The sequence below is a fragment of the Meles meles genome, chromosome 2 (assembly GCF_922984935.1).
Source record: "Meles meles chromosome 2, mMelMel3.1 paternal haplotype, whole genome shotgun sequence".
Classification (NCBI taxonomy): Eukaryota; Metazoa; Chordata; class Mammalia; order Carnivora; family Mustelidae; genus Meles; species Meles meles.
The window spans coordinates 175,422,260-175,545,658 of record NC_060067.1 but is presented as its reverse complement, the minus strand read 5'-3'; the positions used below and the strand labels follow the sequence as shown (position 1 = coordinate 175,545,658).

The window sequence follows — 123,399 nt, the reverse complement described above, 5'->3', positions numbered from 1 at the left end:
CCAAAGTATTTGTAAAATAAAAAAAAGCAACATCTCAGTAAATATAATGTACAAAAATTTATGTTCCTACCGGCACACACAGTAGTAAGAAGCTTAAAATTCCAGGCAATCCTAAATATACTATAACTAGTCAACAATAAGCTATCTATATACAGGTTAACCAAGCTTTACACGTTTCACACTATGCAGTAAAACATAGGCCATTCAACAAAACCCCCAAAATATCATATATCTTGAAGTCTATGTGGCAACATCAAGTCATTATACAGTAATGCCCTAGTGGAACGCCCCCCAGGGAAAATGAACACTAATCCCTTAGTGTCAAGAGCTTCTAGCCAAGTCACAGAAACTCAAAAGAGATTGACTTTAGTGAATATTGATGCTTTGTTATTAAAGAGTCAAGTCTCAAGTGATTTAGGCAAAATAACATTTCACAGGATCTACAAATTTATTACAGATAAACAAAGTACAGAAATAACCAATCTACAAAGGTCATTATCATAGATAAAGATCACAAGAAAAAGAAAACAGAATCTGTAGGTATCTGTGTTCGCTGTGCAATATCACAAGTGGTTACAAATGAATTTCTCCTATCAATTCCAATTATGCACACACCCTTGTATAGAAAAAGGATCTTATTAGCCAGTTGTAATCATCATTTAGTATCAATTATCATTTAGCATCTTGGTCATCAGAGGCAATGTGATTTTCTTTTTTAACAGAGGGTATGTGAAAGCACAAATGAGATAAAGAGCAGTATTAATGACAACAGAGTAAAAAAAGTAAATTGTATCCAGTCCACTCCTAACCCGACAAGAATACCTCATACATACCTCGTCTTGGTGATCTGATGGACACTGCGCCCCACATGCACACGTCGGAGGTCTGTGGCAGGTGGGGGGGGACCGGCACCTGAGGGGGCTTGCCTGCCAACTCGCAGATCCGGAGGGTCACATAAGAAAACTAAGGACTGAATAAATGATTTTGGCAACTGTTCATCTTTTTCGCTTTTTCTTACATGTAACTGACTTTCACAGGCTAGAGAAGGGCAGGCTGCACTCCTCCTCCCCACCACACACACATCTGTGCCACAAGCACCTCAACTTGTCACTTAAGCAATGGACTGACGGAGAAAAGAACGGAAATGGTTTCTGAAACACACACAGACTACACCCTGCGTTTCAGGAGTGTAACGTAAGTGCAAATTTTTTTTTCCCCTACACAGGCATATATATATTAAAAGGAAAGAAGAGGTACATGGGGATGAGGTTGACAAAAATACAAGAGAAAAAACACATATGGGAAATACTCATAAAAATGCTGGTATTTCATGCAAGAGTCTCTTCCTCGAATGTGTACATGAAATCTGAGCTATCTGCTATGGACACTCCATCCCATTCGCAGAACTTTGCCTTTAATCCAAGTTGAAGAGGACAAGAGACTAGACTATTTGTTTTCAAAACAGTATACAAAACAATGCTTTCTACTTCATAAATTTAAAAATAACTGTAAAATAAGGGGAATCTGAAGAGTTTCAAGTACTTAAAAAACCTGAATTCAATGAGGCAGAGGTCTCAATGTTAAAGTGACTACTTCGTACCTGTGGTAAACATTGTCATTCCCCCTCCCTCACCCTGTTCTAACCCCCTTTTCTTCCTGTACCCCGCCACGGGGAAAAGTTGGTAGATTTCAGTACGTACACATTTCCAACTTTTCAATATTCCTTAATACATGGCAAAGCCGTCTAATCAGATCTCTCCCTAGCTTAGCTGAAAAGAGGCGAGTTCTCCTCTCGGCTTACAGACAACCAGGGGCCAACTGCAAGTGGCCCTAGGCCAAAGGAAATCGTTCCAAATGATCACTTCGTGTGTGCAGCAACCTGGCCAACTCCGGAAGTCAAATCTGCTCTTGCCAGTGGCACCGCACCTCCTCCCAGGTGAGCTTCCCAAGCCCGAAGGGCTCTACCACAACCTGTATCCTTATCCTCTTGGGACATGGCATGTGGCAGCTCCCTGATTTCAAGGTGAATGCTAAAGGAAGCTTTGTACTTAACAATGAAATGAAGGACCAGCCGTGAACCTGGGGGGGTCCAGTGATGACATTCTGTAGGGCTGCTCTCTGCCGTCCAGTCTGGCTCTGACCCTGACTAGAACACAGACTGCGCAGCGAGGCCAAAAGGAAACTACTTCATGAGCCAAGAGAGAAACTTGTCCAACAGCCTGCCTGCTCTGAGAGTCCTTTACATGGTTATCTCAGAATTTCAAAACATTATTTACAAGCATGTTTCCAAGTATTATGTGGAAATAGCAGAAGGGAGCTCAGAGCCACCCCCCCCATTATTATTATTATTTTCGTTTTTACATTTGTTCCTGACTTGAACACATTGAACACACAGATAGCTCCAAGTTTCAGTGATTCTAAAAGTCGGCCTATTCTATAGCTCAGGCCAGATCATTTCTGAGAATTAAGGTAGAGTAGGAACTTGTTAAAATAAAAATGAAAATAAAACCCACCTCCCTCCTGACTCTAACCCTGATTAGATATTAAAGAAGAGAATCACTTCCTCCAGCCCTGCTGGCCTTCCAGGAATGAGGGGCGGGTGACTCGCAACCCTCCTGACCCCACCACTGGCCACGGGCGGGCCAGCCCCTGTCTGCACCGTGCATGCCGGGAGGGCCCACTTCTCCTACAGTTGTAACCCATCAGATTTCTGAAGCTTTATGCTGATTATCAAAAACTTTACATTCACTTTTTCCAAAGAAGTCACATGAGGCTAAAAAACAAACAAACAAAAACCACCATTATCCCAGCATGGTTTAAGTTATCTCATTTTTGGACAAGAATAAAACCCAACCATTTCTGCTCTGACCACAGATTTGAAAGTTAACAAATACCAACTACAGACCACGAGAAAGCAACGCGTCCTTTGGCCCACTGGGTTGGTGAGGCGCAGGCAAGCACGGTGTGTGCACACGCTGCGCACGGGAAACACAGCTTTCTCCCCCGGCTTTCCGCTTCCACAGCCTGCAACGTGAAGATATGTAAAACAGGTCGGTCGTGACGCCAACGGAGGTGTGAGGAGAGCTCTGGGCCACTGGCAGGATGAAAGCCTCTTTCTGGACCACTAAAGAGCACTTCTGGATGAAGCCTCCAGAGCTGTAGTTAGCTATTTTGTTTTTTACCCTAATTTCTGAAATGGCAGAATGATCCTGTTAGGTACCCTCCCACCCCCACCCCCCAAAAAGGATTTAAAAATCTCAGCAGAGCTGTTACGACAAAATGTGACATTATGAGGAAGCTGCATGAAAATACTGAAACCTAAGGTATTTGTAAGTATACGGATGGACCCTGGCTTACCATATAAAAGTCATCAGATACTAAATAGCACTAAGTCCAAAACAAAGCAAGAAGAGTAGAGTTCATGTGGGATACGGTTTCAACAAGAGTTATATTTTGAATGTTAAAAGAAATCCTTCATATTAGTAAGTTTAAAAAAAGCAAACATTTATCTCATATATATATATATACACACACATATATATATATAAAATAAAGTTTTAGTATGATAAAACCTAGATTTTCTTAAATTATTTTTTAAAAGGATATCAAACTATATAGTTGCTCAAGAGCAAAGTTTAGTGTTTTGGTGCGCTGTGCTGCACGTTACTGGTAGCGATTCGATCTGGTAACATGCACAGCATTTTCCATTTTGCTCTTTCTCCTGGGACCATATCTAATCAAGAGAATTCCTGGAGGCTCTATAAGTTACCTCAGAATTAATTGCTGGAATCAGGCAAATGGCAGTTTAGGAGCTTAAGTAAAGGAATTGTAGTGTGATACATTTTTTTTGTTGTTTTATGTTTTTTTTTACAAGAGAAAATCCAGTTCAATTGCACATTTACATTAAAAAAAAAGAGAGAGAGAGAGAGGCACAAAACAGCTGCTTCTTCTTTTTTCCAGAGAAGAACTCTAAATTGATAAGAAAAAAGGAACACACATAACTGAAGGAACGTGGCTGAGCATCTCCCCTCCCTCCCTTCCTAAGGTTCCTAGGTACTTCTTGAGGGAAAATAAATGCCACCAGGTACCAGCAATTGTAAGCAGTCAAAATTCACAGAGAAGGTTAACGTTCATTCAAGCTAGCCCTAGAATTCTACTTAGTACAGTGTGACAACGTCTGACATTACTAATTAGTTCATACAAGGACTACTGGAATATACATATTCCAAAGCATTAAATGCAAGTGAACTTTGTGGTTAGACATCTTGGTACATTGGCAGCTAGGAGATCCAAGCGTCACAGCCAACCATTTTTGCTAACACTGCTTTCTTGGGAGCCTCCCTAAGTGCTTCCTCAGACGAAGTGTGTTTGTGTGGCTCTTATATACCCTGTAGAAGCGCTTCCTCTTCCTCAGTGGGGCAATTTTAATTAGTAGATAATACTAAATAGAAACTGTTCACGTATAACCGGGAGATGCCCCTACCCCTTCCACCCCCCAAATGAGGAACTAAACCAAAAAGACCTACTCAGATACAACTGTGACTCGCTTGTGTTGTTTTCACCAGGAAACGCGGCCAGCAGGTGGCCAGCAGACAGGGAATGATTGGTTCGGGGAGGGAAGAGACAGGAAAGGAAATGCCCATAACGCCCTGCAGGTCGGACTAGCAGCTCCAGTACACTGCACAGAATGACCCAACCCTGGGTCTGGGCCTTCCATCTCCCTTCAGCTGCCTCTGTCCACATGTCGGAGCAACAGGCACGGCCGCTCCAACGCTGCATTCACCCCACATAAACACACTTCATCAAAAATGTCCACTGTCAGTGGAAAACATTTCAAACTCCGTGGGGGCACCTGTTTCTGTTTTTCTCCAGAACCAAAAACCACATTATCTACCTTTCTAGGTAAAGGTATCCCATCACAAAGCTGGCCTAGGTGCAGACCACTGAGGCATTTTGTTTTCAAGAGGCCAGATTCAGGATTCGCACAGCGCCCTTCTCTGAGCCAAGAAAAGACATCTGGGAGGAAAGAGAAGTGAGCCTACCTACTGCTCAGCGGAGAGGTATATAAAGGTCATCAAAGCCTTTTCTAGAGGGCCTGCTCCAAATGCTACTTCAAACACACACGCACACGCACACTGAATAGACTACCTGAACTACACTTCTCCAGAGTTTTAAAAAGTGAAAATAAATAAAGGAATGAGGGCTACTTTTTTGCTTTTTACACCCAAGGAACACATCCTAGACTTAAAATTTATCTCATTAACAAAATTTCTTTTTCTCTTCGTTGTTTTCAAAGTAAAGACATCTCTTTTTCCCCCCTGCTGCAAAGGCATGGAAGCATAATAAAAGGCAAGAGAAGACCAAGGGAATTTGGCCGGCCACGAAAGAACCCCCAACCCACAAAACAGAAAAACAGCCCCGGGCCGCCCGCTTCTGCCCGCGTGCTCCCGGCCCCAGCACGCACGGCCACAAGGCGGCGCTCGGGGCAGGGGCTGTGCGCGCGGCAGCAGCTTTCTCCTGCCGACGTGCCACCGAGTCACTTGTTTCTTTTCCTTTTTTTCATCTCAATAAAAAGAAAAAAAAAATCACCACCCATTTACTCTTTCAGTTCTTCTCCATGATCTTGTGACTCCAATTTGCATTTGATCTTGCTCCAGTATTCTGCGGACACAGGAGCCTCGGGGTCATGCTCAGAGCAGCAGAGCCGGCCTTCTAGGGCAGAGGGGACCAGAGCGCCCTCTTCATGATCTTTACAAAATGAGTGTGGGCAGAACTCGCAGAAGGAGACGGCAGCACGGCTGCACTCCTCACACTGATGCCACGGGCATTCCCACTTTCCTACGGAGGGGTGCGAACAGGGAAAAGAGCCCCATTAGTGCCCCTCTTGATTACCCACGAAAAGCCCAAGTTTGCACCATCTGCTGAGACTGGAGACTCAATTCAATTAGAACACAACTCCAAATTCTGGCCAAACTTACGTCCGAGTGTACTACTGAGAATGGATGCGCACTGCATCCCAAACTCACCGCCAGAGAGAGGAGCCAACTGCTCGCCCACGGTAACCAGGCCCGAGAAACCAATGCTCCTGGCCCGCACCTATCCCGCGTTTTGCAGACAGACTTTTCACTAGCATACTTTGTTTGCTAGTGTTGGTTGTTCTGCTCATTATCCATCCCATGGCTCCACTAAGGAGAGCGAAGTACATTCTAGGTGACACATCACTGGCCAAGACGCAAGTCAGGGAAAGGGTCCCGAAAGCCTCACTTACCATATGGTGGCTGAGTCAGGTTAAGGCATAAGAGGTGGTATGCTTTGGGACAGTCTTTTTTGTCACACATGACCAGCTCTCCACCATCTCCACATTGAAAACAGTAGTCTTCATGCATCTGCTTTGGTTCTGCTTTGATTTTTCGCCTCTTCTGCTTTAACTTAGCATTTTTGGCTTTTTCTTCGGCTGTTGACGCACATGTCGACTGGCAGGGAGAAGAACACAGCGCGTGAGGCTCTACATGGAAAGGGAGCTCCCTTAGCCTCACACTCATCTGAATTCTCTTAAGCTCTGTTGTTCAGTTACCTAAAAACCAGCAGGAAGACTTCTCCCATAACAGTACTGTAATAAAAATAAGGCTTCATTTTCACTGATTTTTTAATACAGCGCTTTGTTTTTTTAAATTGCAAGGATTCACATACCACAGAACTAACCACTTCAAAGTGGCTCATCCAGTGGTTTTGGGTATAGTGTGAATTTTTAAAAAGTTTTTGAAAAGGATGTTGGTAACTTCAGATTCAATGAGAAATACAAACATCTCTTCAGAACCTGATGAGGTCTGCTTCACTGGAAAGTCAGAGTCTACACTCTAGTTAACACAATGGCTGCGAACTAAACTGGGGACACATTCACCGGCCTGGGGCACTTGCTCCCTGCGCCACTGACCTTGGGCCGCACTCCCAGGAAGCCGCTGCAGTTTTCTGCCCCACAGTGGCATTCTGTTCTGCCGTTGCCCAGACAATCCAGGTTATAATTAAATGTTAACTCCATCCCTAAAGTAAGAGAAATAATCACTCATACTCGAGTCACAGGGAAGAGACATGCTGTCACACACGCACTCTCATAATGAAAAGAGAGACATAATTCTGACCTGAAGGCTTTTCCCTCACCCGTGCTCCACACTGAAGAGTGATGGGGGAGAAACAACAGAGGAAAACACCCCCATCCACCAAATATTGCAGAAAAAACAGTCTATAAAAGCTGTCATATCCTTCTCATTGAAGTGGTCAGCAACTATGTAACAGAGACCAAGAATTGGAAACCTGTGCTCGGGAGAAAAGGGTTCCGGTTTAGCTCGCTTTTCTAAAGCTAATTTACATGGCTTTCTGAATGAACAGTATAGCCGTGGAGTAGCAGCGACCACACTGTTTCCGGTGATTAATGCTTTAGAATGTGCTTGGAGAAGAGCTCACAGTGCGGATTTACCAGTCACACCAAAGACCCAGGGACTCGAACCGGGACGTCCAAGCTTGCTGCTGGCTGGTCCCGAACAGAGTCCCCAGGATCAGCTACAGCTCTTCCCTTCTCACCCGTTTCCCTAAACCCTGGCAGAGAAGCAGCTAAGTGTTGCTGGTAAGATGCTGGGCGGCTGAGGGAACAGGGAAGCAGTAACTGCCTTCGGAAGCTTTGCGCGTCTAATTTGAAACAGACTGATCTTTCAACTAAAAAACAAACAAACCAACCCCCCACACACAAACCAAGAAAGCGGCTGATGTTAACCCAGTATGTTAATACTTTAAATAAGAGAACAAAAGCTTAAACATCTGGTTGTATTGTGCAGACAGCAATAATTGGGAGAAGTCATTCAGGAGGGTCGTGGACACACAGGATTCTGTTAACATCCTCTTGGACAGAAAAGCTCTTGCTCAACTCCCTTTTGCAGGACACGGATTTTCACTTCTTCGTGGCAGATAACAATTCCAAACGTAACCCCATTGTACTTGAATAAATACTTGGGCATCAAACCTGGAAGGATTTTCTGCCCAGAGAGGGGTACATGGGGAGCAAATAGCTTTTTTACCTGCAGGAATATCACAAAGGGCGAAAAGCCCCACTCGAACATCTCCATTCACTGTCCACTTTTGTGTTTCACAGTTTGGATTACAACTGTGGTTCATAAAGCGAGAGTAATTTCCTTTGGGGCCAGCATCAATTATACGGTCCTTCAGAAAGAAAAGAAATGGAGGTAGCTTTGACATAAAATCAAGTACAAGCCTATATCCAACACCAGCCCCAGTCTATGGCAGCTGCCAACTCCCCCAACACATGCTCTCAGGACCAGTGACCAAGTTCTCTATTTGATGAGCTTCAAGCCAAGGAAATGAAGGTAAAGTGGAACTCAGTTTCTATTTTTTTAAACTTTGCTTCTAGACACAGATCATAGAAAAATGCTACTTAGAAAATGAACTGGCCGCGGGGGGAGCGCTGAGTTCAGCCAGCCGCCTGGGGTGAGAACCACGCTGCTGGCTGTTAGCCCTCCTTGCCTGCAAAACCAGTGCAGGGGTAAATGGACAGGACAGCACTTCATAAAGAGGGACAAAGGAAGTATGGGAGACTTTCCTCTGAATGAAGATCCGGACGATCAAAGGAAGGGCTATCACATGAGACATAGTCTTCAGCAGTTACCTGCTCCTCCTATTTTCACTTACACTGACATTCAGAACACAGTAAAAAGCTCAACATTCTGGCCCTGAATTCAAACCCTGATCATCTGGATGAGCTCTGGAGGAAGGAGCCTTCCAAGTGTCATCAAGATGGCTGGAGGGTCTCCGACAGTGAGCAGCGGATTTAAAGGGCCACGCAGCCATCAGAAATAAATGGCATTTTATATTTATGAAATTTATGTTCCTGGAAGTGGTAAAACTATCAAACAATAACATATCAGTTAAAATAGAGTTCTTGTAAGTGATTTCCAGTTCTTACTTTTAATGATATTCTAACTCAGTTTCAGGGAGAGCCTGGAACATACAAAACATGGGTACTGGTCTTAGCCCTTCACTCAACTGTGACAAGATATCCAACAGATCGCTTGTCAGGGCTGGACCTCAGTTTCCCATCCTCCACAAATCAGAGGACTGCTGAAGAAATGACACAAGATAACGGATGTCGCGGCAATAACGGAATGTGCGGCAAATGGGACTTATGAGCACATGGATCAACCTAGCAGCTTTACTGTCATTGATGATGGCACCCATTTGTCCTAACTCAGACACAAAGTTTCAGTACATAGATTCAGAGTTAGAATTTTTGCTAAATCAGAATTTGAAAGGGGTATTAAAACTTAGCATGAGAAAGCTGTCTCTGTCAGTGATGGAGAAACTGAGGGCCAGGTCCTTCAGTGACTAAGAAGAGCTGAGACAAAAAGCCCCATATGTCCGCGCTGGTCCTGGTCATCTGTCCACTCACATGCCAAGTGCAAGGCTTCAACAATCAGCCTTTGTGTAGCCTGCTATAATTAGTACAATATGGTGGCTAGCATACTGGCTACTGCAAAGCACCCTCATTCTCCAGAAAAAACAATCAAATTAGAGGAAACGGAGTTCAACCTAAGCCCATGAAACAGAGACCAAAAATCCTTTTTTTCTTACAAAAAAAAGCAATTTTACCTTGGTAACAGTTAACATATAAAAATTAGTTACACTGTTCTCGTGGGCTCTCTTGATTCGCAATCTGCATTCTTCTTCATCAATTAATTCGCCAACATATTCATTTACAAATTCACCCTGCAGAGAAGCATGCACTCTGTGAATGTAAGACCAATGCGCTCCCTTTGAGAGCATTCCTTAACTCCCATGTGTAATCCACGAGCATTAACCAAAAAGAATCCTGGAAATCGAATGCTAGAAACAAATAGTAGCTGTCATTCCCTGGCAGGCAGGAGGCACTATTTTTCTTGTAGCAGTGTCTCAAATGGTGATAACCCGTCTTTTCTGGCGACAGTATGATTTATGACAACATATCCAAGTGACATAATGGTGGGAGCCGGAGATAAGGCTAACTCAAGCCTGTGAGGGTGTATTACGCCGACTTTCACTAAGTGTACAGCATTAGGGTTAATGCCTGTTAAATGAACTCTTTTTTTAAAAAACTTTTTATTTTGGAGTAAATCTAGATATTCACAGGCAGTTGCAAAAATAGCGCAGAGAGGATCCATGTACCTCTCACTTAGTATTTCCTGAAGGCAACATCTTACGGAGCTATAGGACTGTATTAAAACTATAAGAGCTGATATTGGTACAAATTATAAATCTTATTCAGACTGCACTAATTTTACATACACTGTGTGTGTGTGTGTGTGGTGTAGAATCGTGTCACACCACAATTAGATACAGAACTGTTCCATCTCCACGAAGACCCCTTGTACAAAAAATTGCTTTTTTGGGACACCATCCTCCTTCCCTCCTCCACCCCATCCCATCCCTAATCTGTTCTCCATCGCCGTCATTTGGAGGATGTTCTATAAATGAAATCATACAGTATGTTATTTTTTGAGGTTGGCAAAACCCCCCTCACTCTTAATTCTCTTGGGACCTGACCCATTTGTTGTGTGTGTCCGCAGTCCAGTCTGTTTTCTCTTGCTGAGCACTCTTTCGCACTGTGGACATACTGCGGTTTGTTTCCTGGTTCACTCTCCTGAGGCATGTCTGAATTATTTTCATATTTGGGCTATTACGAATAAAGTTGTTGTGAACACTCTGGTAAAAAGTTTTTGTGTAGACACAGGTTTTCACTTCTCCAGGATAAATGGCCAGGAGTACAACGGGTTGGGTCAAATGGTGAGTTTATGTTTAGTTTTATAAGAAACTATTTTCTGGACTATTTGCACCATTTCACATCTCCACTGTACTTTCCCAGTGCAGGAGAGACCCAGGTTCTCCACATCCTTGCCAGGACTGCCGACTAGTTTTCATTTTGCTGTTCTCACAGGTGTGCAGTGATTAGATTCTTTTATTATTTTTTAAAGATTTTACTTGAGAGGGAGAACAAGAGAGAGTACAAGCAGCGGGAGGAGCAGAGGGAGGGGAAGAAGCTCTCAGCAGGGAACCCAACACAGGGCTCAATCCTAGGATCCTGGGATCAGGACCCAAGCAGAAACCAGGAGCCAGACACTTAACTGATTGTGCCATCCAGGTGCCCCTGACTAGCTTCTTTTAACATAAGGTAAATACTATAATTCAACATCCTGTGTTTATAAATTCATAGTCATTAACCCTTTCACCTCAAAAGCATGGCTGATTCAATCCAGGACAAGAGCACTACCTACAGAACTTTTCATCATATAGAAAAAGAAATGTCATAGGAAACAATGTATTTGCTTATTGTTTCACCAGACTTCTTGTTCTTCCCACCCTGACTTCCTCCCCTATACAAATTTTCACTAGTTCTTAGAATTTATGGTTTAATCACTTAGATTCACAGAATTGATAGTAAATTTCAGTAATCTAAAGAGAAGTACCATATTCTCTGATTTTGGCAAATCATTAAGAACATAAGCCAACATTCTTACAAATATTTAATCTTTCTCTACTGATAAAAACAAAAGATTGTCACTTCTGTAATAAGAGAAAAAGTTAATGGGTCAAACTGGAAGGAACCAACCTAATGTCCTATGCATGGCCCTTCCACTGGCGGTCTGCTGTTAGTGGGGTCAGTGAGGCTCTGAGTCAGCCTCAAAGAGCTACATACATACTTGCTTCCACTGGGGAATGGTGGCCCCAAAAGTTGACCTCTGGGCTATGACAAAAAATTAGGTTAGAAAAAGAAATGTACAAATACAAAAAAAAAAAAAAAAGAAATATATTTAATTGACAACTGCAACTACGTTTTCCTTCCAGTCCTTTCTCTCGAAGGACGGAGGAGGGTCTGCACATTTGAGCCCCATGCTCTGTCACCTTACCAGGCTTTCCCTCCATCTAGCCTGGGCTGTGACATAGCTGATGAGCAATTCGCACCATCACGTGGGACCACCACCCTCACAGGTAGATTTCCTCACCACCCTGTGTTACTATACTTATTTAATGGCAGGGTTTGTTTTTGTTTTAGAATAAATGACTGGATAAAAAGTCAGTCTAGTCTTCATTTACTTAAGACAAGGGAGGACTCCTCTTTATATTGGAATTATCCCAGTGCCGGTGCCATACATGCAAGACTGGGTTAATGGCAGGGTTTTTTTAACTGAAACCCACAGAGCAGAACTGCAACCAAATTGGCTATACATCATCTTTTCCACATATTAGGATTCAGGGTTAAGGTTTCATTTAAAGAAATGGTTCTGTGGCTGTGAAAGTTTGAGTATCATGTATTATGGTTTATATTTACTATTTTATGAAAATGAGTGAATACAGTAAGTTAAAAGTGCTGATATAAATTTGATAACACTGTAAATAAATATTCCTAGCTATTTTGTAAAAGAAGTATTTCAGATGTCCTAAAGGGACAAACCTTAGCCTCAAAGAGTTGCTTACCGGGGCGCCTGGGTGGCTCAGTTGGTTAAGCATCTGCCTTTGGCTCAGGTCATGATCTCAGGTCCTGGGATCGAGTCCCAGTAGGGAGTCTGCTTCTCTCTATCCCTTTGCCCCTCTACCCTTTGTGCACACACACACACTCTCTCTCTCTCTCTCTCTCTCTCAAATAAATAAATAAAATCTGAAAGAAAAAACCCAAAAAACTAAAGAGTTGCTTATTGGACTTAAAACCATTAACTGTGGGGCACCTGGCTGGCTCAGTTGGCAGAGCATGGAACTTTTGATCTTGAGGTTGTGAGTTCAAGCCCCACAAGATTACTTGAAAAAAAAAAAATAAATAAAATCTTATAAAAAGACAAACAAACCCAAAAGACACCCATTAACTGTGAATTCAACTGTGAACAAAAATAACCAAATAAAGAACTTTAAAAATGCTAGAAATCTGTCCTTAAAGACTATGGCAAAAAGATAGGGTGTAATTCAGTATTTAATATACATATTTTTTAATTTTTGAGAAAGAAATCACTCTGTAACAGCAGTCTCTTACTTGGCTCTGGCACACATTTTCAGGAATCTGTTACATATAAAAAAGGAGAGAACTGGCTATATACAATTAATTTCATATTTGGCTTCTGTCCCCTCAATTCACCAAAAATCTTTTCTATGTTGCTACTCAGTCTTCATGATTTCTCTTTTCAGGAATATACACTTCTAGCTATTTTGTACAAGACCAACTGTCTTACATTAGGAATTCCTCAAGAGCTAATTGGCAGAATAATCCTAGCTGTATTTTTTTCTCTTGATTATATCAATTTAATAAATTAGAATACATTTTAAAATAAAGGCAGTTACTCTTAAAAGATGTTAACACGATATTAAACTGGATAAATTTCAGGATAACCCCTAAAACTCCCCAAGTCACAGGCAAAAATTTGTATATGTGATATGCATGGCACTGAAGTAACATCAAAAATTTTGCATCCTTGGGGCACCTGGATGGCTCGTTGGAAGAGTGTGCTCCTCTTGATCTTACAGTTCTGAGTTCAAGCCCCATGTTGAGTGCAGACATTATTAAAAAAAAATAAATAAACAAAGAATTTTTCTTGCATTCTATAATGACTCTTGTTTCGTTAAGTAGGCTCCATGCTGTGTCCAGAGCTTGAACTCATGACCCTGGGATCAAGACCTGAGCTGAGCCAAGAGTTAGACACAACCAACTGAGCCACCCAGGCATCCTACCTACAACGACATTTTAAATGCTAATGGCCTTTGGCCAAGAGACCCAATCCATATATCTAATGCATTGGCGAATCCTGTTGGCTCTGCCTTCAAAATGTCAGCAAGCCACCCACTTCTCTTCTGCTACAACCCTAGCAGTCCACACCACCATCATCTCTCTCGGAAGATAATGATCTCCTTTTTGCTACTCCTTCCCCATGACCATAAATTCCCCACACTACACCCAGTTATTCTTCTGAACCCCAAGGGTGGCCTGTCTCCTGGGGCTCACGCCATGGTGTGATCCTCTGTCCTTAAGTGAATGGGACCTGTGACATGCTTCTAACCAATAGACCATGGCAAAGGTGACAGGATGTATGTGATTAAGTGAGTTTGTTACATCAAGACGTTAGCATCCATCTGGAGTGGAGTGTCTCTCCCCCTTGCTGGCTGTGAGGAAGCAAAAATCCATGTTGGGGAACCCTATCTGTCAAGGAATCATGGGCAGCCTCTAGAAGCTAACAGCAGCAAAACAATGAAAACAACAACAAACCAAGACCAAGAAAACACCCAAAGCTCTCAGACCCACAGGAGCAAAGAGCAGAATTCTACCAATAGCCATGCAAGCAGGAAAGTGGACCTTTCTCCAGTTGAGGCAGAAGAATGAGAATCTAGTCCTGGATAGCATCCTGTGAGACCCTAAGTAGAGGATCTAGCCAAGCACTGCCTGACTCCTGCGCCCTAGAAACTGTGAGAAAATAAAATGTGTTACATTTTAAGTTCCCAAGTTTGCAGTATTATTGTTATGCAGCAATAGAGAATGAACACATCAGGTCAGATCAAGTCACTTCCACTAAAATCTTCCAGAAGCCTTCCTCCTGTGGCCTCTAAGGCCACACAGGATCTAGCCCCAGGCCACCCTCTCTCGCATCTCCTATCTACCAACTTCTTTCCTCCTCCTTCGCCAGGGGCACTGGCTCTCCTGCTGTTTCTGGAGCATGCTAAGGCCTCTGTCCTTGCTTTTTCTTCAGTCTGGAATGCTCTTCTCCCTTATATGCCTGCACGGCTTTCTCCCTCATGTTCACGTCAAACGGCACCTCCTCCCCTCCTTACCCAAGCAGTCTGAAATAACAATCCCTGTCACCAGCTCTCCCCTTTGACTGCACTATTTTCTTTGCAGCATTTTAGCGGTACTCAACATCATACATCTGTTTATTACCTATCTCCAGCAGACCCACAAAGGTGTCTTGTGCACTACTGTTTTTCCAAATGCCCAGAGGAATCACTGGCACACTGAAGCAGCTTCACAAACACGTGCTTACTGTGTTGAGTCTCACCTCAAGCAATCTAACCTAGAGAAACGGGTGCCTGAAGGGGCGCCTGCGTGGCCCAGTCAGTTAAGCGTCTACCTTTGGCTCAAGTCATCGGGGAGTCTGCTTCTCCCTCTCCCTCTGCTTTTCCCTCCTCCCCTGCCCCTCCCCCTGCTTGTGCTTGCTCTTTCTAATAAATAAATAAAATCTTTTAAAAAAACCTGGGTGCATAGAGATAGATGATCAAGAATGTTCATTACAGAATGAAATGTATATATATAAATTAATTAGAAAATAGGTGAAGTAAGTTATGGTACATTTTACTATAGAATACAATGGGACTGTGACAAAGAATGAGAAATCTCTATGTACTGTCATTAAGGTGTATTTATGATATATGAAGTGGAATAAAATAATATGTATCATATTTATGTTTTTAAAAACCCTATAAGTATAGAATATAAGAATATGTATTTGTATATACATTTACATTTATAACTGTGCAGAAAAGGTTATAAAAGGCTACATGATAGCCTCTTAACAATGGTCATGTCTGGTGAGGAGATGGAAGGGATGTAGGAATTTCACTCTTTATTATCTTTTTTGTAATGTTTCTCTTTCCTGCATTATATGGTCCTTCTTAATTACAGAGGTGATTTTTTTTTTTTTTTTACAGGTACAAAAATGTCAAGAGTAGCTTTAAATGCCCACCTCAGTGGAAGCCTCTCTGCATTCTCTCTCTGTGGGTACTAGGCAAGTAGGGGGAGGGGGAGCGTGGGGGAGGTGTGAAGGTGGAGGTGGGCTGGGGGCCTGGTTTTAAAATGCACAGTTCAGGCCTGTCCCAGATATTTCAGTAAGACATCATTCTTGGTAAAGATCCCAGGAGATTCCCAGGATTTCTGAAGTTTGACAGTCACTGTTCAAACAGTAGGATTTGCTGCAGATTTTCATTTTTCTTTGAGTTATTTGCATTTAAAAATTTTTCTACAAAGACACTGCTCTGAAAAACTGCCTCCAAGTATAAGAATAAAGATAATTTGTAAGGGTCAAAGATCTCAACTTTTGCCAGTTGCTTTTGCATACATAGTCTAATCTGAGACTGGCAGCAACCCTTTCAAATATGGGGGCAGGGATGACCATGTCCATTGGAGAGGGAAGGAAACTGAGGCTCAAGGAGTTGTGACTTGGCCCTGCCTGCCCTCAGGGCCAAGGAATGGTGACAAAGGCACCAAGTCCTGGGTTTGCTAGCTTCCATCCCAGTACGTTCTGACCTTTGCACTTTTTTGACTGCGAAGCCTTTTATAGCTCTTTTGTTTAACAAGTAAACAGCATTTCACAGTGAAAATGACCACTGTCCCTTCTCCTTTTTACGCTTAATCACAGGACACCCAAAGTTTATGTGTAGTTTATTACTGCCTCTTCCTACTGCTTCTGCTTTGCTTAAGAAGTGTCCACCTCTCACCTTGGGAAGTTTCAGAATTTTGCCCTGAATTCTTATGCATTCCATCCCCAAGAGAAGATGAAGCATCTTCTGAGAGGCACAGGCCCTCGTCTGTCCCCCCAGCCCCTGTCCCACGCTACCTTCTTAATGCTCCTCTTGGTCCTGAGGCCCCAGCCCCTTCGCTCTGTTTTGATGACCTCGGCATCAGGGTAGAGCCTCTTGGTGAAGCACTGGTTCTGGCAGCGCTCACCGGCCGGGCACACCTGCGGGTGGCACTCGTACTGCAGCATGCGGTTCAGGCACTCCGACTCCAGGCCGCACGGGTTCTCATCGGCGGGCTTGCAGTTGCAACGGGGAATCTCGGACAGGTCTGCAACGTGGATCTGTACCTTTCCTATCACTTTGTTAGCCTAGAAGAGAAAGCCACAAAGAAGACCAAGAATTTCAGCGGGAACATCAGACACATCCAGGCGATTTCTGGCTTGGCAACTGCCTCACGGCGTGACTCTGAGAAAGGCTCTTTCTATCTTGACCTCAATTTCCCCTGAAGAAGCTAAGAACAAAATGGCCTCTCCCGAGTGGAGAGATATATCAAAGTCTGAAGTAAACTCTCCCGTATTTATCCTGTGTATTTCTTTTACCAGTTGACGGAAATTTCCTAACTGAAGACAACTGTGGGCTTTTCTGGAGGAGCTAAACACCTACAGTCTCATTTGGTTGCAGGACAACCTGGTCGGGCAAGGAGAGGATTCCACACGGAACACGCTGCTCCCAGGCATGAGAGGGCTTATCAACGCCTCCTCACACCCCAGCAGCCCCAACTCCCATTTTATGCTTCCAACAAAAGCTCCTGGTCTGTTCTACTGAAGACTGCGGTGGTAAGTGGCAAAGTTTTCATAAGTCAGAAAGTGCCTTCTAATGACTAAGACAGTAATGCGTTTCCTGTTGCCTGTCAAATACTAATGTTTTCATGGGCAGAGACTCACTTTGATGTGTTTGTAAGGAGGAGGTTTTCTTGAGTTTTTTTCAGTCTCTAGTGCTTCTCTGCTTTCTCTTTGTGCTTTCAATTCCTGGAAACGTTTTGCAGCTTCTTCCAGTGCTGCCAATAAAGACCAAACAAAGTATATAAACACCAAAAAGAAAACCCAAAACACTTCTAGGAGAGCAGCTTTACATTGCCTTCTCAATGCCCTGGATCTGGCCTGAGGCTTTCTTTTTAAAATTATTCGGGAAATGACCATTTTCCACCAAGACACTGAAATAGGATATAACTCATTTAGGGCTAAAGCTGGGCTCTGTGCAAGCTGCTGCCTCAAGGAAGAGGTCCTACTTCAATAATCAGACCGTTCCAAGTAAAGCAAAAAGAAAAAAAAACAACAAAAAAACAAACAAAAAAAAACCCCCAACCAACCAACCGAAAAACTCCAGCTTTTTACATTGTACCAGATTTAAGTTCATTTTACTCTTACCCAGAAAGCCAAACTTCCTGGAAACTTGTTGCAAAAACAGTTGTAATGTTCTTCGTGAGAAGCTTTTACTGCTCTTCTGTGGCAAGGGAGCTTCACTCGATTAAGAAGATTATTTCCAAAATAATCTCTATGTTGGTAGAAAGATCTCGGAAGAAACTCCTTTCACACAGATGGCAGAGTCTACTATAATGAAATGTATTTCTCTGACTGGATAAGATGTGGCTCTAACGTGACTGGATACGTAGGGGCACTGGATCCTAACACCTGGTGAAAGTTCTCTACGCAAGTCAGGACATGGCGCGAAATCAACCGTGGAGTCTTAGTTTTGAGCCCCTATAAACATCATTCAACTTACCTTTCTTGAAGGTCTTGTTAATACTAGTCTGTCCCTCAGCAAAGCTTTTATCTCCTTCAACATAAGGGAACACTCTGCCCTGGTGTACCCAATAGTAGTCATGAGAACCAAAGAAGAACACAGGGAAGTCCCCCAAGTCATGCTTAAGGCCCTGGATGTTCAGTGGCACAGACCTGGGATTGCAGATCTCTGCTGGCCACCATCTGAAAACAAAAGCAATTTCAGATCAAGAGAATGACAAACCATACCATTCTTTTACATGGCTGGCCCGGGGCAAGGTTTTGTACTTGCAATTTTCATTCAGTTTCTAAGGACAAAAAATTCCTTGTTTATCTTTAACCCTACCAAACCACACATCATTTAAAAACATGTTGAGGGGCTTCTGGGTGGTTCAGTTGGTTAAGCGTCTACCTTCGGCTCAGAAATTGAGCTCCACATCAGGCTCCCTGCTAAGTGGGGAATCTGCTTCTCTCTCTCCTTCCATCTGCCCCTCCCCACTGCTCGTTCTCTCTCTCAAATAAATAAAATCTTAAAAAAAGAAACCCATACGTATTAGTGAATTAGTGAAATAGTGAACACATTAAATAAACTATACCCTAAACACCTCATCTAGTTTTTTCTTTAAAAATTAATACTTGGTATGGGGCGCCTGGGTGGCTCAAATGGTTAAGCATCTGCCTTCGGTTCAGGTTGTGATCCCAGGGTCCTGGGATCGAGCCCCGTGTTGGGTTCCCTGCTCAATGGGTCAATGGGGAGCCTGCTTCTTCCTCTTCTTCTGCTCCCCTGCTCCTGCTCTCTCTCTTGATCTCAAATAGATAAATAAAATCTTTAAAAAAATAAAAAAAATAAATATTTGATATAAAGAAATATGTATCATGAACATACAAGTAAAGCATAAAAACAGAATAACAATGAACTCACTACCCAATTTAAGAATCAGAATTTACCAATACTATTCCAAACCCAACTTCAATCCTAAAAACATCATGTGTTCCTCCAAATTTGGCATTCTTAATACCAAGATTATCTTTCAAGGTATAAATGTTTATTTCTAGTAGTCAAGGGAATCATCTGAGAATAAACAGATGCTATTATAAAGAATGACCACTTCCATTCAAACAAGCATTTTCTTCTCTCTAATCAACCAGGGTAAATAATTTTTGGTCATATGTATGAGGTTTATGTAAGTATGTATTTCAGAATCGAATTCATCTCACATCATAATGTGGGAATTGGGGCAGGATGAAAATATAATGGTTTCATGCAATGACTGAGTAGCACAGCAATCACTAAACGAAATCTTTGTGAGGTACAGTTGACAATTTCCAACAATTGGGCAAGTCAGGCATTGAAGGGTTAAGTTTTGGTAGCATATAAAATAATCAGTATGAACAGTAAATACACAAAACTTAAATTTTTTCCATCTTTTACTTTACAGATGTCTGATAAAACCATTCACTTAATAAGTAATTATATTATTTAGAAGATAAACAAAACATGATTATACTCCCAGATTTATAGTGCAGAACTTGAACATGTTTCATCTACAAAGTACCCTATAGTCACCTAAGAATGAATTTTTAAAAACATTTTATTTATTTATTTGACAGAGAGAGCACGCACACACAGGCAGAGCAGTAGGCAGAGGGAGAGGGAGAAGCAGACTCCCTGCTGAGCAAGCAGCCCAGGAGGGCTTGATCCCAGAACTCAGGGATCATGACCTGAGCTGACAGCAAACACTTAACTGACTGAGCCACCCAGGAGGCCCTAGGAATTAATTTAAAATGTAGTCAAGAGGGGCTTAGTTGGGTGGCTCCTTCAGTTAAGCAACTGACTTCTGATTTCAGCTCAGGTCATGATCACAGGCTCACAAGATCAAGCCCCAAGTCAAGTTCTGAGCTCTGCCCCTGCTGCCCCCACCTCCAGGTCACATGCTCACTTTTTCTCTCTTAAAAAAAAAAGTGAGGGAGGAAAAAAAAGTAGGCAAGAGTCTGTGCTCAAATTATTAAAACACTATTTTGTGTAATCAGTATTTCAGGAAATGGTTATTTCTTAAGATTTTATTTATTTATTTGAGAGAGAGGGAATGGGGGGAGCAGCAGAGGGAGAGGGAAAAGTAGGCTCCCCACTAAGCAGAGAGCCCCATGCAGCCTGGGACCATGACCTGAGCCAAAGGCAGATGCTCAACCGACTGAGCCACCCAGGTGCCCCAGGAAATGGTTATTTCTAACTCATTTTAAGGTATTAAGTGTGTACACAATAACTACATTCACTAGGACAATTAGGAAGGGGCACACTTTCTGCCAGGGGTTGTTCTGGGTCCTCCTCACTTCCCCCAGGAGGCTTCACATTGGGGTAACCAGTTACTGAAAAGAAACAGCTTCGTGTGACCCAGCTGGGCCTGACTGGAAAAAAAAATACATTAAGAATTAGTTCAGGGATGGGAGTCTTTGCAAAACATGTGAAAATAGCCTGACCTGCATATAAAATCTCACTGAGCTATGAACCCCAATGAGAGCACTACTTTGGGCTTTTTAAAAATGTAATGTGATTAAAATGTAAGTAAGAAAATTAAATTGCAGGTACTTTAATATTCATAACTTTTTATAAAGGAAATACGTAATGTACACCATGGTGACCACAGTTCATAATACTGGATTGTATACATGAAAGTAGCTAAGTGAGTAGACCTTAAAAGTTCTTATCATATCTCTTCAGGGACTGTTGCCATGGAGGCATCATTTCAAAGGCATCTTGAAGCTATTAGAGCCACCTGGGTTTTTTTTGTTTGTTTGTTTTCTGTTTTACTTTTACTTTTTTTGAGGCAAAATTCACCATTTTAAGCATTTTAAGTTGTATATACTATAGTGGTTAGTACATCTGCAATGCTGTGCAACCCATGAGCATTCACTCCCTACTCCCACCTACCTTGGCCCTTGGCAACCACTGATCTGCTTTCTGTCCCTAATGATTTGCCTAATTTGGTCATTTCATATAAATGGAATTGTTCAATAACAACAACAAAAAGTTCTTATTACAAGAAAAAAAAATTCTGTAACTATGTGTGCTCCTTAACTAGACTTGTTGTGGTGATGATTTCACAACATATGCAAATACTGAATCAACCTAAAACTAATATAATGTTATGTCAGTTATATCTCAAAAAACAAAAAAACCCAAAATCCAAAAAAGGAATTTAAAAAAGTAGACATTCTGAAATTTATGTGAAGATCTGAAGGCTTCTTACACTGTTTTAGATACTTCTTATATAGGAATGTTTTAGCAACTGTCAAACTCACACCCTTTCCCACCCTGGAAAGATATATTTTTAATTATAAAAAGCAGTGTGTGATTAAAAATTAAAACAATGCAGAAATGTATAATAGAAAAATTGAAAATGCCTCCCCTTTAATCTTATCCCTCATACTTTAACATTAGATATATTTCTTTCTGGATCTGAAAAAAAAAACATATCTACATCTACAATTTTTAAAAAACATATAAACACATGGAAAGATAACATATACGCTGTTTAACATGCTCTCTAAATTCAACTATATATCGTGGATATCATCTTATGTTACTATAGAGACCAGCATTATCCTCTTATGGTTAAGGATATATTGTAATTTATTTGACAGATCCCTCACTGACTGGGCATTTGGGTTATTTCAAATTTTTGCAATTAAAAATAATACTGCAGGGCGCCTGGATGCCTCAGTGGGCTAAAGCCTCTGCCTTTGGCTCAGGTCATGATCTCAGGGTCCTGGGATGGAGTCCCACATCAGGCTCTCTGCTCAGCAGGGAGCCTGTTTCCTTCTCTCTCTCTCTCTCTCTCTGCCTGCCTCTCTGCCTACTTGTGATCTCTCTGTCAAATAAATAAATAAAATCTTTAAAAAAAAATACTGCAATGAACACTCCTATAAATACATTTTTGCCTCCTTTTCCAATTTTTTTCCCATAAATTCCTTGAAGGGGAAGTGCTAAGTCAAAGCACAGACACAATTATAGTTTTAATGTGATGCCAGACTGCCCTCTTTGGGGGGGGGGGCACTCCTTTCCCTATGCCCTCCCTAGCCAAAAAATTATTACTCTTAAATCTTTGCCAATCTGTTAATTGAAAATAAAAAAAAACAACACCTCTTTGTTTTTAATGTACACTTATTTCTAGTAAGGCTCAAAGGCTCAACATTTTTTTTTTTAAGATTTTATTTATTTGAGGTGGGGAGCGAGGAGAGGAGAGGGGAGGGGCAGAAAGAGAAGCAGCAGCAATCTCCCCACTGAGCAGGGAGACCAATGTGGGGCTCCATGCTGGACTCCTGTGGGATTTGAGACGAAGGCAGCCGCTTAACTGACTGAACCACCCACATGCCCTGAGGGGCAGCAATTTTTACAGGTTTATTTTCTCTTTGCTATTCTTTGGCAAACTGGCTCTTTCCCTTCTTTGTCTCTGTTCTTGTTAAGGTATTTGTCTTTTCTTACTAAAGTGTAAGTGCAAATTTTTTACCTTGGCTTAACATTTGCCTTTCAAAACTCCCTATCTTTTGCCAGAAGTACAAAATTGTTTATTATTTAACTGCCAATTTTTTTTGGAGGGGGGAACTTTGAGGTTTTCTGTCATATGTTTAAAAAAAAATAGTGTGTATGGGGGATTGCTTCTCAACCTCAAGGCCCCTTATCTCAGCTAAAAACAAAATTTTTAAAGTTAAATAGGTAAGCAAGCAACGTATTTAAAACAGAGAAAATGACATAGCCATTGCTAAAATAGTACAGTATGTTTGTTATATATATAAGATATAATATATATAGAAATATATAAAATCTATTTCTACAGAAATATATTTTACTTAGTATTCTAATTGAATAGCAGATTCTCATTGTGCTCTCTTGAATAGTATCTATTAGTAAAATGATAAATGTGCCTCAAAATGTAAAATGTGGAGTTTTTTAGAAGATAAATCGCTATTCCTGCTCAGTGGAGGCTTGGTAAGGAGAGCCTTCTCAAAAGGAGAAAGTTTTTTGAAAATAATGACAATCGCACATTCGTAGTCTTAAGAACTAAAAGCTCCTAATGAAATAATTTCTTTCTTTAAATTCTAAAAAGCTCTCTCCTTGCACTCAGTTTAAAGCTTCTAGCAGGAACTAAAATGGGAAAAGAGAGCTATTTTGGCCAGGATATAAAGTCTTCGTTTTATGAGAAATCAATATGAATGTATTAGGACACAAAGAAACCATCTTCCCTACTACCTACATAAGACATTTTATTCCAAAATCTAGCAGTACATAGTTCATTAGTATAAAATAACTTTCAGAACATAAAAACAAGCCAACCAATCAATCAAAAAAAAAAAAAAAAAATCCAACAACAACTAACCTCCCAGTCCTCTAAAAACTAACTCAAAACAGGTTTCTCTTCTGTTTCTTGTTTTTTTTTAAGGAAGTGGCTCTGTGCTGTTCTACCTATCTCCTTGCCAGTTTGTATACAGATTATGAACACCTGTGTCTGAACAATGATTGAATACTTCCTCTTTGTCCTTGGAAAAACTTGCCTGTAATTTCCCAATTTGACCCAAACAATCTGCTTGTAATGGAGCTTCTTGCCAGCTTTACAGTCATTACAGTTCCAGCAGCCTTCTGGCATTTCTATGCTCAGGCATTCCGGGTGGAAGGAAGCTGGACACGATTCACAGCAGAGCAATCTTCCACCTTGAAACAAATAAACAGTCTTAATAACTGAGAAAAGAGGAAAGAGAAAAAGAAAGAGAAAAGAAAAAGTTATCTTTTAAGTGCATTAACTTTGATTAAAATTGGGGGAAAATAAAGGGACTGAGTCAGGTCTATAGTGATGGATTAAAATAGAAAGCAAATGAACAGAATCTCTATTTCCAGTCCTTTTCAAGGCTGCATAGCCAGAGACTCAAAGCTTTTGAGGAGTATGAAAAACATTACTGAGGTCTTTACCCCTCAGAAAGGTGGGCAGTTGAGGTATCAGTTTAGCAGGCAGCTAAAACTCTTAACAGATGACATAACAGATGCATACAATCTTTAGACTAAGTAGATTTGAGAGCAGATTTTCGAAGAGATATGTAGCAACTTACTTTCTTTTCTCCTTGGGAGCTAAGAAAGCAAGCAGTGGTCATCTTCGTATTTTAATCCAGTACCACAGTTAACTGAATCCCTTTATAATAAAATTAGCAAGAATGAAGATAGCTAATAGGTTGACCGGTACTTTTTTCTTTCCCCATAAAAGAATGCAAAAAAGCAAAGGATTGTACTTCCTCAAATTGGTGATTACATTATCATTTCCCTTTTCAGTAAAAATAAAGTCAAACAGGCTATACAGCAGTGGTTTGCAACTTTTCATCACCAAGGATCCCCTTTCCCTTCCTCAGGGACTCATGTTTTTTTAAAATATTTTATCAAAAAAACAACAGCAGCAAAAAGTAAAAAAAAAAAAAAAACCCAAAACCCAAAAAACAAAAAGCCAGCCCAAACCAAAACAAACAAACCAACCCCAGAATCAAAACCCCTGTTGAAGGTAACAATTTCTCCTGTTTTTATTAACCAAAGAAATATATAACTGCCAATCAGAGGTTCTGATCCCAATAGTAAAATTAGTCTTATCATATTAAGTTGTTCAAATCATAGCCAAATACAAAAAAAAATATGCAGCCTTATTTTGTGCAAATGTGTGATTGTTAGATTTTCTGAAATATTAAACATAGCTCAAAATTGTTTACATAAGTTTTTCTGATTTCATATTGAGAACCACTGCTTTATAGCATAAAACTAAGTAAATGTCACTGTAGAATGAAGTACCACACTCAAGGAGATCCCTCTCCTAGCAAAATCCTCTCCACTGAAATACACAAAGTGATCTCTGGATTCAGACCAAAGCAAGTGCAGCAAACAAAACAAAAGAATATTTTTAAGTGCAAAGAAATAAAAGAGATTTGGGGGGAGGTTAGCTATTTCTAATAGGTATTTCAACAAGTGACAGAGAAGGATGTTAACCACTAAAGATAAAATAAAACATAGACATTTACGAAAAAAAAAATTTGATTCTATTGGAAAATCAGGTCCGTAACCCATGAATATACTGAGATTTTAAATCTCATAAGCAAAAGGTTAAGAGCCCTCTACACAACTTTATGAAATCACAGCTCCAACCTTTTGAGGGTTTGCTATCAATTTTCCAGAAAATCTTTTCTTCCTGTAGACTTTCAAACGTTTAACTGATTAACAAAAAACAAAAAGAAAATCTATATACAATCAGGGATGAAATAAATTACTATATTTCCTCTGCTTAAAAGCTTTTGCTTTAATCATTGAGATTTTTTTCTTCTTCGCAGTTTCAATATGGATTCATTGTTCCAATTCTCCAAGCTACAGATTAGCTGCCTGAGTGCTCTTAGTTTAGGTAGGGAATTCTGTTAAGTTTCAAGTAAAATGAGATAATTGATTTCTCCATCAGAAAGGAATGACCAGTAGGGAAAGCAGTCTTAGCAAACCGTTTTAGAGTACATGTGATTATTAGAGCTGATGTGGAAAAGTCAGGCTGGCCATTTTTTTAACATAATGGAATAGTCCTTAATTAAAATTAAAACTTAAAAGTCTTATCTCAGAGGAAATACAGACCCAGAATCGTCAATGAAAATCACCACGATTTTTTGACAAAAAATACACAAGAAAAATGAAAATATGAATAATCCACCTTGGTGCTATGCAAGAAAACTGCTTTAGGATGCAAGAAGTAAGACATGGTTCAAGCTAAGCAAAGAGAGGGCTCAAAATAATTTCAATTCATGTCAAGGTCAATACTGAGTACTGAAAACAAAGTAAGAAACAATTGAATTCATCTAATTTTATAAAGGCGCCAGTAGGAAACAAGGCATTTCCCAAAATGAATGCCTCGGGTAGTCTAATTTTATTGCATTATGGAGTTAGTCAGACCGCTCTGTCCATCTTTGTTTTACAAGTAGGTGGTATCACCAGTCAGGTGACATCCTCTGACCTCAAAGGAAAAGAAACAAACAAGCAAGCAAACAAGCCAATACTCTCTCCGAGCAACTTCTCCACAGGTTCTAGTCACCCTGTTTAGTTAGTTGTATTTTCTTTTAGTCATGGGTTGCCACTTCAGATGTCTGACAAAGAAAAAAGACACATCAAGCAGGCAACACAATGAATGAAAAAAAAAACTTATTTCAAATATACCCAATCTATTAGGTATGGATTAATTTTTCTTTAAAGATTCTGAACCTGGAACCCAGATCATAAAGGGAATGTATACAGGAAAAGGCCGTCACCTTCCAGATTATTCATTTTACCCTCTGGGATAATAACTCCCTAAGTAATACAGTACTGTTAAATTACTTTTCCCCTGTGTTACAAGTAAGCTATGTAAAGCTAAATTCAAGGAATGGGTTTCTTCTACAGGTTAAATTAACTGGGAGAATAGAAATATACATTTAGCTCTTGGTTCTCTGTAGATAAATTATCCATAAGCAATTCTTCAGTTGAGCTGGGTCGCCTTTCAATATCCAATATTTGGGTCAATCTCCCCAGTCTCCTAAGAGAAGGGCAACTAGTTTTCATAGCATCTTAATAAAAACATTTAAGAAACAAAAGGACAGCATAGACCCTAAAATCAAAATTTTAAGTATCAACTTCTTGGTCTCCCTCTTTTAATAACCTACCCTCATTTTTTAGCTGAAAGTTCAGAACAATTTACATCATGTCTATTCTTTTCTAACATGAATGGTAGTTCTACATCAGGCAGAAGAGAAAGAGCCTTTAGAATATCTTTCTATATATAAAGCAAAATCTTAGCCTTTCAATTTTAATGACCTACAGATATATGGAATGTGTGAGAATTTATTCAAGGAGAAGAGTAAGTAGGTAAGAATTTGTAATAATGGAATTATTTTAAGCCCTTTTTAATAATGTTGCAGCCATATGAAGACACAGTCACAACCACCAAGGTAGAATTTACCAAAAGCAACAGATGGTGCTTGACAGGCATACATTCCCCCCCTTCATTTAAAGAGAAAAAAAAAAAAAAGGAAATGCAAAAATAAAAGAGGTAAACTATTTTGATTATTACCTTTCTCACATTTCTTTTTGGAAGCTGACGAAGAAGGAATCATAGGTAATTTCATCAACTCTGCACGATTTGATTCATTCAGTAGGTAGTGGGACTTATAGGCATATGAACTGAACATGGGGTCTGAATGGTCCTGAACTATCAGCCCTATATGAAACAAACAGAAAGAGATGAGCTGCAATGAAACTACCCATGATTCCATGAGGAAAAAAAAATAAACCAACACCTATTATGTAGCTGTGCTAAAAGTTGGGAGTGGGGGAAAGAGAATATGAAGAAAAAGAAAGATCTGACAGAAGAGTGTTGCCAGAATTGTTAAAGGGAGTTTGAGCTACTCAGTGCCTTATCCCTTAAAAACCTACACACCCAGAAGAAAACTGCAAGTTAATTTGGAGATATAAACTGCATTTGACGTCACACTTAAAACCCCCTATGGAAGACAAAGCTACATTCCTTAATATTTATAAGTACTATGATGACAATCCAAAGAAATAAAATGACATATCACCTAATAGCAAATAAGAGTTATTTACATAACATGATAGAGACACTGATCTACCTTCAACGTATCAAGTGATACTGAAAGGCAGAATTGAGTCTCTCCTGTTCTCTAGTCATATCTTGAGATAATCTCAAATAAATTCTAGCTTTCTCTGACAGATAATGAAGCTGTTCTCTATCAGCATGATACATGATTCTAAAGGAGCCATAATTTGTTGAACTTCACTAAGGTAATGCAAACCATTTACACTTTTTCCCTGCCATAATAAAATAACGAACCCAAGGGTTTATTAAGACAGTTCTTCTGACGTACCAATCCAGCTATCCTATTTGGAGGGAAAGAGAAGATTTGCTCTAACCCACTTGTGACACCCACTTCTCCTCTCCCTCCCATCCACTTACCCTTTGCTGAGTTCATTACAGGCCACTCCTAAACCTAGGGAGTGAGACCAGGGAACATTTCTCTGTTTCGTGATTAGACAGTTTACAGTGATCTGGACTTCACAATACAGATCATGACAGCAGTTTTACAGAGATCATTTTGAGAAGAGGTAAGAGTTTTGTTTTTAAAGGGGTTACCATCTACTTTTTGCCATGGGTGCTACCCTACACTGAGAAAGATTTAAGAAACATCTCCGACCTGGAGGACAGAATGGACCTTAAAATTGCTAACTGGTAATAGCATAAAAGTCTTCTAAAAAAGGTTATATAATGTCAAATGAATTTTATGCATTTAAAAGAGAGAAGCAATGTAGTGTAAAAAACTGGGAATGAAATGAGAAAGATCCGGGTGCAAATGTTAGTCCCTCTATTTAAACTTCTGCAACCTTCAGGTAAATAATGTAATCGGTGCTTCAGTGTTCTCATCCACAAAAAATGGGGAAAAAACTCCTTAAGGGAACTGTGACAGTTCAGTCGGATTGCATATCCCGTAGAGTTTGATTTATAGATACCAAAAAATTGCTAGTATTAAAATGAAAAGAAAGCCCTAATCTACCTTCTCCATTACAAATTACCATTACAAAGAAAGGGAGAGAATGTTAAGTAACTTGATTTTACAACACCCACCACCGCCACCATCCCCCACCTGCCCAGATTGGAAGGAATCCCTAAAGGATGTATGTACACTACACTGAAATATGACTGAACATTCTTCTATGGCACCATGGGGGTCAGGGGAGGAGCAATGTTCCTCTGAACCTTGAAACATTTCCAAAAACATTTCTAGATATTTATTCAGTCCTAAAGAATTAGCTGAATGCTTTTAAACAACCAATAGCCATGAACTAAGAGAAAAATCCTTTGTGAGGAGGGCAAAACTCCACATGAGGCAAGAAACAAAAGCAAAACAGAGTTTTCTAATACCAAAACATACACAATTAAAGCCTCCTTTTTAATGTGTGGATTTAGTACAATCAGGCCTCTCTCTCTTTTTTTTTTTTTAAGGAGACCTCTGTAAAAACTGACGAAAGAACACATATTATTTACTTGTAAAAACTATTGACTTAGCCTTCTCAAATCCCAACATCTGATCTATTTAGAATAAATTTCTATAAACTGCTGGAAAGGAAAATTAAAGTTTCTCTTTACTGTACAAAGTTTCATAGTTAAAATATTTGAGAATTAAATAATCTTAATTATACAGGCATTTAAATACAGTATATCTTTCAGATAGCTGTCAAATTGATAAGATACAAATACAGATCCTGTAAAACATGAGTTTTCCCCTCATTTGCATTACTTCAAGCTTTTAATCATGGCATTTAAGTTAAACTTATAATGGTTAGTCTCTATAAAACTAGGCTCCTTGACAAAGGGCCATTTTTCTGCCTATCTTAAATTGAAAATACCGGTTTTAAATGTTTCTCAATTGCTGAATGAAAAGAAGGAAGTGGTTAATATACTGATGGTACTTGATTCAGAACGTACTCCAAGTAAGCCAAATGAAAATTATAAAGTTGACACTTAAAATGTTGGCTCAGGGGTGCCTAGGTAGCCCAGTCAGTTAAGTGGCTGCCCTGGGATGGAGCCCCACATCTGGCTCCCTGCTTGGAGAGCCTGCTCCTCCCTCTGCCTCCCCACCCCTCTGCTCATGCGCACTCTCCCTCACTCTCTCTCTTGCTGTTGCTCTATCTCAAATATATAAATTTAATAAAATAAAATGTTGGCTCAGTTACACACTCTCTAGCATGAGCCCTAGCAAAAGCAAGTAATATTAAGTGCCCAGCAACATAAAATAAAACGTTTACAAGGTGATAACAGACTTCATGTTATCACTGACGCTCATCTGTGTAAAGTCTCTAAAGCTAGCCATTCAATTGATAACTCACTATTTCCAAACTACCATTACTTTCTTGGGCATGGGGAGACCGTAAAGACATCAGGGGTGACTTTTTTATTTCTTTGGATGATTTTGAATCCTTTCTGCCACCTATTATAATGTGGCACAAAACATTTCAGACCTACTCCTCCAGGTAACAGCCAGGTTTCAGAGCAGAATACAGCTGTTCTTGCTCTGCTAAAGAAAGACACAATGTTCCCCCTCTAATGGGAGACAGACCCAGGTACTCACCACAAACTCTGGCAAACTGAAGGCTGTACATACAATGGACTCAGCTGGCTGCCAGAAGGGCTGCCACTTACTTCATCTTTACTACCAACCTCCTCTGGCTTTTTTTTTTTTTTTTTAAACAAAAGACACAAAACCGAAACAACTCAAGATCTGTCACACTACCTAAATTCTATTTTAAAATACTTTATAGTACTTTCACCAAATTAAAAGAACTATTTCCTAAAGCAAAAAACAAACAAAACCAAATAAAACCAGAATCAAACCAAACACTCATCTTCAGTTTAGTCTAAATATAATTTAATAAGCTTGATACACCTTGTAGTCCTTTCAATTATTTCACCACTAGGGTAAGTTCAGAAAACTTGGCACTTGCATTTAAAAAAACAAACAACCAAAACAAAAACAAACCAAACTGCATTAGGGGATATTCATTAATTTCTAAAATGTTTAATAAATACTAGAAGTTGTTTTATTTTAATACAGCTGAGATACTCTGTGAAACTGAATATTCTATATTATATTCAACTAGAGAAATTCTATTTTATATTTATCACAAACTCAAGTTCACTGACCCCCTCAGGAACACAATACTGCTCTTACTTTATTAATCTCTTGGCATACTTAGATATCAACAGGTGGCAAGTAAGAAAGCTTGTATTGCCGGCTCTTAGCTACCACCACCACGTATGTTGTCTTGGCTGTATCCCATCAGGCCTTCCTCAATGCCAGACCAAAATATGATAAAATACAACATAAACAATTAAAAAAATAAATGTGCTCCTCTCATCTTCCAAGTAAAATCTCAATCAGGCAAAAACTTTGGATTAAAGAATATGACATGGGAAGAGTCTACTTCGAATAGAATTGTTTGCAGAAGGGAATAATCTTTTGATGCTCCATACAGAAACACTAAGAACTTATCTGTAATTCTAAATTATTCAAAAAATGCAGACATTAGTTTAGAGAAGAATTAATGTTCTAAAATTTGAACGTTTAATGTTACAAAAGGGACTACTGAAAAGTGTTACTCTCTCAGGGATATTACTGAAACTCTAGTTTGATGGAGAAATATGCCAATGAACTCAAAGAAAGAAAGAGAAAGGACTGACACTCACCTCTCGCACAAACGAAACAAAAGCCTACATTTATGGCAGAGGAAGAACTGCTGCTCCGTTTGGAATGATTACTACAGATGAGCATGTAGGAGGATACGAATATGCTGCCGGCAGCAATGCAAGCATCTCCAGAGTGATAGGCTACTGGACATCTCAAGCATCGCATCATGCGACCTGTTTAAAGCAAACCAGAAAAAACAAAATCTGCATAATTAGGAATCAGCTGGATATAAAATGAGCTTTTTGGATTTGGGCTCTTTTGGGTTCCATGTGATGCTGTTTTGGTAAGATAATATTTTTCTCCATACATGTGGCTCTGTTATTCCTATGCAGGACCCATTGAGAGATCACTCAAAGAAAAACTTGTTTGCTCCAGTGCTGGAGAGATGGTGGTCTCAGTATCACCTGTGAAAGAAATTTTCAAGGGTAACTTTGAATGTATGGAATTTTCTTCTCATGATCTGAATTAGAACCTAATCTCTACTTACCATGCTATTGTGGCTGAGCAGTTATATCTACAGATGCAGAGATGGATAATTACTTAATACTCTTCAAAACGATGTGCTTATTATTAGCAACTGCACTTAAAAAGAAAAAACCTTAGTCCCCCTTTTTAACTTTGTTTTACCTTTACTTGCTTTGTAGATATCTTTCTCCATGGAACAGGCAGAGCAACAGTGCTGAGGACAGCGGAATCCTTTTGATTCAAAGATGGCAGTGGGGAATTTGCGGACACAGGCTTCATGATAAAATTTCCCACAAGCGCCAACAGAGCAACGCTTCACATCTGTACCAGACACTTTACATGAAAAACAAGGGTGTTGTCCTGAAAAATTGGTTGAGAAAGCACAGATTAAATAAAGCACATTCTTTTTAAATAGAAGCAGCAAATGACATCAAATAGCTACTCCCCAAAGAGACGGTACTATTATGTATAAGAATTTCACATACAAAAAAAGGTATTGAAAAATAAGTCGTTAAATTAAAAGGTTATTTTAATTCATTTTTAATTTTAATTTTAGTTAATATACAGTGCAATACTGGTTTCTGGAGAATTCAGTGATTCATCACTTACATGCAACATCCAGTGTTCATTACAAAATGTGCCCTCTTTAATACCCATCACCCATTTAGCCTATTCCCCACCACCTCTCTCCATCACCCAGCAGTTTATTCTCTATGGTTAAGAGTCATTTATGGCTTGTTTCCCTCTCTCTTTTTAGTTTCCCCCTTCCCATATGTTCATCTGTTTTCTTACTTAAATTCCTCACGAGTGACAGAATATGGTATTTGTTTTTCCCTGACTTATTTCACGTACCATAATACACTCTACCTCCATCCACATCATTGCAAATGGCCAGATTTCATTCTTTTTGATGGCTGAATAATATCCCATCACACACACACACACACATACCCCACATCTTCTTTATCCACTCATCAGTTGATGGACATTTGGGCTTTCTCCATAGTTGGGCTATTGTTGAAAATGCTGCTATACACATTGGGTGCACGTATCCCTTCAAATCCGTATTTTTATATCCTTTGGGTAAATACCTAGTCATTCAATTGCTGGATTATAGGGTAGTTCTAGTTTTAACTTTGTGAGGAACCTCCAAACTCTTCTCCAGAGTGGCTGCACCAGTATGCATCCTAGCAAGAGGATTACCCTTTCTCTGCATCCTTGCCAGCATCTGTTGTCTTGTGTTATTAATTTCAGCCAGGTGGTATCTCATAGTGGTTTTGAAATGTATTTCCCTGATGATGAGTGATGTTGAACACCTTTTCATGTGTCTGTTAGCCATCTGGATGTATTCTTTGGAAAAGTGTGTATTCACGTCTTCTGCCCACTTATTAAATGGATTATTTGTTTTGGGTGTGAGTTTGATAAGTTCTTTATAGATTTTGGATACTAACCTTCTATCAGCTATATCATTTGAAAATATCTTCTCCTATTTAATAGGCTGCTTTTTAGTTTTGTTGATTGTTTCTTTGCTTTATCTTGATAAAGTCTCAATAGCTCATTTTTGCTTTTGTTTCCCTTGCCTATGGCAACATGTCCAATAAGAAGTCGCTAAGGCTGTGTTCAAAGAGGTTTCTACCTGTGTTCTCCTGTAGGATTTTTATGGTTTCCTGTCTCACACTTAAGTCTTTCATCCATTTTGAAATTATTTTTGTGTATGATGTATGAAAGTGGTCCAGTTTCATTCTTTTGCATGTGGCTGTCCAGTCTGCCCAACACCATTTGTTGAAGAGACTGTCTTTTTTCTATTGGATACTCTTAACTCTTTTGTTGAAGATTAGTTGACCACTTTGTGGGTCCATGTCTGGGTTCTCTGTTCTGTTCCACTGATCTCTGTGTCTGTTTTTGTGCCAGTACCATACAGTCCTAATGACCACAGCTTTGTAATATAGCTTGAAGTCCAGAATTGTGAGGCTTCCAGTTTTGTTTTTCAGGATTGCTTTGGCTATTTGGGGTCTTTTGTGGTTCCATACAAATTTTAGGATTGCTTGTTCTAGCACTGTGAAAAATGCTGGTGGTATTTTGACAGGGATTGCATTAAATGTGTAGATTGTTTTCTGTGGTACAGAAATTTTAACAATGTTTTTTCTTCCAATCCATGAGCATGGAATGCTTCAAGGGTTATTTAATAAATTTGGCTAGAATAATTGATTTGCTTCAATAATTGATCTGCTAGAATAACTGATCATCAATTTGGAGATAAGGCACTAAAAAAAAAAAAAATTAGATCTTCACTTCTCACTCAATAATAAAATTAATCCATAGAAAACCCAGAACAGAATTTTTCAACATATGGGAGGTGAGAGTGGGAAGGTCTTCTCAACCAAGAATAAGTAAAAGAAATTACCAAAGACAAGATTCCATTAGTCCCTTACAATTTCCATATGTAAAACAGACATAAAATGAAAACTCATAATCCTAATGTAAAACAGAAAATCACAACTACACATCTTATTCAAACTGTAGTAAATCAAGAACAAAGAGAACAAAGAAAAATAAAATTTATTTATTAAAACGAATATTAATAATACCCACAGAAAAGACAATGAATGACCTTCTAAGAATGAACAGTAAGACTGAGAGCTGATAGCAAGGGAAAAATGGAAGTCAGAAAACAATGGGACATTATCTCTAAAGGGCTGAAAGTAAACTGTTACTAAGCCAGCATTTTATATCCAGTAAAAGCACTCTTCAAGAATGAAATGAAATTGGGGCACCTGGGTGGCTCAGTGGTTTAAAGCCTCTGCCTTCAGCTCAGGTCATGATCCCAGGGTCCTGGGATCGAGCCCCACATCCGGCCCTCTGCTCAGCAAGGAGCCTGCTTCCCCTCCTCTCTCTCTCTCTCTGCCTCTCTGACTCTCTGCCTACTGTGATCTCTGTCAAATAAACAAATAAAAATCTTTAAGAAAAATTAAAAAAAAAGAATGAGTGAAATTAATATACATTGGGAAGGATTAAAAAACCCAACAGTTTTTTTTTTGAAAAAGATTAATAAAACTGATATCTCTGGCAAGAGTGACTAATAAAGGGAGAAAAGGCACCAATATTAACAAAATGAGAAATGGTACATCACTACAAATCTTACAACTATTAAAAAAACAAAAGGATATCACTACATTTTTGTCAATAAATTTGAAAACTTACATGAATGGATAGATTCTTAAAAATGCATAATTACCAACACCCAAGAATAGTTCTATAAATTATTTAAAAATTGAACCTATAATTAAAAGCCTTCCTACAAAGAAAACTTTAAGCTCAGAAGGTTCTACAATCTGGCAAACATTTAAAGCTAGAAATAATGTCAATTAGAACAGAACAGGTAAAAAAGAAGGAACAGGGCAGATGTGGAAAAATACATCACATATGGAGAAAATACATGCAACAATTAAGCAAAGGTAACTGACCAAGATTTATACAGAACTATGAATCAATATAGAAATAGAATAGCCTAGGGGCGCCTGGGTGGCTCAGTGGATTAAGCCGCTGCCTTCGGCTCAGGTCATGATCTCAGGGTTCTGGGATCGAGTCCCGCATCGGGCTCTCTGCTCTGCAGGGAGCCTGCTTCCTCCTCTCTCTCTGCCTGCCTCTCTGCCTACTTGTGATCTCTCTCTCTGTCAAATAAATAAATAAAATCTTTAAAAAAAAAAAAAAAAGAAATAGAATAGCCTAATAAAAAAGTGGGCAGGAGTGCCTCGCTGGCTCAGACAGTATAGCATGTGACTCTTGATCTTGGGTGGTGAGTTCAAGCCCCGCATTAAGCCAGAGGGCTTACTTAAAAATGACTGACTGACTCAATAAATAAATAAATAAATAAATAAAGTGGGCAGAATATGAAGAGGCAGTTTACAGAAAGCAGAAAGACAAACCGCCAATAAACATGTGAAAAAAAAAAAACCTCAACTTCACTAGTAATCAGATAAATGCTAATTAAACCCAAGTAACATTTTAAAAATTCATCAAACAAGGCAAATGTGTTTGAAGATACAAACTGTGGATGGAGTACAGGAAACAGGTGCTCTGATATATTGCTCGTAGGAGTTCAGGTTGGAAGGAACTACCTTAGAAGGCTACAGGGCAGTATCCATCAATTGTACATTCACTTTCTGTGACCTAGACGTTCTGCTTTTGCTGTCTATGTCGGGGAAGACCTGTACATGTAAAAGCATGTTGACTGAAGCACTGTTTCTAAGTGCAAAGAACTGAAAGCAACTCGAATGTCCTTCAATAGGAGAATAGTAATATATGCATAGAACTGTAATATATGCATACTATGGAACACTATGTAGTAAATTAAATAGAACGTATTTGTATTGACATAAAAAGAGCTCCAAGATAGTGAAAAAAGGCAGAACAATTAATATATTTTTGTTACCATACACACAAAAATGTTACATACGTGTGCGTAGGTGTGTGTGGGTGTACACACACCTGCTTGAACTATAACTATAACATTTTCTTTTTTTTTTTTTTTTTTAGATTTATTTATTTATTTATTTGACAGACAGAGATCACAAGTAGGCAGAGAGGCAGGCAGAGAGAGGAAGGGAAGCAGGCTCCCCGCTGAGCAGAAAGCCCGATGTGGGGCTCGATCCCAGGACCCTGGGATCATGACCTGAGCTGAAGGCAGAGGCTTTAACCCACTGAGCCACCCAGGCGCCCCTAACTATAACATTTTCTTAAGATGGTATTTATATACTATTTGTCTAATTAGAAATAAATTTAAAATACTAACAAATGCAAGGAACATCTTTACTACCACAATACACAAATAGACAAACCATGAACCAATCATTCACTAGAGACTCAATAAAGATACAGAAAAAAATGTTTAGTTGTAAACAAAGAACTGCAAATTATAACATTTTTGTTATTTCTTTTGTTATTCTTTGAAGGTAATTGTCTTTTCTGTGGGTAATTTTCTGCCTCTTTTATTAGGATAGGAATTTTCACTGTGTGTCCATTTTACATACAGAATTTTAAGTGATTATTTACTGGCTATCTGCATTTCATCTTTTGGAAAGTGTTCAAGTCTTTTGCCCATTTTCCTTATAATGCTATAAAAAATCTGAAAAAAAAATGGAAGAGTTTTTTTCTGTTAATGAAATAGTTTTTTGTTTTGATTTTTTACAGAAAGATTTTATTTTGGAAGTACCTGACCTTTACAAATTGGCTGAATTATAAAAATTCTTTAAAGGGGCGCCTGGGTGCCTCAGACAGTTAAGAACCTGACTTTGGCTCAAGTAATGACCCTGGAGTCTCTGGAAAGAGCTCCATATCGGGAGTCTGCTTCTCCCTCTGCTCCTCACCCTGCTCTTGTGCTCTAACAAATAAATAAATAAATAAAATCTTTAAAAAAAAATTCTTTAAAGTTAGTACTTACAATTTTGATGTTCAAATATGTATCTTTTAAACTGGCTTTGTTGTAAATAACGTATGGTAAGGTTTTTTTGGTTGCTGTCTTATTACAAATCTATAATTTCAAATTATATATTAGTATGTATGTATATATGAAAGTGATAGTATTATTTTAAAAATAACTTTGAGAAATTTAAAAAATTAAAAAATTTTAAAGGTTAAACTTTGCCAAAATGATTAAATTGCCCTATGTAAAAAAAAAAGGCTTTTACTTGCATAATGATCAAAATAGGTCTAATATAAACAAAAACTGTTATAATCAGTGAGACTGTTATACTAATAGCTGAACTATCAAACTCCTTTAAGACTTAAGTTTAGAGCCCTAAGATATGAGTGCTTTTAATATCATCCCTTCTCAGTAGGACAGGGTCTTCATTTATAATAATTAATAAGTAAACTTGATTATTATACATTTTCTTCACAAGGTCAAATGAAAGTGCTTTCTTTCCATTTCTTTCACATTTGTCTTAAACAGTAAGTAATAGCATAAGGGGCGCCTGGGTGGCTCAGTGGGTTAAAGCCTCTGCCTTGGGCTCGGATCACAATCTCAGGGGCCTGGGATGGAGCCCTACATCAGGCTCTCTGCTCAGTAGGGAGCCTGCTTCCCCCACCCCTCTGCCTGCCTCTCTGCCTACTTGTGATCTCTGTCAAATAAATAAGTAAATGAATAAATATATATTTTTAAAAAGTGATAGTATAAGAACTTACTAGGCATGTATCCTATAATACTTTCCACATGCAAAGTGTCTGTCTTTTAATAAACAGAAGAAAACTTTCTAAATGATCTTAAACAATGGCTTGAAACTTTTACTCCTAATCTGTTAGAAAGATAACAAATTAGTATCAAAGTAATTTTCATGTAATAATAAGTAAATTGAAAGCAATTTTTTAAAGATTTTATTTATTTATTTATTTATTTATTTATTTCAGAGAGAAAGAGTGTGTGTGTGTGTGTGTGAGAGAGAGAGAGAGAAAGAGAGCGAGCGAGCATGTGCGTGCTTGCAGGGGCAAGGGCAGGAAGGAGGGAAAGTGAAAGAATCTCAAGCAGACTTTGAACTGAGTGTGAAGCCCTACGTGGGGTTCAATCCCACAACACCGAGATCATGACCTGAGCCAAAACCAAGAATGGGATGCTCACCTGACTGAGCCACCCAAGCATCCCCAAAAGCAATTTTTAAAAAATTAAAAAAATAATTGTCTTTCAAATTGTTGTTTAAAATGTGTAATATAAAATTTAACGTTTTAACCATTTCTGAATGCACAGTTCCATGAATTAAATACTCATTACTTTGCAACCATCACCACTATCTCCAGGATTTTTTCATCACCCCATCCTGAATTTCTATACCCATTTAAGCAATAACTCCCCATTTCTCTTTGGTAAAAACTATTAAAAAAAAAAAAACTCCAAACAAACAAAATAAAACAATAACAAAAAACATCACCTTGGTAAAAACTGCTCTACTTTCTGTCTCTATAAATTTTACTACTCTAGGTAACTCATATAAGTGCAATCACATAATATTTGTCCTTTGACTACCTTATTTTATCCACAGTCATCTCCTCGAGGCTCATCCACGTTATAGCATGTATTAGAATTTCATTTTAAAAAACATCCTACGGCATGTACACACATCATTTTATCTATCCATTCATTCATCAGTGGACACTTGGATCATTTCCATCATTTGGCTATTATGAATAATGCTGCAGTGAATATGGGTGTACAAATATCTGTTTGAGTCTCAAAAGAACTTTCAGTTCTTTTGGGTATACACCCAGAAGTGGAATTGTTGAATCATATAGCAAATCTATGTTTTAATTTTTTTGAGGAATGCCAAACTATTTTCCACAGAGGTTGTACCATGTTACTTTCCTGCTGACAGCATACAAAAATTCCAATTTCTCCGTATCCTGACCAACAGTTCTTTTTTTTTTTTTAAATAATAGCCATTGCAGTGAGTATGAAGTGGCATCTCAGGTGATTTTAATTTGCATCTCCCTGATTACTAATGGTGTTGAACATTTTTTCATGTGTTTATTGACCAATTTGTAGATCTTCCTTGAAGAAATGTCTATCCAAGTCCTTTTCCCAACTGGGTTGTTTGGTTTTTTTTGTTGCTGAACTGTAGTTCCTTACACATTCCGGACATTAATCCCTTTTCAGACATGGGATTTGCCAATACTTTCTCCCATTTTGTGGGCTGCGTTTTCAGTTTGTTAATGGTGTTCAAAGTTTTAAATTTTGATAAAGCCTAGTTTATTTTTTCTTTTGTTGCCCATGCCTTTGGTGTTGTATCTAGAAAATCAATGTCAAAACCAATGTTATGAAGTTTTTCCCCTATGTTTTCTTCTAAGATTTTTATAGTTTTAGCTCATATGTTGTGGTCTTTGATACATTTGAATTAGTTTTTATACACTGTTGTTAGGTAAAGTTTCAACTTCATTCTTTTGCATGTAGATATCCAGTTTTCCCAGCACCATTTGTTGAAAAGACTGTCCTTTCCCACTGAATGGTCTTCGCACCCTTGTCAAAAAATCATTTGACCAGGGGCGCCTGGGTGGCTCAGTGGGTTAAGCCGCTGCCTTTGGCTCAGGTCATGATCTCAGGGTCCTGGGATCGAGTCCCACATCGGGCTCTCTGCTCAGCATGGAGCCTGCTTCCCTCTCTCTCTCTGCCTGCCTCTCTGTCTACTTGTGATCTCTCTCTCTCTGTCAAATAAATTAAAAAAAAAAAAAAAATCATTTGACCAAATGTGTGAATGTTTATTTCTGGGCTCCTTATTCTATTCCACTGGTTTATAATTCCGTCTTCATGCCAATACCACATTGTTTTAATTATTGTAGCTTTGTAGTAAATTATTTTTCAAATTAAAAAAATGATTATTGTCATTATTTTTGCTTTGTAGCAAATTTTTATATCAGGAAGTCTTCCAACTTTGCTCTATGCGTTGTTTTTAAAGAAAATTTCTCTATTAAATTTTCTAATAGATGTGTGCCAAAGTAGATTATATCTAGACTTTGTTGGCACAATTCTGCTCTGCTGAGTTCTAGAGTTAGGAGAAAAGTCCTCAGAGTATTCTAATACCACACAACATGGTCCTTCCTATCAGTAGTTTATATGAGAGATTGCAACTTAAGTGCTTAAAGTGGCCAGGCAGATTACCTAAGTGAGTGGAGTGATAGGTTTTAGAAAAAGGAAAGATAGAGAATGTGGGGAACCTGGAATATGTGCCTGATTCATGTTCACACACTGAAAACACATTTTGAAGGCCAAATAAAAGAACGTGCAGCTAATCTGATCCTGAGGCTGCCAGTTGGCAAACTGTTCAAAAATTTTACTGCAGAGCCTAAATGTAATAAATAATATTTTATATAGGGGAAAATACAAGTTATATGTTCAAAACAGCTTTTACAGCTTAATTTTTCCATGTGTATGTATGTATGTATCTGTGTTAGGATATATGACATATGAAATATAACCTTCACCCTACTTAGTCAAGTCCAGTAGAAGGCAATAATAAAGTGTAAAGAATCTGGGGTTAAGCTACTTCCCGGTCTTAAATCTCAGTTTCATTATACGTTGCCTTTTGACTTTGGGTAAAGTGTTAAACTTTCTCCACAAATTGTTTTGATCAGCAATAGTCTATATGAGGTGGGGGATAAGAAAAAATGGTGAATCCAAAACCCCCAATGTCCAAAAAACAACTTCCAATAGCTCCACCTTTCCAATAAAAATATAGGCTCTGTGGTTATAGATTGTGATTGATGCTTATTACAGTCTTTAATATTAAAGTCAAGAGACTTTAACCCAATCTATTTAACACAAAACTCACAAACCCATCTAAAAAATAATTCAATCTACATATTTTGCATAGTTGTTTTGATACAAATCCACCTCAATGATTTGATAGATTTCACGATATAAGCACTGGTAAGAGGGAATTTGACAGTAATATTGCTAACCACTCTTTGGATTTTAGGAACCCCAATCTCTGAATGGTCTTAATTTGTTGAAATACCTGTGGGAGTGGGGGATGAGAGCTACATAACAGTGGTAAGAGAACTAGATGTCATGGGGGATGCTGGCATGGCACATTCCTTCCTACCTGTCTTTTCGTATTGATCAAAATAAATAAACTTACCGGTTTTACATTCCACACAGATGAACTTTCCATCAGGGAGTGATGCCAATCCCAGGCACTCCAGGTGAAAGTGTTTGCAGCACTCTCCCTCACAGGGGATCAGAGAGTCACCAGAGCTTTCACAGATCTGCAATATGGCAAAAGGCAGTAGTTCTTAAACTTCAGCAGGCATCAGAATCACTTGTAGGGTCTGTTAAAACTCAGACTACTGTGTCCCTCTCCCAGTTTCTGATTCAGCAGATCTACGGTGGGGCCCGAGAATTTGCATTTCTATCAAGTATCCTGACAATGCTGGTGCTGCTGGTCCTTGGTCCTCACTTTAAGAACCGCTGAATTTTTTATTTTTATTTTTTTAAAGTTTTAATTTTAATTCCACTTAGTTAACACAATGCTATATTGGTTTCAGGTGTGTAATATAGTGATTCAACAATTCCATACATCATCCAGTGCTCATCATGACAAAAATAATAAAAATATAGGAAGACTCCTATATTTAATACATTAAAAAAAAAAAAAAAGAACCACTGAATTAGATAACTATTTCCAGACCCAATATGGTATAAAGTTTAAAAGGCATGCTTGATCTTTCATGATTCCTTCTTTGGAATGTGCACTACTTGAACCTTTCTTCACAGGGCAAAGCAGTATTTTTCAAAAAGGGTAAATATACGTCACAAGAGGTAATACCAACTTAAATTTAGGAAAATGTTTTTTAAAATAAATCATCTGCCATTTACTTTTTTGGTAAGTAAGCTCTAGGCCCAACATGGGGCTTGAACTCACAAACCCAAGGATCAAGAGTTGCATGTTCTACTGACTGAGCCAGCCAGATATCCCCCATTTACCTCTAATAACTGAGTATCACAATGAAGATTGGCACATGGGCAAAAAAGAGCCAGAATGGCTTTTACCTATAGCTTTAAAGTAATATAATTTAGAAAGATACTACTTTCTCCAGCTGAAGGACAAGTATATTACTGGCGGACTGTTATAGCAATTATTTCGAGCATCCGTCGCTGGCCTACCTGACACACAGTGTCCTTCTTACTGACTCCAACGCCTCTTCTTGACAAACTTGAATCCACGGACTGCACATCAGAAACATCTACATCTGCAGTAGCAGAAGGACTATCTGCTTGCTTTCCAAAGCCTACCTATATGGAAAACATAACACTTTGTAAGAAAAATGAAAAATTTCCTTCAAGTGAGGTGCTATGAAAATCCTACCAAGATTTGCTCAAATAAACCTTGACACCTCTTTTTTTTTCCTTTCTTTCTAAAACCCCTGGATACCATTTGCCTGATGTTTTGAGAGAAACAGTAGTTGAAATTTAAAAACACAGAAACTGTTTGTTACATAAGAGATCAGCAAAATTAAGACATTCGTAAATTACAAGATAACCAAAATGATTCATTCCCTGAGTATTTAAAAAAATTCCACAGCCTCCCCCAAATAAGTCAGGCAAAGCATTTTGTACATCTTGCAAAGCAAAAGAGAGCAAGGTGCCCCGAGCCTTGAACATACTTACCTGCAGGTCACTCAGTCCTCTGGAATCGGAGTCAGAGGTGTCTCTGTACGCTGAGCTAGTCATTTCTACGTCAGTTGAGGCGCGACTCCTTTTCTTTAGAGGTTTACAGGAATCTGAAATCTCGCTGGCACCTTAATACAACATACTGAAATTAATCCTAAAATAGTGCTTAAGGTTTGTTGTTTTCATTTTTGTTTGTGGGAGATTATTTCTTTCCCCAAACTCATCTGTAGTGTGGAAAAAGCACAGCTCTCTTTGTAACGCTGAAGTCACGAGTCAAAACTTCAGAAGCTTCTGACCTTCCTGATAGTGAGTGATTTAATTTACAACCGCTCTATTAAAACATTTAATTCAGTGCTCCTGCTCTAAAGCTATTTTCAGTCAACAGAGCCTAAGTTCCAAGCTAAAAACCAATTCTATCAAAACTACAGGACAGCCGCTTGATTTGGAGCAATCCAAGGAACCATTCAATTTGGAGGGGGAAGACATAAAACCCAACACACTGTGTAGCTTACAAATATGGTCGCAGAGACATCTCCATCTTGTTTTTATTAGGGATGTGACAAATCTTTGATTTGTATTCGATTCGTACACGGATAGTGCCATTTTCCCCCGAATTTTGCAATTCAGTTGATTATTGCCCCCCGAATAAATTTTGGATGTTCATAATTGTTCATCTGAGACTTCCTTGGTGAAGTGGCATTTATTGTGACCATTAACAAGTGCTGCAGCACATCTACATATGTCATGCCATCTAGGAGGCACATTGCTGAGGGTTGTAATGGACAATCAATGTTCAAGTGCAGCCAAATCACGAAGAGCTGGATGAGAGGCCTCTATGTGGAATTTGTGCGGGAAGGAATAAATATGAAAAAAAAAAAAAAAAAAAAGGCAGAGAAGAGTGTGGAATTTTTTTTAAAACTGTGTGTAATACAAATCCAGCCAAAACAATAGTGCAAAAAGTTACAAAGCAACAATCTCTTGGGCTAATGCAGTATAGGCTATACAGAAACAGCCACGATGAAATGTGCAGATCAGGCACGGTGAATACCAGGGAACCAAGGAGACGGTTAATATTTCAACCCACAGTTTGTGTTTTGGATTTTTTTCCCCCAAAATTTCCATACAACAAACAGACATCTAGATCAGCCCAGCAAGCTATGGTGGAAGTGTGCAGTCCAGAAGAGACCATGGAGAAACAAGTCTCCTGAGGCCATGAAGATCCGCAACAGGCTGAGTGAGAGTAGCACTTGGAATATAGCCATGTTCTGTGGTGGAGGATGTGGGCCTCTTTAGACTGCTCAGATTACTGGAACCTTGTTATCACATCCCATTCTACAAGTTTTTTCACTGAATGTTTCCTTACATCTATAAATGAGGGTGCCTGCCCATGTTAACGCTGATTAAAAAACACAAGTACACAAATCTATCTCCTTCATTGCTGGTGTGTGGACCCAGAACACCACCACAAAGTATTTCCTTGGCCTAAAAGATCACTGGATTAACAAGGAGTTTTAACAGAGGAACAGGAGTGCTGTACTGAGAGGCTTTCGAAGGGAAAACACAGGTACCGCCATTTCCGATGAGTTTCTGAAAATGCTAGAAAAATGACAGACTGCCAAAGACAGCTGCCATGCTGTTCTCCATGATAACGGCACTAATATTAAAAAAAATAAGAGCTTTTAATGATTGTAATGTATACAGTTTGGGCTGTTTGGCAAAACCCTGCAGATGTGCATTAATGATGCTTTATTTAAAAACAAAAAACAACAAAAAAAACCAGTCCATGTTGAAATTGATCAGTGTAAGTTAAACGGTGGTTTTTAGGCTGGACCCATGATTTAAGCTGTACCCATCCAGCTCAGACCAAAAAAAAAAAAAAATCATCTGAATGTTAAAGCAATTGTTCAGAGTCTTGAAGAAGAAACCAGGCAGGAAAATGCCAATAATGATGATTGGCGAAATCAAAATTGAAAACAAAGAAACTGTTTATCGAGCCGCCGACAAAGAAATCTTGCATGGAGACTCCAAGTCTGGAGTTTCTGGGATGAAATTGTACAGGAATCTCAGTCCACAGTTTCCTCAATCGCTGCGGAGACGGAGCTGTCACTGAATCTGACAGAGCCCTGCACTCCCCGGTCCGCCGACCCTGTGGAATGGTGGAAACACAACGAAATCAGGCCTCCTAATCTCGCAGCGATCGCGATGTCTTTTCTTGGAGCTCCGCCAAGCAGTGTTCCCTCCGAGAGGCTGTTCAGTTCTGCTGAGGATCTCCACGGAGACCATCGCTGCAGACTTCTCCCCGAGAATGCAGAGAGGCTGGTGTTTTTTTTTTTTTTTTTTTTTTTTTTTAAATAATGCAATTTGCCCAGAGTAAACTACAGGTATCAAATACAGTTTGAATGATCTCACCAAAAACGCACGAATCATGCTATGGAGTTTGTACTGTAGTCAAATTGCACACAGAAAATACGGATATAAGTTTAAGGTTTCTTAAACTTTGTGCATATCTCAAATAAGATTTGCATAAGGTTATCTAATAATGGCCATAAATATGCTACAAATCATTTTAATTAAAAAAAAAGATTTTACAGCACTGTCAAAACAAACGTGGCAAGATTTTTTTCAATCGGGTTGTCTTGTCTGATTTGTCATAGTCCATGTTTGACAAACATTAATAGCTACTATTCGGTATTCAGTCGAATACCAAAAAAAATGGATTCGTCACATCCCTAGTTTATAAGCCAGTGAAACCCCAGAATCTTATGGAGAAAAGTTAGAAACAGTATCAAGTCTACATGGTGTTCTCCAATTTACCAAAACAAGTAAGACTTTACACATGGAGGTACAGAATAAGATCAACTCTAAAACACACACACACACACATACACACACACCGGGAAATACTTCAATTTCACACAAATTTTTGACTGAAGAGCAACAACAGTGATTTACAGAGACAAACAAAAATACATGAAGTACAAATAAGTAATTCTTAAAAATTGGTTTTAATCAAGGAAATGCAAGGCAACATTATAATAACTCACCTTTCTGTAATCCAGTCTTCACTGTAGCCTGAGGAACTGTTTCAACCTGTTTGGATAGAAAAATATACCATTAACAAGGAATTTTTTTTTTCACTTTTAATTAACAGAGGGAAAAAAACAATACTTCCATCAATCTAAGTAGTGATGAATGATTAATGTATCTGAAATCTGAACTCCGTCCCATCTTCTGGGTAAAGTTTCTCTGCCTCAAGGTCAGGGAGGGTTTAAATCCTAGCTGCCTATGCTGAATTCCAAGTGACAACACACAGCCACATGCTCTCTAGCAAAGACTTTTCCCACCATTCCCTTGGTATATGAAGAGAACAGGAATCCTTTCCTCAGTGTCTGGGAGGCAGGAGAGGGGTTGTTTCTGCAACCAGCCCCGATGTTGCTATAAACCCCTCCCGCCCCAAAGACGTTAGGATAAATTTTTACTTACTATGATACTCAGGTTAATGTAACTCACGCCACTTTAAGACCCTTCCGCGCCTGCACTCACAGCTAAGTTGCTGGGAATCAGGACCCTCTCTGTAGAGAGTGCTACAGGGTTCCATACAGCTGGAAGCTCAATACTTTTGCTGCTAGTACAAACTTAAGAAAATAAGTTTGTGATATTGCAAAAGCACTTTCTTGAGTGTCTTATGAACAGTGTCTTGATCCTACATTAGGAGAGCGAGATCAGAAGTTATTCTGCCAATGTATATGTAAAACACGTGGTAATTTGAGGCTTGAACCATTGGAATTAAAGAAAGGATGCTGTTTGGAGGAGTTCCTGTTTTAGCTATGAATTGAATTTTAGGTTTCTTTAAGATGTGGTGAGATATGCATGTTGAAACACATTTTGTAAATATTTAAGGATTGTTCTAAGCTTTTTAAAAAAATTTTATTTTTTTTCACAACAGGTAAAAAAAACATACAACAGAAGCGCTTTTATAAGATACAATTAGTAATACAAATATAAAATCTTCTAAACAGTCACTGTTATTGTTCTACTACTAACTATAACATAGTGGCATTAACAATTTGTCCCACTTTTTATATTCATTCTGCTAATTAATTTTAAACTGACTGGTCACAGACTGAATTTGGGAACCAGCTGGAAAAATCACAACCTCATTTTGGTAGTGAATGCTATAGATTGTAAGAGCTTAGAAAGATTTTTTGGAATATAATTTCCTAAGTATGAAAGTTAATTATGGTAAATGAATGACAAATTAGTATATTATTTAAATTTTACTTAAATGATTCTGGGAAAATTGTTTTATATGCTTGGAGATACCATAGAGCACCCACAAAATCACCTTTCAAGTTTGGAAGTTTCAATTGTGAAGGAAATAATTTGAATAGAAAATCCACAATTCCATATTAAGTGGTTTTAAAAATATAAAGCTTACTGGAACTAATACTATTCAGAATTCTTTTTGTTTAATAGCAGCTAAAAAAATGGATATTCTTCCACTTTAAAAAGTTAGGAAAAATTCTTATTGTGAGTTTAATTTCAAGGAATAATGGTTTCTAAAAATTTCTTTGAAAAGGTAATTTAATATGCATATTACTACATTGATTACACTGGTTTACCCTTGAGTCAAATGTCCCTCCTTTTTTTGGTTTTTACTTATTACATGGTGTTTCTGATAACCCAATCACAAGTGAGTGCCATTCCACTGGGAAAATAACATTCCAAAAAATCTGTGATACCAACAGAAAAACCAGACCATCTATGATTATCTGTGTCTTAAATATAACTCTCATAGTTAAATTAATTTGATTTGTTTAAAAAATAAAAACAATACATACCAGCAGCTTAAACAAAAAATCAAAATTTAAAAGGATGGGGGGACTAAAAATCATGAAAACATGAAATCATTTTGTTCATAACAGAAATTTCAAAATATATGTGAGGAATTCTTTAAGAATCTTAAACCACTGGCTTCCCATCTCCTGAAGCCTATTTTCTGTGAAATGCTTGAAGCAGAATCACAGGGATGGCTGTACTAGAACTGGGCACTGGAACTCACTAGGACAGAAGCATAAGATAGTCCAGAAAAAGGAAACCCAGTTTGGGGAAAGTTTCTCTTTCTTTTAAGATACCATATAAGCCAGAACATTTACAAATACGATGTTTTAACTCTCTACATGTAGGAAGCCAACCTGCTCCTTTTTGATCTTCTTCTTTGGCACAACCTCGGTAGATTTCTCTGATTCAGAACGAGTTCTAATCGATCTTCTCTGTTGCTTTTTCTCTACTGAGCCTAAGAGGTGATTTAAAGAAAGAAACAAAAACTCATTTAAGGATGACCTGACATTCATTTAGTTAAGATTTGATCCAATTCCCTGCTTTTCTTATCCATTACTTTGTTTTATAATTGTTTTATTTTACTTTTGGTTTTTCAACTGTGAATCACTAAAAATTCAATCTGTACTATAAAATTCAATCTGTACTATATTTTTCATTTTAACAAATGAATTAAATTAACTCTATATGTAAAATGTTTAACAGTGGTGTACCTATATGAATTTTTGCTACTGTATATTATTAACAACAACAGGGGAAAAGGGCACAAAGATGTGGCCAAAACCAAATCATTAATTTGGATGCCAAGGGACTTGTTAAGCTTTAGAAATAATGAGTCATGAAAAACTTTTCGAAACAAGTTAGCAAGGTTTTTCATGTTAAATAGTAAAACAGAAACTAACAGTATTTTTTAAACAGTAAAATTTTTTGGAAGTAAACAGAAAAAAAGAAAATAACTTCACATGGACCCCACTCTGGACAGGATAAAACTTAGAATGAAGACCACAACTGGAAAGAACGCTAGGTCAGGAATGATTCATTCAAGAATCCTGAGAAGGAATGATGCCTGCCGTGCAGCTGTTCTCCATCTTCTCAGTGCTCGGACCACCTGCATGGTCCTTCCTACATAATAATCACCCTTCCACACCTTGCCAGGGGAGCAAGCTCTTACCAAAGCAGGCAGAAGCTACTTCAATAAAACCTTCCCTATTACCGTTATATTTTGTGGTTTCAGTGTTCTTGTCTATGTGTAAATGGTTTCCTTCACCTTAGTTCAAAGCCAAAACAAAGAGAGATCCGACTATGTCTGTTTTGGGGAAAAAAGGAGGTAGTCTGATACTAATGTATTGTTCCTGAGCTGTGTTAATTTCTAGCAGAAAATTCACAAATGAAGGTGTTGGCTCCTTCCTTCATCCTCACTCTGCTGCTTACACTGATGGAAACATTCACTAAGACGACAGATATCCTACCCTCACAGACACCTGAGTATCCCAGAAATCCAGACTTTAGTATAATCATCAATATTCAAGTACCTATCAGGAAAGAGGAAAATGAAAATAGACCTGCTTAAAACAAAATAATTTCACTTGTTTTGAGGATGACAACATAACTGTTCCATTAAGTACAGATGGTTATTTGATTTACTATCTTATAGAAAATAAAGCAACACGACTTCTTTTAATTGTTCTGAAAGCTACTAAAAGAACACATAAAATCTACCATATTAAAACCACGAAAAAGTACTACATTTGTGTCCTGAGAGAGAGGAGGTGACCATCTCTGGATAACAGTTTAGAAATCTAGTATAAAGGCAAATACAATTCTTCACATCGAGAAATTAGCAGTACCACACACTCTATGTGCCCCCTAAATTTACTAAGAAAAGGCTCAAGAATTCTGCCTAGCAGTTAACACCAACTGAGATGATGATACAACTGGTTTCTGAAGGGAGATAAGTCTTTTCTCTCACTTTTCAACTACTGAAGTTATTTCCACAAGAAGCAAAATGGTCATTTAAAAAGGCAAAATATGCTCATCAACCACAGCTGGTAACCAAATTTAAACCAATGTCAAAGCTTTAGAGCGCTCATTAATTTACAACCTAAATATAGCACCTGCCTAAAGAAAGACCTGCGCTTATTCCAGATATAAAGAATTAGAACCTTCCGCTTTACCTTTCACTTAAAAAAAATTTTTTTTATAGCAAAACTTTAATCTTACAGCGAAAAGACTACATGAAAAGAAAATGTTCTGGGCGCCTGGGTGGCTCAGTGGGTTAAAGCCTTAGCCTTTGGCTTGGGTCATGATCTCAGGGTCCTGGGATTGAGCCCCACGATTGGGCTCTCTGCTCGGTGAGAAGCCCGCCTCCCTCTCTGTCTCTGCCTGCCTCTCTGCCTGCTTGTGATCTCTCTCTCTATCAAATAAATAAATAGAATATTAAAAAAAAAAGGTGTAATATTTAAGATCAATCTAATATAGTTTACTTTCTCCCTAAATAGGAGAATGTAGATATTTAAATAGAGATCCCCCTAGGCTAAGTATAACACTTAAACCAGACAAATTACAACAGTTTAGTGTAAAGAAAGGATAGCAAAATTGATGTACCTGACTATGGAGAGCTGAGGCCAAAAAATTCTTTAAATCTTCAAAGAAGGAACAGATGTTTTCAATTATGGTTAATTAATGCAAAATCTTTTAAGTCCACTTACTCATTTCTTTAACATCATAATTTCATTTTTTTATACAGTATTGTGAACTGATACAAGTTGCAAATCTGGTTCTGGACTCTGCTACTCTCTCCTTACTTTAACGCAGCTTCCCTTCCCAATTCAAATTTGGATAAAGGCATAATGTTTTGCATGCCCCATCCAAAACATGCCCCATCTCCCCTGCCACCACCTCTCCCTATAATGTAGCACCCCTCATCTTTGTTTTTTTTTTAAAGAAAAGCTAGCCGAAATTCTTTCCTGAACAATGACTGCTTTTACTTTAGCTCTTAAAATAATAAGAATCTTACTCAAAAGTTTCCCTTATGAAACTATTTGCCCCTTTGTGCCACTCAGTCACGATTCTGCCTGAGTTACTACTGATTCAAGGCTACTACCTCAATTCTCAAGATTTTATTCCTTCTAGAAAATTACTTGGTCCCTTTGATTTGATTCCAAACTTTTTTTAAAAGAACAAGGTGAAACCAAGTCCCTTTTCCTAAACTAAGATTCCAAATGACCAAACCAGTTGACAGTCTCTTTTCTTGATGGCTGTAGGAAGCAGTAATACTATTATATAAACCAAACCAACCAGAAACTCAGTTAAAAGTAAGATATTTAGTATGTCAGTCCCTAAAAAAAAATGACTTTGACCAAAGGTACAACCTTACTAAATATAGGCATTTCTCTTTTAAACAAGAATAATATGGTTTGATTTTCTATTCATGGTATCTGTTAATCAGAGAACAGAATTATAATAGGAGAGTTAGGCCCTAGTCCCCTATTTACTAACATCTACTACACCTAAAAATAATAAAAACAGCATGGGCATCTGTCAATTAGTTTCTAATAAAAGATTAAGAATGAAATGGTAAGAATGTGTTAATAGTGCTAGAAAAGTAAAGCTATCATTTTCATGCAGAGAGAAAATCAGATGGTGCATTTACTCAGATGTGTACAGATTTTATAACTATACTCTTTTAATTACAGAACCTTCTTATTAACTTAAACTCCTGTAGGAAAAATAACTTACTATGAATAAAGCTCCCCAGCCCCTATTCTTCCCTAATGAAATAATTGCTTTCATAACTTAATTTTTTAAAATATAATTTGATTTTGATAACTCAAAGTTTCTTAGGAACACAGCTACCATGTTATAGCAAAACAGAACTATGACCTCTTAAAATGGATCTATATACTCTTCATTCCTTACTCACCTGTAGGACCAGATGTTGCTTCAGGAGATGATATATTCTGAGTCGCCTTTTCATTTCTCTGGTTTGGTGTAGAAATTATAAGTCTTTCCTGTCCCCTGACACTTATTTCCGTTTTGTTACCAATTCCCTTTAAAATAAGGCAAATTAAAAATAGGTGATCACCAGGCAAATGGCATTAATTGGCTTACAAAGACAGCTTAAGATAGTCACGATTTGCTTGAATTTTACCTACTCTTTGATTGTAGTTATCATCTTTGCCATTACCAGAGCAATTTTATTAAATTATCGGGATGTATTCTAAAATGTATAATGAGATTATGTGAGGGGAAAAAAAAATGATTCCGCATGAGGCATATCACTAAAAACTGAACCTGTATCACCTAGTTTTCTGTCAAAACCAAAATGTTTTCTTGTCTGAATAGTCTCTCCCTTTACCTCATCACAGGAAAAGAACGAGTCATTTTCATTTGGTTAAGTGCCTTACTACACAAATCAAAATGTCAACATTTCTTTTACTTTTTAAGATTTTTTTAAAATACTTTTTTTATAAACATATAATGTATCATTAGCCCCAGGGGTACAGGTCTGTGAATCGCCAGGTTTACACACTTCATAACACTCACCATAGCATATTCCCTCCCCAATGTCCACAACCCCAGTACCCTCTTCCTACACAAACCACCACCCCCCACCCCCGCAACCCTCAGTTTGTTTTGTGAGATTAAGAGTCTCTTATGGTTTGTCTCCTTCCCGATCCCATCTTGTTTCATTTATTCTTTTCCTACCCCCTCAAACCCTCCACGTTGCATCTCCTCTTCCTCATATCAGGGAGATCATATGATAGTTGTCTTTCTCCAATTGAAAATGTCAACATGTCTCAAAAGACAAGAATATAAGGGCGCCTGGGTGGCTCAGTCAGTTAAAACGGCTGCCTTTGGCTCAGGTCATGATCCTGGGGTCCTAGGACTGAGTCCCACATCAGACTCCCTGCTCAGCGAAAAGCCTGCTTCTCTGCCTACTTGTGCTCTCTATAGCTTTCTGTCAAATAAAGAAATAAAATTTTAAAATAAAAAAAAAGACAAGAATATCCTTAGATACAGAAATCTAACATTCTTGATGACCAAAATGTGTACCCAATAAGCAATTTGGAGCAGATAGAAGGCAGCTATAATTACAGCTGTCTCATTTTAGGTATTTTTAACACAATGAAATAAAGGAGTGGTTTGCAAATATATGCATTTTTAAGGTCTTCATTTTAAAAAGATCAGTTTGGGGATGCATGGGTGGCTCAGGCAGTTAAGCCTCCAACTCTTGATTTTGGTTCAGGTCATGATCTCAGGGTCATGAGACTGAGTCCCCCACCCACCCCCCATACTAGGTGGAGATTCGGCTTGAGATTCTCTCTCTCCCTCTGCCCCTGCCTGCAAACCCCTCCTGTGTGGGGAGTGCTCTCTAATAAATAACTCTTTTTTAGAAATTTAAATAAATGAATAAATAAATAAATAAGACAACTTTATCCCCAATTTCATTTAAATAGCACTCTTTGGAGCACGGTGATAAAGTCCGATTTGTATATCCAAATGCAGATAAAAACTAGCTCCAAGAATGAAGCCAATCTGCATTAAAAATAAGTAGAAAGGTATTCCTTTGCTATTCCAAGCTGTCAGCAGAACCAAGTGCAGACTGTAACTTAAGTCTTTCCAAGTAGTTTAGTCTTACTGAAATCAGTTGAACCTACAGTCAGAAACAAATTAACAGAGAATCCTTATACTTCTCTCTAGTAAAATATTATCACTTGAGCACCGGGTGTCATATGTCAGTGTTTAATCACTAAATTCTGCACCTGAAACTAATATTATACTGTATGTTAAATACCTGGAATTTAGATAAAAACTTGGGAAAATATAGCACTGATGAGGCATACTTACATTTAATTATTTTCAGGTGCACATGACAATGTTAGGAAATAAACAGAGTTTTTTAAAAGCACACACCCATGAGGTGCCGCTAAAGTGAATTCATAAGCCTACAACTGTGGTAAGGGTTTGGAGGACAGTGAAGAAGTACATGGAATAAACATTACAAATGTTATCACACAATTTTAAAGTCTAAAAGCTAAAATATAAGTGCCCTAAATGGAGGTTCAGGACTGGCTGATGGAGGTATTCAATTTGAAGAGGTATTTTTACCCATTACCTACGCTATCACCACAGTTAATTGTTACAGAACAAACACAGTTCTGGAATTTCTCTAAAACGCATTAGCTCTCCCAAGCCAACATGAGCCTAACAAAATTGCTGGTGCAACCAAATAGATCAGCAGGTATAACTAGTATAGTGGTTAATTCAGTAACTGAGAAAAATAATGTAATAAGAAGCACACTTTGCGGCTAAGAAAAACTAACTATACAAGCTACAAACAGGCAAACTGCCAAGTTTTTTTCCACAACTTTACGGAACTAAGCTCAATTTTGGCTGCACAGCTCAAGATTAATCTAGTACAGATGGAATATTACAAAAGAGGGGGAAAAACAAAGGAAAACACAGTCTTTCTGCCTTTTTTTGCCCCGTTAGACACAGTAAACTAACCGTACATTTCAAATGCAGTGGTAAAAGGTATTTAAATTATGACCTTGTGTTGTTTATGAGGTTTCTTTTTAAATACCAAGGTTGAAGACTTATTAAATAATGTTCCCCCAAAACACCCATGAAGAAAGGAGGTACCTTTGTCGAATAAACAAACTGATCAATAAATTTCCCATCTCCTGTAGCATTCTGAAGAGCAAACACTTGTTCAATCTTCACAACTGGAGACATGTTACACTTCTGCAAATCCAGGCTCCCTTTGTGCATTGTAATGGAAGCTGGTAAAGATTTCCTTGCGGCGGCCGTTTTCCAGGCTATTTTAACAGGAGGTGGTTCTTCCTCTTCCACACTCGTGTGCCGCCTCTGGCTCTGTCTCCGAATTTCAGTACTTGAGAGTGAGGAGGCCACTTCACCCGCATTGGTCTGTTCCGGCTGAGTATTCAGCACTGACCTTGGTCTTCGGGTTTTCTTAACTTCAGCTTTGGAGGCAACATTCTTCTTTGCTTGGGACAAAGCCTCCTCAGGCTGTTTATCAATATAGATAAAAGTATACTGTTCTATTCTTTCCTCTCGAGTCATTTTTAGTGCCTTCTCTGCATGGGCGATACCAATGTCCCACTGAGCACGTTCTCTCTGAGGTCGGGGTTTCCGAATCTAAAAAAAGACCCAGGCAGATAAAAGACAGGTATTATTGGATACCTTTCAATCTAATTGGTACATTTATACCAATACATATTTCCCACGTGATCCTGACATCTTTCCAGGTAACATAAATCAATATATTCGGGTTCTTCAGTCAAATACATGAAATGCTCTAACTCCCTACCTTTGATAAGTCAGTATTACTATCAGATGACATGCAGGTCTACTCTCTCTCATATTTCCTTTTTTGTTGACCACTCTTCTGGACAAGTTCCTCAAAGAGGGAGCTGTCCCTTCTCACATTACATTCATAAAAAGCCAGCAATGAGGGAAAGGGAAGAGAGATTGCAGAATGATTACTTTCAGTGGTCAATGAAACACTAACATTAAAAATGACATCCTAAGGCTCTGGGGTGCTACAGAGATCACAACAAAGCAAATGGCAGAGTCAGTACTTGAAGCTGTGCTGGTAGTTTGTACCATAATGCAAACAGGGGCAGAACGCAGAGAAAGGAGAGAGCCCAGAGGAACAAATGAAAGTTGATAAGACATTGGAAAGAAAGAATATATGAGAGAAAAAATAAACCCGAACCAGTTTCCATAGGTCTCCTTCACTGTTGCTCAAAAGACTTTGAGTTGGCAAGACAGATAAGAAAACTTTGAATGAAAGTATGCAAGATGACCAAAGCCATCAGGAATTATCTAGGGCGTTAGACTGAGGTAGCCAAAAATTAGCTAATGAAACTATGAGAAGGGATGGTATATGTGAAATGCTGATTTATAAATCTATAAAATGTTGTCTGATAAAATTAATCAAAATCCTGTGTGATGAAATTTAGCTTTTAAAGAGTAAAAATATGACAAATTTCTGTATCACAAGAGACCCACCCTAAAATTAGTTGAGTTTAAAAACGTCAACCAGATAGATTATCAGGAGTTGCTGTTATAATTCTAAAATATCCACCACCACAAACATATTTCTTGGTTCCATCACTAAGTGTGTCCTTGGTTGAACAAGTTACTTAAGCTGTGCCTAATTTCTTCATCTTCAGAAATAGGAATAATGGTATCTATCCCACTTAAGTTGTTATAAAGATTAAATGAATTAATATACACAAAATGCTTAAAACAGTGCCTGTCTCACAGTAGGTGCTCACTAAATATTTTAGAAACTTCACTTTCACAAAACAAATTTTACTAGATAAGAATAAAGGGAATCATATAAAGATAATGAAATAGGAGAAAGAATAGAACTCCCTAGCAAAATCTGCATATCACTAGCAGCTACTACTCTTATGTACACTAATTCAAAAATAGAATCCAATACTGTATTAAGCAGACTTCAAGTTTTTAATAGTATTTTAATGTTGTTTATATGAAATACAAAACCTACTGGCATACAATACATTATTAAAACTGAACTTGGGGGTGTCTGGGTGGCTCAGTGGGTTAAAGCCTCTGCCTTCAGCTCAGGTCATGATCCCAGGGTCCTGGGATCGAGCCCCGCATCGGGCTCTCTGCTCAGCAGAAAGCCTGCTTCCCCCCTTCTCTGTCTGCCTCTCTACCTACTTGTGATCTCTCTCTCTGTTAAATAAATAAGTAAAATCTTTTAAATAAATAAATACAGCTGAACTTAGGTTAAAATAACATCATTCTAACAACTCTCCAAATTCAAGTATGAAAACTTCTACTAAATTAAGTCCTCTAAAAACCATATTCAATTGGTAATATTAGTATGTTGTCAGATACCTTTTGTTTCTCAGAGTGATTGCTGGCTTGTTTGGTTGCTTCAGCCAATAATTCTTCATACTGTTTGTGACCTTTGTACTCTCGTACTCGCTTTTCATGAACCCATGCCCTCTCTGGCTGGTTGCTAAAAAACTGGACGTGATATTCCCGGGCACCTGCAAGCAAAAATTCTTATTAACCATTTCAGAACATAAGCATCCACATATACTCTGCCAAAAAGATGAACCTATGGCCAGATTCCCTGGCATTACTCCTATTAAAACTCATATGCTTTGGATTGTCCAAAGATATAATCCAACACCTGCCAATTACACAACTAAGAGTTACTGTAAAAAAAATCACTCCCAAATGATTAAAATTTGTCCAGCAAGTTTTAAGAGAAAGAAAATCAGAAATTCTGCTAATTATCAGATTTGTTACCTTGGTTACCCAACTTATTTTTCCTTGTCTCAAACCTTTTTACAAACAAATCTGGGAATAAATAATTTTTTCTTCAAAAAGTGTGTAACAGGGGTGCCTGGGTGGCTTAATCGGTTAAGTGTCTACCTTTGGCCTCAGGTCATGATCCCAGAGTCCTGGGATCAAGCCCCATGGTGCGCTCCTTGTTCAGCCGGGAGTCTGCTTCTCTCTCTCTGCCGCCCACCCCTCACCCCTGTTCCCTAGCTCGTGGGTGCTCATGTCCGCGTGCGCTCTCTCTCAAATATAATCTTTAAAAAATATTTATAACATATTTTCTTGGACTTTAAAAGTGCTAGTCAAATTGCTTTTCTGGCTATATAAAAGTGGACTATACATACTCAAGGGTGGAGAAGAGGCCACTGACTCTTTCAGGGATCCTGTGAGGTCAAAACTATCTTTATAATAATACCAAGATGCTACTGTCTTTTCAGTGTGGTGGCATTTGCACTTAATACTGCAAAAACAGGGGCGCCTGGGTGGCTCGGTGGATTGAGCCTCTGCCTTCGGCTCAGGTCATGATCTCAGGGTCCTGGGATCGAGCCCCGCATCGGGCTCTCTGCTCAGCGGGGAGCCTGCTTCCTCCTCTCTCTCTGCCTGCCTCTCTGCCTACTTGTGATCTCTCTCTCTGTCAAATAAATAAATAAAATCTTAAAAAAAAAAATACTGCAAAAACAATGGTGAGTAAGACTACTGGGATGTTAGCACAAATAAAGACAGTGAGCGACACCAAACTATACTAGTATCACATTCTAGTTACACAGAAGAGTAAGCACTTAGAAACTATGATAATTTGACATTATCATGACATTTAGGCACATGATCAGGGATCTTATACAACTATACACTGGCAGTTAAAACAAAAAGGCACTTTTATTTAAAGTCCTTGATGAAGTGGTAAAATGATTAATTTCAGTAAATTTCAACCTCTGGACACTATCTTTTTAATATTCTGCATGATGAAATGGGAGGTATGCATAAAGCACTTTTGTTTACTGAAGGGTGACAGTTATCTTGAGGAAAAGTACTTGTATGACTGACAGAGTTGCAAGATTACTGGTCACTTTTTCATCATTTTTATTGGAAAGAACGACTGACAGAAAAACTATGGTTACTTGAACTCGAGCATTTGGCAGGTATTTCCTTTAAAATGAACAAAGCAAGTTTGCTATTTCAATGAAATCAACTGACAGTATTTGTTGCCAATGACAAAATTTGATCTTTCAAGCAAAAATTAGAATTTTGGAAAATCTGAGTCTTCCAACTTCCCAATAATCCAAGAATTTTCTGATGAAATAACTGGTCTTATAGACTAATGTGATTTAAAAAAATATCTATAGAAGGGGCACCAGGGTGGCTCAGTTGTCAAGCGTCTGCCTTTGGTTCAGGTCATGATCCCAGGGTTCTGGGATCAAGTCCCGCATCAGCCTCACTGCTTGGCAGGAAGCCTGCTTCTCGCTCTCCCACTCCCCCTGCTTATGTTCCCTCTCTCACTGTGTCTCTGTCAAATAAATAAATAAAAGCTAAAAAAAAAAAAAAAAATATATATATATATGTATATATACCACATATATATAAATATATATGGTGAGAGGATGGGGCCCTCCTGGGTGGCCAGTCGATTAAATGCCCAACTCCTGATTTCAGCTAAGGTCACGTCATGATCTCAGGATGGTGAGATCAGAGCCTTGCTTAAGATTATCTCTTCCTCTGCTCCTCCCCCTGGCTCCTATGCACACTCTCAATCTAAAGAAAAAAGATCTACAGAAGAATGTGTCAACATTTGGAAGATACGTCTCACTTATTAAAGCCAGTATTTTTTTTTTAATTTTTTAAGATTTTATTTATTTACTTATTAGAGAGAGGGAAAGAGAAAAGGGAGTGGGGCTGCATGGGAGGAAGAGGGTACAGGGGGAGGGGAGACAAGCATACTCTCTGCTTAATGCAGAGGCCCATGGGAAGGCAGAGGTCAATCCCAGGACCCTAAGATTATGGCCTGAGTGAAAGTCAGACAATTAACCAACTGAGCCATCCAGGCACCCCAAACCACTATTTTTTAAATGGCCAATATGTAATGTTATAAAATCATGAAAGGTAAAAGATTCATTCAAAGTGCAAGACAGAACCAATGGAGTCCAATGTAACAAAGTACAAAAAGTTTATGGATATGATTTCAGATTCCATATTCCAACTAACCCACCACTTATTGATTTTTGGTGTAGTATCAAAGAAATATACACACATTACCTAAAAAGTTTATTAAGATACAGTATTTTCAACTACACCTCTGTATTTTTCAACTACACCTCTGTCTGAGGTCAGATTATCTTCATATAGTTAAACCAAAACAACAAATTTTAACAGATTGAATGTAGAAGCAGATCTGAGGTCAGATTATCTTCATATAGTTAAACCAAAACAACAAATTTTAACAGATTGAATGTAGAAGCAGATACAAGAATCTAGTATCTAGCCAGTCATTAAAGAGATTTGCAATGATGTAAAATACTATTCTTCTCAGTATCTTTGAGAAAATATTTTTCATAAAAATACACTGACAACATATAATAGATTATTTTTAAATGAATTAGTAAATTTTTAATTTACTAATTTATTTTTAAATTTTCTTAGTTTTAATTTCCAAATTAAAATAAATAGTAATAGATACAACCCATGTAAACAAAAGGTTTTTAGAGTCGTCAAACTCTAAGAGTGTAAGGGGTTATGGGACCAAAAAATCTGAGAACTGCTGTTCTAGAACAATGCTACTCTCCAAGTGTGGTTCCCAGAACAAGCCAGTCTGTGACAAAATAAGCACAGAAGAGTAAGCATTTAGAAACTATGATAATTTGACACTGTCACGACATTTAGGCACATGACCAGGGATCTTATACTATATATTTTTTGCTGCTGGGGGCCTTTCCTTTTTGTAATAGTTACTTTTATGCATTTTATATAATTATCGGTCCATGGGGGAATGGAAATTTTTAAGAAATGAACAAAAGTTGGTCTTTTCCATACAAAGTTTGAAAAAAACAACTCTACAGAAAATGTCTCAGGTTGGGGCGCCTGGGTGGCTCAGTGGGTTAAGCCGCTGCCTTCGGCTCAGGTCATGATTTCAGGGTCCTGACAGGCAGGGAGCCTGTTTCTCTCTGCCTGCCTCTCTGACTACTTGTGATCTCTCTCTCTCACTATCAAATAAATAAATAAAATCTTTAAAAAAAAAAAGAAAATGTCTCAGGTTAATAGAGTACTGTATAACTGGTCTTAGTGAATCCAAGTCAGGTAGGCAGAGAAAAATAATAAGCGGATCTTGACTAGAAAAATACAGGTATAAGCTTAAGTTGAACTCAGTTATCTGAAATCGACTGTATCTTGCATTTGAAAATTTTTTAATTTTATTAGACGTTAATGGAAGATTACCTAAGGAATTATTTTGAAACCAGATTAAAATTTCTTATGTAAAATAGCCTATAAGAGAAAAATACACTCACAATTCAATCTCCATATAATCTGAGAAGGAAGAGCTAAGCACAAATTTGACTATAATTAATCAAAGAAGGTTTATCAAAAGTCCAAGGGTTTTTGGAGACAAAAAAAGAAGGGGCGCCTGGGTGGCTCAGTCCTGAAATGTCTGCCTTCGGCTCAGGTCATGATCCCAGGGTCCCGGGATCGAGCCCCCCATTGGGCTCCCTGCTTGGTGGGAAGCCTGCTTCTCTATCTCCCACTTCCCCTGCTTGTGTTTCCTCTCTCACTGTGTCTCTTTCTGTCAAATAAATAAAATCTCTTTCTCTCTATATATATAGCATTCATATGCTATATATATATAACCTAAACTAATAGGTGAGTTTGGAAAATAGGGTAGTGGGTACAGGTAACAAGGTTAAAAGAACATAGGGCATAATCTGTTTTCAAAAGTCAGTTAGTTATTCAGAATCCCCACATCGGGCTCTCTGCTCGGTGGGGAGCCTGCTTCCTCCTCTCTCTCTGTCTGCCTCTCTGCCTACTTGTGATCTCTGTCTGTCAAATAAATAAATAAAAATCTAAAAAAAGAAAAAATACTAAAGATTTTATTTATTTATTTGAACGAGAGAGATCACAAGCAGGCAGAGAGAAAGACAGAGAGAGAAGGGGAAGCAGGTCCCCTGCTCTAGTTCCATCCACGTCATTACAAATGGCAAGATTTCATTTTTTTAAAGATTTTATTTTATTATTTTATTATAATAAATATAAATATATAAATATATTTATATATTTAATTAATTATTTAATTTATTTTTAATTAAATTATTTAAATTAAATTAATTAATTTATTAAATATATAAATATAATAATAATTATTTTATTATTTATTTATTATAAATATATAATATATAAATATATAATAATATAATATAATAAAATAATTTATTATAAATAAATAAAATCTTTAAAAAAATGAAATCTTGCCATTTGTAATGATGTGGATGGAACTAGAGAGTATTAAGCTAAGCAAAGTGACTCGGAGAAAGACAATTGTATGATCTAACTCATATGTGGAATCTAAGAAACAAAGCAGAGGAGCATAAGGGAAGGGAGGGAAAAATAAAACAAGATGAAATCAGAGAGGGAGCCAAACTGTAAGAAAACCATAAGAAACAGACTGAGGGTTGCTAGAGGGAAGGGAGGAGGGAGATGGGGTAACTGGGTGATGGACATTAAGGAGGGCAAGGGGTGTAATGAGCACTGGGTGTTATATGCAACTGATGAATCACTGAACTCAACCTCTGAAACTAATAATACACTATGTTAATTAATTGAGCTTAAATAAAATAAAAAATAAAAATTTCCATTAGGTATAATGGTATCATTTAAAACTTTCAGTAAAAATCTTTACTATCCTATCTATTAATTACAATATACATAAAGAAAAATAATTACTCTCAAATATTTCTTTTTTATTTATTTATTTATTTATTTATTTTTTAAAGATTTTATTTATTTATTTGACAGAGAGAGATACAAGTAGGCAGAGAGGCAGGCAGAGAGAGTGAGAGGGAAGCAGGCTCCCCGCCGAGCAGAGAGCCCGATGCAGGACTCGATCCCAGGACCCTGAGATCATGACCTGAGCCGAAGGCAGCAGCCTAAACCACTGAGCCACCCAGGCGCCCCTCAAATATTTCTTTTTTAGAGGAAGAGAGAGCAAGTGTGAGCACAGAGCAGAGAGAGAATCTTAACCAGACTATATCCCCAGCACCGAGCCCAACACAGGGCTCAATTTCACAACCCTGAGATCATGACTTGATTAGATTAGATTAATTCCTAATTAAATACTTCCTTTGAAATACAGATGCAGCACAAATTGTGCTCTCACTTGTACCACCCAAAAAAGCTGTAATTGTTTTCATATAGTAATTGAATGTGAAATTATATAATCTCAAAATCACGCTTTTCTAAGGAGAGAGAATTGAAGAGCCACAACTCTCACATGATAGAATATCTCAGATTGCTCTATAGACCCAGATAGGTACACGGATTATTTTATTTAAGAAGGCTCTGCCCTAACAGACACATGAAAAGATGTTCATCATCACTGATCACCAGGAAAACGCAAATCGAAACTACAATGATATCATCTCACACCTATCAGAATGTCTAAAATTAACAATATAGGAAATAATACGTGTTGATGAGGATGTGGGATTACACTGCTGGTGGGCATGCAAACGGGTACAGCCACTATGGAAAACAGTATGGAGTATCCTCAAAAAGTTAAAAACAGAACTACCTTATGATCCAGCAATCACACTACTGGGTATTTACCCAAAGAATACAAAAACACTAATGCAAAAGGATACATTTACCCTTATGTTTATAGCAGCATTGTTTACAATAGCCAAGATATGGAAACAGCCCAAGTGTCCTATTAAACTAGTAAATAAAGGTCATACACACACACACACACACACACACACACATACACACACACACACACACACACGGAATATTACTCAGCCATAAAAAGAATGAAATCTTGCCATCTGCAACAACACGGATGGAGCTAGAGAGTATAATGCTAAGTCAGTTAGATACCATATGATTTCACTCATACGTGGAATTTTACAAACAAAACAAGCAAAGGGAAGAAATGAGAGAGAGAGAGAGAGAGAGACAAACTCTTAATTATAGAAAACAGACTGATGGTTACCAGAGGGGAAGTAGGTTGGGGGGATGGGTTAAAATAGGTGATGCGGATTAAGGAGTGCACTTGTGATGAGCACAGGGTGATGTATGGAAGTGCTGAATACTATATTATACAGCTGAAACTGATAGAACACTGTATGTTACCTGGAATTAAAATTAAATAAGGCTTGGTCCTTTGGAAAATCCCTGTCCCTTTCTTCTCCCACTTCTATACCAGGGCATATTACTGGCTATGAAGCACAAAAGTTACAGATATGGCTGATTCTGTTACAAATCTGACTTGCAAGACTTATGTAGACATTTTTTCTCTTCATAACAGTGAACAGGGAGCAAGACAGAAAGTTTAAAGTAAAAGAAAAAAGAAACAGGTGCAAAGTTGTCACAAGAAGAAATCCAACACGTAACAAGTGAGTTCACAAAGCAAATATCCAGAAATAAATTCCAAGCTCAAACCTGCCCCTGACTAACTAAGCAAGTCCTTTCCAAATGCTAAAATATCAGAAATCTAATACACATGTTTTAGACAAACCCATGGAAAAGAATAGAGAATAGTTAGAAAACATCCTTCCTCAACATTTATTAATATTCCTAAGGTAGGATTCTATAGATTCAAGCTGTACGTCTATGTCATATTGAATGTATAAAGATGTCTCAGCAAATCTGCAGATTCAAAAATGGAGTGGAGGGAAAAAGTATCTTGAAAATTTTATCAGGATGAAAAGCACTTTGTGGGTAAAAAATTACTACTCAAAGGAGTCAATGATGAAATAAGATGTACAACAAAAGCATGGTCTAAATGCCTACTAAGCTCTATAAGACATCTTATTATTTACCCAACTGCTTTCTCTCTTTTGGAATTCACATGAGATGTCAGTCAGATAAAGGTTTTTAAAGAAGTATAAAAGAAATTGTAAAACAAATGTAGGGCTTTTTTTTTTTAAAGATTTTATTTATTTATTTGAGATCATAAGTAGGCAGAGAGACAAGCAGAGAGAGAGGAGGAAGCAGGCTCCCTGCTGAGCAGAGAGCCAATGCAGAGCTCGAGCCCAGGACCTTGAGATCATGACCTGAGCCGAAGGCAGAGTCTTTAACCCACTGAGCCACCCAGGTGCCCCACAAATGTAGGGTGTTATAAGGGAAAACAAGGACCGTATCAGTTGTAGAGATTTTCTGTCCATTAAGATGACCATGACTAGATCACCGGTTATTAAAAACTGATATTCTGGTGTCAGATTATACGCATATTCTTTTTTTTTTTTTTTTAAAGATTTATTTGTTTACCTTAGAGAGAGAGAGAGAGTGAGCATGAGTGGGGGGAAGAGCAGAGGGAGCGAACCCTCAAGCAGACTCCCCACTAAACACGCATCTAAGGTAGCCTCAATCCCATGACCCGTGAGACCCTGAGCTGAAACGAAGAGTTACACACATAACCAGCTGAGCTACCAGGGTGCCCCTCATGTGCATATCCTTACAGTCATATACAACATTTGAGATTCAATTTTTTCCCCTAACCTTTAATATCTATTTGTGCCTTTACTTACCTCTTGTGTTAATTTTGGTATGAACCTCGAGCTGGGGATCACTTGAAACCATGCAAGGCCACCAAGGATAGGTTCCCACCTTAGACCAAACCAGATCGCCAACCTGGAACTTAACACCAGCTGACGCTTCTGTTGTTGGAACAGAAGATAATATTGGCTGAACCTATAGGAAAAGGTCATAAAACTTCATCAGCAGAGAAAATTTAAAAAAAAAGAAAGAAACTATGAACAAAGTACATTAAACATGCTCACCATGTAAAATTAATCTTCAATTATACTTTCCCTAATACTTAACCATAACTATCAAAAAGGAAGAGAAGGAAAATAATAAGCCCCACTCCAAATACTGAAAATAGGACTGATATTTCTGATGTCTTATTACTGATAAGGCATCTTGAGAATTCATACTCCATTAAAAAATGGTCATAAAAATATTTTTGTAATTTTGTATGGTGACAGACAGTAACTTATTTTGGCGATCATTTTGCAATGCATATACATATCAAATCAGTATGTTGTACACCCGAAATTAATATAATGATATATGTCAATTATATTTCAATAAGAAAAAGTGGTCATAGTTTTGAAAAGAAAAATAATTCACTGAAAGTATCTACCTCTTAAACCAGCTCCAAGATTTATTTCAGTATAGTTTCTGAAATCCAGAAGTATGGAACTGTAATAATACGCATGGAATGTGTTATAATATAATCCCCCTGCTTTACCTCCTTACCCCATCCCTGGTGAGACAGTATTCAATATGGCAACTCACCGGGGGTTCCTCTTTTAGTACTGGCTCTTCTCTTGGTTTTTCGGACACAGTGTCAACCCTCTCATTTGGTCTCTAGGTGAAAAGGTATAGATAAAAAGAACAAAATGGCAGCCAACCAAAGAACAGTGACATACATAAAAAGAATCAAAACTAAATAGCAAAGAGAATAAAGGCATTTATTAATTGAATAACGTTGCTAATAAGAACACAACTGCTGCAGTACATGATGCTATGTCTTAAATTCATGTTCCATTCCACACCACAGCTTTAGCTCTCATTTCTTATTATTTTTAAAACTTAAGTGTTGATTGTTGTTGCTGTTGTTTTTTAACCTAACAGGGTGCAGAAAAATGAGCACTCTCGGACTGCTAGTAAGATGTAACTTGGAATTTTTCAGGAGAGCAACATGGCATGTATGAAAAGCCTTAAATTTACAGACTCTGATCCAGCAAATCCACTTCTAAATGTATATGTATACTGAAAAGCATTGAGAGGTATAAATACACAAAAAGATACTCACACTAGTCCTATTTTTTAACAGCAAATACTAGAAAACAACCTAGATGTCCAGTAATTTAAATTAGCCTAATAAGTTATAGTATAACAAGATAGTGAAATAATATACATTTTAAAATGACATGGGAGGAGTGCCTGGCTAGCTTACCTGGTAGAGCGTGCAGCTCTTGATCTCAGGTTTGTGAGTTCAAGTGCCACATTGGGTGCAGAGATAACTTAAAAATAAAATCTTTTGAAAAAAAAAAATAAAATGACAAAGGAAAATAACAATATAATGTTATTTGAAAAGAAAAAACTGCAAAGCAGTTTGTTATAATATGATTATAATATGATTCCAATCTTGGAAAAATAATTACTATTATTTATTTATTAATTATTAATTATTGTTTATATTATAAATAATTGATTATAAATATAATTTATATTTATATATAAATATATAAATATATAAATAATAAAATTATAAAATTATTATATAATTTTAATTATTTATTTGACAGAGAGAGGAGAAAGAGGCTCCCTGCTCAGCAGGGAGCCCAATGTGGGGCTCAATCCCAGAACCCTGGGATCATGACCTGAGCTGAAGGCAGACGCTTAACCCACTGAGCCATCCAGGCATCCCAAAATAATTTTTTTTAATGTGCACAGAAAGAAAAATTAGACTACTACCAGGTAATGGAAAAGTGATTGTTTTGGTGTACCTTTCTGTATTTGTCAAATTGTCTATGATAAATGTTACTTTTCCAATCATAAAACCCATACATATATTACTTAAAAATTAATTTCTACAACCCTTTAGGAAGGGTACTTAGAAGTATCTATCAAAATTCAAAATATATCGTTCTTCAATTGGTCAATTATATTTTAAGAAACTACAGAAAACAAAAGGAGAACATCTAAGCAGAAGATGGTTAAGTATATAGCATTATTTCATGCCAGTAATCTACATGTCTATCAACATCTTCCAACTTTTTATTTTAAAATAGCCCATACATGCCTTAAGAGGTATTTGATACATTTTATACCAGAATGATAAAAGTAGTTATCTTTGGGGAATGAGGTTAGGGAAATGGTGAAGGAAGATCTATATTTTTGTGTTACATGTATTTCCTGCAAAAAGCAGATTACTTTTGTAATTTAAAAGATTTTTTTTAAGACTTCTCACTTGTCAAAGAACAGAACTTAATTTAGATGGCATAAAGAGAGATATACCCATCAAATTCAATCTTAATTCCAATTTAAAAGTATGGGTAATTCTAGAAGCTTCTTAAAATTTTCAATTAATTGAAGACACTGTTACAAAAACAGTAAAAACAAAGTTTTATTAAATAAAAATTGTAGAAAGGTTTGTAACTATTAGGAAATGAGAAGCCAGACTAACATCCTAGACACCAATTATCAATCACTTATTCAGCAGCGCCTATGACTTTCCAGGCACTGTTCTAGAAGTGGGTATGCAATGATGAAACAAATAGATTTGATCACTCACCTCAGAAAGCTTATAGTTGGGTAGGACAGACAGACATTAAACAATTAAAAACATACACTTACACAATATAAATATACGAAGAGAAATAATGTGGGAGTGTGTATCTTGATTATTTTTTTTTTGAGATTTTACTTATTTATTTGACAGAGAGAGAGACAGTGAGAAAGGGAACACACAAACAGGGGGAGTGGGAGAGGCAGAAGCAGGCTTCCCACCAAGCAGGGAGTCCGATGTGGGGCTCAATCCCAGGACCCTGGGATCCTGACCCAAGCCAAAAGCAGACGCTTAACCACTAACCAACCACCCAGGCGCCCCAGAGTGTGTATCTCTAATATGAAGGTCAGGAAAGGCCTCTCTGAGAAAGTCCATTGTAATCTGAGAGTCAGAGGAAGAGTAGTTAGTCTACTAAAAAGTGGGCAGAACATTCCAGAAAGAAGGCATGGCATGTGTGAAGTTTCTGGGGCTTAAAAAGTAGAAATTTCAGGAAGGCCTTTATAATAGACTTAATTACCCAAAGAGAGAGGTTATAAGATGAGAGAGGGGAGGCAGGCTGTATTACAAGTAAGTATAGTCAAGCATTTTATATTAAGGGCAATAAAAAGCCACCAAAGAGGATTAGGTAGAGAAGTAACATACACCAATTTATGTTTTTTAAAAATTATGTTAGAGGGGCGCCTGGCTCAGTGGGCACCTGGCTCAGTGGCTCAAAGCCTCTGCCTTCGGCTCAGGTCATGATCCCAGGGTCCCATGTCCAGCTCTCTGCTCAGCAGGGAGCCTGCTTCCACCTCTCTCTGCCTGCCTCTCTGCCTACTTGTGATCTCTGTCTGTCAAATAAATAAATAAATCCTTAAAAAAAAAGAAATAAAAGAAAAAAAATCATGTTAGCTATTACATGGAGAGTATTTTGGGAAAAAAAGTAGTGACAAGTTGCTGATGGGCACAAAATTCACCGTCAGATGTGTCTGTGGTGGTATCATGACTATGTAATCTAATAGGACAGACTCATTGAGCAAGGAAAGAAAAATCTATGTTCAAATGAAAACTGTTTTCCAAAATGCTGGTATAAGAATAAAGCAGTCTGGAAGTACTGTCCCCATTTGCACAGGCCCTTTGGTAGCTTCACTTCAATCTACAGAAGTAGTTTAAGCCTTCACCTCCACTTCTCATTCTCAAGCTACCACAAGAAGACAAGGCCACTAGAGGAAGTACATAAGCCCGCCCGGTGCTAAGAAAGCAATCATCCTCCTCTGCACATTCAATCTTCATGATGTCTGGGTGTAAGGGATCTCCATAACTCCTTTTGAGGGCAGATAGATAAGGAGTGACTCATCTTTGCCAAACAACAGAATCCTACTATTATGTTAAGAACTGGTCTGAAGTCCATTAACATTTTTCCCTTTATGGATTAAAGACCGGATTTCCTTCAAAACTTTTTATTATTCAAATGTCTTACCTTTTTTTTTTTTTTTTTTTGGAGGGGGGTTATAAATTGTTTCCTTTTCCTCCTGGTTTGCATTTGGTACATGCAGTAATGCAATACTGCATTCCATTTGCACCCTTCCTTGGAGAAAAACTTAGTGGTTTTCTACCTTCCAAGCGGATGTTACAGAAGATAGTAAGAAATCTTGAAATAGACCTATGATTTTATTAATAACGTTGTTTTTAGAATATAATATTCCTCAAGATTAAAAAAATGATGTAAATTGGGTGTGTGGGTGGCTCAGTGGGTTAGGCCTCTGCCTTTGGCTCATGGTCCTGGGATTGAGCCCTGCATTGGGCTCCCTGCTCGGTGGAGAGCCTGCTTCTCCCTCTCGCTATGCCTGTCTCTCTGCCTACTTGTGATCTCTCTGTCAAATAAATAAATAAAATCTTAAAAAAAGAAGATGTAAAAAAAAAAAACAAAAAAACAAATGTCTTCTCTTTTTTAAATGTATTATTATTATTTTAATGATTTGTTCCAGAATGCTAGCTTTTGCTTCAGGCTAGCTTTAAACACTGTTAAAATTGTTTATAGATTCATCTTAAAAGGAAAACAATGGCAAGGGAGAGAAATAAGCCTAAGATTTATTCTAAGCTTTCAAGACTATATAAATAAAAGAAAGAAAAACAAGTCAAATAAGGATGTCGCAGTGACAGAAAGGAAATATACCTTGTAAAATGTGCTAATGCATGAACAAAACAGAAATATCTAGGAGGCATTTAGTCTATAGCCATACCACCCTGAATGTGCCTGATTTTATCTGATCTCAGAAGCTAAGCAGGGCTGGGCCTGGGGTGGGAAAAATATCCAGTGGACAATGACTTGAGCTCAAAAGAAAGGAGAAAAGTAAGGAGATAAACCAACAGATAACATAGTATCATAAACACCAGTTAAGCGGTGAAGTTTTTAAGACAACATGGTCAGTGGAAGTCAAATACTGAGGAGTCAAGAAAAATGAGCCAGAAAATGTCAAAAGATAAAATACTTCTGGGTATAACATTCATTTTCCTTTAGTTGCTGGAAGGATAGATAAAAGAGATTAAAATCAAGTAAGGACAAAAGATACCTTTTCTGGTATTAATAGTGTTGCTTTAGCAAGAGAGCATCAGAGAAAAAGATGACAACGAGTTAGCTCTCTTCAGTTTTAAATATTTGACTTTATGGGTATATACCTCTTTTTTTACATTTTTAGCTGATTCCATACAGAAAGACCTATATTCCAGGAAAGAATAACAAGAAGCTTCTTAAACAGGAAAAAATACTTTAAGACAGCAACTAAAATAAAATAACATTATCCAAAATATTCCTTTTAAAAACTTTGCCTTGGTGCTTTTATTAAAACGCAAGAGATCTGAGGTGCCTGGGTGCCTCAGTGGGTTAAGCCTCTGCCTTCGGCTCAGGTCATGATCCCAGAGTCCTGGAATCACACTCCCTGCTCAGCAAGGAGCCTGCTTCCTCCCCTCTCTCTGCCCATCTCTCTGTCTGCTTGTGATCTCTTTCTCTTTGTCAAATAAATAAAATCTTTAAAAAAAAAAGCAAGAGATTTATTAGGATGAATAACATGCATCAAACCTGGCAGAATTCCAAATCCCTAAGTATTTTCAAAACATTAAGCAAAATTGTACATTTAAAAAAATCTTAAATCAACATTTAAGGTGGAAAAGAATTCAAAGGCAATAAATTATTCGTGCATTTTTCTTTTACTTTCTGAATAACTTTAAGTCCATAACCTTTCTTTTAATTAACATATAATGTATTATTTGTTTCAGGGGTACAGGTCTATGAATCATCAGTCTTACACAATTCACAGCACTTTCAATAGCTTAAGTGCATAATCTTAAACACTAAAACGTTTATCTGTACAAAAAGAACATTTTGCATGTGAAAAGTTTCTAAGAATTTTAAGACCTAATACTCTGAAACAAACATAAGCTCTAACTTAGTGCTGATGGAACAGAAGCCACTATTTGGCTTTTTATAAGAGAAAATGGCAAGCTAAGAGTTAATGAGACTAGTCTTAGTGGATAAGCCCACTGAGGTGCTGGTGGAAGACCAATGTCTGAATAGGGCCTACACTCACATGCCAGAGGCAGGACACCTGCCAAGGAGGAAGACATGCAGAAACACTTCCACATGTTTCTAATTTGATAGGAGGAAAAACAGCTAAACGAGCATTACAAAATATACAATTTCAGTAGTGATCTCAGATCTCTTGCTGCCGAGATGTCTGGACACATTTTATTGTTGAGAGATATACTTAGGTTGTTCCAAATAATAGCCACTCTCTAGAAGGCCAAACAGCTCAGAATTAGAAATACTTATAAGATCAAACACCAGGAAAAAGGAAAGAAAGAAGTAGTGAGAAATCACGAACTACTACCTTAAATGAGATTGTTTGTTCAAAAAAGAACCTATGAGTGGGCTTTGAAGGAACAAAATTATATATAAAAGCAAATCCAGCTTAAGGACAATCATTTTAAACTTTTTCTCCAAGCACTCAGTTCTCATTATGCTTCTTTAAGCATCTGGGGAGGGGAGCTGTCCAGTGGCATCAGCAGACTCTCACTTGAGCTCCTCTTTCATTTCTAAGCCCTCTACAATACTTAACACCAAGTAAGGGCTTGGACCCTTAGTAACTAACAATCAGGAGGCACAAGGGTATCAAAAATTGAACACTTACAAGAAACTGTCCTAAGGGAAACAAAATAAATGTTGTTCAAGTTGAAGAAACCTAATTAAAACAACAACAAAAAACATAAGGTTACAAAACCAATTAGTTTGTGAACATCACTGGTCCTCTGTACAGTACTGAAGCATGGTACTAACAACAAGCAAGAGCCTTGGGGGCCCTAGCTTTAAAGTTCCAGTATCAGAATGGAGTACAACTGTTATGGCATTCATTGCTTAAATTTTTTTTAAAATTTTATTTATTTATTTGACAGAGATCACAAGCAGGCAGAAAGGCAGGCACAGAGAGAGAGGAGGAAGCAGGCTCCCCACTGAGCAGAGAGCCAGAGGCAGGGCTCGATCCCAGGACCCTAAGATCATGACCTGAGCTGAAGGCAGAGGCTTAACCCACTGAGCCACCCAGGTGCCCCTCATTGTTTAAATTTGTAACTATTCCCCATGTGTGATAGATTTTAATTAATCAAAATTCAATTAAAAAGAACTCTTTTTTTTTTCTCTTTGGAAAAAAAGGGAGGAGGGAAGGGAGAGAGTAACAAAGAGAAAAAGGGAAAGAGGATGGGAGAGTGAGAAAGGGGGCAAGGTGAAAAAGTGATGGGGGAGGGAGAAAAACAAAGGGGAGAGAGACAAACAAAACAATACAAAAAACCCTGGATTTTCCCCCAAAACTCAACTTTGTTCATACATTGGTACATATATATGTATTTTCTTGTTCCTCTTACTAGAATATAAGCAACCTGAAAGTAGACATCTTTAATTTTCATTTATTGCCCTACTTTAATTCTTAGGAAAGAGTCTAGCACAGAGTAGGTACGTAATCAATAATTGATAAATGAATAAATAAAACTATAGAAAAATGAGAAAAACATTTTGAAATATTACACTGAGACTTGGGAGAGTCTAGAATCAGTGTAGCCTTTTACTCCAGAAAATGATTACATTTGAGCTGTATGAAGTACCTGAACCCAGCTACCAAGGAAAAGGTGAGTTGCTATGAAGTAAACACTTCCTTAACCAGAAGATAACAAATTAACTTATTCGGGCATACCTGATATAAAAGCAGACTAATGTTGCCAAAATAGATACTTATTTCTTCCCCATCAATGTCTGGGAAATGTCTTCAATTCACACCATGTATTAGAATACTAACTTCACTCGAGCTAGACCTGCTTTGTTACATACCTATTAATAAGGAAATTCACACTAAACCGCAGATATACTAAAAAAAATTTGGCAGCATGCATCATACCTATGAAGGATGATTCATAAAAATTCCACCTGAAGTTTTAATATATATGAATACTAACTGGTTTTAATAAAAAGAGTCCCTCTATTACTTCAGTTTATTTATTTATTTTTTTAAAGATTTTATTTATTTGACAGACAGCAATCACAAGTAGGCAGAGAGGCAGGCAGAGAGAGAGAGGAGGAAGCAGGCTCCTGCTGACCAGAGAGCCTGATGCAGGGCTCGATCCCAGGATCCTTGGATCATGACCCGAGTGGAAGGCAGAGGCTTTAACGCACTGAGCCACCCAGGTGCCCCGCTTCAGTTTATTTTGTAGCAAACACACTACTAATGAGTATTAAGTCATTAACACTGGGAAAAGTTGGCCTAAATTAAAAAAAAAAAAAATTAACCATCTTCTCTTTGCCTTTCCTCTTCAGCTTTAGAAACCAGGAGTTCATTATAAACAAATAAAAATAACTGAAGCTATTAGACAAAGAAACATAAGCAGCAAGGTTCTTAGTATCCCATGTTTTAAAAATACTTCATTCTAATGATGTACATTCATTTAGTCAAAAAATTTTACTCAGCACTCATTAGAATTATCTCCAGCTCCTTGCTTGGGATTAGGAGAAAGAAGTTATCAGAAATATTTAAATTTGAAGGGATAAAAATGGGAAAATATCTCTTGGACTTCCAGTAAATCTGAAATATTACAAAATTTTCAAAAATATGTTTCAACTTACATTTTGTTCCTCTGGTTCTAATTTGGGGATTTTGTGTGACTTGCGCTCTTCAGATCTGGATGAGTCATGCTTGTTGCTTTTTTTCCTCTTTTCTTTTCTGCTTTCATGCTTTGATTTTGTGTGCTCACTTGCCTGTACTTCATTTAAAAGGTCTCCACAAAGGGAAGACTCAAACAATTCCCTGCCATTCTGGATAGTTTTGGTTATTTTTAGTTTAATTTCAGGTGAGCCAGTCTTCTTTGGAATCACAGTTTGTGGTACCGAAGGAGGAGGAGGTGGCTGGGGAGGAGAAGGTTTTTCCAGAATTTCATGTGGTCTTGTGTTTGGAATTTCTGAATGGTAATAGTCAGTGGGGCTAAAGTTTCTAACTGCACCAAAGCCATTGGCTGATCCATTGGGATACTGATTATATGACTGGTATTTGGTTTGAGTTTCATACATGCTGATTGATGGGGGGTAGCCATTTGTGAGTGGAGGAAGATCTTCTGTTGTAGGTGGGTACTGAAAGCCTTGCTGCAAGGTAGCTTCATATGGTGTCTGGCCACCATCTTCAACAATGTCACTGTTGTTATCAAAGGCATCCTCCTGACGGATGTTGGCGGAGTCAATGAGTTGAGGTGGTTGCTGAATTGTGTTTCCCATGATCCCTTGCATGAAAGAGAAAGAGAAATCCATTGTTCTGCTCCAGCATCCTTAACTTTCCCTTTCTCTCATCGGGCCTAAAGTTTTAAAAGAGGAGATTAAAAAGTGTTAATATTCTCACAGGCTAGAGGCTTATCAATTGAAAAAGAATTCACTAAAATATCCTGTACCAAGTTTTCATATCCAGATACACACAAACACTACATATTTTTAAAACAGGTAGCCAATATAATTCTGATACAAGTCAAATGCTTTTTACCTTAAATACTTATCTATTTGAAACCCTCAATTACTTCCAAAATTTTAGTAACAAAATATTATCCTCTTAGCAAACATTCAAAATAGTTTTGCATTCCTTTCTGTTTCCAAAGTTAGAAACGACAAGTCTCAGGGTAAAACTGGTATTTGCAAAGCTAGCAGTGTTCTGACACATATAAATTAGGTTCCATACACGTTTCCTTTAAATCACTCATGTTTTGTCCAGTGGTTCTCTGTGTTGTTACAAAAAATAACAAAATCTTATTGCTAATATTTTAAACACAAACGTAAAAAGGCCTATTCCTCCCTCTTGATCATTCCCATTCTTCTGTCATGGATAACCACTGTAAATACTTTGATGAGTATTCTTCCAAATCTTTATATAGTTACACATAAAATTTTAAAACTAAAGTTGATTCTGTGATTTTCTTATTCAACTTAACAGTATATCTTAGATACATTTCTACGTCAGCATGTATAATTTTCATATATATTCCATTAAATAGTAACACAGTAAACAACTGTGCTATCTATACCACAATGTACTTAACCATTTGTGTACTGACAATCATTTAGCTGCTCACAATTGTTTGAAATTATGAACTGGTCTACAGGAAACTTTCTTGAACTACATCTTTGGGCAGGTATGTATTTTTATTGGACAAATTTGAAATTTTAATAGATACAGCACAGCCTATAGAATGGTTCTGCAGTATCAGTATACCATCATACCAGTAGTGAGGGTGCCTGATTCGCTATAGTCTTGACAGTATTAGTTGTTTTTAACCAGTGGCATAAATATGATCAACTGGGGTAGTGTTACAAAATGTACGTGTCAATCAACATCTATCTACTGATGAATCTGATTCGATACATCTGGGGTGAGGCCTAAAGTATGAATATTTTAAGATCACATTCCAGCTGATTCTGATGCACCCTCTTAGTTGGGTCACTGCATTACAATCTTTGCATTGAAGTTATTGCATTATACTCTTAAAATTATTGCACCTCTTCTAAAAGGTGCCTAAAGATGTTAACATTATGTAACAATGCTGTAATACAGATAAGCATCTATTAGGAAATGTTTTAAAACCACTCTCTGTTGTCATAAAGTGACAAGTCCACATCTTGAGACAGGATTAGTGGCCAGTTCAGGTATTATTTTGATTATCTCATGAACATTTCTTCTAGAAAGCCCGAAAGGCCGAGAGGATTCTCTACTGTATTGAGTCTGATGAACTGATTTTAGCTTCCTGGTATACTATGAAGAAGGACAGTGAGGTTACAGTCCAGTTTGATTCTATGACCAATTAATAATGTCTACTATCTTGATTGTTGTAGGATTTACCAGAATGATAACGCACATAACCCAAAACAGCAAAGAAAAGCTGACAATACACTTTTCAAAGCGGATCCAATTAAACAGCTGCTGTTTACGCTGCTAAAACGGAAAGAATTTTAGAAGCTCTAAAATTGCAAACAAATGAATACAAGAGCATACAGGAAATCAAACTGCCCTTATCGCTTTACAGTGGAATGGGGTGCAGGGGGGTATTAGGCAGCACTCTCATTTTTTAGCATCTACTCTGGGCCAAGCACTTTATACATTTTCTAATTTAATCCTCGTAACAAATCCATAGGATAGCTACGGTGACTCTTGGTTCATAGGGAAAAGAAACTGAGCTTCAGAGAGGTTAGGTGCCTTGCTTTAAACCATAAAGCAAAGAGAACAGAATTACTATTTGTATCTAAGTGTGTCTGACATTACACCCCATGATTTTTACCATGCTACCACTTCTACTTCACTCAGCCATAACTTCTGAGAGGCTGATTCTTCTGTTCATGTTCTTTATTCCCAATCACTGCCAAAATGAAAACTAACTATTCTATAGTAACTGCCACTAACTCTTAAATGGCGCTTAGTATGTACCAGGAACCAATCTCAGTGCTTTATATACAGTACATTCAATCTTCCCAACAACCTTCAGGTAGATGTTAACCTTAGTTCCCATTACAGACTGGGAAATAGAGGCACACTGAGATTAAATGACTTGTTCAAGTGCACAAGGTTAGTCATTAATTGACAGAGCTGGGATTTCATCTAGGCAGTTTGGTTTCAGAATCAGTAATGCTAACCAATGTTAACATACTGGTAACGCTGATAAATGTTAGGAATCACTTCTTTATGCATAGCTGAAGAATTGAAACATTACCCTCATGTGACCCTTGGCAAAAATGTATAGTTCACAGACAAAGAACGGTATGTTCTAAAATTCTATAAACACATGGGGCAACTGTACAGTTGGAATTCAGAAGTTCTTCGAACTTCCAACTTGAAGGCAAGTTAAATTCTGACATTTGACAAGTTGCAACCTGTGTTTCTGGTTCTCTTAACTGTCATATACAAGATCAGCTTCCAAATCAGTCTCCCAAATTATAATCTACAGAGGTTTTCAGGCATATGTATTCAGAGAAGGTTTCTAATGTTTCTGATTTAGTTCCAAACACAAACTTTTAAGAAGTCTGGTATTTTCCCCTTTTTCTTCTCTAGCCATAGAACCAAATATTTCATTTTAGTTTGAACTAAGAAAGGAAATAACATTACCATCTTAAAATTATATAGGAGTTTACCATTACACAGTATTTTCACATGCATTCTTATTTGATCCTCAATCTTATAAGGCTGACAGGATAGGTGTTAGCTTCATTTTTTAGATGACTACATTTAATATTTGAGATGCTAAGTTTTCCAAGACCACAAAGCTCATTAGTGATTAAACCCAAAAAAGAATCAATCTCTTGCCCTCTTTACCACAATATCTAACTGCCAGAGAATATCCAGCTACCCAAAGACAACCACACTGTAGGAGTTCAAAACTGAATGAACTGAATGAACTGTCCGTTCCCTAATTCATTTTTCCTTTCAGACTACCCCAGATTTGTCATTGCTTCCACTATTTCTTCAGCTTCCCAGGCTAGACGCCTTAGTCATGTGGGTGGCTGACTCTCCCCTCTCAGTGAAGCCACAAAATGAGGCACTGAACAAATCTTGTAGTTTATTCCACTGAAATCTCTGATTTGTTCTTTGATCCATGTCAGGCCAAGCCCTCAGCACCTTCATCCTGAACTATGACAACTGATTTTCTAAGTATTTCTCATCTTTAATTCCTCCCTGCACAACAGTTAGAAGATGTGTCCTTAAACCAAACTTTGATTAAGTCTACTCCCCTTCTAAGAAACTCTAAAGCCCCATATTATACCAAGTCCCTTCTATACCTCTCCAGGTCTTCCATAATCTGACTTTCCTACCAACTCAAACTGTATATGCATGAATAAACTTTTCTGAGCATTCTCAGGCCCAAATAACTATAAAATGTGGCCTTCCTCACATATTACACTTTGTTTAATCCTATGAAGCAAAGTATTATTCCCATTTTATAGATGTGAAGAAAGGGCACTCAAAAAGACCAAGTGATTTGCCCTTAATAACGTATCCAACAGAAGCTGAAAAAAATGGTGAAACTCAGATCTTCTAATTCAATACCATACTCTATAGGGCAGCTGCCACCTCATCTACAAATTCTTCATACTTTGCACTTCTTTCCAATATGTTCCATAGCTGCCATCCAAATGTATGTCTGACAGCTTCCCTTGTATCTCACAAGTATCTTAAAATACCCAATAACCAACTTAGTTTTTATTCTGCTTCCATGTGTCTTCTTATGAGAAAAAAAGAAACCTCCATATCAGTTGCCCAAGTCTGATACCTGGGACTGCCATACATCCCTTACCCTCACTTCTACTCTTCCCCAATGTATCAGTAAACTCCTGGAGTTTTATCTTCAAAGTATACATCTCATAACTGCCTATTTCATTCCATATTTTTCTTCCTCACGCTAGTCCAATCTCCTCACTTAGTCTATTCCATAACTACTTTTTCAGTCTTCATGCTTCTTCTCCTGTCTATGATCTATTTTCCCATATAACAGCAAGTCTCCTTTCCAAAAATGAACCCAATCATTTGACTACCTCTCAAAAGCAGCAAGAAAAAGAAACTACTGCTATACTCAACAACATGGATGACTCTCACAATGTCAGTTTGAGTGAAAGAAGCCAGACACAGTGATTCCATTTATATACAAGGTATACAAGGTAATTTCATTTATATAAAGTTCAAAACAGGATAAAGTTAAGACTAACTCTATGGAGGGTGGCTGGGTGGCTCAGTCAGCTAAGCATCTGACTTGGGCTCAGGTCATGATCTCCGGGTCCTGGGATCAAGCCATGCATCAGGCTCTGCTAAGTGGGGCGTCTGCCTGAGGATTTGCTCTCTCCCCCTGCCCCTCGCCCAACTTGTGCGAGTTCTCTCTTTCTCTCTGTCTCTCTCATAAATAAATAAAAAAATAGACTAACTCTATGGAGACATCTGTCAAAATAGTACTTGCTTACTGGGAGGTGGAGAGAGTGGGCCATAAACAGTGGATAAGACCAAAAGGGAGGTTTCTGAGCTGCTAGCTATATTTAACGTATTGATCTAGATAATAGCTACATAGTCTTAAGCAAAAACAAAAGAACAGACCTTCAGGGCCTTCCCAATGCACTCAAATAAAACCGAGACTATTTATCACAGCCAGCAAGCCCCTGCATGGTCAGACCACAGTTCACATTTCCAAAGTCATTTACCAATACTCTCTGCTGTAAGGACTGCACTCCAGCCACGTGGGCTTCTGTTCAGTTTCTCAAATACGCCAACTTCACCTTTGCAATCAGGATATTCACATATGCTACTCCAGCTACCTAAACACACATAATCCCTCTGAGAGGCCTTCTGAGATCCCCTGCTCATTCTACTGACTAAGCCTATTTTTCTCCTTTATAGCATTTACCATGATCTGTGTTATATGAATCTGTGTTTACCTTCTTATTGTCTGTCTCCCTTACTCAACTGCATGCTATAAAAAGGCAGACATGGGAAGAGACCACATATGTCTTATTCATTGTTGTTCAATTAATAAATGAAACAAACAGTCCCTATCTTCTGAGGGCTTATAAGTAGTATATTCCCATTTACCTGCCAGATTTCTGGATATATCACCCTACAGTATAACTTTACTCACCCACTAATTCCTTGCTTGGTAAAAATATGTTATGCTCATTATAAAAAATAATAAATAAATACATATTTAAAATACTGATACCCATAGTTACATGGTCAACTGATCTACCACAAAGGTGTCAAGGTTATTCAAAGGGAGAGGAGAGTACTTTCAGCAAATGGAGCTAGAACAACTAACTGGATATCAGTATGGGAAAACTAAGCCTTAACCCTTACTTTACATTATACCTGAAAAGAACTAAAATTAGCTCATAAACCTAATACTAAAGTCAGAATGATAAAACTTCTAGAATAAAAACATGGGACAAAATATACCACTGAGTTAGGCAAAGATTTTCTTAAACAAATACCATGAATGAAAAAGACTGACAAAGTAGATTTCAAAATTTAAAACTTTTGCTTTTCAAAGGACACGGTTAAAAAAAGAAAAAGGTGATTTAAAAATGGTAGCCATGAGGGACACCTCGGTGGCTCAGTCGGTTGAGTTTCTGCCTCAGCTCAGGTCACGATCCCAGGGTCCTGGGATCGAGTCCCACATCAGGCTGAGCAGGGAGCCTGCTTCTCCCTCTGCCTGTGCTCTCTGACAAATAAATAAATAAAATCTTTTAAATAAACAAACAAATAAATAAATAAATAAAAATGGTAGCCATGAGAACAGGGGAAGATGGGGGAGTAGGAGGATCATGAGTTCCCCTTCTCCCACAGACACACCAGGATGACAACTACATGTCATGCAACTCACTCTGAAAACAAGCTGACTACCAGAACAGATCATTCACAGCTAAAGACATAAAGAGAAGACCCAATGTGAAGAAACCAAAAAAACGCCTGGTGCAGTGACCTTCAAGTGGCGGGGATATCACAGGCACAGAGGTGCTCCTTGAGGAGGTGATCAAGTCCCTGCACCAGGAAGACAAACCCCCATAATGTCTGGCTAGAAAATCCTGCGCTTAACTCTGGGAGATCCAGAGGGCTACAGAAAGTCAAGACTTTGCTCTTAAAGGGACAGCACTATGTCACTTGGTCTGAGACCCAGCAGAAGCAGCAGTTTGAAAAGTGCCTAGGTTATAGTGAAGGAGATTTACTGACATTTAGGACAAATGCCAGAGGGGCAGGGATCTGTAACAGCTTTCTCTGGGAATGGAACTGCTAGTGAGTCATTTTTCTTGCCCTCGTTCAGCCTAGCTAGCTAGACACTTGCAGGAGCCAGGCCTAAAACTCTCCATCTACCCTGCTGACTCCACCTGCCGGCTCTGCAGTTTCCCTTGTGGACCTGCCCCATCCAACCCACCCATCCTAGCAGGGGCCCCTCCAAAGCAGCTCTTACCCCACCACACCCAGCAGACAACCTCCATCAGGAGTAATACTTCCCAAAATGACTACCACCCACCACACCCTACAGACCAGCACCCCTTCAAAGTGACTTCTGCCCCAGGGAAGAGGGTGAGCCAGCTTTGCCCACCAGCACGCCCACTGCAGTTATGGTCAGGTGTCTCAGCCAGCTTTGCAGGGGGCTAGCTCAACCTCTCACATGCCCTGGGCAGCTACAGACAAACTTCTCAGTCAGTTGTGCTGGGACTGAATACACTGCAGCCAGAAGGCCTGGGGGACAGCCCTGCCCACCAGTGCACCTGCAATAGTTGTGGCTGGTTACTGCTGACAACTGGGCTAAGGGACAGCCCCACCCACCAGCAGCACACCCACAGCAATCAGGGCCCAGTCACAATAGGAGGACAAATGCAGCCCACACAGGGGACAACTCTGGAGCACCAGGTTCTGGTGACAAGGGGGACTGCACTACTGAATGTCTTCCAGGTAAGGCAACTACTTTTAAGACCAGGAGACATAGATGACCTACCTAATATACAGGAAAAAAAAGAGCCAGACAAAACAAAAAGACAGGAATATATTCTAAATGGAAGAATAAAACAAAATATCCAAAAAAAGAACTAAACAAAACACAGATAAGCAGTCCATCTGATAAAGAGTTCAAAGTAGAGGCGCCTGGGTGGCTCAGTGGGTTAAAGCCTCTGCCTCCGGCTCAGGTCATGATCTCAGGGTTCTGGGATCGAGCCCCACATCGGGCTCTCTGCTCAGCAGGGAGCCTGCTTCCTCCTCTCTCTCTGCCTGCCTCTCTGCTTACTTGTAATCTCCGTCTGTCAAATAAATAAATAAATAAATAAATAAATCTTTAAAAAAAAAAAAGGATTCAAAGTAATGGTCATAAAGATACGAACCAGACTTGACAGAAAAGTGGATGAACTCTATGAGAACTTCAACAGAGATAGAAAATATAAAAAAGAGCCAAGAGGATATGAAGACTAACTGAAATGAAAAATTCTAGAGGGAATCAACAACAGATAGAAGAAGCAGAAGGGGCGCCTGGGTGGCTCAGTGGATTAAGCCGCTGCCTTCGGCTCAGGTCATGATCTCAGGGTCCTGGGATCGAGCCCCACATCGGGCTCTCTGCTCCGCAGGGAGCCTGCTTCCTCCTCTCTCTCTGCCTGCCTCTCTACCTACTTGTGATCTCTCTCTCTGTCAAATAAAAAAAAAAAAAAAAAAAAAAAAAGAAGAAGCAGAAGAATGGATCAGAGATCTGGAAGACAGCACCCAGACTGAACAGCAAAAAGGAAAAAGGATTTTTTTTTTAAAAAGAGGATAGGCGGGGCACCTGGCTAGCTCAGTCGGAAGAGTGTGTGACTCTTGATCTTGGGGTTGTAAGATCAAGTCCCATGTTGGGTGTAGAGATTACTTAAATAAAGTTTTTTTAAAAAATCAGGACGGTTAAGGGACCAATAGAACAACATCAAGCATACTAACATTTGCATTAGAGGGATCCCTTAAGAAGAACAGAGAGAAAAGGGGGCAGAAAATTTATCTGAGAAATAATGGCTGAAAACTCGCCTAACCTGTAGAATGAACAGACATCCAGGTCCAGGAAGCAGAGAGAGCCCCAAACAAGCTGGACCCAAAGAGATCTACACCAACACACATTATTATTAAAATACCAAAAGTTAAAAATAGAGAATCTTAAAACCAGCAAGAGAAGAGCATATAGTTATGGACAAGGAAACATCCAACACTATCAGCTGATTTTTCAGCAGAAACCTTACAGGCCAGAAGAGAGTGGTGTGATGTATTTAGAGTGCTAAAAGGAAAAACCTACATCTAAGAATACTCTCCCTAGAAAGGTTATCATTCAGAATTGAAGATGAGACAAAGAGTTTCACAGAGAAACAAAAGTTAAAGGAGTTCATCACCATTAAACTGGCCTTACATGAAATGTTAAAGGGGGTTAGGAGTGGGGAAGAGATTTTAAAGGGACTTCCTTAAGCAGAAAATAAAGATATAACGAGAAGAAAATTATGAAAGGAAAAAAAACTTCACTGATAAAAGCAATACATAAGTAAAGGTAGTAAATCAATCATTTATAAAGCTAGTATGCAGATTAAAAGACAATAGTAAAGTCAACTATATCTACAAAAATTAGTTAAGGGATACACAAAATAAAAAGATGCAAAATATCATGTCATATACATACAACATGGGAGAGAGAGTAAAAATGGAGTGCTCTCAGAATATGTCTGAACTTAAGCAACCACACACATAGGATGTTATTTATGAAACTCATGGTAACCACATACCAAAAACCTGTGATACACAAAAAATAAAGAAAAAGAAATCCAAGCAAAACACTAAAGAAGGTCATCAAATCACATGAGAAAAAAGCAAGAGGAGAAAGGAAAGGAACAGAGAACTACAAAAACAAGTAGAGAACAATTAACTAAATGGCAATAAGTACATACCTATCAATAATTACTTTAAATGCAAACGGACTAAATGCTCCAAAAGACATAGGGTGACCGAATGGATAAAAATCAAGACCTATCTATATGCTGTCTACAAGAGGCTAACTTAAGACCCAAAGACACATACAGAGTGAACGTGAAGAAGTGGAAAAAGATATTCCATGCAAATGGAAAAAAAGAAAAAGCTGGAGTAGTAATACTTCTATCAGACAAAAGGGACCTTAAAACAAACACTGTAATAAGAGACAAAGAATGGCATTACATAATGATAAAGGTGTCAGTCCAACAAGAGGATATAACAAATGTAAAAACTCAATGTACTAAACATAAAAGCACCTAAATATAAAAAGCAAATATTAACAGACATAAAAGGAGAAATTGGACAGTAACACAATAGTAGGGGACTTTAACATCCCCACTTACATCAATGATATATCATCCAGACAGAAAATCAATAAGGAAACAATGTCTTTGAGTGACACAACAAACCAGATGGACTTAACAGATATACACCGAACATCACATCCAAAAATGTCAGAATACACATCTTTTCAAGGGTACACAGAAGACTCTCCAGGATAGATAACATGTTAGGTCACAAAGCAGTCTCAATAAATTCAAGAAGACTGAAATTATATCAAACATCTTTTCTGACCACAACAGTATAGAACTAGAAATCAATTACAAGAAAACAACTGCAAAAAACACAAACACACAGGGGCTAAACAACATACTACTAAACAATCAATGGGTCAAAAAGAAATCAAAGAGGAAATAAAAAATGCCTGGAGACAAATTAAAATGGAAATACAAAAGGTTCCAGGGTGCCTGGGTGACTCAGTCATTTAAGTGTCTGACTTCAGCTCAGGTCATGATCCAAGGGTCCTGGGATGGAGTACTGCATCAGGTTCCCTGCTCAGCAGGAGCCTGCTTCTCACTCTCCCTCTGCCTGCCACTCCCTCCGCTTGTGCTCTGTCAAATAAATAAACAAAATCTTAAAAAAAAAAAAAAAGGGGGGGGAACTAAATTGGTTCAAAAAGAGGGAAATTTAGAGCAAGATAGGCTTACCAGAAGAATCAAAAATCTCAAATAAATAACCTAACCTTACACCTAACAGAACTAGAAAAAGAGAAAGAAAAAAAAAAAGCCAAACTCAGTAGAAAAAAAGAAACAGTAAAGACCAGAGCAGAAATAAATGAAATAAAAAATTTAAAAAAAAAAAGAAAAGATGAACAAAACTAAAATCTGGTTCTTTGAAAAGATAAATAGATTCATAAGCCTTCAGCCAGAAGAGAGAGAACTCAAATAAATAAAATCAAAAATGAGAGAGGAAAAGATAACCAACACTAAAGAAACACAAAGGATCATAAAAGACTACTAGAAAAATATGGCAACAGATCGGGTAACCTAGAAGAAATGGATAAATTTCTAGGAACACACAATCTTCTAAAACTGAATCAGAAAGAAAAGAAAATCTGAACAGACCAATTACAAGTAATGAAATTGAGCTGGTAATCTAAAAACTTCCAACAAAAGTCCATGACCAGATGGCTTCACAGGTGAATTCTACCAAACATTTTAAAGAGAGTTAATACCTGTCCTTCTCAAACTTTCAAAAAAAAAAAAAAAAAAAGAGGAAGAAGAAGGAGGGGGAAGAAATGCTTACAAATTCATTCTATGAGGCCAGTATTATCCTGAGATCAAAACTAGACAAAGCCACTATAAAAGAAAAAGAAGAAAATGACAGATCAATATCCCTGATCACAAATGCAAAATCCTCAACAAAACGTTAGCAAATCAAATTCAATAATTCATTAAAAGGATCATTCATGGGACACCTGGGTGGCTCAGTTGGTTAAGCATTTGCCTTCGGCTCAAGTAATGATCCCAGGGTCCTGGGATCAAGTTTCACAATGGGCTCCTTGCTCAACGATGAGCCTGCTTCTCCCTCTGCCTGCTGCTCCCCCTGCTTGTGCTCTCTGACAAATAAATGAATAAAACCTTAAAAAAAAAAAAGGGGGATCAATCACCACAATGAAGTGAGATTTGTTCCATGGTTGCAAGGATGGTTCAATATCAGCAAATCAATCAAAAGGATACACCACATTAACAAAATGAAGGATAACAATCATATGAACTTCTCAATAGGTACAGAAAAGAATTTGACATTCATTCATGACAAAAACTCTCAATAAAGTGGGTATCAAGAGCACATACTTCAAAGTAAAGACAATCTTGAGAAAGAACACAATCATCATATCATAATCCTTGGTATCACAATCCCAGATTTCAAACTATACTACAAAGCTACAGTAATCAAAACAGTATGATACCGGCACAAAAACAGGCACATAGGTCAATGGAACAAAATAAAGAACCCAGAAATAAACCCACACGTATATGGTCAATTAATCTATGACAAAGGAGGCAAGAATATACAAAAGAGAAAAGGCAGTCTTCCCAGCAAATGATGTTGGGAAAACTGGATAGCTTAACACAAAATAATGAAGCTGGATCACTTTCTTATGCCATACAAAAAAATAAACTCAAAATGAATTGGACTTAAATATAAGACCTAAAGCCATAGAACTCCTAAAAGACAACACAGGCACTAAACTCTTATATATCCGTCTTGGGAATATTTTTCCAGATCTGTCTCCTAGGCAAAGGACCAAAGCAAAAAATAAATAATTGGAATTATATTAAACCAAAAAGCTTTTGCACTGCAAAGGAAACCATCAACACAACAAAAAGGCAAACTACTAAGTGGGAGAAAATATGTGCAAATGATATATCTGATAATGGGTTAATATCCAAAATATATAAAAAACTCATACAATTCAATGTCAAAAAACCCCATATAATCTGATTAAAATGGGTGTGGGGACCTGAATAGACATTTCTTCAAAGCAGACCTACAAATGGGCAACAGACACATGAAAAGATGCTCAATATCACTCTAATCATCAGGAAAATGCAAATCAAAACCACAATGAGATATCATCTCACACCAGTCAGAATGGAAAGATAAGAAACAGTAAGTGTAAGGGTGCCTGGGTGCCTCAGTCTGTTAGGCATCTGACTTCGGCTCAGGTCATGACCCCAACGTCCTGCGACTGAGCCCGCATCGGGCTCCCTGCTCCACACAGAATCTGCTTCTCAGGGCACCTGGGTGGCTTAGTGGGTTACACCTCTGCCTGAGACTTCAGCTGAGGTCATGATCCCAGGGTCCTGGGATCGAGCCCCACATCGGGCTCTCTGCTCAGCAGGGAGCCTGCTTTCCCCCTCTCTCTCTGCCTGCTGCTCTGCCTACTTGTGATCTCTCTGTGTCAAATAAATAAATCTTAAAAAAAAAAAAAAGAATCTACCTCTCCCTTTCCCTATCTCTCTGCCTCTCCCCACTCATGCTCTCAGTGCACGCTCTCAAAAATCTTTAAAAAAGGAAAAAAAGTTGGGGCGCCTGGGTGGCTCAGTGGGTTAAAGCCTCTGCCTTCGGCTCAGGTCATGATCAGGGTCCTGGGATCGAGTCTCTGCTCAGCAGGGAGCCTGCTTCTCCATCTCTCTCTGCCTGCCTCTCTGACTTGTGATCTCTGTCAAATAAATAAATAAAATCTTTAAAAAAAAGAAAAAAAAAGAAAGTATTATCCGTGATGTAGAGAAAAGGAAACACTTGTGCACTGGTTGGTGAGAATACAAATTTGAGCAATCACTATGGAAAACAGTATGGAGGTTCAAAAAATTAACAGAAATATAATACAATCCAGTAACACCACTCTAGACCAAAGAAAATAAAAACACTACCTTGAAAAGATATAAGCACTATGTATACTGTAGCATACTATTTACAATATATATATAGTGTATATATGTGTATATACACTATATATGTATATGTATGTATATGTATACAATATATGTATATTGTATATACACATATATACATAAATTATATATATATATATACACAATATATACATACATTTACATATTATTTACAACAGCCAGGATATGAAAGCAACCTATCCACTGATAACATGAAGATGTGACATATATACACAATAGAATATTAGCCCTAAAAAATAATGAAATCTTGCCATTTGGATAGATCTAGAGGGTATTACGCTAAGGTTGAAATAAGTCAAAGACAAATACTGTATGATTCCACTATGCTGTATTTAAAAAACAAAGAACAACAACAACAAAAAAATAAGCAAACAAAACCAAACCAAAACCAACCAACCAACCAAACACACAGAAACTGCTCATAAATACACAAACTGCTGGTTAGAGAGGAGGAGGGCGGGAATATAGGCATAATAGGTGAAGAGGATTAAGAGGTACAAAATTCCAGTTGTAAAATAAGTAAGTCATAGGGATAAAAAGTACAATATAGGAAATATAGTCAATAATATTGTAATAAATTTGTGTGGTGACAAATGGTAACTATACTTACTGTGAAGAGCATTTTGTAATGTAAATAACTGTTGAATCACTGCGTTGTACACCTGAAACTAATATTTTATGTCAACTATATTTCAATTAAAAAAAAATTACAGGGGAGCGCCTGGGTGGCTCAGTGGATTAAGCCGCTGCCTTCGGCTCAGGTCATGATCTCAGGGTTCTGGGATCAAGCCCCGCATCGGGCTCTCTGCTCTGCAGGGAGCCTGCTTCCTCCTCTCTCTCTGCCTGCCTCTCTGCCTACTTGTGATCTCTCTGTCTGTCAAATAAATAAATAAAATCTTTAAAAAAAAAAAAAATTACAGGAGTGCCTGGGTAGCTCAGTTGGTTAAGCATCTGCCTTCGGCTCAGGTCATGATCTCAGAGTCGTGATCCAACCCTGCAATGGGCTCTCTGCTCAGCAGGGAGTCTGCTTCTCCCTCTCCCACTGCCTCCTTTCCCCTGCTCATGCTCTGTCTCTCTCTCTCTCAAATAAATAAATAAAATCTTAAAAATAGAAAAACCAAAAAATATTACAGAGACAAAACAAAAAGGTGCACTATAGGCAGGGAGAAAATAATTGCAAGGCACATATCTTACAACATCCTTTATTCTGACATTCTGGAAAATGCAAAGACCCACTAAGGGTTCCCCAGGGTAAAAATGGGGAAAGGGTTTCCCTGGCAAAAATGGGGAAAGTGAATGATAGTTTAAATATGTTACTCCACAGGTTACACACTAATTCCAAACAGAAACAGATACAATAGACCTGGCAAGCATCATTTCAACCAAGTGATTAAACATGGCTTTGCCAAAAGCGGGACAACCTGGCATTATGAGCCTCATTAACACATCATCTCCTAAGTATTCTTCCCAATGCTTAAATTGAATCTCACAATGAGGAAACAATGAGACAAATACAAAATGTGGAACATTCTCTCAGACAACTGGCCTGGGCTCTTCAAAAAAGCTAATGTTATAAACAAAAAATGGAAAGATTGTTCCAGATTTTTTAAAAAGATTTTATTTATGGGGGGGCACAGAAGGAGGGTGACAGGGAGAAGCAGACTCCCCACTGAGCAGAGAGCCTGATGTAGGGCTCAATCCCAGGACCCTAGGTCATGACCTGAGCCAAAGGAAGACCCTTAACAAACTGAGATACCCAGGTGCCCAGATTCTTCTAGATTTTAAGAGATTGAACCACCAATGTAATGCATGAACTTTGACGAAATCACAAATTTAAACACACACACACACACACAGGTTTTAAAAAAACATATTTTTGGAGAAAACTTAGCATTTTAATGGACTGGCCTTTAATAAATGGAGCTATTAATTTTCAAGGGTATGATAAAAGCATTTGGTTTATATAAGAACGTCATGTTCTTAGAAAAGCCATTGCTGAAATATTTAAATTGCCATGGGATCACAACTTTCAAATGTCTTGGGATTAAAAAATGACATATAAAAGGAGGCAAAATGTTAACCACTGGCTAATCTAGGTGTTGACTAATATTCTTTTAACTTCCCTAAACCTTAAAAGTGAAAAGCTGGGAAAAAAACAAAATAACTTGGCTAAGGTTTGGAAGAAATTTTGAAAAGAAAAAGCTACTGCTACTTAAGGTAGTAAAAGCCTCAATTAAAACTTGGCACTGGGGCACCTGGCTGGCCCAGTTGTTAGAGCATGTAACTCTTGATCTCTAGGTTGTGAGTTCAGGCCCCACACTGGGCATAGAGTTTACTTAAAAACCAGACAAAACAAAACAAAACAAGCTTGACACCAAATTCTGACCAACTACGCCAAATATTCCACATTATTACGTTTTCTAGAAAGTCAAAGTGTGAGAATAGAGACATGCTTTTTGATATTATCCAAGTGATACAACAATGCAGTGAGGAAAGCAGTTTTGATAATTAAAAAAAAAAAAAAGACATTTTAGGACTATAACTAAATTCCTCTACATAGTGATTTTTGCGTGTACTGGAGTCTGACAGCTAGGGAGTGAACAGCAGACACACTGATTGATCTAAATAGTTACGACCTTAAAGAATTAGATGGCTCTCCAGTGGGCACTGTGGTTGAAAATACAGGCTCAGAATCAAACTCCTGGGTTCAAAACCCAAATTTAAGGCTGTTAGCTTTGTGACTTTGGCAACTTAATCTCCCTAACTCTGTTTCCTTATCCAGAAACTGGATATGTATAATTGTCTACTTTGTACAGAATTGTAAGAATTAATAGTTAATCTGTGAGCAGTACTTTGGACACTGCCTGGAGTAAAGTTAGAACTCAATACTTGTTGGCTATTATTATCAGTCAGTGTGATGCTGGGTACACAGAAGTTGTGAAAAACCTGATCTCCAACCTAAAGGCATTTACAATGTCTTTAGTATACCAGATGAGATTTTATGGGTAAGAGTCATAAAACAGTAGTAAATAATGCGAGCAATGCGAATCAGAAGGTGACTAAGAATTAAACTGTGTTACCATCACAATGTAACCGACATTTGGAAAAGATCATGTTAACTAGGAAACAAGGCATTTAGGCCACGAAAGACAGGGATGATTTGGAAGTTAGGTGTTTCACACCCTCTAATTTCAAAACCCCTCAGTAGAGGCCATCAAAAATTCTCACACCTTTGTCCCTAATAAATCCCTGATAAAGATGGTATGTTTTAATTTTTTTGTATTACTAAAATAATAATAATAATAATGGCTAGCATTTGAGAGCTTACTATATGTCAAACCATTCTAATTGCTTCATGTTTACTTTTTTATTCCTCAAAACAAACCTCTCAGGAAATACGATGCCCAATTTACAAATGAAATGCGAAGACCAGCATGATTAAGTAACTTGCTCATAATCAGACATCCTATAAATCCAAGCCTCCTGTTTCATAGCAATGACTCTTTAAAAAATTTTTTTAAAAACAGGATTTTATTTATTTATTTGACAGAGAGATACAGCAAGAGAGGGAACACAAGCAGGGGGAGTGGGAGAGGGAGAAGCAGGCTTCCCACGGAGCAGGAAGCCTGATGCGGGGCTTGATCCCAGGACCCTGGGATCACAACCTGAGCCAAAGGAGGCCGCCCAAGCACCCCCATAGCAATGACTCTTAATATGTAAACTAATTTCTCAAAATCCCTAAGTATATAAAGTAGCAACAACAACAGAAATGCTTACATCTTACACTTCACACTTCCCCAATTCCACTCCCCAGAGTTAACAGTTTGGTGGGAGACTAAATAATGGTACTAGTCTTCTACCCACTTTAATATGTACTTCTGAGTAAATGAAACCACCACAGGAAAACAATTTATGATAAATTCTTCCTCTGACCCATTTTTTTTAAGATGACATAAGTCAGTCAATGAATACCTTTTTCTTAATTTGGTTGAAGCTGTTGACAGACAGTTTTAAAAGGAAAAGTGTTGAAAATTGTCAACTAAAGCTTTAGAGCTCTTATGTATTTATTTACCAACATATTCAGGACAGGAATAATAGAAAGTTTATAGACTCCTTAAGTCAAATCTTAGATAAAAGGCTGAAAACAGAAGTGTGCCATGTGTTTCAGATGAACAGGATGAAGCTAGGAACATAAACTAAGTATTCATGATGTGTTAAATGTAAAAAGTCAAAGATTTATATGATCTGTCATGATGCATTTAATGTACAGTTTAAGTTACTTTTTACCATAAACTAAATAAAAGATAATGTTAAGAAAATCAGAAGATATACAGTACCGCACTGTATTTATCAAGAAAAATCTACATGTAAGTGGAGCCTGCAGACACGAGTATTTCTGTTGTTGTTGCTACTTAACCTTATATACTTAAGGATTCTGAGAAATTAGTTTGCTAAAACCCATGCAGTGTAAAGACATATTACTCAAAGATCAACTATATTTTATTGTATGTCAAAACTCCTTATGGTGATACCATTATTCAAGCTTTTTGGAAGCAAAAGTGGTTCTAAGGGGCGCCTGGGTACCTCAGTTGGTTAAGCGTTTGCCTATGGCTCAGGTCATGGTCCCGGGGTCCTTGGACTGAACCCCAGCATCAGGCTTCCAGCTCAGTGGGGAGCCTGCTCCTCCCACTCCCTCTACTGCTCCCTGCCCTTTTAACTGTTTGCCAAATAAATAAATAAAATTTATTTTTTAAAAAAAGTGGTTCTAAGATGTAATCACATTGCCTATATCTGTTTTCTGACTCAACTACCCCTTAAATACATTCCTGGGTCAGTTAATTTGTAAATCTAAGCATATCATTTGCCTGATTAAAAAAATCCTTCAATGATTCCTACAAAAAGTCCAACCACTCTGGCCAACGGAGCACTCGAAGCCCTCAAAGCAAGGTCTTTACCTCGGTCTCCAACTTCCAGTCATTTTGGTATGCTAATAACGTTAAACTACTAAGAATTAGGGGCGCCTGAATGGCTCAGTTGGTTGGAGGGTCTGCCTTCGTTCAGGTTGTGGTCCCAGGGTCTTGGGATTGAACCCCCACATCAGGCTCCCTGCTCTGTGGGAGGCATGCTTCTTCCTCTCCCACTTCCCCTGCTGTGTTCCCTCTCTATCTCTCTCTCTGTCAAGTAAGTAAAATCTTTAAAAAAAGAAAATACTAGGAATTACTGTATATACTATGATTTCATACCATTGTGCCTTTAACAATGTGATCTCTAATACCTAATATGCCCTTTTATACCCTTTTTGCTTGACTTTTAACCATCTTCTGAGCTCAGAAAGTCATTTTCAAGAAGTAGTCACTTAAGCTCTAGGCTAGTCTGAGTAACTCTCCTCTATGTTCCTTAGATACTAATATGCATACCTCTTAGTAATCAGGAAACAATCAGTTTATGTGATTTTCTCAAAGTAGGAAGTAATTTTATTCATCCATATGCTCCTGGAGACAAAGTGAAGGCTAAGAGGTGGGGCTCAATGAGTCTTTTAAACTGAAATCTGTAAATTTAAGGGGATTATTACATATAAATGAAATGTTAAACAGTTGTTGAGGATCTTTCCATGCAGAATACAAGAGAATATAAATGCAGTTATAGCCTTCTCAGGTAACATCCTTGGCAAAATTTGACTGATAACTGCTTACCTAGCCACTATTGAGATTATCACTTCTGGGCTAACCTTCCCTGTAAGGCTTAAAGCCCCAAGGGACTGCCATGAAATGAAATGAATTTCCAGAGTTTATTACCTGAAAAAAGGCCAAAAGATATCAAAAACTTCAAATAAGCGTATCTACTTAAAACCCTAGAGTTACTCAAAACCGTAGAACTGAAATTCAGAATGTAGAAGCTCTCAAAAAACAATTTTCACAGTTATAGTTAAACTGAATTGGCAGGAACATCAATCTTAATTTTCCAAACCTATTCCAGTAATTATCAATCATAGTAGAATACAAAGTCTACTTGATACATTAACATTAGAAATTTTATGGCTAAAGAAAAACAGTGGAATATAATAAACGTGGTTTCCAGAACACTGAGGAAGAGAATGGTCTTCCTTTACCCCAGGTAAATAAGGGATCCAGATGTTTTTTTTTTTTACGTGAAGTGCTGCAAGGAACATTTCTCAAGGTTTACGATAAATCCACAGTTTATGGGTGTTTCTATAGTAACAGGAATGGAGTGCACGCAGTCTCTACAGTAATGAACCAGCTATGCTGGTTCTTGAAAACCTGGCATTTTTACTGTTTGATTTCTGCAGTAAAACATTATTAAGAAAAAAATTTTTTAAACACATGTTAAAAAATCACAGGGTAATTTTGTCTTAGAGCAAAAACTTGAAATGCAGTACACAAAGGCAAGCTTAAATAGACACTCTTTGAGGTGTAATAAGAGAAAGCTACCAATTATACTCATATACTGATTTCTAACTGAATAATCAATCACTCATGTTTGACAGTCAGACCTTGTATCTGAAATCAATTTAATTCATATACATATACCCATTTCCGCCCAAAAAACTTTCAACTATGATTCATCCTTAATGACAGAATAGCAAGATTTCCAGATAACAGCATCAAGGGAGATTTTCATTACACTCTTTTTAATCCCAAATTCACACCAAAGGAAAAAAAATGGGAAAGGGTAGTTCATTTTTTAAAAATATGGTCCATTATTTTCTGTACAAAGGTTTGCATGGGTGAAACCTGATACTCTTTTAAAAACTTGAAAAACATGCTTAATCTTTAAGAAAAGAGCCCAAATCCATTAATGCAAGGTTTTAAGAGAGATGCCATTCTTTTTGGTTCTGTGTTCTAGTCAGAATTTAATTTAATGATATGATCAGAGTGATCCTTTGACTAGAAGTTAAATCCTGCACTGCCCATTTTGGTTTTCATAATTTAAAAATTATTTGTTAGTAATGTAATAACAAAGGTGTACTGTTAAAAACAACAGAAGTGGGGCTCCTGGGTTGCTCAATGGGTTAAAGCCTCTGCCTTCGGCTCAGGTCATGATCCCAGAGTCCTGGGATCCAGCCCAGCAGCATCAGGCTCTCTGCTCAGCAGGGAGCCTGCTTCCTCCTTCTCTGCCTACTTGTGATCTCTGTCAAATAAATAAATAAAATATTAAAAAAAAACAGGTATGTTATTTTACTTTATTATGTCTATTTTAAAGAGGGAGCAGGAAATACACCTTCTTTTTTTTTTTTAATTTTATTTATTTGACAGAGAGAGAGAGAGAGATCACAAGGAGGCAGAGCAGCAGGGAGAGAGAGAGGGGGAAGCAGGCTCCTCGCTGAGCAGAGAGCCCGATGTGGGGCTCGATCCCAGGACCCTGGAATCATGACCTGAGCCGAAAGCAGAGGCTTAACCCACTGAGCCACCCAGGCGCCCCAATTATGTCTATTTTAAAACGATAAGCTATTCAGAGGTACCTGCGTGGCCCAGTTGGTTATAAGACTCTGCCTTCAGCTCTGGTCACCATCTCAGGGTCCTGGGAACGAGCCTGAGTGAGCCCTGCAGAAGCATGAGTCTGCCTCACCCTCTACTCCCTCCCCCACACGCACCTGCACGTGCTCTCTCTCTCGGGCTCTCTCAACTAAATTAAAGAAAAATAAACCAACCACACCAAAAAAACTATAAGCCATATGACCTTTTTGGAAGTAAGTAGAAGATAAATATTTTTAAGGAGGCCAAACACACACCTTTAAAAATCAGCAAACACAAACTGCTACCATTAAGTACGAATAGGATATAAATTACACTAAAAATCAGTATTCTTGGTCGCCTGTGTGGCTCAGTGGTTAAAGCCTCTGCCTTCGGCTCAGATCATGATCCCAGGGTCCTGGGATCGAGCCCCACATCGGGCTCTCTGCTCCGCGGGGAGCCTGCTTCCTCCTCTCTCTCTGCCTGCCTCTCTGCCTGGTTGTGATTTCGCTCTGTCAAATAAATAAAATATTTTTTAAAAAATCAGTATTCTTCCTTCACAAGCCTTCCTACATTTCAACTTAAAAAAAAAAAAAAAATCAGGAGCACCTGGTGGCTCAGTTAAGTGTCTGTCTGCCTTTGGCTCACTGGGATCAAGCCAGGTCTGGCTCCCTGCTCAGTGGGAAGCCTGCTTGTCTCTGTCTCCTCCCCTCTTGTGCTCTCTCTTGCTGTCTCTGTCTCAAATAAATAAAATCTTAAAAAAAAAAAAAAGTCAAGGGTGAGGGTGGAAAAAAAAAAATCACCCTTTTGGTTCTAAGAACTTGACCACGCCTCTATAGCACCAAAAAGGAAGTGAACGACCATGTTTACCTTTTATTCACGAAAAGCAGCCAGACTTGATAACATCTAATCTAGCTCTGTTATAGACAAAAAAACAATAACCAAATCTGGTACAGTAACTACAGAAGTCAATGTCAATCTTTCAAACAAAATGGATCCTGCTTGAAAATTTCTAGCAAGGAAATACAAATAAAATTACAAATGGAAGTGGTTGTTCTATTTGTCTTTAGACGATCTTATCCTTTAAGGGTACAAAAACTGTATCAGATTATATGATTTACTCTTTTATCCATTAACAACACAAAGCACTTTTATTAGTACCTAAGTGTTAAATAGTTGTTGGGCACAGCCAATCACAGCTGTAACCACAGTGGTACAGCAGCACATTACTTTCTATGGAAATTTAGGCATTTTCTCTCAAACAATTTGTTAAAGTCCCACGGTAATATAAATGGTTGGACTTCTGAGACTTTGAGGCCATATATAATGATACTAACTCTTCAGATACTTCACAAATTTTTAGTTTCCCTATGACTTTTTTTTTTTTTAAGATTTTTTATTTATTTATTTGACAGAGATCACAAGTAGGCAGAGAGGCAAGCAGAGAGAGAGGAGGAAGCAGGCTCCCCGCTGAGTGGAGAGCCTGATGCAGGGCTGGATGAGGCTTTAACCCACTGAACCACCCAGACGATCCTCCCTATGACATTTTTAATGAAAATTTGATGATATCAAAATTATGAGGTTTGGAAAGACTGCTGGTCAAACTTCTGAAGCATTAAAAACATTTACTACCATTCTGGTTGAGGCTAACTCTGAAAGTTTAATGCTATGACTCAGGGGAAAACATCTTCTTTTCTGAACTACTGTTCAGTCATTATACCAATAAAGCATCAATTCACCAAATGACACAAAAGGCTTACAATATTTTAGTATGTTAAATAAATGTTCTATATTAGTAAACCTTATCTGGGTATCTTGACTTAAAAGGTACTTTCCACGGTAGCCTTTTAAAAAGGACACTCAGCTGCTGACTAATTTCTGGGTGAAAGTGGAAAATCTGCTTGTGTTAAAAAATAAACAATTCAGGAGAGAATGTATTCCCTTTATATGTTCATGGGATTTTACTCACTTATCCACAAAGATATAAAGCAAATTGTGTCATTTGTATACAATTACAGACAATAGCCAAATCAAAGTAGTCTCACTCCATCTAATTGAATAAACTCAAGATGTATCAACAGAACAAAATCCTTGTAGAATTTGCTACATGACATTTATTCATTACCAACTAAGCAAAAGCATAAGATAAGCCACATTCTTCAATAATGGAGAAATAAAATATGAATTTTATGCTTAAACAATAAAAACAAAACAAATAAATACTGGTAAGATTTTCTCTTCTTTCTCTCCACTACAGTACAGTATTTTTGTCCTACTTTCTTAGTATTATTCCTAGAGAATGCCCTGCTAATCTATCAATTTTATTCAATTTAAATAGAATGCTGTCATGAAAGGCTACATATTGCATGATTCCATTTGTATGAAATGTCCAGAAGAGGCAAATTCATAGTGACAGATGAGGGACTGGGAGAAGGGAGAAAACAGAGGCTGACTGCTAATGGATATGGGATCTCTTTCTGAGGTGATGATAATGTTCTGGAATTAGTGATGATGGTTGTACAACCTTGTGGATATACTAAAAACCACAGAAATGTATACTTTAAAACGGAGAATTGTATGGTATGTGAATGATATCTGGAAAAAAATGCTGTAAAAGCAATCAAGAAAGCATCTGTGTATGTTTCCGAACAATAGAGTCTACAATATCCATTCAAAGAATGACTGGTTCATACATACGTTAAATGTGCTTAAAATAAAAAGCTTTACACTTACTAAGCTACAGTAATTAAAAGGTGAAGTATTGGCAAAGGGACAGACAATGAAACAGTAAGATCCTAGACACAGATCCAAGCCTATATGGGAATCTGGCATATAACAGAAGCAGCACTACAGATTAGTGAGGAAAGGAAAGAAAATTCAAAGAATGGTATGGATAACTGCTTATCCACGTAGGAAAAAATTAGATCCTCACCATATAGTATACCAACTCCAGGTAGGATAAAGATCAAATATAAAAAGTAAAACTTAAAAACTTTTATGAAAAAACAAAAGTATAGAACAGGAGATCTTTATGAACTTAAGGTGGAAGGACTTCTTAAATGATAGAGTATAAATGTGATTAATAAAATCAGCAATCTTAATTAAAAAAAAAAAACAAAAAACAAAAAACTGTATGCCAAAGTTACAACACAAGTGAAAAAACAAGCCCCCAGATTGGAAGAAGACCATCTTAGTGCATAAAACAAAGCTGGATTCTACCCTCAAACTTTCTTCCAATTCTAACTCTTGCTATGTTCACTGCCTCTGTTTATCATTTATGGTCTGGATTACAGCATCAACTTCCAAATTGTTCTTCCTGCTTCCCAAGCTGTCCACCGCCAATTCTGCTCTCTACAGCACTGACAGTACTGCAAAACAAAGGCAAGAAACCCCTTTAATAACCCCTTATGGCTCTCCAGGCTTTAGGATAAAATCCAAAAAGCAGAAGACATTCCTTGATTTGCCCACTGTCCAGCCTCATCTCCTGGGGCTACAGCTTTCCCAGCTTGCACTCCACCCTTCTGGCATCTCCTCCTCTCTCATCAACGGCTTTAAGATTCTATTCAGATGTACTGAAATACTCCAAGACCACCTCTCACATATTATACACACTCTGAAGCCAGGTCAAGTACCCTCTTCTGCTGGCATAGCATCCTACCTATGCTTTACCACAGCACTTAATACACTGTAAAGAGCTAGCTTAGGGGCGCCTGGGTGGCTCAGTGGGTTAAAGCCTCTGCCTTCGGCTCAGGTCATGATCCCAGGGTCCTGGGATCGAGCCCCACGTCCGGCTCTCTGCTCCGCAGGGAGCCTGCTTCCTCCTCTCTCTCTGCCTGCCTCTCTGCCTGCCTCTCTGCCTAGTTGTGATTTCTCTCTGTCAAATAAATAAAATATTAAAAAAAAAAAAAAAGAGCTAGCTTAACCTACAGGAAGTGCGTGTGCATGTGTGTGTGCATGCACACACGCATCTGTGAAACTCTGGATACCAGCTGCTGTTACTTGTCCTCTGTGGGCTGAAACAATGTTGGGCCAGGGTTCCTGCCAGCTCCTCCTTCTTTCCCATTCTGGTGCTACTGCAGTGGGAAAAAGAACAAAAGTTACGGCCAGGTTGTCCCCACCCCAACCTATACAGGCTTCTCTAACAAAACAACAACAACAACACAATTATTTACTGACCATCTACTATTTACTAGACACTAGGCCAAGCACTCAAGTTATAGGGAAGAAAATTCAGACATGGCTCCTGAAATTGTACAGTTACATTATTTCCGGAGAGAGAAAAGCAGTAAAAGGCAATTGCTAGAGCTGAGGCTCAGAAAATGCTCCTGGTTAAGATTCATTTATTCATTTCATATCAAGTATTATGTTTAGTCTTGAGTACTAGAGATAAAAGATGAGCAAATCAGAGTCCCTGGTGAATGAAAGGGACAAACACCTGGATGGCAAGAGAAAACATCCAGGGTTAAGAAGCTGTGGGATGTGGGGACAGAGAGAGGATACTGGGGACCTCAGACATTTCCAGACTTACGAAAACAAAAAACAGTTTTAACCTATGGAAAGGGAGGAAGGTGCCTTTCCAAAAACCTACATTAACCATTACCTAAAAGGGTTTCAGCTAAGAACTTTCTTGGTTTCTTGGGGCACCTGGCTGGCTCAGTTGGTGGAGCATGGGACTCTTGATCTTGGGGTTGTGAGTTCAAACCCAACACCGGGCATACAGCTTGCTTAAAACAACAACAACATACAGGGCGCCTGGGTGGCTCAGTCAGTTAAGCATCTGCCTTCAGCTTAGGTCATGATTCCAGGGTCCTGGAATGGAGCCCCACAGCGGGAATTCCTGCTCAGCAGGGAATCTGTTTCTCCCTCTTCCTCTGCCCCCTACGCCTGCGTGTGTTCTCTCTCTCTCCCTCTCTCAAATAAATAAAATCTTCAAGAAAAAAAAAGAAAGAGAAAAGATCTTCTCTGGCTTTTTAATATCACAATTTCCAAATATCTAGATTATTAGAAGGGTCTTTCTTGAATGCTGCAAAACTAAATCACAAGCATTTAATGAAAGCACACTACATAATTCATGTAAATAAAAATGACTCAGATGCCAGACAATATGAAAAGACTGGAAGTCTATGTTAAGGATGTGGGACTACTTCATCTCTGAATCCCCAGACCAACTACTGTGCCTGACACATTATCAATAAACAAATCAATTATAAACCAAAGGGAGCATCACAGTAAGGGCCCATAGGATTGGCTTAACAATGTAAATATTTCAATATGAATTATAACCATTAACTAGTTTTACTGAAATGCCACTTTATGAGCAGCAGGCATTTAGAACTGACTGTACAGGTTTGCTTCTTCCATTCTTAAGAAAGGTCATGAATAAAGCTAGTAAGTATCTACACTGTGATTATATGTCCAACACAAAACCAAACTAGCAGTAGGTAATTCGGGTCACTAAGAGGAAAACAAAACAAAAAAATTTTGCCCCAATTATTTTTAAATTTTTTCAAAAGTTAATATGTAAACTTACTATTATCAAGTAATCCTTCCATTAGAAATTGGAGAAGATAGTCTTTTTTTTTTTCTTTAAGATTTTATCTATTTATTTGAGGGAGAGAAGGGGTTGGAACAGAGGGAGAGGGACAAGCAGGCTCCATGCTGAGCATGGAGTCTGATGTGGGGCTGAATCCCAGAACTCCAAGATCACAACCGAAACCAAGTACTGCATGTTTGACTGGGCCATCCAGACTCCCCTAGAGTAGAAGATACTTTACTACGTGCTGGAAGCACAGAGTATAAGCACATCACACAAAACAGTCATTGACAGACAAGAGATTTTTCTCTCAGGAAACAACATTTACATAACCACATTTAATACAAAGCTCACTACCATGAATCAAATAATTCTCTGGGCATATATAAAATATTAACATATTAGGGTCCACATTTATTAAAACAATAGATATAGAATAAAATGAATCTTTTCTGTCTTTTGTTTCAGTGTATAAAAATTGCAGTCACGGGACACCTGGGTGGCTCATTCCATTGAGAGCCCGACTGACTTCTGGTTTTGGCTCAGGTCATGATCTCAAAGTGGTAAGGTCAAGCTCTGTGTGGGGCGCCACGCTCACTCTGTAGTCAGCTTGAGATTTTGTCTCTCTCTCTTTCTCCCTCTGCACCTCACCTGGCTTGCTCTCTCTCTGAAATAAATAAATAAATCTTAAAAACAAAAACAAAAACAAAAGCCCCTGCAATCACTACTAATGATATCAAGAGAAACTGTCACAGTATTATCACCATTGAGCATAACACATGATAAGAATCTGGACCTCTAGTAAAATGACTTTCCTTTTTTCAAATTATTTATAGACAAATACAAAACCTGTACTAAACACAAAATCAATTTATATGAGAGTGACAAGCTATATTTGAGGTGTCTTTGAGTAACTTTAGCACCCAGAGAACTGCCAAATGTGTTCAGGTATCTGAAATTCATGTCTATCTTTAATTTTCAAGGCAAAGGGTAGCAGTGCCATCTTTAATCATGGAAAAACTAACTATTAAAACCAATCTAAGTTGACCCCTGAACAACACAAAGGTTAGGGACTAATGCCGAGTGCAGTCAAAAACCTGCAGATAATTTCTGACTCCCCAAAAATTTAATTACTAATAGCCTACTGTTGACCTTACTGATAACATAAACAGTCATTTAATACATGTTCCATGTTACACACATTACATACTGTATTCTTACAATAAAGTAAGCTAGAGAAAAGAAAATATTAAGAAAACCACAAGGAAGAGAAAAATACATTTACAGTACTGTATTTATAAAAAAAAAAAATCTGTATGTAAGTGAACCTGCACAGTTCAAATCGTAGCGGTCAATGGTCAACCGTACTTCAATTCTAGAAAATGTACATTTTGATGTTTCTAGAAACGTACCTTATGATGTTTTGTTCATTGCTGTGCCCTATCCCCTGGTACAGTAAGGGAATGAGGAAGGCTGCTAAATGAATACAGAGATGGCAGAAAACAACAAAGGAAATTACAACTGCTGTTTTACTAAATACTCATTTCTAACCAAGTAATGAAGGCAGAAGAAAATACATTTGGCTATCAAATAGAGCCAAAAGCATAGCCCAAAATCATAGCACTAGTGTTTGCTGTAACAGGACTTCAACTTCATAATCTAAAATTATGCAGATAATTTCAGTATGTAACCTTCTTTGGAAACGTCGTTGAAATGCTGTGTTATGCTAACCTCTAAAATTACTACATTTCTCAAGAGTCAAATATGACTTACCAAATCAAATTTGGTCTTTTGTATCTAGACTTTATGTAACTCACTGATCAAGAAGTGATCCAAAATTTAAATACGTGACTGAGAATTAGACTAAGAAGGCAATACATTTACCAACAAGTTCACACTCTTTTTTCCAACCTCACCACTACTAACATTTTGGGCCAGATAATTTATTGTGAAGGGGCTGTCATGTGAATTGTAAGATGTATAGTAACAACCTGACCTCAACCCACTAGAAGACAGTAGTACCACATGCCAGTATTAACAATCAAAAATGTCTCCAGACATTGCCAAATGTTCCCTTGGGGGGCAAAATCCCCCCAGGGTTGAGAACCACTTTCCTGAAATGATGTTAATTAAAATGTAAATGCTTACTATCTCTGAAAGGGATTATGGATGAGTTTTTTTTCTTTTTTTGCTTTACCTTTTGCTTCACTCTAGGTTCTATAATGAGCATATGAAAATTTTAATACATTTTCAAAAGAAAAAATACCATTCACTAATTATAAACCAAGAAAATATTCGTATTTATTCAGCTTGTATCCAATTTTTAAAGACTAATGGGCACAGATGTTTTTCCAAATATGAAATATTTGGAGTATCTGGATATAAGTATCAAAATGTTAAACAAAAAACTGCAATTCAATAGACCCAGATTTTTCTCTATATAAGAATCTCTTGAGGGGCACCTGGGTGGCTCAATGGGTTAAGCCTCTGCCTTTGGCTTGGGTCATGTTCTCAGGGTCCTGGGATCAAGCCCCGCATTGGGCTTTCTGCTTAGCAAGGAGCCTGCTTCTCCCTCTCTCTCTCTGCCTGCCTCTCTGCCTACTTGTGATCTCTCTCTCCGTGTCAAATAAATATACAAAATCTTAAAAAAAAAAAAAAAAAAGGAAGAATCTCTTGAAACTTCAGTTTCAAGATGCTTTAAGTAGAACAGTATCATTTACTGAGCACTTATGTCTTGTTCCAAGTGCTTTATAAGAATTACAACATTAATCCCTCAGAAAAATTCTGTAAAGTGAATATTTAGCATATCCATTTTACAGAAGAGGAAACTGAAAAACAGGTTAGGTGGCTTGTCCAAGGTCACACAGATAAGTGATAAAGCCAGGAGTCAAACTGAGACAGTCTTACTTCATGACCTGCACTGTTTATCACATGCTGTACTGTCACTGACCATGAAGCCACTTTTCTGTCCTGTCTGTATTAGTTTAGAAAGGCAATGCTTATTGCTTCAGAAAACATCCCTTATTACGGTAATTAACAAAGACAATATCTTCAACTTGAATAGAGGCTGTGATAGAATAATGCCCCCCTACCACATGCCCACACTCTAACCCCTGGAACCTGTGAATATGTTACCTTATGTGGTAAAGGGGACTTTGCAGATGCAATTAAGGATCTTACAATGGAGAGAATATCCTGGATAATCTAGGTGGGACCAATGTAATCACAAAGATCCTCATAAGTGAAAAAGGGAGAGAGAAGATTCAGAGATCTGAAGACACTATACTTCTGGCTTTGAAAACAGAGGAGGGGGACCATAACCCAAGGAATGCAGGCAGCCTCTAGAAGCTGGAAAAGGCATGAAAACAGATTCTTCCCTAGAGCCTCCAGAAGGAATGCAACCCTACCCATATCTTGATTTTAGCCCCGTGAGACTTCTGACATCCAGAACTCCGAGACAGTAAATCTGTTGTTTTAAATTTTGTTGTGTTTAAGCCACTAGGTTTGACATCATTTGTTACAGAAGCAACATATTAGAATCTTCACTTGAAAGCATTTCCAAACACTCACTTTGTTGTCCTTACTTCCACTGACATCCCTATAAAGCATATAAAAGGGAGAAGGGAAATTACCATAGATTCATTAGCCTAAGATTTGGGGAACCTGAAACAAATATCAGTTTAAAAAGTCTTACCTATCTATGGATATAAATATACTAATGTCACCTACAATTTGTCCCTGCACAGCCAGAAAAAGCCATTAGTTGCTACCTTTTACATATGCAGAAGAAAGGGAAATTATTTCTTCCCATTCTGAAGGCATAGTCACTGCTGCTTTCCACGCTCTTGAGTTAACTTTCATTCTAGTCATAGATGTGATGCAAATAATGAAAGGGCAGTAAAGCCATTTCCATACATGACACAATGTTATGAGTCCTTTTATTACTAAAATTTATTTTGTAAAAGATTTTATTTATTTCAGAGAGCTCTTGAGTGAGTGCATACAAGTGGGGGAGGGAAGGAGGCAGAGGAAGAGGGAGAAGCAGACTCCCCACTGAGGAGGGAGCCCGCTCACTTGGGGCTCTATCCCAGGACCCTGAGATTATGACCTGAACCAAAGGCAGACACTTAACTGAGCCACTCAGGTACCCCTAAAATACTGTGTTTAAGATTTGCAATTTCTGATAACTAAAATCACTGGACCATACTGGATATTGTGAATAATTTTCACAAAACTTTGGGGGGGGGTGGAGAAAATTTGCAGTAGTAAAGACAGCACTATGGTAAGAGTTTTTTTTTTTTTTTTTTAATCTTTCAACTTAAACACAGGATAGCCAATTTAAAAAAAAAAACCTCACATAGCTGTTCAAAAAAACTATATTACACCAGTATTTTTCTAATGAATAACCTCTAGGTGGAAATGTATCTTGTAAAGGCAAGTAACAATAAGTTCCCTAAATAAAAAGGCTTTCATTTACATCTTAAAATGCTGTTTAACTATTTAAGAAAATGTACAGATATAAGTAAAAATAAAATCCTTCCCACACCTATCATGTTGGCATTTAAAAATCAGAAATTAAATCACCTAACTTACTGTAAAAGAATATTTGATTTCCAACTACCTTTTTTTTTTTTTTAAGATTTTATTTATTTGAGAGAAAGAGTAAGAAAGAGAGAGAACACAAGCAGGGGAAATGGCAGAGGCAGAGGGAGAAGCACACCCCCCTGTGAACAGGGAGCCTAATGAGGGGCTCCATCTCAGGACCCGCGGATCATGAGCCAAGTTGAAAGCAGACACTTAACCGACTGAGCCACCCAGGCGCTCCAACTACTTGCCAATAAATTGTAACCAGCCAAACACTGTTTACATCAGTTAAAGTGCCTATGTCTGCTACACAGCAATGTTTGTTCACAGACCCTAGGTTAAAACAATACATAGGAAAATCAGGAGTAGGCAGTTCTGCTGGAATGGTTCTCCTACCATTCCAACCAATGGTATACAAATGACTTTGAATAAACCCCTTAATCTCTAAAAGGTTAGGAAATGAGTCTCAATACTCAAAAACTGACTCTGGAAATTTTTCTCTTTTCCCCTCTACTTTGTCAACTCTCTGATGCTTTATGTGGATGGTATTTATTTAGTACATATATACATGTCTGGACTAAAGTTTGTTTTTAAAATAAGAGTCCCCAGAGAAACATTTCTATACAAAATCATTCTAAACTAATCACTTTAATTATCCACACCAACATCGCTAAGATAATCAAAAGCTGAGGCACACCTTGTTGATTTCCACATTTCAAGTGGCATGTTATTCCAGATATATATCTCATTCCTCACAGAATCCTTTTTGTTTGTGACATGGTTCATTACTGAACACCAACTATATGCCAGACCCTGTCCCAGGTCCTGGGAAATCAAAGGAAATAAGATTCTGGTCTCATGGAGCTTAAATAAGCAAGAAAATTTCACACAGTGATAAGCTATATATAGTAATAAAGCAGGGTAATAGGATGCAATGACTGGGGGGCTAGATGGTATAAATAGGATTCACAGATTCAAATCCGAGAATTAGTTATATATAAAGATTTGAAGAGGGTAAGTGAAGAGGTGATCATTAGGTATATCTTTTATTTCCTTTCAATTTGTTTCAGAGGCTTCTGAGCTATGGTTTAGTAAAATATAAAATACAAAATATAAAATAAATAGTAAAATAAAAAATAAAAATATAAATTTTTATATATTTATAAATTAAATTTATATTATTTTATAAAATAAAAAAATAAAAAATATATAGTTATAGTGAAAAGATTTAAATAATAGTTTAGTCAAGTATTCCATGTAACATGAAAAGTTTAAGCTTTAAATATTATTAAACTGTAATATTCCAAAATACTACTGAAATGAAATTATTTTGTTCTGAATTTTTCGAAATAGCTTTCGAATAGCTATTACTAAGTTGTTTTCTCTGACTCGATTTCTTCACTAAGACACTATTTTGGAAAAATGAGATTTTAAAACCCAACCCCACAAAAACACAGAAATACAGTAATCATAAGAGCAAAGAATGTGAAAAATCTCCTTAATTCTTTCCTTTATTAAGAGTGTCTAGGAATGGGGCGCCTAGGTGGCTCAGTTGGTTAAGGGTCTGCCTTCATTCAGCTCAGGTCATGTTCTCAGGGTCCTGGGATCAAGCCCTACATCGGGCTCCCCTCAGCAGGGAGTTTGTTTGTCCCTCTCCCTCTGCACACCGTCCCCACCCCCAGCTCATGCCCATGCGGTGCCATGATCGTTCAAAAAAAAAAAGAAAGAAAATCTCGGGATGGTTGGGTGGCTCACTCAGTCAAGCACTGACTCTTGATTTCAGCTCAGGTCATGTTCTCAGGGTCATGAGATCTGGCTCGGTGTTGGGCTCTGTGCTCAGCTGGGAATCTACTTGAGATTCTCTCCTCCACCCTCACTCTCTGTCTCTAAAACAAAAAAATAAATCTTAAAAATATGTATCTAAATATGTGCTGGCCAAATGTGACTACTTAATTTTAAATAATTAAAAATTAAGTAAAATTAAAAATTTTGTGCTCAGGTACACTAGCCACATTCCAAGTATTCAATATCTGTATGTGCTAGTGGCTGCCATATTAAACACATAGATATAGCATTTTTATCACTGCAAAAAATTCTATTGGGCAGTGCTGATGTAAATTATTTTTCAAATCTGAACTAAACAGTACCATTCCAAAAGAACTTAAAAAAAAAAGTAAGGTTCACCATAAGCTTTTTAAAGGAATGGGTGAATAGTATTGTGAAGGTAGAAAGAAGTCACAGGAGGTTTAGTAATCAGATCTATATATCAGAATAAGACTCAGATAAATCTGGGGATGAACAAAAATGTATTCCATTGGTCTTTCAGTAATGAGACTTGAATTTTAGTTCTGATTCTACCTTTAACTTAGCTGCTGAACTCTGAAAGGATATACAACATCTTTAGACTTCTGTGTCTAAATAATGTCTAAAGCTCATTAATAGAGGTTAAATCAGGTGATTTGGATAACTGAAATGATCCCTAACAATGGGAAACTGGGCTGTGATTCTTCCTACTCATCAATAAATAGATGTATGGTTTGGGTTTTCATTCTGACAAGAATACATATGGTTTTAAAAAATTAACTTTAAGGTCTTATATACCATATTAACATTACGTTAAGATGTTATTTGTTTTATTTTTGTAAGTAGGCTCCACATCTAGCACAGAACCCAACACAGGGCTTGAACTCACAACCCTGAGATTAAGACCTGAGCTGAAATCAAGAGTCAGATGGTTAACTGACTGATCCACCCAGCATTCCCCCATCTTCTTTTTTAAAGTAGATTTTATTTTTAAATAATCTCTACACCCAACATAGGGCTCAAACTCACAACCCTGAGATAAAGAGTCACATGCTCTTCCAACTGAGCCAGCAGGCACCCCTAGATGTTAGGTGAAACAGCAAACAATTATATGAAATTCACAACCAATATCTATTTACATAAACAAATAAAACTGTAGAGGGTAAGATCAGCACCACTATATTTCTTTCTACAAAATTCTCTAAGTAATCAAGGTGTGTTAGACAAGTGGCACATTTTAATTTTTATTTTTAATTTTTCTGAGTCTATACTACTAATAAAAGAGCAACACTATTTTTAAAAGCATAACTGTACTACCTCACAATCTGTTTAACTCTAGTGCTGCCCCAAATATTTTTGAAATTTTCACTTAAAAATTTTCCATGAAATGGACGCCTGGGAGGCTCAGTTGGTTAAGCCGCTGCCTTCGGCTCAGGTCTGATCCCAGGGTGCTGGGATCGAGTCCCACATTGGGCTCCTTGCTCAGCAGGGAGCCTGCTTCTCTCTCTGACTATGCCTGCCACTATGCCTGCTTGTGCTCTCTCTCTCTCTGACAAATAAATAATAAATAAAATCTTTAAAAAAAAATTTTTTTTTCCATGAAAACTGTGTGGATGACAGTTAAGGATATTAAAATATCCTGTATTAGGAAGTGACCTGCATGAAATGAACACAATGAATGAAATACAAATAAACAAATCACACAACCCTGTATTTCAGTGAACTAGACAGTGTACCACTAAATACAACTACACAAATTTCATTTGACTATGATTTCTTTATTATAGAATGTTTTAGGTTGCTTTGTAGTTCTTATTTTTTCCTGACTAAACCACAGTACTACTGAACTGCCTTGTATCAATACAAAACTTACTAGTAATATACCCTGTTTCCCTTATCTATTTGGTTTAACCTCAACTGTCTTCACTTTGTTCTTGACCACACCCGGCAAAAACAGACACAGTAATTACCACTTGAAGAAAATTTAAATTATTTTTCAATCCCTTACGTCAAGGGGACTGGCTCACACTGAAAATTACTACAAACTAATTAACTCCTATCAGTCATCTTGTTCCATTCACCATGAAATCTAGTAAACTAACAAGCTGATCCATGTATCTTCCTACCTCGTTCACCAACAAACTTCTAAGTTATGGTACAATAGTTTCTTGAGATTAGTTCTTAAAATTGTGCAAATGTTCAAACTTGACTTTCTTTTGCCTTGTATTCTCCATTTCCCACAGCAAGGCAAAAAGAGAATATATCGCAGAAATTATATAGTTTTTGAAATACTAAGTAATTTATTGTAATATCTAAAATCATACATAATTTACTGAGTTTATCTTTCCTCTAAAGACCAGTTTTTGGTTTTTGGTTCATCAGGTTCACCACTTTAATACCTGAGGATCAACTGTATTCAACATTTCATCTTGAAAATAAGCAATAAAAGAACATAAGTCACTTCATAGCACACATTCAAATTTTACACCATCACCTATTTGCTTAATCAGAACACTAAGCGTTGGTGAAGCTATAGCCATTATGCTGTTGTAATAACAACAGTGGAAGTAAATTTGGACTGGAAAGTTAACTTCGTGTTCATACTTGCACCAGCACAAATTCTTACAACTGGGAAACACTCATATAACCCACGGAAAGATTCTGTTCAAATATTAGTCACCATTCAACTTTTAACTTCTGTGAAACAAAATGTAGGCCAACGGAGTTAATTTCTTCATCCATTAAACATGGGACTAACAGCTAGTTCATTTTGTAAATATTTTTCTTATATTAAAAAAAGTCATTAGTTATCACCTATATGCTGGTACAGTTCCAGGTACATTCTAACAATTCTGCTTTGCATCCCTGTAATTCCAAAAAACAGTCATTTTCATCTCCAGAGATGATAACATTGAGCCTTTGTTGTTAGGATGGGAACAGGTTTCCTTGATTCTTGCCCTACACTCCACTGCCCACTGAGTTGGGGGAAAAAAAAAAGATGTTTTGTTAAATGGCTTAAAGCAAACAGAATGACAAAACAACTTTCAGGGTGAAGGTCAGTGCAAAGCAAACCTCTCAATAAAAAAATAGTTCCTATAAGATAACAAGTTTGTTACTGTTAAATATATAGGTATAGAACACTTTCTATAGACATTTTCTAAGATAAAATATTTCTAAATATGAATGAAAAGAAACATTTTAAAGCACATAAAACCTCTTTCAATAAAGCCACCTTGACTATACAGGAGAATGATTTTATAATTTTAAAAAATCTGCCACATACTTAGTTTCTTAAACTTGGAAGAAACTTTGCATGTCAGGTTTTCTTTTTTCTTTTTAAGATTTTATTTATTTGACAGAGATCACAAGTAGGCAGAGAGGCAGGCAAAGAGAGAGGGAGAAGCAGGCTCCCCAATGAGCAGAGAGTCTGATGCAGGGCTCGATCCCAGGACCCTGAGATCATGACCTGAGCCGAAGGCAGCGGCTTAACCCACTGAGCCACCCAGGTGCCCCAATGTCAGGTTTTCTTAACACAGGAAATACGAGCATCTTCTTTTCATCAGTGACTTTCTAAACGCACTCATAAGTGGATGTGGAGTATATTTCAGGCAATTATATCTCAATAAAGCTGGAAATAAAATTTAAAAAATGCTCATGATTACAAAGAAAAACTATCACACAATCAACTGTGATATCGTATATCTATACTATACTTTAAAAATAAAATATTTAACAAAGTTTTCTGATTGCTGGGTGTTTAAGTTGACTCAAAATTTTCTGGAAATGTTCTAAAATTAACTGTGGTAAGGAGCATCTGGGTAGCTCAGTCCACTGAGGTCTGACTCTAGGTTTTGGCTAAGGTCATGATAATCATAGTCATGAGATCAAGCCCTGTGTGGGGGCTCTACGCTCAGCCGGGAGTCTGCTTGGAGATTCTCTCTCTCTGCTCCTCCCCCGACTCTCACTCTCTCAAATAAATCTTTAAAAAATAATAAAATTAATTTTAACTGTGGTGATGGTTGTGCAATTCTACCAATATACTAAAAAAAAGTGCACTGTATACTTTAAATGGGTGAATTACATGGTATGTGAATTATTTCTAAACAAAACTTGTTTTAGTACTATGTTGAATTACAGCAGTGATAGAGAACAGCCCTGCTGTCTGTGTTCCTGACCTTACGGGAAAAGCTCTCAGTTTTTCCCTACTAAGAATGATATTTGCTGTGGGTTTTTCATAGATGGCTTTTATGATACTGAAGTATATAGCCTCTATCCCTACACTGTGAGGAGTTTTGATCAAGAAATGATGTTGTACTTGTCAAATGCTTTTTTAGTATCTATTGAGAGTATCATATGGTTCTTGTTCTTTCTTTTATTAATGTATTGTATCACACTGATTGATTTGTGGATGTTGAACCAACCTTGCAGCCCAGGAATAAATGTTACTTGGTCTTAGCCTCAGCAATCAGACAACAAAAAGAATAAAAGCATCCGAATCAGCACAGAAGTCAAACTCACACTCTTTGCAGATAATATGATACCTCTGTGGAAAACCCAAAAGACTCCACTCCAAAACTGCTAGAATTCACACAGGAATTCAGTAAAGTATCAGGATATAAAATCAATGCACAGAAATCAATTGCATTTCTATACACCACCAGCAAGACAAAAGAAAGAGAAATTAAGGAGTCAATCCCATTTACAACTGCACCCAAAACCATACAATACCTAGGAATAAACCTAACCAAAGAGGCAAAGAATCTGTACTCAGAAAACTATAAAGTACTCATGAAAGAAATTGAGGAAGACACAAAGAAATGGAAAAACGTTCCATGCTCATGGACTGGAAGAATAAGATGAAAATGTCTATTCTACCTAAAGCAATCTACACTTTTAACACAATCCCCATCAAAAAACCATCAATGTTTTTCAAAGAAACGGAACAAATAATCCTAAAATTTATATGGAACCAGAAAAGACCCCGAATTGCCAGAGGAATGTTGAAAAGGAAAACCAAAGTTGGCGGCATCACAATTCCAGAATTCAAGTTCTATTACAAAGCTGTAATAAAAAAGACAGTAAGGTACTGGCAGAAAAACAGATACATAGGTCAATGGCACAGAATAGGGAACTCAGAAATCGACCCTCAACTCTATGGTCAACTAATCTTTGACAAAGCAGGAAAGAATGTCCAGTGGAAAAAAGATAGTCTCTTCAACAAATGATGTTGGGAAAATTGGACAGCCAGGTGCAGAAGAATGGAACTGGACTATCTCCTTACACCACGTACAAAAACAGACTCAAAATGGATGAAAGACCTCAATGTGAGACAGGAATCCATCAAAATCCTTGAGGAAAACACAGGCAGCAACCTCTTCGACCTCAGCCACAGAAACTTCTTCCTAGAAACATCGCCAAAGGCAAGGGAAGTAAGGGCAAAAATGAATTATTGGGACTTCATCAAGATTAAAAGCTTTTGCACAGCAGAGGAAATAATCAATAAAACCAAAAGACAACCAACAGAATGGGAGAAGATATTTGCAAATGACATAGCAGATAAAGGGCTAGTATCCAAAATCTATAAAGGACTTATCAAACTCAACACCCAAAGAACAAATAATCCAATTAAGAAATGGGCAGAAGACATGAACAGACACTTCTGCAAAGATATCCAAATGGCCAACAGACACAGAAAAAGTGCTCAACATCACTCGGCATCACGGAAATACAAATCAAAACCACAGTGAGATACCACCTCACAACAGTCAGAATGCCTAAAATTAACAAGTCAGGAAATGACAAATGTTGGTGAGGATGCAGAGAAAGGGGAACCCTCCTACACTGTTGGTGGGAATGCAAGCTGGTGCAGCCACTCTGTAAAACAGTATGGAGGTTCCTCAAAAAGTTGAAAATAGCCCTACCCTACGACCCAGCAATCACACTACTGGGTATTCACCCTAAACATACAAATGTAGTAATCCGAAGGGGAACATGCACCCAAATGTTTATAGCAGCAACGTCCACAATAGCCAAACTATGGAAAGACCCTAGATGTCCATCGATAGATGAATGGATAAAGAAGATGTGATATAGATATACAATGGAATACAATGCAGCCATAAAAAAAAAATCTTGCCATTTGCAATGTTGTGGATGGAACTAAAGGTTGTTATGCTAAGCAAAATAAGTCAATGAGAGAAAGACAATTATCATATGTGGGGGATCGTGGCGGGTAGGGAGGGAAAAAATGAAATAAGTTTGGACTGGGGAGGGAGACAAACCATAAGAGACTCTTAATCTCAGGAAACAAACTGAAGGTTGCTGGGGAGGGGGTTCAGGGGTAGGAATAGGGTGGCTGGGTTATGGACATTGAGGAGGGTATGTGCTATGGTGAGTGCTATGAATTGTGTAAGACTGATGAATCACAGATCCGTACCCCTGAAACAAATAATACATTATATGTGAATAAAAATAAATATATATAAATTAAACAAATATGTTTAAAATGTTTTTTAAAAAAGTATTTAAAAAAAAAAACCTGGGTGGCTCAGTCAGTTAAGTGTCAAAGACTCTTGGTTTCACTTCAGATCATAATCTCAGGGTTGTCAGAGCAAGCTCACATGGGCTCTGTGCTCACAGTCTGCCTGAAACACTCTCCCTCTGCCCCTCCCCCCATTCTCACCCACACGTGTATGTGCACAAGCATGCGTGCTTTCTCTCTCAAAATAAATCTTTTTAAAAAACCTCTGAAATGATCAGATCTGTTATGTAATTCTACCCTAGGAATTTATTGTAATGAAATAATCATAGTCATACAGTTTTTTTTTATTTTTTTAATGTATAAGGATGTTCATCAAATCATAATATCCAAAAATTGCGATGTGCCTAAAATACCATCAACAGAAAAAATGGCAAACAGATATGGCACACCCATACAACAAAATTATATGTGAATTTTAAAAAGTCACATTCTTAGTTAGAGGGTGCCTGGGTGGCTCATTCATTAAGCATCTGCTTTCAGCCAGGTCATGATCCCAGGGTCCTGGGATCAAGCCCCACACCCGGCTCCCTGCTCAGCAGGAAGCGTGCTTCTCCCTCTCCCACTCCGCCTGCTGTGTTCCCTCTCTCACTGTGTCTCTATCAAATAAATAAATAAAATCTTTTTTAAAAATCACATTCTCAAAAAAATTACTTTATTAATTTAATATTAATATTAATAATTAATGTATAATTCCAGTTTGTTAAAAAAATACATAGATATGTAAGAAAAAAACACTGGAAAGATATAGAAATCTTTATACCTACTTCCAGTTGGCAGGCTTTCAAGTGATCTTAATCTTTTCTATATCTTACTGGTTTTCAATTTCTCTATAATAAACAATCCCTTCATACCTTAAGCACAATAAATGTTACTTTTAAACTAGTAGCCACTTTGAAAAGTACAAATTTTCCATTAAAAAGTAAAAACTAAAAGGGCCATCAGCATTCCTTAGGAGTATTATGTGTGTGTGTGCATGTATGTATATGTGTGCAATGCTTTAATTAATACATTAACCTCAATACCTTAAAATGTATCTACTTCTATCCCCAACAAACAAATTCTAATGATCCATGTTTAATTTTACAGATGATAACACAGAAACCATGAGTTGGCCAAAAGTATATCAATTCTACTTCATACACAAAGCCAAATTACCTAAGTTAGGTTTAAAAATGTATTTTAAATCATGTTTGCTAGGAAAATGCAACATGTATGTTCATTTCAAAATCTAAAATAAATATTTTTCATCTTTGCTAGGGGAAAAATGAGCTAGAATAAAAAAGAACAACATTCACTGCATTATAGAAAGGAATTCAAGGTTATGGTAAAGCACAGCGAGAAGTTTCTCAACGGGGCGCGTGGCTCAGTGGGTTAAAGACTCTGCCTTTGGCTCAGGTCATGATCCCAGGGCCTGGGATAGAGCCCCAAATCCGGGCTCTCAGGGAGCCTGTTTCCTCCTCTCTCTCTGCCTGCTTTTCTGCCTGGTTGTGATCTCTATCTCTCAAATAAATAAATAAGATCTTTAAAAAAAAAAAAAAAGTTTCTCATCACAATCAATATGAACTACTGTGTTCTAATGTATTTGGATCCTGCTGAAATCATAAAGGAAACAAACAGCTTAAAGTGACAACATTACAGGGGCGCCTGGGTGGCTCAGTGGGTTAAAGCCTCTGCCTTCAGCTCAGGTCATGATCCCAGAGTCCTGGGATTGAGCCCAGCATCTGGCTCTCTGCTCAGCGGGGAGCCTGCTTCCCTTCCTCTCTTCCTGCCTCTCTGCCTACTTGTGATCTCTGTCTATCAAATAAATTTTAAAAATAAATAAATAAATAAGTGACATTACAATAACCAAATAAAGGCTTTAATTTACGTACGTAAATGAGTTGTAAAAATGTCTTTTTCAAAACCACATTGCAGAATGTTATGCAAAAAGACTGTATTTGTCAGGTAGAAAGGAAAAAGTTCAAGTTTTCTGCTAACAAAATCCTCAAAAACGAACATTTTACCCTACTGAACATATAAGAAAACAGTCTAGTAAGACGGAAGCAAAATAAAGTTAAGTTTCTCCAGTTTAAAAAAGTCTTGATTCACCTAGACAAAATACAGAAAAGGTAAGAATCAAGAGGCATCAAGGATGAAGTGTCAAAATAGATTGTCACTACTGATTACTTCTCAGTTTAATACTTCTTGAATGGTTACATTAATGTGAAAGCAAGAGTCAAAGTAGTTTTTATAAAATAACAAGTATGAATAATAATATATAGGCAAACTGGATATTTTCTAGGCAAAAGTCATTGCTAGAATCTGCACATCAATCTAAAACTAGTCATTAAATTCTACCAAAAACTGCAACAGAGATGAACTCTGAAAAAACAACACTTTGTATAAAATGGCATGATTCTTACAGAATTTAGTGTTATTTTTTGTTTCACATTCTTTAATATAGCACTAAGATTTCAAATCACTAAATGACTACACTGCTAGGAAACAGTTTTTTAAATTATCTAGATAACACTTTTGATAATAACAAGAACTGATGATTCAGTTTTTACATTTCCTGACCCCTCATGGATTAATTTTTCAGGTTACTTTCAGCATATTGTTACCCTGAAACCCGACTACTACCAAGGCAATACCAGCTAAAGCAATGAGGTGGTTTCTGTAGCTTTCCTTAAAAGGTTTATTACCTAGGCAGTGACTATATGATGTTTACTTTCTAATTATTTGCTTATACTGTACACTTACGTTTTATACTTTTTTTCTTTACATGGACTATTTCACAATTTAAAAGTTTCAAAATGTTTCTTTTTTAAGGTGTTTTGTGTGCGTTTTTAAATGTACAGTTACTCTTAAGACTCCACAGTTAAGAGGTACTAGTAATACAAGACTCAACAGACACGATACTATCTTGACCACAGCTAAAATGCCATTAAGTAAAAGCAAGCCTCCATATAAGACTTCTTAACCTCAAATTAATTTGATAAACTAAGTTTTGTCTTACTTACAAAATCAGAGGGATACATACATTTCTTAAATTTAAAATATCTATGTCTATATTTTAAGATGTTCACACATTATACCAAAATTTTAAAAAAGTATGTTCTATGATAGAAAAATAATTCATTGTTATTTAATGTTTATTAAAAGAAAGATAATGCAGGCTATAAAAAAATTTAAAAACACAACATATTTCTAAAAAAAAGTTTTTAAATAAGCTCCACCCTTAATGTGGGGTTTGAACTCACAACCCCAAGATTAAGAGTCACGTGCTCTACTGACCACCTGCCAGGCACCCCTGAAAAAGTTTTTTTTAAGTAATCAGACAAAAATCTGAAAACCTTATTCTACTTAACATGCCAATCTATTTGGCCTGAGGATTTCCTGAAATCTCAATTTCTCCATCTTTAAATTTGGGTTAAATAATTCTTGTGCTTTCCAACTTCACGTTTTAAAACAAAGTCAAATTACTGGGTAAGAATGTAATCAAACATCTCAGAAAATGTAGTAAGTGCAAGGTATTATTAGATAAATGTATCTACTTATTTATATTTATATATCATATATATAGAATTCATATTCTTATATAAAATTTTTTCATTGTCCTATTCACTTTCTTAATATAGCTCTAAATCTACATAGAAAAAAGGAAACCTGGTAAGAAATAAGAGTTATCATTGTAGATCAGTCAATGATGACACAGATTCACATCTTAAAAAATTTAACACCCAAGAATCATTTTTCAAAGAGCTTTTCAAATTCAAATCTCATCGATCTAGTAAAAAACTGAACATTCTCTAAATTCACAAAATTTTAAATATGCCTTTTACTTTTTATGCCACACTGTGCAAGTACAACATAAGACAGAAGTGTTTGAAAGTACTTATTAAGTACTCAGTAAAGTCAACAATAAAAACCAAAATGAAAACTCTGTAAGCTTTTTAAAAATGTGCTAGGTAGTTGTAGTATAGGTAGTTGTAATATAATCGACTTCCTAAATTTACCTTTATTAACATTTATAAAAACATTAGCCTGCAGAAATAAGGTCACCATTCATTTAAAAACTCAAAAGCTGGGCATGTTGTTTATTAACAAAGGAATAAATCATTTCAGTTGCTCTTTCAAAAAATAACAGACTCTATTTAAGTAAAACTAAAAACACCACTGCACCAGGAAACAGATTTTATAGATACAAAATTCTAAATCTTCTTAAGGCTTTTATGACTTTAATTTTTTAAGTGTCTAAAACAGACTTTGTTTCAAAAGAACCCAATGAGTAAGTATCCATGGTAACTTGTTTTCTTCCTGATAGACAAAAATAATTAAAAATAATTAGTGGTGCCTGCTAAGATCTTTTAAAACTTGTTTTCAATGAGCTATTTTTTTAGCTCATTTTAAAAAACTTAACAATGCCTCAATTTTCTTTCCACGACCATGATGGACCTCTTATTTTTTCATTTCATTGTTATCTTATTTCATTGATAATTTTATTAAAACAGAAAAAAATTCTGCCAAAACCGCTTCATTATCCAAAGCACAAACTTTAAGATACTTGTACAAGGTTCATTTACGTACGCAAAAATATTCTGTGCATATGCTATATGTACAATATGGTGAACAAGTATGAAAAAAGCCAAACAAGATCCTTTGCCTCACTGAAACTTAATCCCCTTGCACTCATTATGCTAAACGTGCCTAACCTTGAATATTCCCTCTCACCTTGAGCTTCTACAGAAAGCTCAAATACCTTCATAATAATGAAGTAATGTAGTGTGGTATAAAGACCCAGGTAACAGGTCTGTTACCAAAGCCTTGAACTTAACTTCCTTAGGCCTCTGTTTTCTCTTATAAAATAAAGTAGTTGGACGGTATCTCCTCCATTTAAATGGCTGTTAGGGACTTAATTCAAGACCTGTTATATTAATCAAAACAGCAAAAAATCTGTTAACGTCCTGATGTTAATCAATATTCCAAACAAAGGAACACTATATGACCCTTTAAAAAAAAGCTGTAGATCAATATGTGCTCATTTAAAAGGCTGTCCCAGGTAGCCTATTAAAACACAAAAGCAATATGCAAATCATATGACCCAATTTGTATGCATTTGAAGACAATCTGCATATGTATGTACAGATATTTTCTAGGAAAACTCAGAAGAAACTTCAAAATGGTTACGGGGGAAACAGGGTGTTAACTATTTTCCCCTCTACCTCTTAGCCTTTTATAATATTTGAAAAAAATTTAAATAATGAACATATATTATCTTCACACATTTTTTTAAAGAAATGAAAAGTTCTGCTGATCCAGGTTCTATAAATAGAAAGACCTGGGTTCAAATACTGACTTGGCTATTACTTATACTTATTAAGTACTCAGTAAAGTCAACAATAAAAACCAAAATGAAAATGGTGTTGAGTTACTCAACCTCAATTTCTCCACCTGTAAAGGGAGTTAATAGTAGTAACCTCATCCAACTACAGTGGAAGGATAAAAGGAAATCATACACGTGAAATACTCAGCATAGCACACTGTAAGAAGATGACTATTAGCAGCTTTGCTATGATTATTATAAATACTATAAACTCCAGAAACAGAATCAGACTTGACATTCCATTCGATGATGACCAATTTCAAAGGTAACCAATTTCCTTTACCCAAAATTCAATCAATCTGATTACAATAAGAAAGAGCGTATCTATTAAAGTTTTTAAAAAAAGCTATCGCAGGTAGCAGGTGTGCTGATGGACACAGAAATCAGAACAAAGTCTGGGTTTCAATTAATTATCATCTAACTAGAATAGCCTTCTTCATTATATGGATACCCATTCAAGGAGCCAGAATACTTATAGTGAGGCAGGAGACCCTGATCTTGACCGCTGAATACACAGGAATACACTTTTTCTTTTTCTTTTTTTTTAAGATTTTATTTATTTATTTGACAGAGAGAGATCACAAGTAGGCAGAGAGGTGGCAGAAAGAGTGAGAGGAAGCAGGCTCCCCGCCGAGCAGTGAGCCCGCTGCGGGACTCAATCCCAGGACCCTGAGATCATGACCTGAGTTGAAGGCAGCGGCTTAAACCACTGAGCCACCCAGGCGCCCCAGGAATACATTTTTTCTTAAGTAATTGAAGCTTCCAACATGAGTTTTTTCTTATTTTAATATGCCATAATTTCTTATTTTCCTAAAAATTTATGGCACTGATAGTTCATGCACACAATTTACCAATTAATTATAAATAACATGTCAATTGAGTGGAAGACATAAACATGAAAAATCTCTATAAATTCGAAAAAGCATATTGAAAGGCATTTTTGAGTCAAACTTCTCCTCACATAATTTTTAAAGATTCAGACTGAGTATCATCAAACCAAAATATTCCAAGTTGTAAACCCGGCCTTCAAACTAGCAAATACCCTCACAAAGTACTACTCTAACAACATTCAATTTCATTTTTCTAACACACCAAGAACACATCCTAAACTTCTTTATAACAACTGAAAGGATGTTGCAGTAAGACAGGCTAAATCAATATGTAGTACAACTGGTTTGAGTCCATCATAGCACAATTTTAACAGGCCTTTCTGGTATTAGACAACAGTTTCAAAATCAATATGATGGGTTAAAGTTTGGATCACCCCAATTACAAGTATAAAACAAAAACAAAAGGTCAAACACACACACACACACACATTTAATCACTTTCAATATGAAAAGAAAATAGGCTACACTTACTTTATCTACTGTTAAATTTGTCAGGATTTAAACCTTTAGAACAGTAACCATTTCAAATTACCTAAGAGTTACATGTTGATACATTAAAGAGTTACTGTAGCTCTTCTCAGAGTAACCTGAAGTTCCCACCAAAAACAAGCAAACAAAACAAAGAAAACAAAAACCAAAAACTGGCACCTCACTAGGCTCTAAGAACTGCATGCCTACTTAATAGATCATTACACTGTGCTGAACTGGCATTTGGAGACTGTACTGAGCTAGACACATGAAAGCAAAAGAAGGGATAGAGGAGAGAGAGTGCATAAAAAAGAAAACACTTCTTAGCACACCCATCACCTGCAAGCGTGAACTACCAAAATCAGTATTTTAAAATACATATATTTCTAATTTTCCAACTTTCAAAATACAGCAAGCACATAATCTACCACGAGCAGATCTTTCTACCCCTTCTCACCCCCACACGATCCTCTGCCAAGAGCACAAGCCCAAGAAAAATAACCAATGCAATTTCCTTGTTTATGTAAAGAATTTCAGAAAACATGTTGACTGCTTCTGAAGCTTCTAAAACAAATGAATTTTCAATAGTTAAGATTTTTCATTATCACATTTGAAATATGATAGTGATGATTCCTTCAGCTAGTAAAAACATAGTTTCTACTTTATAAAAAGGGTTAATATTACACTGCAGCTCATTAGCATGCCTTGTTTGCAACCAGAAGGAAGAGGGAAAGGGGGTGGGGGGAGCAGCAAAACACACAAGATGGAAAACATCACTACCTCCTTTGGTGGTTATGAATAATATTAAATTACCACAAGATGTATGGGTAGGGTTCATGAATAGAAAGAAAGGGGGTTAACAATATGAACTGGCCCCTTCCAGATTCACACTGATGTCGGAAAGAAGGAATTTATTTACACTGCAGTGCCTGGCAGCAAACATGGCTGCCCCTACCCCCTTTAAATCTGAACAGTCTTCACTCCCTTAGCAAAACCATCAAATTATGGCTATGTCTCTACTGTCTTGCTACCATAACACTAACACATCTCCTCCTCCCTCCAAGCAGTAAAACCCACACCTCCCCCATTTCACAACAATCACAACACCATAACCACTAGCTTCTATATTCACTAGCCTTGAAAGAAAAGGCCCAGAATACACAGAAATACAGGAACAAAAGGCTTTCTCTTCCTTTAACAATCCCCTTCCCCTTCTTTTCCACCCACTCTGTGATGCTTGGTCGATAGTTCTCATCCTTCTCAACATTCAGCTAATTTCCTTCCCTATACCAATCCTAGGTCTTCCAGTTTCCTGAGTCCATTTCCTATCTTCCTATGCATCCCGTCTCAACAATTTCTTATCCCTTTTCCAAATCCCACCTTTTCCTCCACTTCCATTCCCTCGTTTCTCTCTTGATGCTCCATTTCTCCATCAAATTCTACCCCCTTTCCCCAGACTCTTCTAGTTTCCACACTGCACCCCCAAACCTATTTCTCATTCCACCCAGGTCCCTAATCGTCTCCAAATCTAACTCTTCTTCTCTTTCCCTGCCCCTCCCCCGTTCCATCTCTATCCCCGCCCCCATCCCACCTCTACTCCCAATTCCCAGCTCAGCGCCACTCCATCTCTTATACCAATCCTACCTTCCCTGCCCCACCTCCCTATCTCCTCCACAACCCCTACCTGGCCCTCTGCTTTACCTCCTAGGCTCCCCCTGAACCCTTTCCGGCCACCCTCTAGTCCTCCCATCCCTGTTGGGGTCTCTCTCCCCGGGTCCCATCCCTAGGTCGCCCCCTCCTCGTCGTTCCCTTCTCAGCCCTTCCTTCCAACACACACACACACACACACACACACACACACACACACACACTCACACACACTCACTCACTTTACCTTCAGTTTGTTCCATTCTAACCCCCCGGCCGTGTCAGTACGATCACAGGAGAGACACGGAGGCCCGGAGTGGGGCTGGGGTGCGGGCAGCCGCCGGGGCCGCGGGGGGAGGACACGGAACCGAGCTAGGCCGCATGAAATCCCCGGGCTAGATTTCCCTCGCGCCGGACGCCTCTGCCATGGCTGCCGGCACCGAGAACGGCCGCGGCCGGGCCGGGCCGGGCGTGAAACTGAGAGGAGGAAGGCTGCGGGAGGTGGGGTGGGCAGGGGCGGTGGAAGGATGGGGGGTCGCCGCGCAGCTTCTGCTGCTAGAGAGAAGGCTGTGGCTGGCGGCAGGGCCGGGGCAGCAAGGTCCTCGGGGCTCGACTTGGCCTTCGCACGCCTCTCCGCAGCTACCAGTGGACAGTCCCCTTCGGCCTCCGCCTCCGTCCTGGCCGCTGCTACCGCCGCTGCTGCCGCCGCCGCCCGCTCCCGCCGCCGCCGCCGCGCACAAAGCCCCCCCACCCGGCTCTCGGAGCGCCGCCGCCACCGCCGTCGCCGCCGCCGCCAAATCCTCAGCCCCTCATTGGCCACTAGCCGCGAGGCCTGCTGGGAAATGCAGTCCCGGGTTTGTGGCGCGGGCGGGGTTGGGGGAGCGAAAGGAGGAAGAGGGTAGTCAGCCGGGCGGAGAGGAGGGGCCCGAGAGAGTCTAGACAAGAAGTGAGACCGCAGGCAATAAAGGCAGAGGCAGGAAGAAATGATACGAAGGAAAGTCAAAAAAACAACACACACACACACACCCCCAGAAGACAGGTTAAAGGTTGGGTGGGTGAGGTAAAACTGCGTGCGTGCGTGTTCTTTGAGACTTATTCAGTTAACAACACATATTAAACACCATATGGTCCTCCTCAGAGTGACCCTGCTGCACACTCCCTAGGCGTCAGAAATAACCTACAAACGAGGGCCGGGCTAAGATGACCGGGAAAGAGAAGAACAATTTGTGTGTCTCCTCGGCTGCCTTCTGTCCGACAGCTGTCAGAGGCAGAGCTTCCTATTTCACACGGGTCTGCGTCTGAAACCGTGGCAGCAATTTCAGACCTGAGCCGTGGGAGACAGCGTCTCTCTCAGCCTCGGATGTGAGTCCCGGATGCCCCCCC

At 37.9% G+C, this 123,399-nt stretch overlaps 1 protein-coding gene across 4 annotated transcripts; it reads right to left on the bottom strand.

The window, feature by feature from the left end:
* Nucleotides 1–3,850: 3,850 nt before the first annotated feature.
* Nucleotides 3,851–122,369, bottom strand: NSD3 (nuclear receptor binding SET domain protein 3). Of its 4 annotated transcripts, none has more exons than XM_045985094.1 (24): nucleotides 122,264–122,369; nucleotides 74,046–74,764; nucleotides 65,905–65,976; nucleotides 65,133–65,295; nucleotides 56,953–57,107; nucleotides 54,700–55,215; nucleotides 51,977–52,103; nucleotides 48,411–48,511; nucleotides 46,260–46,305; nucleotides 43,213–43,343; nucleotides 42,709–42,837; nucleotides 41,684–41,810; nucleotides 32,226–32,423; nucleotides 31,598–31,771; nucleotides 27,410–27,556; nucleotides 23,856–24,039; nucleotides 18,307–18,509; nucleotides 17,469–17,581; nucleotides 16,623–16,892; nucleotides 9,655–9,771; nucleotides 8,070–8,211; nucleotides 6,935–7,041; nucleotides 6,269–6,473; nucleotides 3,851–5,838 (listed from the first exon to the last, which is right to left on the bottom strand). In XM_045985094.1, exons 2-24 carry the CDS (start codon nucleotides 74,718–74,720, stop codon nucleotides 5,597–5,599), a joined length of 4,344 nt encoding a protein of 1,447 aa, XP_045841050.1. In that variant the 5' UTR covers nucleotides 74,721–74,764; nucleotides 122,264–122,369; the 3' UTR covers nucleotides 3,851–5,596. The 4 variants fall into 4 exon arrangements, with proteins under 4 accessions (XP_045841050.1, XP_045841060.1, XP_045841068.1 ...); XM_045985104.1 differs by having other exon boundaries at nucleotides 23,856–24,012; XM_045985112.1 differs by lacking the exon at nucleotides 27,410–27,556 and having other exon boundaries at nucleotides 23,856–24,012.
* Nucleotides 122,370–123,399: the final 1,030 nt, after the last annotated feature.

Bases quoted from the DNA above. Each gene is read 5' to 3' on its own strand.
- NSD3 (XM_045985094.1), bottom strand. From the start codon at position 74,720: ATGGATTTCTCTTTCTCTTTCATGCAAGGGATCATGGGAAACACAATT. The intron at 46,306-48,410 runs GTTGGCTTCCTA...CTATCCAAACAG, and splicing joins AGAAGATCAAAAAGGAGCAG to GTTGAAACAGTTCCTCAGGC. The intron at 32,424-41,683 runs GTAAGTTTATTT...CCAATTTTTCAG, and splicing joins CTGTGTGGAATGTAAAACCG to GACAACACCCTTGTTTTTCA.